General features: G+C 32.4%; 19 protein-coding genes, 1 non-coding gene and 1 pseudogene across 28 annotated transcripts in view; 16 read left to right on the top strand and 5 right to left on the bottom strand.

Annotated features, from left to right (window-relative positions):
- LOC137835813 (protein NLP8-like) overlaps nucleotides 1-5,889 on the top strand; it is a 10,444-nt gene extending 4,555 nt beyond the window's left edge. For all 7 annotated transcript variants that reach the window (XM_068644521.1, XM_068644518.1, XM_068644515.1 and 4 more), the window contains 4 exons: nucleotides 2,187-2,231; nucleotides 2,411-3,154; nucleotides 3,640-3,763; nucleotides 4,313-5,889. In XM_068644521.1, the coding sequence (XP_068500622.1) occupies nucleotides 2,187-2,231; nucleotides 2,411-3,154; nucleotides 3,640-3,763; nucleotides 4,313-5,376 (1,977 nt within the window). In that variant the 3' untranslated portion in view covers nucleotides 5,377-5,889. The remainder of the gene's footprint in view (nucleotides 1-2,186; nucleotides 2,232-2,410; nucleotides 3,155-3,639; nucleotides 3,764-4,312) is intronic.
- Nucleotides 5,890-6,000: 111 nt separating this feature from the next.
- On the top strand, nucleotides 6,001-7,218 carry LOC137835814 (probable purine permease 11; annotated as a pseudogene).
- A 1,806-nt stretch (nucleotides 7,219-9,024) lies between these two features.
- LOC137835815 (peroxisomal membrane protein 13-like) lies at nucleotides 9,025-12,110 on the top strand. The gene is made up of 5 exons (XM_068644522.1): nucleotides 9,025-9,305; nucleotides 9,678-9,911; nucleotides 10,031-10,353; nucleotides 10,870-10,962; nucleotides 11,563-12,110. The coding sequence occupies exons 1-5, from the start codon at nucleotides 9,281-9,283 to the stop codon at nucleotides 11,782-11,784; spliced, it is 897 nt and encodes a 298-aa protein (XP_068500623.1). The 5' UTR covers nucleotides 9,025-9,280; the 3' UTR covers nucleotides 11,785-12,110.
- A 2,363-nt stretch (nucleotides 12,111-14,473) lies between these two features.
- On the top strand, nucleotides 14,474-20,036 carry LOC137835816 (uncharacterized). The gene is made up of 10 exons (XM_068644523.1): nucleotides 14,474-14,811; nucleotides 15,210-15,360; nucleotides 15,471-15,654; nucleotides 16,201-16,271; nucleotides 16,638-16,775; nucleotides 16,859-16,950; nucleotides 17,861-18,132; nucleotides 18,507-18,592; nucleotides 18,783-18,884; nucleotides 19,616-20,036. The coding sequence occupies exons 1-10, from the start codon at nucleotides 14,702-14,704 to the stop codon at nucleotides 19,775-19,777; spliced, it is 1,368 nt and encodes a 455-aa protein (XP_068500624.1). The 5' UTR covers nucleotides 14,474-14,701; the 3' UTR covers nucleotides 19,778-20,036.
- Nucleotides 20,037-20,274: 238 nt separating this feature from the next.
- On the bottom strand, nucleotides 20,275-21,495 carry LOC137835817 (pentatricopeptide repeat-containing protein At1g62350-like). The gene is made up of 3 exons (XM_068644524.1): nucleotides 21,041-21,495; nucleotides 20,569-20,964; nucleotides 20,275-20,472 (listed from the first exon to the last, which is right to left on the bottom strand). The coding sequence occupies exons 1-3, from the start codon at nucleotides 21,332-21,334 to the stop codon at nucleotides 20,443-20,445; spliced, it is 720 nt and encodes a 239-aa protein (XP_068500625.1). The 5' UTR covers nucleotides 21,335-21,495; the 3' UTR covers nucleotides 20,275-20,442.
- Nucleotides 21,496-25,766: 4,271 nt separating this feature from the next.
- LOC137835819 (uncharacterized) lies at nucleotides 25,767-26,374 on the top strand. Its single transcript, XM_068644526.1, has one exon. It carries the CDS (start codon nucleotides 25,850-25,852, stop codon nucleotides 26,342-26,344), a length of 495 nt encoding a protein of 164 aa, XP_068500627.1. The 5' UTR covers nucleotides 25,767-25,849; the 3' UTR covers nucleotides 26,345-26,374.
- A 391-nt stretch (nucleotides 26,375-26,765) lies between these two features.
- On the bottom strand, nucleotides 26,766-28,364 carry LOC137835818 (endochitinase PR4). Its single transcript, XM_068644525.1, has 2 exons — nucleotides 27,910-28,364; nucleotides 26,766-27,339 (listed from the first exon to the last, which is right to left on the bottom strand). Exons 1-2 carry the CDS (start codon nucleotides 28,313-28,315, stop codon nucleotides 26,930-26,932), a joined length of 816 nt encoding a protein of 271 aa, XP_068500626.1. The 5' UTR covers nucleotides 28,316-28,364; the 3' UTR covers nucleotides 26,766-26,929.
- A 4,022-nt stretch (nucleotides 28,365-32,386) lies between these two features.
- On the top strand, nucleotides 32,387-34,456 carry LOC137835820 (pentatricopeptide repeat-containing protein At5g04780, mitochondrial-like). Of its 2 annotated transcripts, XM_068644528.1 has the most exons (2): nucleotides 32,388-32,637; nucleotides 33,210-34,456. In XM_068644528.1, the coding sequence occupies exon 2, from the start codon at nucleotides 33,285-33,287 to the stop codon at nucleotides 34,383-34,385; it is 1,101 nt and encodes a 366-aa protein (XP_068500629.1). In that variant the 5' UTR covers nucleotides 32,388-32,637; nucleotides 33,210-33,284; the 3' UTR covers nucleotides 34,386-34,456. The 2 variants fall into 2 exon arrangements, with proteins under 2 accessions (XP_068500628.1, XP_068500629.1); XM_068644527.1 differs by having other exon boundaries at nucleotides 32,387-34,456.
- A 2,663-nt stretch (nucleotides 34,457-37,119) lies between these two features.
- On the top strand, nucleotides 37,120-44,641 carry LOC137835821 (polyadenylate-binding protein-interacting protein 3-like). The gene is made up of 15 exons (XM_068644529.1): nucleotides 37,120-37,453; nucleotides 38,741-38,904; nucleotides 38,987-39,148; nucleotides 39,706-39,842; nucleotides 40,022-40,212; nucleotides 40,947-41,124; nucleotides 41,242-41,472; nucleotides 42,209-42,336; nucleotides 42,469-42,532; nucleotides 42,647-42,680; nucleotides 42,849-43,165; nucleotides 43,275-43,415; nucleotides 43,765-43,860; nucleotides 43,954-44,010; nucleotides 44,319-44,641. Exons 2-15 carry the CDS (start codon nucleotides 38,769-38,771, stop codon nucleotides 44,346-44,348), a joined length of 1,902 nt encoding a protein of 633 aa, XP_068500630.1. The 5' UTR covers nucleotides 37,120-37,453; nucleotides 38,741-38,768; the 3' UTR covers nucleotides 44,349-44,641.
- Nucleotides 44,642-48,083: 3,442 nt separating this feature from the next.
- On the top strand, nucleotides 48,084-50,985 carry LOC137835822 (nuclear transcription factor Y subunit A-8-like). 2 transcript variants are annotated; one of them, XM_068644530.1, is made up of 6 exons: nucleotides 48,084-48,313; nucleotides 49,036-49,304; nucleotides 49,645-49,757; nucleotides 49,831-49,905; nucleotides 50,241-50,435; nucleotides 50,507-50,985. In XM_068644530.1, exons 2-6 carry the CDS (start codon nucleotides 49,070-49,072, stop codon nucleotides 50,771-50,773), a joined length of 885 nt encoding a protein of 294 aa, XP_068500631.1. In that variant the 5' UTR covers nucleotides 48,084-48,313; nucleotides 49,036-49,069; the 3' UTR covers nucleotides 50,774-50,985. The 2 variants fall into 2 exon arrangements, with proteins under 2 accessions (XP_068500631.1, XP_068500632.1); XM_068644531.1 differs by having other exon boundaries at nucleotides 50,283-50,435.
- A 1,696-nt stretch (nucleotides 50,986-52,681) lies between these two features.
- LOC137835823 (PHD finger protein ALFIN-LIKE 4-like) lies at nucleotides 52,682-57,441 on the top strand. Its single transcript, XM_068644532.1, has 5 exons — nucleotides 52,682-53,024; nucleotides 53,504-53,536; nucleotides 54,362-54,590; nucleotides 55,230-55,368; nucleotides 56,877-57,441. The coding sequence occupies exons 1-5, from the start codon at nucleotides 52,940-52,942 to the stop codon at nucleotides 57,165-57,167; spliced, it is 777 nt and encodes a 258-aa protein (XP_068500633.1). The 5' UTR covers nucleotides 52,682-52,939; the 3' UTR covers nucleotides 57,168-57,441.
- Nucleotides 57,442-61,735: 4,294 nt separating this feature from the next.
- LOC137835825 (threonine synthase, chloroplastic-like) lies at nucleotides 61,736-64,077 on the top strand. The gene has a single exon (XM_068644534.1). It carries the CDS (start codon nucleotides 61,772-61,774, stop codon nucleotides 63,317-63,319), a length of 1,548 nt encoding a protein of 515 aa, XP_068500635.1. The 5' UTR covers nucleotides 61,736-61,771; the 3' UTR covers nucleotides 63,320-64,077.
- Nucleotides 64,078-65,192: 1,115 nt separating this feature from the next.
- On the bottom strand, nucleotides 65,193-67,133 carry LOC137835824 (uncharacterized). Its single transcript, XM_068644533.1, has 2 exons — nucleotides 65,866-67,133; nucleotides 65,193-65,707 (listed from the first exon to the last, which is right to left on the bottom strand). The coding sequence occupies exon 1, from the start codon at nucleotides 67,118-67,120 to the stop codon at nucleotides 65,867-65,869; it is 1,254 nt and encodes a 417-aa protein (XP_068500634.1). The 5' UTR covers nucleotides 67,121-67,133; the 3' UTR covers nucleotides 65,193-65,707; nucleotide 65,866.
- Nucleotides 67,134-69,543: 2,410 nt separating this feature from the next.
- On the top strand, nucleotides 69,544-72,237 carry LOC137834419 (U-box domain-containing protein 52-like). Its single transcript, XM_068642475.1, has 8 exons — nucleotides 69,544-69,697; nucleotides 69,797-69,894; nucleotides 69,992-70,113; nucleotides 70,210-70,392; nucleotides 70,485-70,752; nucleotides 70,851-70,910; nucleotides 70,989-71,399; nucleotides 71,524-72,237. Exons 1-8 carry the CDS (start codon nucleotides 69,544-69,546, stop codon nucleotides 72,235-72,237), a joined length of 2,010 nt encoding a protein of 669 aa, XP_068498576.1.
- A 1,194-nt stretch (nucleotides 72,238-73,431) lies between these two features.
- LOC137835826 (mitochondrial import inner membrane translocase subunit TIM23-2-like) lies at nucleotides 73,432-74,484 on the top strand. The gene has a single exon (XM_068644535.1). The coding sequence runs from the start codon at nucleotides 73,629-73,631 to the stop codon at nucleotides 74,193-74,195; it is 567 nt and encodes a 188-aa protein (XP_068500636.1). The 5' UTR covers nucleotides 73,432-73,628; the 3' UTR covers nucleotides 74,196-74,484.
- A 4,508-nt stretch (nucleotides 74,485-78,992) lies between these two features.
- Nucleotides 78,993-83,135, top strand: LOC137835827 (seed linoleate 9S-lipoxygenase-2). Its single transcript, XM_068644536.1, has 9 exons — nucleotides 78,993-79,479; nucleotides 79,674-79,963; nucleotides 80,057-80,297; nucleotides 80,389-80,706; nucleotides 80,958-81,043; nucleotides 81,154-81,255; nucleotides 81,338-81,642; nucleotides 81,760-82,023; nucleotides 82,143-83,135. Exons 1-9 carry the CDS (start codon nucleotides 79,230-79,232, stop codon nucleotides 82,894-82,896), a joined length of 2,610 nt encoding a protein of 869 aa, XP_068500637.1. The 5' UTR covers nucleotides 78,993-79,229; the 3' UTR covers nucleotides 82,897-83,135.
- Nucleotides 83,136-84,845: 1,710 nt separating this feature from the next.
- LOC137835836 (linoleate 9S-lipoxygenase-like) lies at nucleotides 84,846-93,136 on the bottom strand. Its single transcript, XM_068644548.1, has 9 exons — nucleotides 92,741-93,136; nucleotides 91,185-91,468; nucleotides 90,760-90,997; nucleotides 90,347-90,667; nucleotides 90,135-90,220; nucleotides 89,944-90,051; nucleotides 86,224-86,528; nucleotides 85,860-86,123; nucleotides 84,846-85,773 (listed from the first exon to the last, which is right to left on the bottom strand). Exons 1-9 carry the CDS (start codon nucleotides 92,946-92,948, stop codon nucleotides 85,017-85,019), a joined length of 2,571 nt encoding a protein of 856 aa, XP_068500649.1. The 5' UTR covers nucleotides 92,949-93,136; the 3' UTR covers nucleotides 84,846-85,016.
- An 11,817-nt stretch (nucleotides 93,137-104,953) lies between these two features.
- Nucleotides 104,954-108,783, top strand: LOC137835835 (linoleate 9S-lipoxygenase). Its single transcript, XM_068644547.1, has 9 exons — nucleotides 104,954-105,315; nucleotides 105,463-105,746; nucleotides 105,830-106,067; nucleotides 106,166-106,486; nucleotides 106,609-106,694; nucleotides 106,817-106,924; nucleotides 107,064-107,368; nucleotides 107,459-107,722; nucleotides 107,826-108,783. Exons 1-9 carry the CDS (start codon nucleotides 105,108-105,110, stop codon nucleotides 108,580-108,582), a joined length of 2,571 nt encoding a protein of 856 aa, XP_068500648.1. The 5' UTR covers nucleotides 104,954-105,107; the 3' UTR covers nucleotides 108,583-108,783.
- Nucleotides 108,784-109,979: 1,196 nt separating this feature from the next.
- Nucleotides 109,980-110,051, top strand: TRNAP-UGG (transfer RNA proline (anticodon UGG)). Its single transcript has one exon. It is a non-coding gene; the product is annotated as a tRNA-Pro (tRNA).
- Nucleotides 110,052-110,147: 96 nt separating this feature from the next.
- On the bottom strand, nucleotides 110,148-113,940 carry LOC137835837 (seed linoleate 9S-lipoxygenase-3). The gene is made up of 9 exons (XM_068644550.1): nucleotides 113,497-113,940; nucleotides 113,084-113,370; nucleotides 112,774-113,014; nucleotides 112,361-112,681; nucleotides 112,173-112,258; nucleotides 111,916-112,023; nucleotides 111,482-111,786; nucleotides 111,131-111,394; nucleotides 110,148-111,051 (listed from the first exon to the last, which is right to left on the bottom strand). Exons 1-9 carry the CDS (start codon nucleotides 113,711-113,713, stop codon nucleotides 110,298-110,300), a joined length of 2,583 nt encoding a protein of 860 aa, XP_068500651.1. The 5' UTR covers nucleotides 113,714-113,940; the 3' UTR covers nucleotides 110,148-110,297.
- A 5,120-nt stretch (nucleotides 113,941-119,060) lies between these two features.
- LOC137835838 (eukaryotic initiation factor 4A-10-like) lies at nucleotides 119,061-122,324 on the top strand. Its single transcript, XM_068644551.1, has 5 exons — nucleotides 119,061-119,274; nucleotides 119,816-119,885; nucleotides 119,987-120,093; nucleotides 120,949-121,379; nucleotides 121,532-122,324. Exons 2-5 carry the CDS (start codon nucleotides 119,818-119,820, stop codon nucleotides 122,165-122,167), a joined length of 1,242 nt encoding a protein of 413 aa, XP_068500652.1. The 5' UTR covers nucleotides 119,061-119,274; nucleotides 119,816-119,817; the 3' UTR covers nucleotides 122,168-122,324.
- Nucleotides 122,325-125,995: the final 3,671 nt, after the last annotated feature.

Genomic DNA, 125,995 nt, shown 5'->3' on the forward strand with positions numbered 1-125,995 from the left:
ATCATCTTAGTAAATGCAACCAGAGTCCGCCCTTGGTTAAATTCAACAAGTTTCGAATTCATGACATTAAGGTCACCCTCATCCTTCTCCAATAGCCGATGTATTTTTTTTTCCTGTCAACATCCCTATTAAGGTTCATAAGACAACCTTTTACATGTTTAATCAAGTTAGTGGTTCAATATTTTTTAGTGTTAGCCTTATATGGCTTGCCACAATACTTGCAAAATGCATTATCATCTACCCTATATTGTAATGAACCAAAACCCTTGAAGGGGTCTTATAGCAGGTTTTCTTGACCCTAGTTGTGTAGGAACCTTTGGCATTGATGTGACTGAGCTTCAAATGGAGGTTAAGTAAGATCTTCGGAGGGTGTAGTTGGTGGTTCCCACAACATAGGACTTGAGTCATACATACTTCTAGTGGTAGACCCAACACAACTTTTCCTTTCCATTTGTGTGGAAAAACTGTGCATTATAGAAAAATTACAAATCATTGATCACATGTCACAAAACCAAAATTATATAAATTAGACAATACAATACAAGATTATAATGTTGCATTGGGAGAAAAGAAGTTCAATTTTTAAAAAGACCATATTTGAAAATTTAGAGAAGGTCCTATAAATATAGGAAGATTATTGGGAAAACAAAGAAGCATCTGAATTTAAATATGAATACATAGGATGTAATTTAAATATGAATACATAGGATGTATCTATAGGAATAAAAGGCATTAACAAAGAATGCATACATACATTCAATAGTAAAATGTTACACTAACAATTTCGAAATGGGGAAATACTTAATGACAATCTACAAAATAGTAAATATTGATGGGGTGAGTAGCAAAGTGAGAGAAGTATCCAGGAACTTTGTTGTCCTTCTCAATTTTGCTAACTTCGATGAAGAAGTTTTTGAGAACCAAATCGTCATTGACGATGACCACGTGGTTTATGTTTGAGGGAGACGAGATTGACTGAGAGAGATGAGGGGCATTATGGTGGTGCTAGATCAGAGGCCATGATGCACCACCACGAGTTTTAGTGTGGGAGAACAAAGGTGTGGGCACTGATGGTGATTAGAGGGTTAGGGTTGATGCGATTGACTATCTATCTTTGTCAAGATGGAATGTTTTTTAAAGGGTAAATAGTCAGGTTCAGTAAATATTGACATATTTCATTTTTATTATGATAAGAAAAAAAAAAACAGTCTTAATACAAAAAAAATAATTTCGTTAATTTTGTTTGAATCCATTAATGGTTGAGGTAATTGAGCAAGTGGTTGGTCTTTAGTAATTCCCTCATGTGTTTCTTAAAAGGATAATTAACCTTAATATTCAATTAACCTTGAAGAGAGCCTTTTACCCTTTGTTTTTTGCTTTGTAAACTAAAAATCCTTAATGGATCCCTTCAAGGTTAATTGCATATTAATTTATTTATTTTCTTAAAAAACACACGTTACAATTACTAAAGACTAAACACGTGCTCAATTACCTCAATCATTAACCGAGTTCAATCAAAACTAACAAAAAAAGTTTTTGTACTAAGATTTTTTTTTTTTCTTATTATACTAAACGAAATATGCCAATACTTGTTGTAGTAAATCAACTATTTACTGTTTTTTAAATGATGATATGCAATATAGATGTTTGTATGAAAATAAAACATTCTCGGGTTAGGTTAGGTCTCTAATCATACATTCATAACATGTCACCAAACCGGTAGATGATTGAGTTAGTTTGGATTAGGTTGAGTTTGACCCATTCACAAACAAAATCCAACTCAATTTGTTTGTTTCCTATTGGGTTGGATTGAATCATCGGGTTACCCAATCCGTTGAACACCCTTAGTTCCTTGGTTTTATGAAGGGATGGAGGATTTAGGCAAAAGATGTATTCAATAGACCGCATTACTCAAGTGTTTGAGTCATTTCAAAATGTATCTTATATTCACTTGACTGGGAAGCATCTTCAACTTTTGCCAAGATCTTTTGAAGACCATCATGCATCTCGGTCAATTCAGTTATGGATGCACTCTTCAATCACTTAGAAAAGTAACCCTTTTTTTCTATGCATGAACTCTTCAATTTTTTACAAAATGTAACCTTTCTTTTTATATTTTATGAATTTGAACATTATGCTATAGTTGCAGGTAGTAATAATAATGTATTTATCATGATTTTGTGCAGCTTGTAAATTTAAGGACTGTCAAGCCTCTTCGATGTCTTCCCCAGGTATGTGTGTGAATTTATTTATTTTGCCTATTGATATTCCCCCACCTGGCCACCTTAATTGACCAGCATGGAAAAACAAGCTGAGCGAAAATTCTTCAAATATTAATTTGAGGGACTGGGGGATTGAGATGTGGTTTCATCTGTATTTTTCACTTGCAATATTATTTCTTCTTCTGCAGTGTCTTTCAAACAACAAAAAGGCTACTTTGACTGAGATAGTTGATGTGTTACGATCTGTCTGTCATGCCCATAGATTACCACTGGCACTGACATGGCTTCCCTGTTGTTACACTGAGGGATCAAGAGGTGAAGCTACAAGGATAATTAAAGGGGGTCATTCAACTAATAGTGGAAAAAGCATACTCTGCATTGAAGAATCTGCTTGCTATATAACTGATAGAGCACTGGAAGGATTTGTTCGTGCATGCACAGAACATCCTCTTGAGGAAGGGAAAGGCATAGCTGGGAAGGCTCTTCGATCAAATCATCCTTTCTTTTGTCCTGATGTGAAGACATACGATGTTAGTGAATATCCACTTGTCCACCATGCACGCAAGTATAATTTGAATGCTGCAGTTGCAATTAGGCTAAGGAGTACTTATACTAATAATGATGATTACATATTGGAATTCTTTCTGCCTGTTAATATGAAAGGGGGTTCAGAGCAGCAACTTTTATTAGACAACCTCTCAGGTACCATGCAGAGAATTTGTAGTAGTTTGAGAACAGTTTCAGATATCGAATTATCAAGAATAGAAAGTTCACAAGAAGGGTTTGGAAAGAAAAATGCCCCCTGTTTTTCTCCTTTGTCAAGTCGAAACTCTGAAGTACCATTAGAAAATGGTGACTGTCATTCTGTCCCAATGATGTCATTGAAGGCAACTAACGCAAGAGACAACGAAATTGAGCCTTCTACTCACCAGGTACACATGCTATTATTTGGCCGTAATAAATGAATTTTATTATCTTGCAAATTTTGTAATAGCATGTTCTTGTTAATGTCTAATTATGCGAATAATTTTCCTCCTGAAATGAATGGCTACCTAATGTATATAATAAACATTTTTAAAGCTCTTAATATTCTTATATTTCTGGTAATTGTTAACCAAGAAGATTGCATATGTCAACCAAAATTGGCTGTTAATAATTTATTATTATAGTGATATAATGGCAGAATTAAATGTGAAATTGCTGCTCCATTTGAGGACACATGTGCTGCAAGTGATTATGAATTGTGGAGTAGATAACAGGAACAGAAATACCGAATGCTCTTTACACTTCATTTTTTTATGTGATTAAGTTCTCTGCTAATTGAGAAAAAAAATTGATATAGTTTATGCATCAACTTTAGAAGTTATGGGTGGTGTAACAGTTTCCAATATTTCCTAAGTCATTTTTTGTCGTGTAGGGAAGAAATGGAACAAAAAGACAGGTCCAGAAAAATAGAAGTACTTCAGAGAAGAGTGTTAGCTTGAGTGTTCTCCAACAGTACTTTTCGGGTAGTCTGAAGGATGCTGCAAAAAACATCGGTGGTTAGATTCCAACACTATTTATACTGGTTTCCTTATATTCGTTGACCTGGCTTATTTATTTTGGATTAAGATGACTGTTATTAATTTTTTTTATCAGATTTACACTTTTTGGGTTATGTTGGTCAATCTCAACCATCATTTGAGCTGTATACCTTGTTAAAGATATTATGAATTTCATTTTTCTTCTCCAGTTACTATTTCGTATGGAAAACAATGAGTGCATATCACCATGCATTTTACGATGGAGTTGTTTAAATGGTGCTGATTGCAAATAGCACCTTTTAATTTGAAGCATTCAATTGTCAGTATTGTATTGAAAGATACAATAGGGGTGTTTAAAGAGTGGTACTTGCAGTATCCTAGCTTCAAAGCAAAGTGCAATTCAATAGCATCCTCGTTAGATGATTTTACTTGATATGCGATACAACTGTTCTATCTTAAATAAAGAATTCCATATGTTGTCCAAAAGAGATGTTCAGTATTTATGAAAAGGAAATTCTTGCTAATTGAAACAATTTTGCTATTGACAAATATTTCTCCTTTGACCAGTTTGCCCAACAACTCTGAAAAGGATATGCAGGCAACATGGAATTTCAAGGTGGCCATCCCGCAAGATTAATAAAGTGAATCGATCACTGAAGAAGATACAGACTGTGCTCGACTCTGTCCAAGGAGTGGAAGGAGGGTTGAAGTTTGATCCCTCTATGGGGGCATTCGTGGCAGGAGGGTCAACCATCCAGGAAACTGATGCACATAAAAGTCTTCTGTTTCCTGAGAAAAGTATTGTAAAAGACGCCACACCTATTACACAAAAATCAGTCTCAGTACCACCTGCACCTTGTAGTGAAGTTGAGAATTTTGCATTTAAGTTGGACGAAAAGTTGAAGAAAACCAATGCGTTTTCCGTTGGTTGTAGTGAAGATTCAAAATCAATGGCAATTGATGATGGGTCATGCAAAATGGAAAGACTTTGCATCAAGGTGCAGGATTGTCCTGAACAAGCTTGTTTGGGTTCTGTTTTTCCAAAAGAACAGGATAAATGGATTCTGAACAAGAGTGGTTTGGGAGTAGAAAATTTTAAAAGCAGTATTCGTGGCCAGAGTTCAAATTCCTTGTTTGGCAATCAGATGCACATTGGTGTAGATGGAGATGCTGGGGTTATTGAACCTAACCACCCTAGTTCCTCAAGCTTGACAGACTCATCTAATGGCTCTGGTTCAATGATGCATAGCATTTCGTCAGGTTCTCAGAGCTTCAAGAACCAGAATCAGTCCAATGTTAAGTCAACCATCGTTGACAGTGGGTCAAAACTAATTGTCAAAGCTATCTATAGAGAAGACACCATTCGTTTCAAGTTTGATCGATCTGCTGGTTGTTTCAGCTTATATGAAGAAGTTGCAGCAAGATTCAAACTACAAACTGGATCATTCCAGCTAAAATATCTAGATGATGAAGAGGAATGGGTGATGTTGGTGAATGATGCCGATTTGCAAGAGTGTCTAGAAATATTGGATGATATTGGTACATGCAACGTCAGGTTTCTTGTTCGTGATTTACCTCTCATTTTAAGCAGTTCTGGCAGTAGCAATTGCTACTTGGGAGGCAGCTCATAGATGTGGCAGATGACTTCGATGAGAAAATTCAAGTCTCGCTTTGACAAGATGATGTTAGCTTTTCCATTAAGGTTCTGCATCTTGAGGAGTTTGAATCTTAGCCGCAAGCCACCTATGCCAAGTACAAAGCGTCATTTATCCAAACTTAGTGCATTGCCAAATTATCATTTCTAAACAGCTTTTTGGAAGATAGGAAGATGCGGCTCATTGGAAGTATTGCGTGTTAAATACATGGTTATGTACATATCGAACAAATAGCAGCAGAATAGAAATTTGTAGTGGTAGTAACAGAAATCAGCACTGAGGTAAACAGTTCTGCAAAGCTGTGATCGCACCCTGTAATTGTATAGATAATATAGATAAATTGATTGATTTCTCATGACATAATATAGGTAAAATATGATTATGTGGATAAAAGAGGACAATCCAAGTCACGTGGCTACAACAATAACTAATTCAGTACTGCCCCAAGGCGATTATAAGAATTATTACTTTAGATTTGGGTGATTGGTTCTTTTTTGACTTCTAATGACAGACGAATAACATGAACCTCTAGTTGGAAGCGATAATTCTGCTCTGCTTTGGCTTTGGAAAATTTGATTTTTCTCTATCAGTGGGTATACTATATAAATTCATTCTTCCATGTGAATGAACATTGGCATACCCGTATTCAAATACTAACTTATGTGCAGAGTGATGTACCTATTTATTGAGTTTAAATGGGACTTTTCTTCTTCACGATTTACTTTTTCATTGGATGTTCTAGCGGTTCTTTTTGAAGTACTCAGAAGAAGACCAAACTTTAATGTTGCTTCAAATTACAGATAATGAAGAACCGTTTCCTGCACCTGAAAAATGTCTTCCAGGGACTGCAATGGTGGTTTCTTGTGGCACTCAGCATAGCCTTTCTTAACTAGGCCAATCTGGTGCTGTAATCCCTGGAAGATTTACAATGATCAGGGTGAAAATAGCAAATGGATAGCTACCCCAGTTCAAACTGTTGCCTTCCCCATCTCGTTCTAGGCTTCAACTTCGTTACACCTTCCGTCGAAATTATTGTTTTGATATGTTTTGTTCTGGGATTCTCAATTGCTGCTGCAGTATGATGTGCTCCACTGAACTCTTATACGTCTCAGCTTCTACCTACTCGCTGATTTGTGCATCACAGTTAGCTTTTAATGTAGTTTTCTCATGTTTTATCATTGCTCAAAAGTTCACAGATTTTATCATAAACTCTACAATGGTTCTGACTTTGTCTGCTTTTCCCCTTGCTGCTAACGAAGACTCGAATGAACCATCTGATCTTTCCAAGGGAAAAAGTACATTATTGATTTCTATGTACCCTTGGAGATTCTGCAGAAGATTCTGAAGAAGTAAACATTTTCTGTTGTTTTGGAGATGCAAATCTTCACATCACTCGTTGCCACTGGTGCTTCTATCATATCATAGGCATATTTTCAAGTAGTGACGTACTTTGCATGGAGAAATGAAGCACCAATGGTGATTTTGGCTTGATCTTCCTAGTGTCTTCCATCTTCTCCAATATACTGTTTACTTAGCTGAAACTCCTATGGCTGTTGTTGTTATAGATTTATGATAAGATGGAGTCAAGATAATTTCTTGGATTTTGGCTCTATGGGGTTTTGTCTCTTATATCCATCAGAATTATCTTGATGATTCAAAGGCAAGACATGCACAAGCTTTGGTTAAGTCTCAGAGTGATGCTGCTGCTTGTTCAGAATATTCCATTTCATACCTATGCTGAAGTACCATTTTTCTTTCTGATAAACAATTTTTTTATACTTCCAAAATCAATATTTATTAAAATTAATACCTTTAAAAGTTTTCGGTGTTTTTTATATCAATATTAATAAATATGTAAAATTTGTAATACAATAACTTTATTATTCTTGAATTAAATACGATGACATAAAACCATTCTAATGAAATGTATATCCACATATGACATTTAATTTTTTTTTTCTAAAATTTGTAAAATAAATATTATTTTTATGTCATAAAATGAGCATTAAAGACTAAAAATAGTATTTTTGAAATTTTAGAAGGATAAAAATCAAAGAAAAATATTTTACGAAAACTAAAATTAAATTATACACATTTTATAAGAACTAAAAACAATTATTTAAATTTTATGTAAATAAATAACAAAACAAATTTATAGGTAATAGAATCAAAACTCACTAATTTTATATATAAACTCAAAACATGTTTAATATCATTTTCATAAGATAACATTAAGAAATTCAATTTTGAGCATGGATATAATTTGCATTCTATAATAAGTTATTAGAAATACGATTTAGGTGACTGTTACCTCTAGTGTAATTCAACTCCATGGGTGTGAAGAGGAATCAATCCAAAGTTTCTCTACTTTATCATTCAGTCTTGTAACTCTCTTATAATTACTCTTGGATATATATATATATAAAGTTAGTTAAATTACAAATTCATTAACCTTTTTCTACAGAATGTAAATTTCATATCCTTCTTAATTAGGCCATGTTTACAAAATTTCATATACTTTTTAAATTATTTGGAATCTTATTATATTACTTAATTTTCAAACATGAAAATATTTATTATTGGAAAATATGTTTATAAAACAATAAATTATAATGAAATTAAAATTATAAATTAGTTAAAGTTATATTTTATATATAAAGATATATAAAAAAAACTCCCTTACACATATTTTATATTTATACTTTTATCTTTAATTTTATTTTAAAATAAAAAAAAAACTATTCAAATACCGTAGACAAATTTTAAGAACAACCCACATTACAAATTACATAAGGATATTTTAATAACATAATACATTATAAGTTACTAATTATATTTTCGGCGATTGGAGATTGGTCAGAATCTGGGTGAACTTTAAATAGTCTCCTTTTAAGCTTTAGTGAATAAGCTCCTAAGGAATAAGAGAGTTCCACTTGCAGAAAACACTTCGAAGTGAGTAAGAACATAAATTTCTATGTATATAGTGAATATAATGTTTTGAGTTGAAAGTATTCTCTATGAGTAGTCATGTATTTATAAGTCTTCATGTTCTTGAACCTTTGACTCTGGTTTCTCTAGGTATTAAAGAGGCATATCAAAGTATCTTTCCATCAAAGTTGAACATCATGTGTATATAAATTGGAGTATTTTTGTGATATAATAGGGATATGACGCCAAACATTTATGGATATACTCAGGGATATTACGCAGAACATTTATGTGATATAATTAAGGATATTATGCAGATGTATGTAAATATTATAAGAGATACGCGTAAGTAAATTTGAGTATTTAAAGAGGTCAAAATATTGTACATTAAAACACATTAATTATGCTTTGACGAGATTGCTTACTTATGATATTATTTTAATAAAAGCAACGAGTTCGATTTAGGCCCACTCCACGATATTTTGTGTTAGTTCGATCGGTCTTATCGGAATATCAAATGGATCGGTCTCCTCAATTCAATTTTTAGCAGTTCCAGTACAATTATTATAATGAATTTTATTTTTAAAAAAATAGAGATAGAATGTGTCTTTTTTTTTCATTTTCATTGATATGTAGAGATAATATATTAAATTTTGTGAAATAATGAAAGATTTATTTGTGAATTTAGGAAAAAAAGAAGATTGGAATGGGATTGGGATTTGGATGAGATGGAGAAATGCTTTACATAGGTGAAGGAGTTGGGTCCCACTTTAGAATATAGAATAGAAAAATAGAAGATGAAATTAAGAAGGTTCTGCCAAACAAAACGCGCCTCCTTCTTCGCAGTCTAATTGTAAGGCCAACGCCACCCGAATCGATTGGGTTGGGTGCCAAGAGCTAAACCTCAGCATAGAAAAACTGCTTCTTTATATGCCGTCTCTCTGCAATTCCCATGGCTCATAAACCACAACCCTCAGGTTCGTCTTCTTCACCCAATTCTCTATCAAACACTCTTTTTTATATTCTTCATGTCTCTGTTTTCCCCAAACCCTAAAATCCTTCGCATTCCACGTAATTAACAATCCCTCGATCTGTTGTCCGATTCATTCTCATCAATTGATGCCTGTATAATCTGAATATTCTGAAAACGAGTTTGCTTTCTGTTGGCCTCATACTGGAATCGAATCATGCTTCGATTATATTCTAATTTATTTTAGTTTTTAATTTCGTTTGAAACCCTAATTTCACCTTTGCTCACCATTCTCAAAAGGGTTCCTTTTTATTGATATATGCGAAGTATGGCTCTAAAAATTTCTGATATTTTGGCTGTGTGCAAATTTTTGTGGCAGGAAATAGTCCTCCACCAAAGCCCTGGGAACAAGCGGGTTCCTCGTCTGGGCCAGTGCCATTTAAACCCCCGTCAGCTGGCAACACGAGTGAGGTAGTTGAGGCTTCTGGGACTGCGAAACCTGGGGAAATTGTTTCTGGTTCTGACAGGACTGCAGCTGTTAACAGGAATTCTCTTGGGAGGCCCGTGCCCACAAGGCCGTGGGAGCAGAATTATGGAAATAACACATATGGAGGTGATTGCTTCTTCCTTGTTGAAAAATATGTCGTGCTGTGAACTTTTCTCTATGCTTGGGAATTCATTGTTTGCCTATTTTAATGAGCCTTTTTATTTTTGTTATTGTAATATATGCAGAATATGGTTCTACAATGAATTATAATTCTGGATATGGATCTGGAATGTATGGATCTTCTTATGGTGGACTAGGAGGAGGAATGTATGGATCTTCTTATGGTGGAATGGGAGGAGGAATGTATGGTAACAGTATGTACAGGGGAGGGTATGGTGGCATGTATGGATCGTCCGGGATGTATGGAGGGGGAATGTATAACAGTGGCCTTGGGGGCCCAATGGGTGGTTATGGCATGGGTGGTGGTCCTTATGGAGATCAAGATCCCAACAATCCATTTGGTGGCCCTCCATCCCCACCTGGATTTTGGATTTCTGTCCTACGTGTGGTGAGTGATATGATGCTTTGGTTAATTTAGTTTTTCTTCCTTAGGAGTGTTTGATGAAAATGAACAATGGTCATTGTTTCTCCCGATTTGGTTTGCTAGATTAGATTGTTTGTTAAGTCATATTTAATTCTTTACTATTAGCAATTCATGTTTGTGATTCACTTTTTGGTGTTGCATGTTATTGTGCAAAAAGAACCGAACTCTTTTGTTTCAATCTTGGCATTATTAGTTAGGAGTGCCTATGAGCCATGTGAGACAATACACTATGATAATAAGGATAATCTCAGTGTTTGCTTATTTTTAACCACTTTCTGAGAAACTTCTGAAAAAGAAGTGATTCCAAACATTCTGCTAATCTTTTGTAGCTGGGCATCATTGGTCTATAGTGAAGCTTCTAGTATTTAAAGTGCATGGTTATTATAAGCAGCATAGGAATATTATATTTAGGTATCTATATTAATATGCATATGATTTTTTGTTATATGTTATTTAAACCTTTTTTGCATATAATGACAGATGCAAGGTGTGGTTAATTTTTTTGGTCGAATATCAATACTTATAGACCAGAACACGCAGGCTTTCCATCTGTTCATGACTGCACTTCTCCAGGTATTGTATTTGTCGTTCTCTTTCCATTTTATGTAATTTTGTCTTTTTGCTAATTGTATGCCCACCCAGCTTCTATGACTGTTGGAGGAATGATAATCCAGTGAAAAAGGAAGGTCATGTTTTTAATTGCTGTGAAATTTCATATTTGGGAAGGATCACTTGTATAATGTTTGATTGGGTTTTTTTACATAATGTTGTCGGTGAAATTGTTCTCCTTTGGATATTAATGAAATATAATTTCTTGCTGCCAAATTATGAGAAAGGGTATACAAATGATGCAGTCTCTTTCATACAAAAATTTAGGTGTACTTGGTCATCCACGGTGAATGATAGCCTATTCCGGAAAAACCAATGTCAAGTCCCTACCAGCTTTTCTAAAGACTCACAATTTTCAGAAGCACACCGATTAATGGCTGTGTTATTTCCTCGGAAAGCACTCACCTTATGTGATATTTATTTTAGTATCTTTGCATTTGTTGAACTCATTTCTCTGCAGCACAGTGCTAAATCTGGGAACTCATTCTATAATATACAACACTTTCATTTTATTCTGTTATAAGTGTAGTTTAATTAAAGAAGATTACTTGATCTCTATTGCAGCTGTTTGATCGCTCTGGTTTATTGTATGGAGAGCTAGCTAGATTTGTGTTGCGCTTGCTTGGGATTAGAAGTAAGTCCAAGAAGGTTCAGCCACCAGGTCCAAATGGACAGCTTCTGCCTGGACCATACAATTCTTCTGGAGATGTAAATTACATTGAGGCACCAAAGGCTGCTCCAAGTGGTTCATGGGACAATGTTTGGGGAAATGACTACCCTCAATGATAAGTGAAGAAATTGTTCTGCTAAAAGAGTTCGTCCAAATACATTGAAAAGAAGAGGCAACAGACAGCATTCCACAAGGAAGATACTGAAGCTGCAAAGTGGTGTATATCCCAGATTTTAAATTCAGTTTTCTGTTCTCTTTGCTTGCGTTGGTCTTGATTTTACTGGAAGGAGATCTTAAATAAGATACCATCTCTGCATTATACCTTGTAAGTGTTTTCTTTGAATCTGCAGGATGCTTATACTTGTTCCTTATATGTATTATTTTGTATCCATAACGTAATATTTTATAACCTTCAATAAGATTTTCGTGGGCCATTTAATTACGTTCCTTTTCGTATATTCTTCAGCTTTGCTTTGCGTATGACTAATAAAGTCTAAGTTAAATTTTAGGTTTAATAATGTCTGATGCATAATTTTGATTCTTCATTAAGTTTTTTGTTGGATTTAATTATTTCTTCCTAATAGTTGCAGTCAAATTCTTTCATGAAAATTGGTTCGTTCTCACGCCATAATGCGAACTCGCAGTGATACCTAACGTTAGGCACTTTGGAAAGGCAAATGTTAACATCACAATATCTAATTTTTTTATTGTTATTTTTAAAAAAAATAAAAATTGAATGGGTTTTACTTCATATTAAAGGATTCCATTTATGATTTTAAAGTTATCAAGATATTTCTATTAATAAAAAGTGTTTTTAAAATGTATATTAGAAAATATGTCACAAACACTTTTAAAGAAGATAATGCATAATTTTTATTTTTTAATAAATTATTATTTAGTTAAATAAATGAAGGTTTATGTATATAAATATGATGTATTTCATGATTGGTGTTTCTTATTTTTATAACTATAATAAAATATTTACAATAAATTTGAATTTTTAAAACATTAATGTATTTTTAAAAAAATTGTATTAGAATTATGTTAAAATTGTTATAAATCTAACGAATATTTTTTTAATTTGATGAGTGTCGGTATCTAATATGCGTATCCGACACGGACACACCATTTAAGAGACATGTCCGATCACACAAATCATTGTGTATGAATTGATATGTCTTAACCTATATTATACTTGATTTTTTTCTGCATTTCCATGTTTTCTTTCTGTCTCCTTATTAGAAATGTTGAAAATCCCTCTCCATGCAGCTTTGTAAGGAAGACTACGGATTCAATTATCTAAAATTTTCGGAATTGGTGATTTCTTAGTATTTCAGGATAACATTACTGACCAACTACTGTTTTAAAAGTTGAATAAAAGGTTGAGTATTGTATTTCTGATCGTATAATTTCAGCTGTGTAACCAAAATGGGGCTTTGCTGAAAAAACAAATGGGTTGATAATTTATTTATTTTGGATAAACCAGTTTGGAAATGCAAAAAATTAATTTTGGATTGTCTGGAAATTGAAATGATATTTTTGTAGTAAGGTTTTTAGAGATAGTTTATGATTTATTTATCTATAACTTAAAAATATTATTTTGGATTCCACAGTAATAAAACTACTCAGATTACTATTTTAGATTGGTCAATTTAAAAGATTTATAATAAAACTTTTCAGATTACTATTTTAGATTTTTCAATCTAGAAGATTTCTTGTAAATGAATTATGTTTGGGAACATGACACTGCAGATAGAAAGAAATAAAATTTTATATTTGAAAAAATATATTATTCAGTGATTGGAAAATTATATATTAAAAATATTTGTATTAAATTTTGTAATGAAAATTATTACCCTGTAATTTTTTTATTTCGGACATGTTTAAATTTAAATAATTTAAAAAAGATATTTTAAATATCATTCATATTTAATAATATTTTAATCAAGTTTTCGCTAAATTAAACGAGGGTAGAGGAAGAAATCATTGTAGTCCTACCTCAAAAATGCATCTTACTTTGAACTTCATTTTGGCTAAAATATGGACCAAGGAAACGTTAATAAGAAAATAAAAAATCTTCTACTGGCTTTAAGTTATTTAAGTTATTTGAAAACTTACAAAAATTATGGATTCCACTTCATATAATGAATCTCATTATAATTTTATATTGTTCAATATATTTTGATTAATAATTTTAAAAAATATGTTAATTGTTCTCGAACGGGATTGAAATTAAGAGAACGATTGTTTTTATTTTCAGTCAACCGGTCGGCTCTTCTCTTTAATGATCTCTGTGCTTTCCTTCTACTTCACCATTCTTCAAGTTCAGATGGTACCTACAAAAGGCACTCTGACATTCAAGTTAGAATTTGATGTTTGACACTCAGTGTTACTAGTACTGGATGTTGACGTGTCTGATTATTAGAATCATCTGAGCCTATTTATATGATTATCATGTATCTTTCATTATTGAACTGGATTAGGATTTTTGGATTAGGATTTTGAATTTATGATTAAGAGTATATTACTTTTAATCATTGATTATTTTCATTAACCTTCTGTTTTGATGTGTCAGTCGATCTTAATGGGATGTTGTACCAGATGTCGTACTATATTAAGAAATATATTACTAACACTTCTTCATTAAGAGTTTATTAGTATCTATATAAGTAATTTTTTTAATTTCAAACATTTTAATTTAAAATTAAAAGTGTATTAAAAGAGCTTTTAGAATATATAATAATTAGTATTTTTATGATTCAATCTGAAATTTAAATAAGAGAATTGCCCCATTGGAGTTGTGGATCTTGCGCACTCACGTGTGTGATTGATTAAGGAGAAGAAAAACGAACAAAAAAGCATAATTATTGATTAGTACAAAAAGAAAAGAAAAAGAGAATTTTGATTCATGAACCATGATGTTGCTTGCACACACAGATTCAGTAGTCACTCACTAGCTCTCAAACAATAACAAAGTGTCACTAATAACTAACAAGCAAAACCGAACACGGATTCCATTCCGACAGATCAACCATGAAGAAAAACCACGACGACGACAACAACAACAACGCCCAACAGAGCAAAGACACTACCGTGGGAATCCTAGATTCCCGATTCAACCAGACCCTCAGAAATGTTCAAGGGTATCTATTCTCCTCTCTTCTCTCTACTTAGTTACTTGCTTTTCATTTTTCCTCATAATTCTATCAAAATCTCACGATCTCGAGAATTTCGCTGCCGGATTTGCTGATCTTCACTTCCTAATATTTTCATCTGTTTGATTTAGAAAACCCATTAGAAATTTTGAATCTTTTTCGCATTAGGATCACGAATTTTCGATGGGTGAAATTCTTAGGAATGGTTTATGTGCGTCTGGTGTAACCACCCCATTTTGATGTGATTGTGATCCGTTCAATCCAATGGGTAGCTTCTTTTCATAGTGTATGGATTGTTTTTGTGAAATGCTGGGGTAAAGGCAATGGAAGCATATGCCATATACAATTGATGGGAATTTATAATTTTACATTCTTCCTTTGCGAAGGTTACTCAAGGGTCGTAACATTCCTGGTAAAATATTATTGAGCCAGAGGGTTGGTTCTCCAGATTACTCAAGCTTATCCTCACCAACTTATGTAAGGAACTCCTCATACAGTGATACTGGCACAAGTGACCACACATCCGAGAGAGTAGAGGTGATTTTAATACATTCACTTTTCATTGTTGTATGTTATACTCACATACATATCTCTGAGATTCATGATGGGTTGCATTTCATCAAGTGAAACCTCTATTCTTAACACAGAAGGAAGCTCAGAGTACAAGTAAATCATTTGGTACTCCCAATGAGAATAAGTTAAAAGTATCGGCATCCAATGTAGAGAGCCTGTCTGAAGAAGTGCAGAAATCTTCATTGGGTGCTAGAGCTACAGATTCTGCTAGGGTTGTGAAGTTCACTAAGGTGCTTTCTGGGACGTTGGTTGTATTAGGTATTATAAGCTCTCCATTTCCATTTTTTTTATATCACTAATGACTGATTCCTCATTGCTCTTTTATACTCTGGTGGAAGTGTCATATTTAGCTGAGCCGTGTTCCCATATTAATACCCTCATGACACAGTTGCCTTTGCTTGTATAATTTTTATAGTTGTAAGGTTCAAAATAATTTGCAAGACAATCTGAGTAGTTCATACCTTTTATAAACATATGTCATGCTTCTCATTTTTTTTAGAAAACATTTTTTTTGAGAAAGAGGATAAATACAAACCAACAAGAATATAAAGCCTTGAGAGATGAAATTCCAAGGGCTAGCATGAGAAGCTTTAAAAGCAAAATTGGCATCCCATTCATTTGAGTGCAAACCATACTTGCTTTTAATAACTTTATTCCACAGAGTAAAAGCCTCAATGGGAAACTGCCCTCAGCTTCTTAACTGAGAAAGCAGTATCACGAATTAGCAATGTCCAATTAGTTTTCTATTTTTCAGCAATGAACCAATGATTCAGGCCTTATATTTCTTCCTCATCTGTCCTGTAGAGAAATTGCGTGAATTATCTTGGAGTGGTGTTCCAGATTACATGCGTCCTACAGTGTGGAGACTTCTCTTGGTAAGCTATGTGATCTTAAGCCATTTATCTTACTCAAGCTTGTACTTTCATGACAGTTATCAGTCATACTTTGGAGTTTAGGTTATACTTTGTAAGGAATGTGTATTATTGTTTTATTTTGGCGATGTTTTATTTTGGCGATATCTGATTCTTTTTTTATAGAAATAAAATATCATTGAGGGTGGGCTTGCAGAAATGTTCTTTCATAAGGATCTTGGTGCTGCATATATAAACTATAAACAAGACCACACACAAAAAAATGAGTATTTACCCTATAATTTTTTAAAAAGTAAATAGGCTAACCACATGTTTTATATGGATACTCCTTTTCTTATTAAAAATTTAATGATGAACTTTGGAGTTCAGGGATATGCACCAACTAATTCAGATAGAAGGGAAGGGGTTTTGAGAAGAAAGCGCCTTGAGTATCTTGACTCTGTTGCTCAGTATTATGATATTCCTGATACAGAACGCTCAGATGATGAGATCAATATGCTTCGCCAGGTATTCTCGATTGTAACATATTCCTAACTGATTAGTGGCAAAATTAAGGTTCTTCATTTTTACTATCATTTTATGATTGTTAGATTGCTGTTGATTGTCCAAGAACTGTACCTGAAGTGTCATTCTTTCAGCAAGAGCAAGTTCAAAAATCATTGGAGCGTATTCTTTACACATGGTTAGATACTAATGATATCTTGTTTTTTTGTGTCTGAATTTTGAACTAGTGTTCTATGTTCTGAATTTTTTGAGGTGAAATAAGGCTCTTAGCTTACTCTATATTTACGTAGCATTTGACTTGGTTTTATTTGAGCTTAAAAGCTACTTCAAACTTAAAGTTAAAAATAAGAGCTTTAAATTAAAAATGTTTGGTAATTTATAGTTCTATAACATTTTGAAGTTTTAAATTTCTTGTATTGCATGTTATTGGATCTTGGGATTCGAAATAAAGTAGGAAAATGAGAAGTAGAAGTCAAAAGCTCCCAAAACTAGTTTGTTTATAAGAGAATCCCAAAATAAGTTGGGCCAAACACTACCTTAGAATGGGGATTTCTGCTTCTATTTTTTCAGATTCTGTACTCAATCTTTTTTTTTGACATAGTAAACAGATGATATTATTCCGTAGGTTATCATATGCCATGAATCATTTATTATTACGTCTCATAGTTAAGCAACCTCCAAAAACTTGTGGTGGTGATCTACATGATGAATTACCTTCATTCACTTTTAGACTGATCATATATTTATTTCCATTTATCTTATGATGCATATTTATTGCACTTTCAGAAGATGCTGAGAATAGCTGCTATGATATTGTATGCTTCTGTTTCTTCTTAATAGTAATTTGGAGCAATAACTTGAGAAAAGAAAATAGGAAAAAAATGATAGAACCACCGTAAACCTTTGTAATCTAGCTTTCCCATTTTAAGTACATCACTCAGTTGTCAATTGGATTGGTAGCAATCTTTACCCTGACAAATACTCTGGAATTTCTTCTGGTTTATCCTTGTTGAACTGATTTTTTTTTTCTCACTAAGTATGCTATTGTTAGAAGTTTTTTGCTTATTTGGTTTCCTGGTTTTCTGCAGGGCAATCCGGCATCCTGCAAGTGGATATGTTCAGGGGATAAATGATCTTGTTACGCCATTTTTAGTTGTTTTCCTATCAGAATACTTAAAGGGGGCCATAGATAATTGGTCAATGTCTGATTTATCTTCGGATCAAATCTCTAATGTAGAAGCCGATTGCTATTGGTGTCTGTCAAAGTTGCTTGATGGCATGCAAGATCATTATACATTTGCTCAACCAGGAATTCAAAGGCTTGTTTTTAAGTTGAAGGAATTGGTCAGGAGGATTGACGGTAACCTTTTCTCAGGACTGCTGTTTTTTCTTCAAGTATATCTTTAATTACATGAACTTAAAGACTCCACTTTTGAATATGGATGTTGGACATGTGTTAAACCTCAGTTTAGGAAAATATAACATTTGACTAATTATCCTGTCACACTATATCAATGCTCTCTCGTATTTCACTTTGCAGCTATACTGAGAGAAAATAAGAATAAAATTGAAAAATAAAGTAAAATGAATGAATTAGAAGACTTGGTTTTTTTCAACTGACTAATGAAATGAAACAATTTCTTTTAAAAGGTGACTGATATTTTGAAATGTGGGAGTATATTATGATTCGCATATCTCAAATTGAATCTGATGCTGAATTTTGAGTTCCACCAGATCCTGTTTCAAGCCATATGGAGGAGCAAGGACTGGAATTTCTTCAATTTGCTTTCCGCTGGTTCAACTGTCTTCTAATTCGAGAGGTTTGCTTTCAACTTTTATTTTTCTCATAGAGTGCAATAGTTTTTTCCCAAGAAGAACTTCATGCATATATCATACATTGGCAGCATATCAAGCCTTGAAAACTTGTAAATTTAGTCAGTAGAGGAATTGGGTAGTACAAAAAAATTGTCATAATTTTATGCTTATGCTAACTCTGATTTATGCAATTAGGTACCCTTCCATTTGGTCACACGTCTTTGGGACACGTATCTAGCTGAAGGAGATGCCTTACCAGACTTCCTTGTGTATATATTTGCCAGTTTTCTTCTAACGGTGAGCCAGCTTGCTTTGGCCTTTTCACCAATACAAGTTATTTGAATTACATTTCATCATGTAGCCAAGATTTCGAGGGGTGGTATTTGTTGGTCCATTTGTCAACATCTTTCCCCTTGGTACATTGCAGTAGGTAATGGTAATTATGATTTTCATTTTTTTGCCAGAAAGTAACACTTTCTGTCATATTGTGCATTTTAAAAAACATCAAAAAACACAGTTGTGATCTATTATGTTATCTTACTGTATAATCTAGCATAACTTTGTGATGGATGATTAATGATTATGGTGGCCATAAGTAAACTAAAGATTAATGAGAAGCTCTATGTTAGATTTTTGTTTCTTCATTTAGGTAGGTCGTATCAGTGTTAATATCCTATTGTCCATTCGTTGTTTATTAGGTTCCATTTAGGATGCCAAGTTACATAAACTTTCAGTAAGTTGATGTGCAGCATCTTACCCTTTCTTGTAAGTTCTCGGGTCTAGTAGGAGACGTTCTACGTGCTAGTTAAATAAATCTATTCTCTGGTTTCTGTTTTCACTTCAAAGCACATAATCTAGTTATGCTTTTCCCTAAGTATGGTTTATTAGGTTGTTTATGTATTTTTCTATTTGTCACCATTTATAGTATAGTCGTTTTAGAATAAATATATATTATCTGTTTTATCAGTGATGTTGATTATGTGTAGTAGAGAAGGAACATCTTCTAATCTCTGTGACTGTTTTATCAGTGGTCAGAGCAGCTCCAGAAGCTTGATTTCCAAGAGTTGGTAATGTTCCTTCAACACCTTCCAACTAAAAACTGGACGCACCAGGAGCTCGAGATGGTACTTTCTCGTGCGTTTATGTGGCACAGCATGTTCAACAACTGTCCCAGCCATTTAGCTAACTGAGCAAGCAAGCAGTTGTGATTTTTCTGTATTTAGTCACTCAGTTTTCTGGTTCTTTCCTCACTTCCCATCCGAGCTTTTTTCCCCTTTAGTGTGAGATGAACTAATTTTTTTGACCAATTTTTACCTGTATTTTGCCTTGTAATATCTTGTAAAGGAGAGACAAAAATAATCAGGAGAGAGAGAGAGGCTTTTTATTGTACTAATTTTTTTATATATGCACATTCTAGTAATGTCAGCAGGCTATAATAGTTCCTTGCCATTTCTTGGTACAATTCATACCATATAGTTTTCAAATTCAATTATACTAAGGAATTGAACCCCATTGAAAAGGGAATCCACACAGTAATCAGATTTCTAATGATAAAAGGGAAAGTGTTAAATACAAATTTGTTTCAACAGGATTGTTAGTATTTTCGTCCCCACACCATGTACAAAAACGTTTTTCTCAAAAAACAAAATCCAATTTTCAAATCAATATCAAAAGCACCACCTATAACTTGGGAAAGGATCATTAGATTTATGAGGTAAAAGTCTACTACAAATGTTTCTCCATTCCAAGAGCATATAATACTCATTATAGCATAAGATTTCTATTCAAGATTAATAGTACTATTCGCTGCAAACAAGTGCCACCAACACCACCCTGAAGCAGAAGCTGCAAAATTTCATACAAGATCCACACGTCTCTTTCTGGGCTGAACACAAAAGAACACAAACATAATGATATTATTATTTATAGAAAAGAAAAAAATATGTGTTCCCACGAATGAAGTACGTATGCATAATCTTACTTTATCTTGTTGAAGTTGTTGAAGAAATTTATCAGGGAACTCCACATAGTGAAGACAGTCTTGTTTGAGAGACTCCAGCAGTTGTTGATGTTGCTGTTGTCCGTTTCTTTCTAAATTTGTGATCAACACAGTGAAAGTGAATTTATCAGGTGAACAACCCCATTCCTTCATGGACCCGTATATCTCCATAGCCTTCTCCGTCATCCCAGCTTGCAAATACGCCCCAATCATCTCACCGCACATCCTCGTGTCCGGTTTCAATCCCTTCTCCAAAACCTGAGAGAAGAGCTCCTCCGCCATGTCGATTTTCTCGTTTCTTCCGAGCAACAGAATCATGTCGGCGTAGATTTGCAGCAGCGTATCATGCCCCACCTCCTCGCGAATGAAGTGGAAAACCTACTTTACAAATTGAATTAAAAAAATATTAAAAGAATTGGTGATTGTTGAAAATGAAAGAGACAGTGTGAGTTGCCTTGAGGGATAAACTGAGTTGGTTTTGTCTGAGCAATTCGTCGAACAGGTTTAAGGCGTCAGGTTTCAAAAGGCGTGAGAGTTTGGCGTTGAGAACGTGTTCGGGGGATTTGGCGAGTTTAAGGGCGTGAATGACTTGAATGCTTTCTTTGGAGAGTATCCTTTTGCGCCGCCGCGCTTTGTAGCCTGAACGGAGGCCGCATACCGTCACTCCTCTGTTGCAGTTCAAATTCGAGATTGAAAACCGCCGCTCAAAACCCCAAAGCGCCACCCTCTCACAGACTCTCAAAATCATTTTCAACCAAATGCTAAACCTTCACAAAATAGTCAAAATATAATTTATATTTGGTTTAGATGAATATGTTCTTTTATTCGATATTTTTGAATTGCTTATTTAGTTGTTGCTATTCACAATAGAATTTTCAATGAGATATAATGAATTATAAAGATATATTTATACATAAAAAAGACATTTTATTGAAGAAGTATGTTATTATATAAAAAGTAAGACGCAACAATGTTTTTTTTAGTTCGCCAACATGAAATGCTGAGATTAATAAAAAATGAATGGTTCAATTACTGTTTACTAACATTATAGAAAATGATAAATATTTTTTAGTTTTAACTCTATGGTATAGAAGAAACATAAAAGAATCGTATAAAAGTTTTTAAATTTAAAACGAATAAGTATACTAGGTTTATGAATATATTATAATTATAAAAAGTCCCTCAAATTTTAGGGTGTATGGAGATTGTCATTATTTCAACATCTAAAGGTACAATGACGGATTGAAAAGCTCAATTAAAAAAAATTGGCGATAAAGTTTTATGTTAAATATAGTAATCTTTTGGATAGCAGGTAGCAGGTCGCAGGATAGCAGGTAGCAGATCGCAAGTAACAGATAACAGGTAACAGGTAGCAAGTAGTTGGTAGCAAGAAACAGGTAACATGTAGCAGGTAGCAGATAGCAGGTAACAGATAGCAGGTAACAGGTAGCAGGTAGCAGGTAACAGGTAGTAAGTAGCAGGTAGCAGATAACAAGTAACATATAGAAGGTATCAGGTAGCATGTAACAGGTAGCAGATCGCAGGTAGCACGTACCAGGTAGCAGGTAACAGATAACAAGTAACAGGTCGCATGGTAGCAGGTAGCATGTAACAGGTAGCAGATAACACGTAACATGTAGCAGGTAGCAGGTAACAGGTAACAGGTAGTAGGTAACAGATAGCAGGTAACAGGTAGTATGTAACAGGTAGCAGGTAACAGGTAGCATGTAACAAGTAGCAGGTAGTTGGTCGCACGTAGCAGGTCGCATGGTAGTAGGTAGCAGGTCGTAGGTAACAAGTAACATGTAACAAGTAGCAGGTAACAGGTAGCAGGTAGCAGGTAGCAGGTAACAGGTAATAGATAACAGGTAGCAGGTCGCAGGGTAGCAAGTAGTAGGTAGTAGGTAGCAGGTAGCAAGTAGCAGGTAACAGGTAACAGGTAAAAGGTAAAAGGTAACAGGTAGCAGGTAACAAGTAGCAGGTAGCAGGTAAGAGGTCGCAGGTAGCAAGTAACAGGTAGTAGGTAGCAGGTCGCAGGTAGCATGTAGCAGATAACAGGTAACAAGTAACAGGTAGCATGTAATAGGTAGCAGGTCGCAAGCAAGTAACATGTAGCAGGTAGGTAGTAGGTAATAGGTAGCAAGTAGCAGGGAATAGGTAGTAGGTAGCAAATAACATATCACAGGGTAACATGTAACAAGTAACAGGTAGCAGGTAACAGGTTGCAGGTAGCAGGTAACATGTAAGAGGTAACATGTAACAGGTAACATGTAACAGGTAGCAAGTTGCAGGTAAAAGGTAGCAGATAACAAGTAGTAAGTAGCAGGTAACATGTAAGAGGTAGCAAGTAGCAAGTAACAGATAACAGGTAACAGGTAACAGGTAGCAGGTAGTATGTATCAGGTAGCAGGTAACAAGTAACATGTAGCAGGTAGCAGGTAACAAATAACAGGTAGCAGGTAGCAGGTAACAGGTAGCAGGTAGCTGGTCGCAGGGTAGTAGGTAGCAGGTAGCAGGTAACAGGTAACAAGTAGCAGGTAACAGGTAACAGGTAGCAGGTAACAGGTAGCAGGTAGCAGATGACAGGTAATAGGTAGCAGGTAGCAGGTAACAGATAACAGGTAACACAGGTAACAGTTCGCAAGGTAGCAGGTAGCAAGTAACAGATAGCATGTAACAGGTAGCAAGTAAAAGGTAACAGGTAACAGATAACAGGTAGCAGGTCGTAGGGTAACAGGTAGCAAGTAACAAGTAGCAGGTAAAAGGTAGCAGGTAGCAGGTAACAGATAGCAGGTAGCAGGTCGCATGGTAGCAAGTAGCAGGTAACAGGTCGGAGGGTAGCAGGTAACAGGTAACAGGTAACAGGTAACAAATAGCAGGTAAAAGGTAACAGGTAACAGGTAACAGGTAACAGATAAATAGGTAGTAGGTAGCAGGTAACATGTAACAGGTAACATGTAATAGGTAACAGGTAGCAGGTAGCAGGTAGCAAGTAACTGGTAGCAGGTAACAGGTAGCATGTAACAGGTAGCAGGTAGCAGGGTAGTAGGTAGCAGGTAGCAGGTTGCAGATAACAGGTAACAGGTAACACGTAACAAGTAGCAGGTAGCAGGTAGCAGGTAGCAGGTAGCAGGTAACAGGTAGCAGGTAGCAGGTAGCAGGTAGCAGGTAACAGGTAGCAGGTAACAGGTAGCAGGTAACAGGTAGCAGGTAACATGTAATAAGTAGCAGGTAGCAGGTAACAAATAACAGGTAGCAATTAACAGGTCGCAGGGTAGTAGGTAGCAAGTAACAAATAGCAGGTAACAGGTAGCAGGTAGCAGGTAACAGATAAAAAGGTAGCAGGTAGCAGGTCGCAGGGTAGCAGGTAGCAAGTAACAGATAACAGGTAACAGGTAGTATGTAACATGTAATAAGTAGCAGGTAGCAAGTAATAGATAACAGGTAGCAAGTAGCAGGTCGCAGGGTAGTAGGTAGCAAGTAACAAATAGCAGGTAACAGGTGGCAGGTAGCAGGTAACAGATAAAGAGGTAGCAGGTCGCAGGGTAGCAGGTAGCAAGTAACAGATAGCAGGTAACTGGTAGCAGGTCGCAAGGTAGCAAGTAGCAGGTAATAGGTAGCAGGTAGTAGGTAGCAGGTAGCAGGTAGTAGGTAGTAGGTAGCAGGTAGCAGGTAACAGGTAACAGGTAGCAGGTAATAGGTAGCAGGTAACATGTAGCAGGTAGCAAGTAGCAGGTAGCAAGTAACAGATAGCAGGTAACATGTAACAAGTAACAGGTAACAAGTAGCAGGTAACAGGTAGCATGTAATAGGTAGCATATCGCAGGTAGCACGTACCAGGTAGCAGGTAACAAGTAACAGGTAAGAGGTAGCAGGTAACAGGTAGTTGGTAACATGTAACATGTAGCAGGTAACATGTAACAGGTAACATGTAACAGGTATCATGTAGCAGGTAGCAGGTAAGAGGTAGCAGGTAGTAGGTAATCGGTAGCAGGTAAGAGGTAGCAGGTAGCAGGTAGCAGGTCGCAGGGAGGCAGGTAGAAGGTCGTAGGGTAGTATGTAGCAGGTAGCAGGTAACAGGTCGCAGGGTAGCTGGTAGCAGGTAACATGTAGTAGGTAGCAGGTAACAGATAGTAGGTAGCAGATAGCAGGTAACATGAGGTAGTCATATATATATATATATATATATATATATATATATATATATATATATATATATATATTGAATGTAAGAAGGGATTTAACTAAAATTGTAAAAAAAAGGAGAATTCACTAATATTGAATTACTAAATGAATAATTTATCCATAAATCATTTGCCCGGATGTTAATATTTATATAAAATAATTGCAAATTGAATTTTTCTTTCTATTCGGCTAGGTTTCCAATACTTTATGGGCATAGGTTAAGGAATGAAAAAAAAAATAATTCAATTAAATTATGATTTTTTTAATCTCAACTTTATTTTATGAAAGGTGACTAATAGAAGTTAAAAATGGAAGGAATCCTTATTTTCTTCCAAAATTTGGGATTAACTAATTTAAGGAATGTCAAATATAAAAATAAACACCTCGGACGAATTATATTAATTTGTTTCAATACAAAACATAAACAAAGACAAGGATAATACTTGAACAAAGCTTTTTTTAAAAATAGAACAGATAAAGAAAATAAAAAAATAGAAAAAATTAAATATATTATCTTATTTATTCTATCAAAATGAAAAATCTATTTAGTTGAAAAAACCAAATGCTGTCCCTGGACAAAATAGTCAATATAATTTCCCCAATTTTATTATATATTTTTCAATAATAATTTTTTTTCTTGAACTCATAATTATTCATAAAAAAATATTACATTAACATCATTTAAATTTGTACTCGTCGAATTCGTACGGTCTAGCATCTGACCGACACAACTAAATTTATTATGTTTAAATATAAAATTAACAAGATTAATCAATATAAGTATTAGATACACTCCGAATCATAATCTAAAATCTTATTAATCTTAATCCAATAAATAAAATCGTTGAAAAGTCTTTTATAAATAGTCTCCGAATTTAAAAACACAAGAAGAACAAGAAAATAGTGATAACCGATCGAAATACAGACAATAATTATCTTATTTCGAACCCGAGTGGAGATCAAAATTAGTTTGCCCTATCATTGACTTTTCTTTAGTACTTATGAGTAAGAGGTTCGTTCAAATTTTTGTGTGTGAAATAAAAAAGGTAGCTTGAAGAAAATTGTAGAGAGGAGAGAGATGGGGTCATCGTTATCGGCGTCAAAGAGAGTGGAGAATAGTTTGTCAAACTCGGCCGATTTTGACTCGGTATGCGACTCGGCCTTCTCCCACTGCCTCGCTCTCACACAGCACGCTTTCCAAGGAGTGCTTCCCTACCAACTCAAAACCGCCTCCGACTACATCCACGCCAACGCCACACACCCGCTCCTCCGAAAGTGGCTTCCGGCACCACCCGATCGCACTCAAATCGACGCCGCACTCCGCCTACTCCCTCCGAATCCCGACGATGACTCCCTCCCGCTCCCCCTTTTCAAAAAATGGGCCCATCACCTCTACACCGACGCCGTCGTCTCCGCCGCCTCCAAAGCGCTCATGGTGCGCCTTCCCGTCGGCGTGGCCGGGATCGTCGGCATCGGCGCCGTCACTCGCCCCCCTCCTCAATTGGTTGGCACCTTCGTCGGAGCCTACTCTCTCGCCGTTGCTCTCTCCATTTTTCTTGGCTTATCCACTTAACAATAATAATAATAAATAATTGCAGTTCAATTTGTCTCTTCTTTTATCATTTTCCTTTCCTTTTTATTACGCCCTTTCATGTTTTCTAAGTAGTTTTATTATCTGCAATATTGGTTTTTTCATTCAAAAGGCAAATGACTAAAAGTGCAGAAAATTCATGATTAATAAAATTAAAATTGTACGTTTAAACTGAGAATTAACTGGATTAATTACTGGTTAAATTAATAGTTAAGTATTAAATAATATAATAATAAAGAGTTGATGATAATTATATAAATAGTCAAATATTTAAATAATTAAGTCATCCAATATTAATGGATACATTCGAACTTAAAATTGAATGAAAAATAATAAAAAAAAGGAGAATACATAGAATATTTTAAAAAGAAAAATTAAAAAATAAAGAACCAAAACAATAAACTAAAAGAAAAATGAGTGTATTTTTATTTTATTTTATTTTAAGCAAGAGGAGCAATTACAACAATGAGATAAAGTGAGGCAAGAAGCCTTCAAAAATAAAAATAAATGATACAAAACGATATCATTTGTTATTGACAGTATAATGATATATATATAAATAAGAATTTAGCAAGTGAGATTATCACCGGTGGCAACACCCAATTGTCTGCAGTATTCTGTGTAGTAATTAACGCGAGCCTGAACAGTGGTGGGGTTGGCACCATCACACTCGAGTGCACCATTGATGGCTCTGATGGTTGCACTGAAGCCCTGGTTTATGACAGGCCGCACGTGCTGCATCCAGTACCACAATGCTGTCTTGAAAGACACCACAACATCGTTCGACACTGTCTCTGGAGCGCCCAATCCGTCGAAATTGTTCGCACTTCCTGCTGGTCCATAGTTGAAGTTCCAAGACAATTGGATCGGACCACGACCGTGGTACCCTTTGCTCGAAGAACATGGATACTGTGCTATCGATTCCTCGTCGCAGTAATCCTTGCTTGCACCATCTATCTCTTCGATGTAGCAAAAATCTGCACCCCATCATCTCACAGTTAGAAACATCTTAAAATAACCTCAATCTATGTCACCATCTTCATTCAAGTTTCTCAATTATAAAATCTAACTTTAACATTTATAATATATTATAAATGATACGATAATTATTCACGGATATCTAATAAACTTAACAAATATTTTAGAATATTCGATGATTCTAATATCATATTATAGGTTTAAAAATAGGTTTAAAAATGACTTTAATACCATATTAAAAAGTAGATTTTATGATGAAAGATTTTCACTCACTTATATATTAAGAAATATTCTAATGAGTAGATTCTGATAAGTCTAGTAAATTTTTGTTAAGATAAATTTGAAATAACTCTGATACCATATTAAGAACTCTTGTTAGATAAGACTCAAAATAATTCTGATACTATATTAAGAACTAGATTTTAAGCTTAACTCAATCTCATAAAATGAAGTGAGATTTGCACTCTCCTATATACTATGAAAACTCTACTTTGATCGATAACTTTGAATATCAAATTTTTCAATTAACAAGAAAAAGAGGGATTTGTATATGAAATTCGAATTCTTACGTCCAGTTTCATGTGTGAAATGGGCAAAAGCAGCTGCAATCTCGCGTTTGGAGTCATCCTCGGAACCAACTCTACCGAAGTCAGTGTAGGAATTGAGAGCACTGAGGAAAGCGTCTCTTGTGTAAAAGTTCTTGCCAGCACAACCAGAATCAGCTTGATCAATTATGCCGTTGAAAAAATCTGCTGTGACAATGTCTGCAACATTAACGTTGTTGCTTGGTGGGGGACTTGCTGTGGTACAAGGACCCTGCTGGCACCCTGTGCCACAGTAATCTTCACCAGTACCACAGTACCCGTATTGGCTGCAGCATAACCCTTCAGCACAGCCACAGTTCTGAGCACTCACATTTTTTGGACCCATAACAAGGGCCACTGCTACAAGAACTAACACCAATTTGTTTCCCATTTTGAAGGTGATGTTCTGAGATAGTATGAATTTGATTGAGGATCCACAATTGAGTTAGGGGTGTATTTATACTAGTGTCTGTGGTTGAAAGTTAAGTTTGAATGTTTCAATACAAAATTTGAATGCATTCTAGAATCTTATCATGTCGATTGCTGTGGGTCAACTTTGATTTGTCAATTGTAATAAAGGATTGTAATAAAGGGTACATAACCATATGCGTAGTGATAGTTGTGTTCATATTGTGTGATGAATGATTTTATATTTTTAAATTTTAACATTTATTTTGGTTTTAATCAATAAGTTACGAATATCAGACACTTTTCTTAAATGATGTGTTGTATCAAACACCGACACTCATATGACATTTGTAGGACACATATCTTTGAAGTGTTCAATTCAAAAGTATTTATTTTATTACAGTTCTAACACAATTTTAAAAAAAAAATACATTAATTTTTTAAAATTTCAAATTTTATTATATAAATTGTTATTATAATTATAAAAATAATAAACAAATTCTTGTGAACCAGTCATAAAAAATATCTTTCTGCTCCAAAAAAATAACCTGAAACATATTTGTGCATATAAATCTTTATTATCAATTTGTATAATATATAGTGTCGTGTCCCGTATGGTATCAGTGTCTAAGTGAAAAGATGAAAGTAGGAGCATTCAATATTATTAGAAAAGTCTAAATTCTAAAAGAATCCAACGTAGAAGATGAAATTGACGCAACTTAAATATAATTATTTTTTATTTTAAAAAATATAAATTCATCCAAATTATTTTCAACCATGATTACAGGAAAACGTGTGAAGTCATCTGGAGTGGTCAAAGTTGTATTATTTATTTATTTATTTATTACTCAAATTTCAGAATATTATGAAGACTTTGTGGTGCGTTTGCTTTGGTTTGATAGGATGGGGAAATACGGCAACGGAGAAAGTTGGAACTTTATATTTCTTTTGTTTTATTTGTTAAAGTAAAAGGATAAGGACGAAATTTAATTAAAGATTGATCTTTCTAAGAAGGTGTGAATGTATTTTATTTATTATTCTTATAATATGAATTTATATTTTTTTTCCTTCAATCCATTAAAAAAAATTAAAGATAAAACCATAACAAAATATTAACTTCTAAAACTACCTCGTATTTTTTGAATTTGAGATAGAAAGAACTATATTTTTTACCTTCACAAAATATATGTAACTTCAAATATATTTAATCTATATAATGGGTACTTCGGATTTAAATTTGAAAATGATAAATTATTTTAGCAACAACTTATATTGTTTATTTAAGGAACTAACTATTGTCGATTTTGAAACTTTCAAAGTGATCCAAAATATAATCAAATAAGGACTTCAATAACTACTCTGGATTTTGGGTTACAAAGTCTTTTAACTTTGAGGTCATATGATGATCTCAAAACTATTAGATAAAGGTCAATTTTTCATGCATTCGATCCACTTTTAAATTTTTAAAATTGTATTTTGTAATTGAAAATCAAGAATATCAAAAAATATATTCTGAAAAAACAAACTTGGATTAGATTGGAAAATAAAATTTTGATATAAAATTGAAAAATCAACATCCTATGAAAAAACAATTCCGAAATACAAAACATTATTCTGAAAAACAATCTCTAAAAATATATTTTGGAAAAAAGGATTCTAAAATTCATAAAATATTACAGAAATGCAAATCTATAAATGTCTTCCAGAAAAGTACTTTTATCATTCACTTAAACATCATGTGCATGTCACCACATTCTCATAAATGAATTGTATGCATAAATACTAAATAAATTGAGAGAAATTGGATTTGGGCTTTACAAAATCCAGCCCAATACAAAAGATGAAAGAGCAAACAAAGTGATAAAAATCATGGACATTCAATTATTGAGTTGGATTTGTCCATTTAAGGTTAAGGGGTCAATTGGGTAATATGCAAGATTGAGTTTGACACAAGTCATGTAATATGGTGCTCTGTTCAAGCTACTTTGCTTATGATTTTATGATTCGATCTGAATATAAAGATAACTTGTTCCTCTTTAGTGATTTCTATGCCAAATTAAGCTCAATTTTCTTACCTTTGCTAGTGTCATTAGTGTCTGTGTTGGGCAAAATGGTGCCCTTCAACATTCTTCAAATCTTCATACTCATATCATCAAGGAGGATATGATACTAACAATTTTTTTAATGAGCTCATTGATCGATTCTTATGCAAATTGGTGACAAATGAATGATGTTGTATTCTTATTTATTGAATCTAGTGAAAAGTATATTGCATAATTAGAAGTTTTAATGTAATAAAATATGTTTTTACATAGGATAGGATTGGAAGGGAGTGATTTTGTCATCGGATATCGGTTCTACGTGGATTTCCTCTTTGATCTTCAGTATTTGATTTTGATCGGAATGCGATTATATGTAAAAGATACTTTGATATCTAAGTTAAAATTTAGTATAGTTGAGTGTGATAAATATTAATAAATGTGTACCTTGACGTAATGTTGGTCACCTATTTATTTGAATGAGGTGGACTATTATATAAATACAAAATATTTTAATTTTTTATGTACATCATAAACTTATTTTTGACAATGAAATTTAAATAAGTTAAATAAGTTCTATGTGGATTTCGTCATTGATCTTAAGTATTCGTTTTTTTATCGGAATGAGATTATATGTAAAAGACACTTTGATATTTAAGTTAAAATTTAGTATAGTTGAGTGTGATAAATATTAATAAATGTGTACCTTAACGTAATGTTGGTCACCTATTTATTTGAATGAGGTGGACTCTTATATAAATACAAAATATTTTAATTTTTTGTGTACATGATAAACTTATTTTTTACAATGAAATTTAAATAAGTTAAATAAATATAGAATTAACATTTAATATGTGGAAACTATATGTTTCATAAAAATAAAATATAAAAGTAAAATATTAAGTTATTAATACATTAGAGTAGTTAACCGTGATCTTGTGTTAACCTACAAAATACCATTGTTGTTCTTTCATTTCAATAACTTTAGACACAACCTTAAGTGAAACTAAAAATAATATTATGTGGCTTAACCTACTTCGTTCATGCCTAACTCGTGCAAGTTGTGAATTATATAAGATGGACCTAAGTGGATAGTGGGTTAACAAAGTTAGTTCACTCTGCATTTTCTCTTATCAAACTACAAGCCAACTTGCATAACTCGTCTCACATTAACATCCCTATGTATAAATTAAGTAATTTTATTTTATCCTTCTTAGACGAGATTAAATGTTATTCTTAGTATAAGATAAACAAATACTGTAATTCATAATAAAGACATTTTATGGATTAGGTTTTGTGGATTTTTATTTATCAAGTTGAAAAGGTTTTCACACGTTATAAATTCTCGATGTCATTATTTTATTTTGCTTTATTATCTGTTGCATGCTGCTTACTGTTTTTGAAAGTACCCATTTTATATCTACACCAAAGAGAAAAAATTAGTTCCCAAATAATTAACCATCTATCTATTATTTTACAAAATAATAGATATTCTAATCAATGGTTATTGAAAATAATTATATAATCAAATATTTCTTGAGTCTTTTCAAAATATGTTAAAAAAAGGTATACTTAATTTTTATTACAGTTTTATATATTTAAAATTTAATTTAAGAAATATACGTTTAAAGTTTATTTCAGAAAATACAATAATTAAGTTTTAAAATGCATTAATGCGGTTTTATATATATACAAATTAAGAACACTTTTTTCTCTAAATATAAGAATATATAATCATTGTAAATACACAATTGTTAATATTTTTTACATTAGTTTATTGAATAATATAAATGAGATTCTTACCACTGATGTATTTATTAGACTATTAATATTATAAATCATTATTATTTGTTGAAAAATAATTTACTAAATTATTTATGATGTTAAATATAACTGTAATTTAGAAACTGTTATTCAGATAAATACATGTAACAAAACCATATAATATAAGAAAAAGGCGCAGTATATTAAAAAAAAAAAAACTGCATCTCAATTAAATAAAAATAATTCAATTTAGAGTCCATCTTTATTCTGCAGTCCAATAAAAAAAATAGAATCCTAATAACCTAAATCACGCAACCCTAATTTCACACCACCAACGGTAACACCGGGACCACCGCCGGCCTGCAACCCGCCACCACCGCGCGACATGTTCCGCTCGTTCGTCACCACCGCCGCATTCGTTCAGAGAGGACGCACCACCTCCGCACCAGAGAAGACGCAACGAAAGTGACTGAAACCAAAACGCAACGCGAAACCCTAAAGTGTGAGTTTATTCCATTTAATTTTCCCCATTCAGAACGATACCTAAAACGAAAATCCACTTGAATCGCCAACTCGGAGCAGACTCGCGAGTTTGAACGAGTTCACTCCGAGTCTGCCGAATTTACTCAAAAACCGAGTCTACTACCGAGTTAACTCGGTAAGGGTATGTGGACACGTAAACTCGGACGAGTCAACGAGTTGATTCGCGAGTTTGATAATCATGGTTCAAGCTATTTTGCTTATGGTTTCACCCACAAATTCTTTGGCAAACCATGTCAAAAACATTACTTTAGAAACCATTCTGAAATTTCTAGCATCTATGGAGCACTAGAGTCAGTAAGCACAGTGAGTGGATCGATGAGGAGACCAATAAAATATGTTCTTTGCAGTGCACTTAGTTCTTGTGCAAAAACCCTGAATTGGTGTTTGGGTATACAAATTCATTCTTTCATGATTCGATCTGGATATGAAGATAACTTGTTCCTCAGCAGTGCACTTGTTGATTTCTATGCCAAATGTTATTCTATTCTGGATGCAAAGAAGGTATTTAGTGACATCAAAACTCATGATCAGGTTTCATGGACTTCACTTATTACGGGATTATCGATCAATGGACAAGGATTAGAGGCCTTCTCGTTGTTCAAAGAGATGCTATGCACCCAAATTAAGCCGAATTGTCTTACCTTTGCCAGTGTCATCAGTGCCTGCGTTGGGCAAAATGGTTCCCAACATTGCTCAACTCTTCATACTCATACCATCAAGCAGGGATGTGATACTAACAATTTTGTAGTCAGCTCATTGATTGATTGTTATGCTAATCAGGGACAAATTGATGATGCTGTACACTTATTTGTTGAAACCAGTGAGAAGGATATTGTTGTGTACAATTCTATGATATCTGGATATTCTAAAAACATGTACAGTGAAGATGCATTGAAGCTATTTGTAGAAATGAGGGGGCGAAATTTGGGTCTTACTAATCATACTTTATGTACTGTTTTAAATGCTTGCAGCAGCCTTGCATTGCTCCTTCAAGGAAGGCAAGTGCACTCTCTTGTTATCAAAATGGGTTCGGAAAGGAATGTGTTTGTGGGCAGTGCTTTGATTGATATGTATTCGAAAGGTGGCGACATTGACGAGGCTCAACTTGTGTTGGATCAGACTTCTGAGAAGAATAATGTGCTGTGGACATCCATGATCATGGGTTATGCTCAATGTGGGAGAGGTTCAGAGGCTTTGGAACTTTTTGATTGTCTATTGACCAAGCAAGAGTTAATTCCTGATCATATCTGCCTCACTGCTGTCTTAACAGCCTGTAATCATGCAGGATTACTTGACAAAGGGGTGGAATACTTCAACAAAATGACATCAAATTATGGCTTGTCTCCTGATATTGATCAATATGCTTGCTTGATTGATCTCTATGCCAGAAATGGAAATTTGAGTAAGGCAAGGGATTTAATACAAGAAATGCCCTATGATCCTAATTATGTAATATGGAGCTCTTTCTTGAGTTCTTGTAAGATATATGGAAATGTAGAACTTGGGAGAGAAGCTGCTGATGAACTTGTTAAGATGGAACCATGTAATGCAGCACCATATTTAACATTAGCACATGTCTATGCAAGAAAAGGTTTGTGGAATGAAGTAGCTGAAGTCAGAAGACTTATGCAACAAAGAAGAATCAGAAAACCTGCAGGATGGAGTTGGGTAGATGATGTTACTCATCAACAATCAAATGAAAACTAAATAGTTAGAAAATATTTACACAGAAACCATGGAAACTTCATTATGAATATAAATACTCAATTTTATTTTAATGTGAACTTTTTTATGCTGTTCATGCTAAAATTTCCCATTATATTCCAAAATCTTAAATACGAATTGACTTGAAGTCTCCATTATTTAAAAATTAAAAAACCACTTTACTCATTGCGTAAGTTGAAATTTATCGGTGAAGAAAATATCACTACAAGAAAATTATGAAATAGAAACCAATATTTAGAGACCAAAATAATTAGTTACAATAGTAACTAAATTAGAGACAATTTTAGAAACTGAAAAAAAATTGGTTTTTAAATTAGTTTCTATTATTGATAAATAGTTTATAAATTAGTATCTTATTAACAATCAAACATTTTGCTACCAAATTTAAAAACCAAATAATTGGTAGTTAATACTTGGTTGCTAATTAGATACTAACTTAAAAACTATTTAACAATAATATAAACTAATTTAGAAAAAAAATTAATTTTTATTTCATGATTTTCTTGTATTGTATTATCTAAATTTGGAATCCACTAATTTGATAATTAGTTATTTTTCTAAATTATAATCTAGCATCACCTGTGTGTTAATTTTTTTTTTCTTTCAATTATTGATTATATTTTCCATTGTTTTTCTCTCTTTTCTCCTCAACTCAATTCCTTGTAAGAAAGTAAGAATTAGTCTACACTCATCTTATTTTTAATTGATTAAACTAATAATTTTGAATTATCGATAAATAAATAATTTTTTATAGATCTTTAAAAGATTCAAAATTAAAGTGATGTGTAGTTTTTTTCTATATAAAACCCGACTTATATTACTTATTTTCTTAGAAATAATTTTTATTAATTCAATAAACGTTTCGTGAAATATTTTAATTTGAAGTGTTTGTAAGTGTTTTATTAATTTTAGATATAGTTTTAAAAAGTATAAAGTCAAGACACATTTAATACGATGAACTGAATTAACTAATTTCTTAATTCTGAGATTTATAAAAAGAAAACTGTATTGTACTTAATTTTTACAAACGTTTTTTTTTTAATTATTAAAGAGGTAGACTTTTTTATTTAATTGAGTAGTAAATGATTAGGAAAATGAAATTAAAAATGCTATAAGTTACATATATAAACGAAAAACTTGTGAAATTTAATTTACAATCAGAAATTTCTTATATTGGAGGTAATATTATTAAGATTTTAAGATATGAACATTAATCAAATTAATCATAATTACATGTGATTACCACTTGTGTTAATAAGCGTTTCTTAATCCAATATACTATTTAAATGTTAACTAAACTTAACCATTGTTGTATTTATTTTTGTTTTTATAACTAATTTAAAATATTAATTATGGGATGACAAAATGAGCATCGTACAACTAATTTTAAGTTCAACATATAAAATAATTTAAAAAAGCTCAATCATTAACAATATTTAAATTCGACATTTCACTTTCAGACATTAAGTTTTTGGGAAATAATATTTTCAAATATTTAAATAATATAAAATTTTATCGATGCTCAAAATATGTGAATGTTGTAATAATTGAGTGTAAATGAGTATTTTAAATTCACTTAAACACATGAATCATCATCATTAAAATGTTTTTGTTGTACTATTATTTTTAGAGTGAACTTATATTTACTTATGAAGCTAAGATTTGTATATATATATATATATTGCAAATATTAAATTATTTTAAAAATTAATTATACATGTAAATAATTAATTTCGTAATTGGTTATAATCATAATAAATTTTTATTTGAGAAAGTTTGCTGGAAAATGATTCTACGAAAACGAATTTGTTCGAGAGAAAAAAAATCAGTTTTTACGTAAAACAAAGACTTTAATTATCTTTTTAGTTGTTAAAAAATAAAAAAATAAACTTTATTTATCAAATTTTAAAAGGTTTAATTTTGTTTTAACTTTTTTTAAAAAAAAGTTTAATTTGATCTTTAACTTTTTTTTGAAAAATTCAACCTGGTTTCAACGGTAACAATACATATAACACTTACAGAATGTGTCTCTTTTAAGGAAAACAATTTAATAAAAAGTACAACTTTAAATCATTAAAAAAAAGAGAATCATATTAAACCTAAAAGAAAACATTTTATAAGAAAATTTATCAAAATAAATATTAAAATAATATGTATATTACTAATAGACTAAAAGTAAGGGAATTAAAAAGTTTCATTTATCTATTATCCCTTCCTAAGTAAAAAAAAAAACAAATTGAATCAAATTCATCCATCCATTTTATTTTATAAATAATTAACTATCTATCTACTATTTATTAGACTATTAATATTATAATCATTATTATTTGTTGAAAAATAATTTACTAAATCATGTACGGCCGTTAAATATAAATATAATTTAAAATATTTAATCTGTGAGTTTATGACATTATTAATGATTAAAATAATATTTTTTTAAGAAAAAACTAATAATATTTAACTGTTTTTATTAGGTTCCATAAATTAAATACTTGTGCTTTCGATGAATTGAATACCTATTTATGAAAAAAATATTATTAAAAGATTTGGTGAATCTTTATCAAATAAATCATAATGATATAAGATTTTTTTTACAAATCAAAGTATTTCATTAATCGTATGTATTAGATTAGATACGATAATATCTTTTTCAAAGACAAAAAAAAAAACAGATTATGAAAACTGTTATACAGAGAAATACATGTATGCGTACCATATAATACAGGGAAAAGGGCGCACGATACTCCAACCACAGCAGATTATTTCTTGATTGTCTTTTGGGTGTTTCCGTTTCGTTGCGCTCTTGCTTCGCACCTCCCTTCAAAATCTCAAAAACCACTCTCTCTCTCGATCACACCGAGAGAACCTAACGAAACCGAACTCCTCCGCCGTCTCTCTCTCCGTCGCATCCTCCGGCCACCGCGCCCTCCCACCGAAGCAGCCCCTCAATCGTCTCAATCAATCACTAACCGACACAACCGTCCCTCTTTACATCCTCTTTTCAACCTCTGCCGGAATCCGTCAGTTAGGTTCTGATCAACCTCTCACAGGTGCGTTACTTCGTTTTCAATTCCTTCCTTGCCTGCCTCCTCCTTCGTTTCTCTTCTCAATACCTGTCTGCTTGCTATTTATTTCTATGCATGCTTTGATCCTCTTAAAAACAGCTCATAAATTAGGGTTTTCACCTTAGGAGAAGCCGCAGTTTCCCGAGGAGAACCACAATGGAAGATTTATTTCGGATAGGAGAACTGTAAATAGGACTAGCGATAGTTTACGCCGCACGAATCTTGAGTTTTAACTTCAACTTCCAATCGTTGTACTCTAGGATAAGTTTCCGTATGGCCTAGTATAAAATCCAGGCACTTAGGTTTCTGATTTTTCTCTTTCTTCTAGGGTTTGGAATACTGTATATTTCGGTAAATGTTGTATTTCTGAAAGAAATAGAGCTTAAAATAAGTTCGCAATGTAGGGAGCGGATGGCAAATAACTCGTATGCGTCGGGGGCTACGAACAGAGTTAGGGTCGTTCCCAATCTGCAAGTCCTCGTAGAATCTTTGCTATGTGTGTTTCTGATTTATAGAGGGTCCTTGGTATAAATGAGTGAGAGTAGGCAAATATTAGTACTTTGGCTGTGATTGGAACGGGGAAGAGGGGCGGGGAAGAATAAGAGGTAACTGGGTAAAATTCCCCCCAAACCACGAGTTTCTCATTGACCCTGGCTTGTTTGCTGTTATCCGAGTAATTTCTTTAATTTTTAAATGCCTCTTGGAAATAGCAGTAACAGTCAATTTGTGTGGGAGGGCATTTTTTCCCCGTCAACCTGGAACCTGAATTTTTGATGTTTTTCTTTTAACTTTTTGACGCTACAAATTTGTTCCGAGTAATTTCTATTTTTTTTAAAGTGTAGTTTAAGCCCCATTGAATATTATTTTGTGATGACAATTACTGTCACTTATATGCAAATGTATACTTTCCACCTGATTCTCTACTTTTCCAGTGAGTCAGATATTTTGCGGTTTATTTTTTAACATGTGTCAGCCTCACTAAATACCATTTAGAATTTTCAATTTAGTTACAGGTAATTTTTTTAAAACTGTATAGTTATATAAGTTTTTGTAGATGTGCAAATTATTCAGTGGTTTTGCATTTTTCAGCTCACCAAATTTTCTATTCTTTGATATCTTGTATGTTCTTTTAGCAGCAGTTCCTCTTCTAATGTTCTTTTAGGAAATCAGCGATTTCATAAACTGTGCCTTGAAATCTCATGTTAAAAACTTTGTTTTTCTTTTATCTCATGAATACATATATTTATTTTTTTCTTTTGTTATCATTCTCAGATTAGAGGGGCAGGGGCTGTAAGTGAGGATGAATTTGCAACAAGCTGGGCAGCCCAAATCCTCCAATGGATATGGCCGCCGAAAATCTGAAAGAGAAGGGGCAATTAAATCTGAGAATAAAATCTTGTCTGGCAAATTAAATGCCAGCAGATTAACAAATACAGGTAAAATTAAGGGCTGTGTAATTTATTATTATTTATTTGTTGCCGCATTCAGAATGTTGATATGTTTCCTTTGTTGTCAAAGGTGTGGTGATTGGCAGTAAAGGTGGCAATTGCGAGAGTCCTTCACATGATCGATTAGTATATCTAACAACATGTCTTATTGGGCACCAGGTGGAAGTCCAGGTGAAAAATGGATCCACATACTCTGGAGTCTTTCATGCAACAAACACGGACAAAGATTTTGGTATGTTCTGTTGTAGTTTTTTATTAGAAAAATGTGTCTTAGTCTCTTTACTTTCAGTTAAACTTGGTTTTAGTATTTATACTTTCAAATCGATGAAATCTGTCCTCAAACTTTTGAAAATAGATTTTTTTGTCCCTCCCAACTAATTTTGTTGGTGACAAAATCACATATTGGAGGTACAAAAGTCACATATTTTAAGTTGTTGGAGATTGATTTCATCGATTTAAAAGTATAATGACAAAAACAAATTTTTACTAAGTATAGGAATTAAAAACACATTTATCCCCATTTTTATTGATTTTGGTTGTATTGTGAAGACCATTATCTTGTATTATTTCACAGCCAACTGTAGCAAAATCGATGAACATGCTATTCAGGGAAATTATCCCTTTTTGGAATATTTTGTTATTTTTGTTAGGATTTGTCTTATTTTAATAAGACTTTGTTTTAGGAGTTATTGCCTAACTGGTATTTCACTAGGCTTGTTCTAGATCACTATCTGAATAAACTTCTGCTTCTGTTTTCATAATTAATTTTATAATATCATCATTTTATAGGAATTGTTTTGAAAATGGCTCGCTTAACAAAAGACGGTTCATCACGAGGACAGAAATCTGGTGCAGAATTTGTCAGCAAGCCCCCTATCAAGATTTTAGTTATACCTGCCAAAGATCTTGTTCAAGTTACAGCACAGGTTTCCTACTTTTAAACTATTTGCAATGTCTTTTGGAATGTGGTAGTTACTAAGCTAAAGTTTCTGTTGGAATGCTGTATACTTGGCAATGATTTTGGTGAATTTAGATTAGGAGAAGTAGCTTTTAACACATTTTTCACTTTTTGCTGATAATGTTATTTGCTTTTCAATCATGGCAGGATGTTGCTATTGCCAGGGATGGTTTACCAAATGAATCTCACCATGATATGCATCAGGAAATCATGGTTGATTCATTGATATCTCAATCTCGTCATGTTGAGCTAGGGAGAGAATTAAAACCCTGGGTACCTGATGAAGATGATCCACAATGCCCAGAACTGGAAAACATATTTGATGGCCATTGGAACAGGTTGCTTGCTTTTTATAGAATAATTTGTGAACTGAATAAATATCAGTTTTTCTTAACACTTCGACTCCCATTCAGACTGTTAGTTGCCTTTATTAGTACACCATATTTTTAGTATACAATAAGAAATTTCTTTAGAAGTGTCCAGCTGTAAGTAGTAGATTTTAGAATGATATCTTTCTCCATTTTTCATTGACACCATTTCTCCTTTTATTATCAACACTTCCTATTGGGTATGTCGAAAGAATAAAAACTGGAGACCAAGAAATAAAACCTCTTCATAGGTACTAACATGTATTTCTGGGTAACTTCTGTAACCATAATTCTGTTTAGGATCCATTCACTTGCTATCTATAAATATCTGAACTCTTTGTTATGGATCTGATTTTAATAAAGATTGTGTGAGGGTTTGTAGGCATTCTATTTGTTTTCTTGGGTTGCTTCAAGTATATTTTTGAGCTTTTAGACAATAATCATTTGTGGAAGCTAATAAATGCTTCCAAAGGAATTATTATAAGATAATTGGCCACAATTGATGTAGCAAAAGGAAATATGATTTTTTTACGGTATATCCTTAATGATTAAAGAGAGGCTGGAGTGAGTATATGAAATTAACTAAAATACTATGGTTATTTTATACACATGTATTTTCTTCTTTATTTGACTAAATTCAAAATTTTCACAGAATGCCTATTTTTGTTTACATTGGTATTTTTTTTTTTTTTGTATTTTTCAAGGGGATGGGATCAGTTTGAAACAAATGAGGCATTGTTTGGTGTCAAGAGCACGTTCGACGAGGAACTCTATACAACAAAGCTTGAAAAAGGGCCTCAGACAAGAGAATTGGAAAAGCAAGCTTTAAGAATAGCAAGAGAAATTGAGGGTGAGGAAACCCAAGATCTTCATCTCGCGGAGGTTAGCATGGTTTTAATACTTATTGTTCTCGTTTTTTCATTTCTGCTTGTGAATTTCTGCTGTTTTTTTGTTTAATAGACTATTGAATTCTGCAACCTATATAAATTTTCTCAACAGGAAAGAGGCTTTCACTTGCATGGAGACTTCGATATTGATGAAGAAACTAGATTTTCTTCAGTTTATAGGGGTAAACGTGCTGATGACAGTGGATTTGATGAGGATGTACTGTTTGATTCCCACAATTCTGATACTTTTGGTGGTGTATTTGGTTCGGTTGTTAAGAGGTCTAGTGAGATTAGTGGTGGAAAAGGCAATGAAGGAGCTCGAACATTGGCAAATTCCTCTGTGGTATCACCTCAATTTATTGTTTAATTATTCAAACTGTACTGTTAAGTAATTTTTAATTGTTTGTCACATTTGGAGGGCACTAGCTTGACCTTCTTTTTCTGATTAAGTACTACTGTTAAGTTTTCATATAGATTAGAGCTATGACCAATGTCATCCCTATAAGACCTGGGTTGTTGTCACCATAGAAGCCAGTTTTGTAAGGCTAAATCAGGTCTTTGCAAGTGTGTAAATTATTAAAACTACCATATTTTATGTATCTGTTCCTTATTTAAAGTAAATAGTTTCTTTTAGATTTTCTTACATTCCAAAAATATTTGGTTATGCAATTCTGTAGAAGTAATTGCTTATTTTTGTAGAAGCTCTTTCAAAATGTTTGCAAAAATAAATTGATTATTTCTTGAAAATGAGCTTAACCAAACATGTGTTGAAGACAATGGTTTGTATCTCCTACTTGATTAGAAAATATCAGTGAGAATTCTGGTATATGACTATTATTTTAAATGACACATTCGTCACTAAGTTCTGTTTGAACATGTCCTAACAATCCCAAGTCTTGTTATGCTTTTGAAATTGGTACAATTTGAACCTCCAATTGATGCAGTTGAGTCTTGTTGGGGAGAACTGTTGATATGAAGTATTCCTTTTTTCATGTTTTTGTCCTTGTCTTACCCTCCTCTTATGATATAATTATTTTACTATCTAAACTCACCTTAGTACTTGTTAATTGTGTCTGCAGGATCACACACAATCATCTCAGTCAAGTACCTGTGTTGATTTAAGCCGTTCTGGTTCTTATGATCACGCTAAGCAGTTAGCATCTGAACTCCCTGCCGTACGCTATTCATCAGTGGAAGGGGAAAGCAGGTGTTTGTTTGCTTTTTCTCTTCTGTATATACTTATTATTCTCTTTGTACTGCTTTGTATACATAATTTTTGTACCCGAATGAAGAACATTAAATTCATCTTTGTCATGATTTTTAATATGCAAATCTGTAGGATTCTGGAGAACTCAATTAGTAATCAACATGGAGACAATGATACCAAGGAAGCAACTCTGATTGTGAGTTGAAGTTTGTGCATTATCTCTTAAACTTGTGTCAACGAAAATATCTCATGAGACTGATATTAGTTCTAACACTCCAAATCTCTTTTTTATTTTCTTCAATTGATGCAGCAAGCTGAAGATGTTCAACTGTCAAAATCTGAGGGTCTGTGAAATCTTTTTCTTAGCTTTCTTAAATTGAGCGGATTTAAAATGTTGAGCCTGAACACTCTTTAAAGTGCTTCTGAATGGAAGCTATGACCTACATTTCACTTTGGTGTCTGCTTCTTTCATGATATTTATATTCCTCTAATCTTGGCAAATTTTGGTGCAGATTCACAGGGACCACTCTACTTGAAGAAGGATGGCTCTGATAAAGGTGTTTTATCTCCTAATGCTAGCTCCTATGCCCCTTCAATTCATACTACATCAACAACTCACGAAATTTTACGGGGATCACGGGGAGATTTAATTGAGGGTTCAGCATCTGGCAAGGTTAATGGGGAAACAAAATCTGTAAATTCACGTGGGACCCCATATGGGTTAGATTCAGTTGGAGGCACTGCAGCATCTTCTGGTCCTGGCTTATCTCCAAGTTCATCAGTTGGTTCACTGTCTTCTGAAAAGTCAACTCTGAATCCTAATGCAAAGGTGTGAAAGTTCAAGCTTGACTTTTTGACAAAGGATTTTTTTTTCACTATCTGGTTCAAGTCTTTTATATTACCGACATATGTCTGAGTTTCACCTTTTATGTTGTAAGGAATTCAAGCTTAACCCTAATGCAAAGAGTTTTGTTCCATCACCTGCTCGGCCTCCCACTCCAGTGTCCGATGGTTCCTTCTATTTTCCAACTACTGTAACTACTGTACCAAGTATGCCAGGCATGCCCATGGGTATTGGAGTAAGTCATTTGGTGCATTTATTGAATATATGGAAGTGCATATAGTTAGGGAGTGAATTTTTGGTGCATAAAGTTTATTTCATATCATCAGTATAAAAGCGTTAGGATTTTATGACAAATTAACCTGGTTGTTCCACATCCATTTTGCACGTTGGTGCAGGTTATCCTATCCTATGGTGTTTTAAATTTCTGCTCGTTACTTAATCTATATAAGAATAAAGGTTTCATTTTGCTGATTGCGTAAAATAGTTTACAAAAGAAGCCATGCAGAGTTGTTGGGTTTGGCTTAATAATCTCCTCCAGCCTTGGTTCTGTTAATAAACTTGATTGTTTTGTACATGTCTTGCAGATTGGACCTACTTTTGCTGGTCCACAACCTATGATGTATAATCCTCAGGTAGCACCAATGCCGTCTCAAGCATATTTTCATCCGAATGCACCACAGGTATAAGATCGCATACAGTATCTCTCTGTTGACTGTTTCGTAAATATTGATGCTTCAGGGTAATTGCTTATCTTCGTCATCATCTGATTTCAGTATGGACAGCTCCTTGGTCATCCTAGGCAAGCTTTATACATGCCGAATTACCTGCCCGTAAGAACTCTCGTGCTTAGTTTTTTTTTTAAATTGGTATTGCTCATGTCTTGAACACTGGGCAGATAAATATAAAACCATGAATTTCAATGACTTAATACATGGTTAATGCTCCACCTTGATGTGTCAAGCATGTTGGATATTCTTCCTTGACAAGTACATTGGTGGAACATGACGTGTCTTCACTTACGCATATCAAACTGAATTTGAACAATTTTACCTGTCGTCTTATATAAAACAGTTTCGAGGAACTTTATCTGGTTATTAGTGTTCTGAGAACTCTATCTTCTCAAATCAATATTTTACAGGAAATGCCATACAAGGGACGGGACTATTGACGTCTTGGCTATTCGCATTCTTGTTGGCAAGTCAAATCCTTGCTTGAAAAGAATAAACGAAGCGGTTGTCCTGATAAGTTTTAAACGAGGATATCTGCAGCTGTTGCGAAAATCATGTTATTTGCCAAGTTTGCTAATTCTGGGATATAATTTTATGACCTTGTTTTAACCCATGCATATACCTTTTGGGGTTTCTCTGGCTTTGGTTGTGTAATAGATTATCTCAGATTCATCTTTCCCATCCTTTTTTATTTTTCCATTTTTCAGTACAATTCATAGTTTACTTTTTTTAACTTCAACTGCCGCCATTTATCTCTTACTCGCACATATCTGCTACCATTTACTTGCTCTGTAAACTCTGATTGGTTAGAAACTATTTAGGATTTTTTGAATTATTCAGTAATTCAAAATTGTTTTTATTAACATATGGGCATTTGTGGATGGTAGTTGAACCTTAGTTTCGCAGAAAAATAGAAACTTAAATCGGTATATTGATATATTCCAATAGCAAAGAAACGCAATGACATGTTTCCAAATCCACTCTGTACAATATTCAAGAACATAATGGAATATTCAACTAACTCTTGATCACAAAATATAGCGTGGCTAAATTATTTATGACTTTCATGTCTAAGAAACTTTATTCATTATGAATTATTAGCATACCGAAGCTTATGTATTGATAAGAATAAAATGAGAATAGTTTGAGATACTTGAGATGAGAATTTTATGATTAATTCTCCAGATGATGTGTAAAATGCATACATAAATGAAGAGAAAATAAATACTAGTAATATTTAATTAAGACTCTTATTTGTCATATTTATATTCTAATTTATGATTTATATAATAATTTTAGCGTGTATTTTATATGGGAAACAAATTAGAAACAAATTAACACTTAACCAACCGTTGACATGTTTGTTTTAGGATATACTATTACACGTCTAAGATTTATTCTTTTTTTAATATGTTTTTTAACCTTAAAAAAGAATATCTTAGTTTATATTTTATATAGGCTAAAAGTTAATTTTATATAGTTTAGTATTTGTTTTGTTAATGGAAGAAAATGAATATTTTAAATTTACTATAAATAAATATTTCAAAATATATAAACTATATTTTGAAACTATAATAACCAAATAATTTTTTAAATTAAGTTTAATTATCTGTTGGAGAATAAGATTACAATTTAAATTATTTAATGCAAGTTAAAAATATAATTTATTTCAAAATTACTTATTTATTATAAACTTGAATTATATAAAAAAAAATCCTTTGTATAATACCCAACTTAATATACTAACTTATTTAAAAATAAATTCACAATTATAAGACTTTTAAACATTATTTTTTAGAATGTAATAGTATGTAGTGAAAAATAGGATCAAGCATATATATTGTTTACATTTAATTTCTCAAAAATAAATTAACTTATTTTATTTTCACTTATGGAGATGTATCCTATCAGTCTCTACTTCCTTACACGATAATAAAAAAAAATGTGAAAAAAATACATTTAACATATTTTATAAATAATAAATTTAAATGAAAATATTAAAAAAATAGCAAAAAAGGGAACACTGACTACTATGTTGAATGAGTGTATCTTAGTTCAATTATTATCAACTTGTTCAAATTCATAGTCAAAACAATTATTGTTTCCTGCATCATTATGACAAGAAAGAAGAGGTAATAAAACCCTCTTTGTGATTAAGCATTCATTATCATCATTATGGGTTTTTTTTTTTTTTTGGAAAACTATGATTTGTTAATACCATTCTACAAAATTAATGATGGTAAAGTAAACATTATAAAATTTAATTAAAAAGGGAAACAACAATTTTTTACATTAAAATATAAATATAGTAAGTAATTTCATTTAAATAAAAAAACTACAATTTTAAGGTGTTTAAAAATCATTATAACTACAATAGTAAGTAAAAACATACGTCCCTTCACTTATCACTCTCTTCTTATGAAAACGAATGATAATAAAATTATTATTATAATAATTATTAAGATAAAAATATAATTAAATTATAAGAAAATTTCATAAAAAGTAGTTATAAAAATAAATGATTTTTAAATGTGTTATATGCAAATTTTCTTATTATGGATGTGTTTTTTTAATTATTTTAGTTTAAAAAAAGAGTTACTTAGTAAACTAGTAAGTATACACAAAAAAAGTAGTTAAAAGAGATAATGTCTTTATTACTACTAGTAAAAACAAAGCATAATGTGTACTCATATTTTCGTTATTTTTATGAATAATTCGTTAAAAATTAAATAAAAAATAATACAATTTAAAAAATATATACATATATAATTTTGTAAAAATAGTAACTAAACAAATATGTTATTTAGATATTTTGAAAATTAAATATTTAATTATTTATTTTATTAAATCTATAACATTAAATAAAGAGAATTCCTTTTTTATGTATACAAATTCTTGTCATTAAAAATAAAAGATATTAAATTCTAAACAAGTTTCATAAAAAGTGACTATAAAAAAAAATATAAATAATTTTTTAATTTTATTGTAGGTGATTTTTATTTATTTTGTATGTAGTTCTTTTTTGTTATTGGTAGTCATTTTAGTTTTAAATATATTAATTAAAGGATAAAATAATGAGAATTTTTATACAAGAAGAATCCATTTTATTATTGTTATAGACTACTAGAAATACATGGACCTGTGTGTCTACTTTTTTGTTATGATAACAGAAAAAAAATAATTCTTATCATAAATCTTACAATAAAAAATATTATCAAATTTTAAAAGAAGACATGCTTATAAAAAGTAATTATAAAATAAATAATTTTTATAATTTTATCATAGATAGTTAATTGAGTTTCAAAAAATACCTACAAATCCTAAATAATAAAATAGTAAAATGAAATATATTTATAATAGTAAGATTGGTAATAAATTGTATATACTAAAAATTGCGACTAGAAAATGGTTATAAATAATCTCTTTATTAATAGTTGTAGATTATAAATTATTATTAGAGTTAATTTTTCAATAATTTGAACACACTTGTTTACACTATTAATCCATCAAATCAAAATGTTAGAGTAATTAATTAATACAAAAACTGTTTTCAAGTACATTTATATTATTATTACCATTATTATGAATTTAATTTAAATGAATTACAAACTTATTAAACTAACTACATTAGAAAATGCCAAATATACTATTTTTAATTAATTAATTAATAATATAAGAATTTTTTTTCTCTACCTCTCTACGCCATATCATTTGTTAATATTATTAATACAGAAACAATAATTCTATTTTTTGGTGAGTTAATAAAAGAAAATAGTTGTCTTCTGCAGATTTAATATAAATGAATCTGTATATAATTATTACTTTGCCAGAATTAAATAAGAAGAACAGATAAAAGAAATACATCAATGGGGTTTATGCAGCACAGAACTGAGGCTGAAAATTTGGAGGCATTGAAGGTGTAATAAGAAAAGCATATGATAGCAGAAGGAAGCATGATGATGAGAGTGTGTGATGCTGATGCTCCATTACAAAGTTCTTATTTTATTTTTCCAAAACCAGCCAAGAAGGAATATCAGTAGGGACAAGAAAACTACAAAAGTTGAATGCATCACCATAAATTATTTTTAATTCAAAGATATTTTGAAACTTTGATTCTGATTTTTGAAAAATGGTTTTTTCTCTCTTTAACATGGTAAGTTGGGGAGGTAGCAGATGAGTGTAGTTGGTTTGTGTTAATGCAACAGAGTCACTGTTTTGAAGACTCAGTAGAAGTCACTTTAAGGGTCAAGACTTAGCACTAAAGCCAAGAGACCAAAAAGACTAAAACAATGATGCACTCATTCAAGTGTGATGTGTGACTCAGAGACTCTTCTTTGATTACAAACTTTCAACCCACAAGACATGCACACCTTCTGATTCCTCTCCAATTCATCCAACTTCCAAGGTGTCTCTCTTCTTCCTTCTTTGTTCCTTTTCCTTTTGTCTTTGCTTTCTTTCTTCTTTCATTTGTAATTCTTCCTTAGATAGATAGTGAGTTTTCTTATTTTGCAGAAGACTGCACTATTTCCAGGATTAAACTTTAAAGAGGAACAATTTACATGTATTCTATTTGGTTAATTTAATTGGCTTTTGTTCATGCTTTCCTGAGGTGATAAGTTTGTAAGCTGTGACTGTTTCCTGAAAGCCATGTTTGTGAAATTGATTAATTTTCCTATTATTGGTTTATCCTCTTTTTTCACAATTGAAGTCCAAATTCCATGCACCTGTATAGGAAATCTAAGGAAAAGGGAAACAAATAAATTAGAAAAAGAAAGGAAGAGGAAGAAGAGAATTTGAGGAACTTGATGTCTGTTGAAGCATTTCCATGTTTGATATTTAGCTTGACTGTTGACTGTTGTTGATTGAATTGAAGAGCACAAAGAGTTCTTCAACACGGATCATTACCTCTATATCTTGCAAAGCTGCATGTAGTTTTCTGCAAAATCATCCTTCTTATAAGGAGCTGTAAAATTGTCATGTTCCATTAGAGTTTGATATTGTTACTTTATTTCGAACTCTCAAGAGGAGTATATATTGGCTGCTACAAAAATGTGTGATGAAGATCTGAAGTTATAGCAAGATCCAGGTTTCTCAATTCTATTTACCTTTTTGTTTTCTTTTTTGAAGTCAATTGGATTATTGTTCAAGAGATCGAAAAACAATGAATTGCTTGTGTGAGAAAGACTGTGGTCTATTTTCTTCTCATTCAACATCACCCAATGTTCTTGGATGCCCATCATGGGGGCCTTCAGAATCCAGAAGTTTGAGCTTAAAAGTGGATGCTCAGCCACAACAATGCCACAGGACCAAAACATTGAGCTTTCAATTCCAAGAACTGGATTCATCTTCGACTCATTCGGGTCAATCTTCTACCAAACTTGGTTCATCACAATCCGGTAGTTGGATTTAAACCCTGTCTTTTTTGTATAATTCTGAATGCTTGTACTTATCAACTAGTGTATTGTCTTGTCATTTCTTTCTGCTTTGCAAGATACTGTAACAGTACACTGTTTTGCAATAGATATGAAATGGAGCACTATAGTTATATGACTGTGATGTGATTCTATGTTGCACTATCTCCTCACTCAGCATTGGCTATTGGATAATAGAAGATTTTCTTCCAAAATTGGAAACTGTATTACATGGCTTAATCAGCATCAGAAAATTCTTGTCAACTTCCCTGCATGTTACTTGATATACCATATTGATAAGTATTTGCTCTGCTTTGGATAATAGGTCAAATGTCTGTTGAGCATAGCTCTACAGATTCAACACATGGCATCAGATCATTTATGGGGAATCAGGATTTCACCTTCCCTCCTCCACTACTGGATCACAGCCAAACACTTGTAAGTAGATATATCCTCAAGTTCTTGTGGATGGAAGATACATGCATATGTTTTCCTAAAACTTGTGTTTCAGGCTCATATTGCAGGTCACTATGCTGATCCAGGCTATAGCAGCCTAATGGCTTCTTCATATGGTTCACAGTTTAAGGTAATTAGTACTTCATTAGAGATTATTATTCATGTCTTTCTTTTCATTACTGTTTATTTGTCACCTTATCTACTTTTTGGTATATTGAGATTGACCTTAAAGAAGTAAAAACCAATCTTCAGTTTTGATCACTTTATGATTTGGTCAATGTATTTTACTTATCTATTCCTTCATAGTTCCTAGTGAGTTTGATAGGATGTTATTTTCTTCCAACTTGCATAAAATTCAGTTTTACTTATATTTCTCTTCATCCTCTTTTAAGAGCCATGTTTCTTACAGCTTTAGTTCTCTAAATTATTTAATCACCATGCACAACAAAACCATGACACTTGTAGCATGAAGACCAAAAAAACACTGATGAGATTCCTAATGTCCAGCCAGTGGAAACTGCTCCTATTCGAATTCCTCTGCAATTGGACATTACAGAAGAACCCATATACGTGAATTCAAAGCAGTACCATGCTATTCTGAGGAGAAGACAGAATCGAGCAAAACTTGAAGTACAAAACAAACCCATCAAGGATCGGAAAGTAATAAACGTGACTAAGTTTTCTCTCTACCATTTCTCTTAAACCAAACTAAGAACACTGTGATCATGCAGCCTTATCTTCACGAGTCCCGCCACCTGCATGCACTGAAGAGAGCAAGAGGTGCTGGTGGACGCTTTCTCAACACCAAAAAGCTTCAACAATCAACTCGTACACGTGGAAATACTGCAGAATCTAGCATGCATCAAATGAAAAACTACAGAGATGGTGATGACAATGCCACATATGCTTCCAACAGTGATGCAAGAAACATGCAGAATCATACATCTGATAAGGGTGGTGGCACCACTCAGCAGCACCCTCTATTTGTCTACATGTGAATGACTAAACTCTGGCTTCTGCTTGTGTTGTGCTCCATTGGGAAGTCATCCTTGGCTCATATTCATTACACTGTTGCTATTTATTGCTGTTTGTTTGGATTTCCATGGACATTGACATGGACGTGTTGTGTACGCTAAAGTTGTTTTAAACTGATTTGTCAATAACATTGCTTTTCTATGTTAATGCCATTCTGCAACATGTCTTGTTGAAATCGGTTTACGTGGCTTCTAATGTTTGGTTTCTAATACCAATTCTGTAACTGTAGTTCCGATATTTTCTATAGGCCAATCATTTTCCTTCACACAGATATTTTGGTGGATAATGTTGTTTATTGAAATAATAGTCACAACTGCAACAACCGTATGAAAGGTGCAACAGTAAACACAAAACAACTTCTGCATGCTAAGAAGATATTAATAATAGCCATTTTTTACTATTAGGTGCAATTTTACACTATTAGTTATGAGTAAAATTTTAAAAAGTTATAAAATGGGTTAAAGTGACACTTCAATAGAAATCTGATTAAACTGATATGAATTTAGTTTAAATATATTTGTATACGGACAGTAATACGACATACAGTAATACGACATGAACATACAGACACATTTATGATATATTTTTAATTTTTAAATATAGTACAATGATATAAGATCTATATATTATATAATTATAAATTATAAATTAACAATAAAGATTTATTTGTATAAATATTATTTTAAATTTTTTTTAGAGTAGAAAAATATTTTTCATAATTGGTTCAAAAGAATTTTTTCTTTATTTTAATAATCATAATAAAAATTAATACAATAAATTTGAGTTTTTAAAAAATGAATGTATTTTTCATTTTTAAAATTGTGTTAAAACTGTGCTAGAATTATCATAAATCTAAAAAATATATTATATAATTATGAATTTTAAATTGACAATAAAGATTTATTTGCACAAATATTATTTTAATTTTTTTTTAGAACAGAAAAATATTTTTCATAACTGGTTCAAAAGAATTTTTTTCTTATTTTAATAATCATAATAAAAATTAATACAATAAATTTGAGTTTTTAAAAAATGAATGTATTTCTCATTTTTAAAATTATGTTAAAACTGTGCTAAAATTATCATAAATCCAAAAAATATTTTTTGAATTAGATACATGTTGCACGAGTGTTAGTATTGGTGTTCGTATCCAACACAGACACATCATTTAAGAGGAATGTCTGATCCTTGTAACTTACAATTTCAATTTAAATCATATTATTTTGTGCAACACGTTGACACGAGATACTCAATTCAATAATTTTTTAAAATTTATATATTTTGATAATTAGTGTGTGAAATTGAACCGTCTAATAAAAAAACTAATAATAACATACCAACTATTAATTTGATGTCATTTGGCACTATTTATTATATTAATTAGGACAACCAAAAAAATAGAAGCAAATCATCATTTTTGTCCTGGTTACCAGCTTCTTAAAAAACTGAGATGCGTTAATGGACAGATGAAAATATTATAATTTGAGTGATAATATTAATATATGTCGATGGAATAAAATATGAAAATGTCAATAAATACTAAATTTAAAAACTTGGATAGAACCGCAGAAAGGGACAGAAATTTATTTAATATTCTTATTTTTAGAGAAAAAAAGAATCAATATATATTTTCCTAGATAATCTTTTAAAATTTAAAATATTTTTATTCTAACCAATACGTGTATTTTATATATTTATTTAATTTTTTGTTAGAATTTGAAAACATTAGTCCTAAAAAAACGATATATTTATTAATAGATAAGACGAGACAGAAAAAGAAGAGACGGTTGCAAGTTGCGTGACTCGGTGGGTCCCACACGATAAAATCATTGTACGGAATAAAATAAAAAGAAAAAATGAAAATAAAAATTGTGTGGAAGCAGTGAGGTTGTAGCGTAGTTGCAGTGGAAGCGAGCGCAGAGAATCGAAGGAAGATGATTCATTGTTCATCATGCAAATGAAATAAATTTCACTCCACTATACTCAAACGCAGCACATACCATAATCCTGCGACTGCGTTTCGTTTCGTTTCGTTTATTCTCTCTTCTCTCTCTGAATTTCGTGAAACGAAGTTGCGTTTGTGCAGTGCGGTGAGACCCTAAACGACCTCGTTTTCACGTTCTCGGAGAATGGAAGCGCGAAGTCGCTCCGTCGAAGACATATTCGAGGATTTCAAGGGCCGAAGAGCAGGCATCATCAAAGCCCTCACCGCCGGTAACGTTTCAATTTCCAATTCCGGTTACATGCACCGTTAAATTCATTTATCCACCACTGTTATTCGCAAATACCTGTTCCTTTTCTTTTCACGATGTGTTAACAAATTATGAAACCGGAAAAAAATAATAACCACAAATCACGAATCATGGCAAGGGATCGTTCACTGATCTACTGTAGCGGTTTCTTTCTTTTTGTCGTTTTCTGTTGAGAATGACATGTTAACCTGCGACCAGTTACTGTTCCGTTACGACATTCGGTTGGTTGTGGTTTTAGAGGGAAACAGAACGTCACGCCTGTTTGTTGTGTTGAATGAATCGAATCCTTTTCTATGCCTTCACGGAATTTCAGCCTGATGAGTCTCACGTGACGGATTTTGATCTTGTTTTTTTTTAGATTTCAATGCATGAAGGTTTTGGATTTTTTTATTTTTTTTGTCGTACTCGTTTAATGTTTTCGGCCTGTTTGTGCTGTTGCAGATGTTGAAGATTTCTACAGCCAATGTGATCCTGGTTAGTTACGCTGATTTTAGGTTTGAATTGTTTTTTTTTAGCGGTTTGCAGTTACTGGCTCTTGGGTTTTTCTGGTGCTCTTACTTTTCTAGTACATGTACTGAAATTAGGCTGATATTCGAGCATGATTATTTTATCTAGTGTTTGATTTTCACCGTACCCATCTTGAGGCTCTTGCTAAAGGGATGTCAATTCAATATGGGTGGCTTTTTATCTTTGTTGTGGTAACTTGGTCATGGATTTATTTCATTTGACGATGACAATTTACTGTTCTCTATCATTTGACTGTTAGCTTTGAACGCCCACTTTTTTTTTTTGGTTGAATGGACTTCTTTTTAATCATCGGTCAATGTAGCTGCAAATTATATTGCGGTACTTATTTCCTTCTATGATTAAAATATATTGCCGTAGGCTTTGGATATATGATAGACACTTGTGGAATGACAGTAGGCCACTAGGGTTGGTATGATGCTAGCTTTCCCCATAAGGTTTGTGATCAGTTACGACGACCTTACGAAGTTACATAGTTGGGGGGGAATGCACTGTTTTTCCATCCCTAGCATCATTCACCCCGAGAGATATTATTGTATCATTACCCTAGCCGCAGAGATAGGATGACATGAAATGCTTGATACTTCTTAAAAACCTCTTGGCAGTAAATTTTTTTCGGGAGTAAAGATATTATGGAGTTATTCTAGCTGCAAATAAAAGTATTCTGTAAAGGTAGAATTACCGGTCATTTTATCCATATTGAATTTCTTTCCTTTGTAGCTAGTTTATCTGTGTATGAGCATTATCTATATATCCTTTGTTTTATTCTTTCAGAGAAGGAGAATTTGTGCTTATATGGATTACCCAGTGAGCAGTGGGAAGTAAATTTACCTGTTGAAGAAGTTCCTCCAGAGCTTCCTGAGCCTGTCCTAGGCATTAACTTTGCTAGGGATGGCATGCAGGAAAAAGACTGGCTATCGTTAGTTGCTGTTCATAGTGATACATGGTTGCTTGCCCTTGCCTTTTATTTTGGAGCCAGATTTGGATTTGATAAAACTGACAGGTATGTCTTACTCGGAGCATAACTCATATATCTCATGTCAACTTGTAAAGGATTTGGTTCGAGATGAGGTTGAAAATAAGGGAACTAAGGAAGCAATTTAGTTCAAACTTTTCTGATTTATCACCTTGGTTCAGTCACGTTCCTGTGGGATTTTTTAACTTTTGTTTTTCCTTTCACCACCCTCCTTGCTGAGTACAAGTTTGGCTGCATCACTGTTTTAATCTCAGTTGATTTATAATTTTGTTGCTGACTAATCATTGTAGAAGCAGTTGCCCACCATGGAGAATAGCGAAGATGTTGAAGAATATAATAACACATTTTACCTTTTTCTTTCTGAGAAAAAAATGTTGAAGAGGAATAATAGGAGAGAGAGAGAGAGAAAGGAGTAACTGCGTCGTGTCGTGACTACTGTTTACTGGCTTGTCTTAAGATGGTGCAAGGAGAAAAAGTAGTAGTAGGGGCTTTTAATACTAGTTTCATGTGAATTGAATCTCCCTAGTTGACTTCCTATCTGACACTACATGAATGTTTTCTCTGTCATCATCATTTAGTAGGCTGTGTATTTTTTCTTGATAGTTGGTAATTTGATTATGTTTTCTCATGCATCAATCTACTCATGATTTGACATTTGTAATGCAGGAAACGACTATTCAGTATGATCAATGAACTACCGACAATATTTGAAGTTGTTGCTGGTGGTGGAGCAAAGAAGCCACTTAAAGAGAAGTCATCAGTTTCAAACAACAGTGGAAACAAATCTAAGTCTATCACTAAAGTGGTAAACAATTTTTTCTCCTCAAACCTTGACATGAAATGTAAATACAGTTTGTTCATAAATACCTAACTCTCCAAGCTGTGATGAAAAAAAATCAGGATGTTTTTCAGGTGTAGGCTGTTTATAGAATTTTAGCAACCTCTCTGAATTTAAGTTCCCTTGGTAAAGGATTAAAGAATGTATTACATGTGCATTAAATATTATAACCAGTATAACATCTTGGGAAGTATTTTCAGAAGTTTTAGGACTTTCGTATCATGGTATCTCCAACATATAACCCTTAACCTAAAGTATGGGAAGCTATGGATTATCGGATAGTTTTTCCTCTTTGCAGTTTTTAATTCTTTTATACCCTTTGTTCTGACTTTGAGATGTTGTTCAGGTCAATTATTGCATATCAAAACAAACCCCCAAATTGAGAGCTAAAGGGTAGGAGTGACCTCAAACCCTCCTTTTTGTTCCTATAGACGGCTAAATGTAGTTGTTTGGAACCTTCCTTTTTGTCCCCACAAGTAGGGTCAATGTTTCGACCTTAAGTATTTTAAGATAACATTGATAAAGTTTATCACTGTATTCAAGATATTGTGAATTTTGAAGCCCCATGCTTCTGTGAAAGTTGTCCTTAAACGATGTTCAAAGAGTTGAGAGTGTAAAGTGTTTATAAACTACCCTTGATATTAAGATATTGATTCTTAAACGATGTGAAACTTTTGTATACACCATTTTCTTTCAAATAGAAAAAAATAGAGAATTGGTTTGGGATGGTGCATGTGCTAAGATGAAAATTGATATTAAGACTTAGAACTAGAAACGTTAGGATAAAGGCTAGAAATAAGGGTTGTAGCTACAGCTTACCTTTCAATTCCTTGCCTTAGCCATTTCAAGGTGCAAACATTTAGTATTAACTGTGATGATTTAAACTGGCTGGCACTGAATTGGAAAAGAGAAGAAGAAGAAGAAGAAAAGAGCAAGTAGTTTAATTGATTGATTTAAGCTAAAAGGGAAACGACTATTTAGATCAAGAAGTAAAAGAGTTCATTCTTCCTCATTCTAGACCCTGTCACCCAAAACAGTATAACTTGTTTTATAACTTACCCTTCAATCATTATCTGTTCTGAAAGACTGAGGTGTTACACTTACAATTTGTTAAGAAAAGAACTTTATCCTTAGCCTTTGCTTTTTTTTGTATTAGTTTTGACCTCACATTCAAATGAAAGATGGTGTACGATAAATACTACTGAGGGATCCTAATATGTAATATAAAGTTTTTCCGTTGTTATTTTTTTAATTCAGTGTATAAGAACATTAGAATGTGGACATTCATTGATAGCGGCATCTCATCATCAATGACCGACAATGGAGCAGTCACTAGGTTCTGTATATATGTTCTTGCAAATATGTGTGGGAGGAGCTTAAGAGTATCTGACTTGTATGGGTAGTGTCATCTTGTTTGTGGTTCTCTTTTACTCATATTATTTGTGTTCTTATCTAATTGTTGGCTGGTGGAGCAGAGGGTTTCTGAAACCCAGGGAAGACTGTCAAAGACATTGTTACAACAACCAAAGGATGAGGAAGAAGTAGTAGAAGAGCAAGAGCAAGAGCAGGAGCAAGATGATGAAGATGAACATGGAGAGACCTTGTGTGGGGCATGTGGTGAGAATTATGGTACTGATGAGTTCTGGATTTGCTGTGACATATGCGAGAAGTGGTTCCATGGGAAATGCGTGAAGATCACCCCTGCCAGGGCAGAGCACATCAAGCAATACAAGTGTCCATCCTGCAGTAACAAGAGAGCTCGCTAATCAACTTTCCTTCATGGACAAACTTTGTTCCACCCTTTACTAATCTGGTTAATATGTTTTTCTTTCTAGATGTAGTTCATGCTTAGTTTTTCTGTTTGACACATGTAGATTTTCTCTTTTTTGTTGCTTGTCTGGGGAAACCTGTGTCTTTTACCAAGCCTTGAATCCACGTTGGCATAAGCTTTATATCAATGTCTCTGGCCACCCTAAATATTAAGGAAATTCAACTGCTACCACATTTTCGCCAAATGAATGAATGCCATTTTAACATCTTAATTTTCAGTCCCTTTCGAGTGTTTTGAGACCAAACCAGACTGAATTATATTCAAGATTCAATATATTTTAATCAATATGTATATATTATATTATTTTTTCGTTAAAAAGTGTCACACATTGTATCTTTATAAGAAATTATATTTTAAAATTTATTTATGTGATTTTACAAAAAATTCGATTAGTAAGTGTAACATTAAATGCATTTATATGTATAGAGAGACACATACAAAACTAAATTTAGATGAACAATAATTAATTTTTAAATAACCAGTGTTGGAATGGATGGGAATGGGATTTATATATAATCCGTTGACATTTGCTAAAGGCTAAAACAACTCATTCTTAATTATTGATACTCTCACTGCCACCAATTTGGTAGTGCCAATGCCCCACAGTTTAATTGAATACATAACGTCTGTTTCAAGGTAAAAAAATTAATTATGAGATTTTTTTTTGTAAGTAAACATTTAAAAATAGTAAATAGAACAACTAGAAAACTAAAACTTAGTGAAAAAAATGTCCAAATTATATTTTCCATCTAATATAATTAAGGTTGAATATTAATTAAAATAAAGTCAACTAATTAATTTGAAATAACAATTATATTATATTTTCAAATAATTTATTTATACTTCAAAATTTATTAAAAATTCTTCTTTTGCTTGGTGCTAATTACTTTGTTTACACAAGTTTAAATTTCTACAAAACCAATTAGGTTAAATATTTTTGAAGATTCATAAAAAATGCATAAAGAACATATGTGTGTTAAGTTTCTTGTATAATTTTGTAAAAAGATAAGAGGGATTATAACTGAACTTCTTTATGAGTTTTTAAATATAATTTACAATTTCAATGAATTCTTGAATATTAACTTTATTGACTTATTTTGTCTTTATTAGACAAGTTGTTAATAATACTTAAATGAGTCGATGATGTAATTAGCTTATTAATTTCCAATGAATATTCTCACCTATTAATTCTATACACTACACTTCAAAGGATTCTCTCCACATTAATTTCAATCTTTTTCCCCATCCATCTTTAGAAGTAATATTATTTTAGTAAGATGGTGCAAATCTATTTTGAATTTACGCAAATGACCTAATTAAAAAAAAAATTAAAGTCGTGATTGAAGATACACAACTTCAATGAAGAAGTGTTAATTTATATATATATTAATATAAGAGTACTTGTTTTGTTTGATCATTAACATTTAATTTAATCAATATTAGAGTAAAATCGTGAGTAAAGTGCCCTAAAACCCTAAACCCTAATAACGCAAAACGCGATTCTGATGCTATAACCCTAATAATTGAAAACGCGATTCTGATGCTATAAATTTGAGACGCGATTCTTCCTCGAGTACCCCAAGTTAATTTTCACAAATCAAAATCTGTTTTTTCTCTCTATATATATTCACCTCAAATTCTCCTTTTCCTATGTAAAAATAGGAAAAAGGAGAAAATTGAAAGAAAGGGAAAACAATTGAAAGCGATTGAAAGTGGAATTTGTCCCGTTGAATAGGAATTGAGAAAATTTACAGTTTCTGCATCCATGGTGGAAAGAGAAAACAAGAGAGAGAGACGAGAAGGTTCCATAAAGGGAAAGGGGGACCGGAATGGTAGGTGGTGTACAATAGGGGGACCAAAATCATTTGCCTTTTTAAAATTAATGTAGTTTTTGTTTTTTTAATACAATATATTATTAATATTAAACCTAAATAATAAAATCAAATAATATTTATATAAAAAAAACACAAATTTAAAATCCTTACCAAATGTGAAAATGATGGAATCAAGAAATGATAAAAAAAATGTCAAGTTTTGGAACTCAAATATTACCCCTCTAAAAAGATGTATAATACTAAATAAGAAGCAATTAATTAAAAGATAATTATCATAAAAAATACCATAAAAAGGGTAAAAAAAATTTATGATAGATAGAAGTGTGGGTGAAGTGGCACGTGTCAGTTATTGTGACATGGAAACCCTTCCATCATTGGAATCTCTGGTGCTGTTCGTATTAAGTAAAAATTAAAAAATAATATATATATATATATATATATATATATGATCCATAATTTGTACCAGTCCTACTTTTCAATCATCTATATTAATTAAAGAAAAAGAAAACTACAAAGACTGTAATAAAAAAACATTTATGAACTTGGTTTATAGTAGGTAAATATAAAAATGATTGATTGAAGTTTTTTAATATAGTTTATTTTTGCGATTTATGCCATTAATGGTTATAAGATCTGTATTAAAATAACATATTTTTACTTATAAACAATTTTTATAAGTACTTTTTTTATTAAATACGTTCTTAGTGAATAGTAATTATCCACAAATTATAAATAACGAGTAGATACATATAATAAATTAACTTAGAAAAAGTATAACTGATAGGATTTCTGAAAAGAAATATAGATAATTAATTAATTAGACAAATCAACTAATCGACAAAAATAAATAAAAAATAGCAAATATAATATTTTTAAAAGAACATTTAAATGGAAGATAAAGAAATTTGCATAATGATGAGATTATTTGTACAAAATATGCAACTAATCAAATATATGAACTTATAAGAGCTTTTGAAATCAAATATATGTACTTATAAGAACAAAATCCCAAGTTTTCTTTAGGGGTCCCTACCTCAAAAACCATTTCCCTGTACACTGAAACCAGTGAAATTTATCACCTAAGTGAATTAATGTAAGTTAATTTTCCTTTAGCTAGTTTGTAATCATTGCTTTGAATGGATTAGAGTGCATTCTGTGTCTCACAACATTTTTTTTAAAATTTTTCTCAGTTCATACTCATAAATGCTTCCAACGATGTATGAAAAGCGGTTTGGATTGTAGTGGTAAACGAGTTGTGGAAGCATAAAAACAATGTAATTTTTAATAGAAGTGTGACTGATGTTTCAAAAGTTTTAAAAGTTTTTGCCTTGATTCAATTAAAGGCTTGGTCGTGGGTCACTGCCAAGTCTTATACTACGCTTTTCTAATTTTCTGATTGGTGTCTTGACCCTCTGGTCTGTATGAAGATGATTTGTTGATTTTTTTTTCAGAAATTTGTTCTTTTAGGTGGAATCTCAGGGTCTGATTAGGTGAGTTGGCTAGAGTTTTTTTTATACGAGTTGAATCACCCCAAAATAGTTCACATTTATTGATTTTTTATTGTCCATAAAAAATAATTAATTTCATTTTTTAAAACAATTTCACTAAACTAAATTGAACTATCAGAATTACCATCAACCAAAATGTTATCTCTAAACATATTTTTTAATATGATAAGTTATAGTTTAATTTAATTAAATGGTTATATTTAATAATTATTCAATAAATAAAATAAACTAATTTTGTTCAGTTTTAATTTAAAATCATTTGATTTTTGTATGTCATTTAGTTCATTTAAATAGGCAAACATCAATTAAAGAGAAAGTTCCAATGTAAGAATACAAAATACATTGATGATATATTCGCAACTTAAAAAAAAACATTATTTTTTTATTAATACAATAATAATGAATAGAAAATAAATATAAAAATTAAAAGATCTTATTATTATTATTATTATATTAATAAAATGAGAAATTAACCAAATTTATATATATAAGAATCAAAATATCATCTTCAACCAAATTCACATCGAACCACACAAAGAATCTTTAAAATTTAATATTATTTACATATTCAATATAATACAAGTCTGAGTCATCATTAAGATAAACAATCTTTAATATTACTATTAGGTTCTTCAATATATCGGATAGATTATATAATAATGAGTCATCACAATAAAAAAAAATAAAAAAATCACAAACCTTAAAAAAATTATAAAATCTTTTTCAATCTTTAGAGTTTGCGTGATGCTTTTTAGGTTAGAGAGGATCAAAAAAGGAAGGATTCAATATTTTTTAGACAATTTCAAAGTATTCTTATAGTAAAAATTAAATATCACCAATGAATATTAAATAAAATTATTTTCTTTTGTCATTTTTAAATTTTAAAATATTCACAAAATCTTAATTCCTAAACCCTAGAGTCTAAAAGTGAGTAAATGGTTTTTCTTAATGCTATCTTTAAAAAAAAATCAACTTTGAGTCACAAGAAGTCTATTATAATCTATTTAATAAAGATTATGTTAATATATTTAAAAAAAGTTAGATTAAAATTTTTAGGATATTATAATAATAAGATAAAAAAAAAGGTTTTTTTCACATAATTTTTGGAGAAAATGGTATTATTTTGTGTATAGATCTGGGAAGGAGTAATATAAAAGGAGGAAGCATGATCGAAAGCACAACAGAAGGATCAATCAATGGCTTCCACAACTCTCTTTCAGTCTCTTCCTTTCTCTCTCCAAACCTCTAAACGGGACTCTCCCAGGCCCACGGCCCACTTCGTTATCCGGGCCCAGTCCCCCATCACTCAGAACAACTCCACCGCCGCCAAGCAGCGCCGCCCTGCAGACGAGAACATCCGCGACGAGGCCCGCCGCGTGAATGCGCCCCACGACCACCACCTCTTCTCCGCCAAGTACGTGCCCTTCAACGCCGACCCCTCCTCGACGGAGTCCTACTCCCTCGATGAGATCGTGTACCGCTCCCAGTCCGGCGGCCTCCTCGACGTCCAGCACGACATGGCCGCCCTCAAGCGCTTCGACGGCGAGTACTGGCGCTCGCTCTTCGACTCCCGCGTCGGCAGGACCACCTGGCCCTACGGCTCCGGCGTCTGGAGCAAGAAGGAGTGGGTGCTCCCCGAGATCCACGACGATGACATCATCTCCGCCTTCGAGGGAAACTCCAACCTCTTCTGGGCCGAGCGTTTCGGCAAACAGTTTCTCGGCATGAACGAGTTGTGGGTCAAACACTGCGGAATAAGCCACACCGGCAGCTTCAAGGATCTCGGCATGACCGTGCTCGTTAGCCAAGTCAATCGCCTGAGGAAAATGAACCGCCCCGTCGTTGGTGTCGGCTGCGCTTCCACCGGCGACACCTCTGCAGCGCTCTCCGCGTATTGCGCTTCGGCCGGGATTCCTTCCATTGTCTTTTTGCCTGCTAATAGAATCTCTCTTGCCCAGCTTGTTCAACCCATTGCCAATGGCGCCTTTGTGTTGAGTATCGACACTGATTTTGATGGGTGCATGCAGTTGATTCGAGAAGTCACTGCTGAGTTGCCCATCTATCTGGCTAATTCTCTCAACAGTTTGAGGCTTGAGGGGCAGAAAACTGCTGCTATTGAGATTCTGCAGCAGTTTGATTGGCAGGTTCCTGATTGGGTCATTGTGCCTGGTGGGAATCTTGGCAACATTTATGCCTTTTACAAAGGGTTTAAGATGTGCCAAGAGCTTGGACTTGTGGACAAGATCCCAAGGCTTGTTTGTGCTCAGGCTGCAAATGCAGATCCTTTGTATCAGTACTTCAAGTCTGGGTGGAAGGAGTTTAAGCCTGTGAGGCCCAGCACTACCTTTGCCTCTGCCATTCAGATTGGTGACCCTGTTTCCATTGATAGGGCTGTTCATGCCATTAAGAGTTGCGATGGGATTGTGGAGGAGGCGACTGAGGAGGAGCTGATGGATGCTATGGCGCAGGCGGATTCCACTGGGATGTTCATTTGCCCCCACACTGGTGTTGCTTTGACGGCATTGTTTAAGCTCAGGAACAGTGGGGTTATTAAGGCCACTGATAGGACTGTGGTGGTTAGCACTGCTCATGGCTTGAAGTTCACTCAATCCAAGATTGATTACCATTCTAAGGAGATCAAGGACATGGCTTGCCGCCATGCTAACCCACCCATGCAAGTGAAGGCTGATTTTGGGTCTGTTATGGATGTTTTGAAGACGTATTTGCAGAGTAAGGCGCATTAGGTAGGCTCTGCAAGTTTTGAGTTACTCATTAGTATTTGTTTACTTTTAGGCACTACTGAATCGTCTTTTCTATGAGCTAGGTCTGAGTGTTGTAATAATTTGCTTGATGCATTATGGCATCCATATTGGGGCAACCTTAGGATTTTTGTTGTAGATTTTTCTTTGTTGAGTCATTGCTGCTCCCGTAGAAAAATGAATTGATACGAGGAGGAATGCATTTTGTTGGCTTCTTACGGACCAACCCCTCAAAGAAAACAACCAACAAATATATTTAGAACAGTTTTCTTTCATGATATGTTATTGGCAGTAAGCTATGTTGGGTATTTTTGGCTTCTTATGGACCAACCCCTCAAAGAAAACAATCCCAACAAATATAATTAGAACAGTTTTCTTTCATGATGTGTTATTGGCATTAAGCTGTGTTGGGTTTAGGAAGTAACTCTTCAATTTGTGAGAAGAAGTGATTAAATCAAGAAGAAAAGGACAGGAAGGAGCTGCCTTGTTGGACTAAAATCATACATGTTGTATTGAATTACATGAAGGCAGCACTACTACTGCAGCTGTATGCACGGATTAATTGAAGCCACACCCATTGAAATTGTAGTCAATTTAGATGCTTCATCTTGCACTTTCTTCAAAAGATGAATTTTCCGTAGCCATTTAAGTATAATATTTTATAGTATGAAATTTGAGTTTTAAAGGCCTTCAACTGTATCTGCCATATGAGAAAAGTTGAATGAAATGTACTGTGTTGGATATCTTCTCTTCGCTCTACTTTTCATTCTGCCAATGTAGTTTACTGCTATTGTCCCACTGATATCAAAACAGAAAAATTGCCTTTGTAAATATGCATTTGAGTTGGAGTCATTGTTTGCAGAAAAGACAAGAAAGGCAATGACGAATTGGAGTTGCATTTTAACCCGTTAACATGATTTAGTTTTCCGAATTCACAAAGAAAGAGCAGAGATTATGTTGCAAGTTGCAACCAACCAGATTTCAATACAGCAAAAAAAGTATTGTTTTCTTCACATCTTTGTAGATTTCTTTTACAATATTATTCTCAGCAACAACAAAATTCAGCTGTGTTCCCAGTCATATCTTACAACATAATCAAAATCATTACAGCTAAATAATTAATACAAAAAACCAGTGGGGGTTCTATAACATTTTCAACAGGAAACTGAACAGAAATTTTGGTAAAAGATTGAGTAAAACACTTCGCTTGTATTACTGCTCTTACTGGGAGACATGTACTGCACGTATGGTGTGAGGGAGTATAGATCATCATCCTATTTAATAATTGCACATTACATACTCAGTTATATTATAATTAAATTTCATAATAAATTACCAACATATTTTTTTTTTCAAAATTAACTGTTAAATTGAAACTTCTTTTATATAGATCATATTTAAAAAAAATATTAATGCAAAATTATTTAATACTTGATTTGTGTAGATCAAAATTAACATAGTATATGTATTTTAAAATATATTAAAATATTAATTATTTAAAAAATGTTGATAAAATTTAATATAAATAGCCACAGTGATGTGAAATTACATTTTGAATAAAGTTTTTTTAGACTCCAATAATAAAAAAAATCATTCTACAATTGTTTTTAAATAAAATATTATATTATAATAAAAAGACAATTCTTTTAGTATCAAGTATATGAAATTTTAAAATAAAATATTATATTATAATAAAACAACAACTTTTTTAAGTCTCAAAAGTGAATGAAAATAATGTCAAATTATGATTCAAATATGATTCTTTTACATTTCAGCAAAAGAGAGAAAAAGAACAATTCACAATTGATTCAGGAGTTGTGAACATATAAGTAATCTTATTATACACCAACCAGTATAATTCCCTTTTTAAAATGGAAAATTTATTACTTGTTTTTTTCTGGCCATATTACAGATCAAACTCATTACAACTAAATAACAAATACAAAAAAAAGAGCATCTGGTGTTTCTCTATCTTTTCAACAAGAAAACTGTATAAAACTTTTCGTGTAAGATTGAGTAAAACACTTCCTTGTATTACACTGAACTTACCGGAAACTACTCTGTGTTTTGAAAAAACTGCACAAACCTTTCCTTAAACAAGAATGTTTTGCTGGGCTGTTCGTATGCTCTCTTCCTAATTGTCTGTGCTTACTTTCTTTAGGTTCAAAGGAAGAACTTCATAGGTTTTCAAACTAGAATCCAGCCAAATAGGGATGGTGAATAATCAAGAACATACAAGGAATGATTCACCATTTTAGTCTATTATTTTCACTCCTCAGAGGCATTGCTTTTTCCAAGGAACCATTGTTTTATTAACTCTGTGTTAACCCTCTTGCTAACCAAACCAATCACAGCAAGGTGATGTGTTGCTCACTGCAAGCAGTATCAAAGGAAGTGTTAAGCATATGCCATAAAGTCCAAACTTGGACTCAAATGCATACGTGAGAACCAAAAAAGTTCACTTCAGAACAAGTCTCAGAAAGAAAGCAAAAATATAAACGAATCAAAGAATAAAGACATCAATTTTGCACCTTAAACAGCTTTGGGTTTTGGAGAAGGGCGTAGATTGGATGTACCAATCCCCTGCTTCTCCTCCATCCTCAAACCAGCTCTGAACCTTTCAATAAAAGTATCAGCTTTGGTGTCAACATCAGGGCTAGGATCATAGAACAATAACATTGCAGATTCTTCACCATCTTCACTTCTTCCTGACTCCACAACTTCATCTTCCAAATCTGGCGACCCACCACTCGAGCTACTAATGCTATTTATTCTAACAAAGTCACCCTGCACCCGGAACTTCCACGCCGGCATCTTGAACGGCGGCGGTGGCGGCGGAGGTATAGTAATCAAAGGTGACTCGTTACCAGTAACAGCCACATTTTCCTTCGAGAAAGTCTCTATCTTTTTTGATTCAAGGGAACTAGCCACACTCCCACGAACTGGTTCGGTTTTGGATAATGAAAAATGCGGCGATGAAGCAGACTCAACTTTCTTCCTCTTTCTTTTCTTAGAAGGAAACAGAGTATGAAAAACAGAGGAAGCTCGAGGTTGTGAATGAGGTTCAGAATTTCGAATATGCTTAAGATTTTCAAAGCTTTGTTTCTTCTTCTTTCCCTTCAAAGATGTCAACGACTCTTTAGTTGCACTTCTTTCCTTATTCTTATTCTTATTCTCCTCCCTCGGAACTGGTGGTGGAGACGCCGGTGACGGCGGTGACGGCGGAACCTCTTTATCTACCACTTCTATCTTCTTCACGCTCTGTTCTTCAAAGTCAAATCTAGAATAACCGTTAACGTGTGTGTCATCATAAAACCGCCATCTTTCATCGGAGGCTAGCCACGGCGACTCTTGGCGGAGATCCGGATAGGAGTTGAAACTCCTGAGCCTGTTATACGATTTGTACGGCGTGCGATCTGGTTCCTCGTACCACGGTGGCGTTGTTGCAGGGCTTGGTTTCTCGTACTGGTGTGGCGTGTCGGAGAAGCTTTCGTTGGTGCTGTCCCTGCTGAGGAAGGCGCAGAGAATGGCGAAGAGGATAAGCACGAAGTTGAGGGAGTCCCAGCTCTTCTTCACCGAATTCGGTTTGAAGAGATGGTAGGGGAAAGAGTGCAACGCGGAGAAGATGGTGGGAATTATGACCAACATGAATGCAAGTGCAATCACCAGCACGCATATCAGAACTGCACCGGAGCTGAGGAACAGCGAGTAAGATCGGCGGAGGCGGCGGTGGCCGCCGTTCTCCGTCCAGAAGGTTGGTGGCGCGTCTTCTTCTTCTGCTTCCATTTGTTTTTCGCTTAATGTTGTGAACAATCTTTGCTTATATAGACGTAAATAGGTGATTAATATTATTCTATTAATTATTTAATTTTTTTACCATATTTTATTATATGAATTTAATGAAATATTATATACATGCAATTTGTTATGTCATGCATGAGTAAGAAACTATTTGCAATTCAATAAAAAGAGTTTGATAGAAAAACATACACTTTATATCTTAATAAATTAATATTTTATTTATTTTTATTTAAAAATATTAAATATATGTTATTTATTGTTTACAGTGTGAACAAAAGTTTTCTAAAAATGGTGTAAACGATTTTCCATGTGCATTTCGAAATGGTCAAATTTAAAGGAAAAAAATATTAGTATTTTTATTTTATGCTTGAAGACTATTACAACGAGCCAATAATTGGACTAACTCAATTTATGCCATATTCAAGTAATCACGTTGCTTCTGCATCAAGTTTATAATAATACCATTGCAAATTATAGCTGCATATATTTTCTTTAAACTTTGTTTTTCCCACAACTTCCTAGATTTTGCTATTAATTTTGTACCTCTTGTTGTTGCCTCTGAACATGGCTTCCATAAAGACATTAAAATAAGTAGAATTAGTTACTATTGCACACCATAAAACTAACGATTTAAATAACTTATAAATGATAATTGATTATTGAATTTGTTTACAAATTGATTATGAAAAATAAGATTTAAAATGAGATAATTATTGGAGATGTTAGCTCGAAATAAAGATATTTCATAGTATATAGGTTTGTACAAACATCATTTATAAGTTGATTTTATAAGACTTAAAAGTTCACTTCTTAATATGATATCAAAGTTGTTTAAAGTTTATTACAATGAAAGTATGTTAAGTTTATTAAATGATCATTCATTCGACTATTCATAATATATAATCTCACACGAGTGGTGAGAGTGTTTGTTGAGTTAATTTTAAAGAACATTTTTTAATAATAATTATTAATTTTAGAACCTAAGTTTTTTTTTTATGACGGTTTCCAGATAAAAAGTAATTAATATTTTATAGCATTTGTTTATAAGATTAATTTGATAGTTTACTTGCAAAAACATTACATAGCCGAGTTTTCTCGTGAGATCACCAAAATATTTTAAAAATTTGGAGTCACGTAATTGCATTAAAGATAAAATTGAGAATGACAAGTAACGAAAAACATGAATAGGATCAATAAAATATATGATATTGACATTTTTTTAAATTAAATAAAATTGGTGTGATTCTCAGTTTAAAAATTATTTACCTAAAAACAGAAGTGCAAAGATTAATATAAAACTTTAAAAAAAAGCAGAAATATATAGCCAATATTATCAAGGCTTTATATATCTCTATTCAGTAAAATTTACTGAATAAAATGAATAAATATTAAAAAAAACTAGGTTACTTATATATATTTTATTTAAAATGTATTATTTGATTCCTTGTATAATGTTGAAGAAAGCGTGTTACAGCTTGTGTTTTTGTTGTTTATTACGTTAATAGGAACCATTGTCTAACAAGATTGAAGCATGTTCGATTATTTCGCCTTTGTTACGTTTTGTGCAAAACATGTTTTCTGTATTTAGACATTTGACTTTATCTTTTAGTTTATCACCCTATGCACAAGGAACATTCTTTGAATTTTCCTTTACATTTAAAAATTGAATTTAACTACAATATGTAATTTAAAAAAAATTATAGTTATTTAATTATTCTTGGAGCATGGAATGATATATAATTAGAATTTAAGACTGCTAAAAAAGTTAAAATAATTTCATATATAGTGTCGATCAATTTACGCGTTTCATTAATGGTACACTGTTATTTAATTTTAATTTATTATATATGATTAGATCCTTTATTTATATTCAATGAGAAATTATTGTTTGGTATATATATATATATATATATATATATATTATGGTAAACTATATCTCTATTTCTCATTCTACTATAAAACATGTAATAATAGTTAATGAATGTTTATCAAATTTACTAGTAATTTAAAATGTCTATAATTTTATTTATTATTGTAATTTATATATTTTTTTTTTTAATGTGAAGATATATCAACATTGTATCAGATAAGGAACTAGATATATTGACAATCATGTATCAGATTATAAGTGAAAAAATAAATATATATTTTTTTAAATGATTTTTTTTAAAATTTTTATTAATCCAATCAGAGTTATAAAGAGATGAATTTCAATCTGTAATTGTTAGTAATATTTTACTGTAAATAAGCTAAAATTGGGTTTACATTTAAGATACAACGGGATTTAAGTGTATTTATGATGAAAATAGAAAAAAAAATGTTCAAACTCGTAGACATGAATCAATGAGATAACAACCACATTGGTTATTGTAGTGTTAGATTTTGTGAAATCAACGTTGTTCTTGATTATGGATTCAAGTGCAGGAGAAGAAGAATCCACCTTCATCGCCGTTGATAGTGATCGGAACAGCCAACACGCAGTCAAATGGGCTGTGGAACATCTCTTGAAGAATAATTCTCCTTGCACACTCGTTCATGTCATAACTAAGAACTTATATCACAGTACATTGCTCAAACTCATGCTTTAAACCTGCAGCAATATATTTGAGCAATGTGTTATGTTTCTAATGAACACATTTACTTTTGATTTGGTTTGTGTAGATGATTTAGAGGTTTTCCCCAAGCAGGGTTGCCCACCAACAGAAGAAGAATTGAACCAGTTTTTTCTTTCCTTTCGAGGAATTTGTGCTCGAAAAGGGGTGCTGAAAACTATTTTAGTTTCATTACTAAGGTTGAGTTAATATGAATGTAGATATGTTTACATGAGTTTATGATTATGATCATTGAATGTTTCAGGTCGTAGTTAAAGAGTTAGTTCTGCATGACATTGATGTAGCAAATGCACTTACTAATTACATAATTCACAACTCTATCAGCAATGTTGTTGTTGGTGCTTCTCGCTCCAATGCTCTTATAAGGTCATTCTCTTTCTCTCTCACAAACAATATAGAAGTTTCTGCAGAAATCAGAAATGAATGTACACAAAAATATTTAGTGGTAATTATGTTGTGCAGGAAATTTAAAGATGTAGATGTGCCAACTAGCTTGGTAAGGTCTGTGCCACAATCTTGCATGGTGCACATCATATCAAAAAGAAAAGTGCAGAATATTAGACCTCATTCACAAAATATTAGTATTGTTCCATCAAAATCTCTAAAAAGCATTAGGGAAGGTTTTCGATCCAAAGACTTAAACAGGTGTGTGAGCACAGAACATTTATAATTTGATGGTAATAGAAGAAAATGTTGATGAATGAGATTATACATTTTTTATACTGCTATATATGCAGAAAATCACTCCAATCTAGATTTTGGCAAGGCTCAAACAATGAGGGGTTATCTCAGGTGACACTACACAAGACCAATGCAGATACTACTTTCCCAAAACCATTAGATCAAACTTGCTCTTTACAAAATTCAGCCAATAAAACTTTTCTTAAAGGTGACTCTTCAAGGTTGTTTGATCTTCAAATGAGTGAGACATCACATGAAACTCAAGATGTAGTCACTAATCCAAACAATTGCACTTGTAGGAGAAAATCTTCTAAAAAGTCTCTGGTAGGTGATGTTTCATTATATAATTTTGTATTACCCTTGAGATTTTTTGCATGGTTTTCAAATCATAAATGGATAATTAAAGCTTGGTTATTTTGTAGAAAGGCAAGGACATAACAATAAGTAAATTAGAACTCGAAATGCAGAGAAAAAAGAAGAAGGTAATGTTAAAAATTTCACCTCACTCTTTGGTTTTTAATATAATATTCCTCCAAAAAAGATTAATATTTATCATTTAGGAAATGAAGCATGAAAACATTAGACAAGAAGAGGGAGACATGAAAAAAGCTAGGCTTGTTGAAGTGCCTACATTGACATTGCCAAAGGTGGGAAGACAAAAAACTAAGGCAACAATGGAGTCAAGTGAAATATTAAAACCAGAAGCAATGAAAAGTGAAAAAGGAAAACAAACTGAAATAAAAGTCATGCATGAAGAAGAAGATAAGAATGAAATCGCACACAACAAAGTGCTATTTAAAAGATACAATATTAAAGAAATTGAAGTAGCAACTAATTACTTTGACAATGCCCTCAAAATTGGTGAAGGTGCATATGGACCTGTTTTCAAAGGGATGCTTGATCACATTGATGTTGCTGTTAAGGCCCTGAGACCTGACATAACCCAAGGGGAGAAGCAGTTTCAACAAGAGGTACTCATACTTTTACTTTTCCAAAAACATGTTACAATTTTAACCAAAAATTCACTGAAGTCCTCTTTATTTGACAACATAGGTTATAACTAGTTATATTTTTCTCAAAATTGGTACATGACAGGTTAATGTTTTGAGCACAATAGAACATTCAAACATGGTTAAACTTTTAGGTGCATGTCCAGAGTATGGATGCCTTGTGTATGAGTACATGGAAAATGGAAGTTTAGAAGATCGTCTCTTCCAAAAAGATAACACACCAACAATCCAATGGAAAGTTAGATTCAAAATAGCATCTGAAATTGCCACAGGCCTCCTTTTCCTTCATCAGACAAAGCCTGAGCCAATTGTGCATCGTGACCTCAAACCAGCAAATATTTTGTTGGACTGTAACTATGCTAGCAAGATCACTGATGTGGGTTTGGCAAGACTAGTTCCCCCTAGAGTAGCTAACAAAAGCACTCAATACCATAAGACAACTGCAGCTGGTACACTTTGCTACATTGATCCAGAGTATCAACAAACAGGACTATTGGGTGTTAAATCAGACATATATTCACTAGGTGTGATGTTATTGCAAATTATAACAGGAAAGCCTCCTATGGGTGTGGCTCACTTAGTTCAAGAGGCCATAGACAAAGGTAGATTTTCAGAGGTTCTTGATCCAAATGTCACTGATTGGCCTGTTGAGGAAACTTTATCATTTGCTAAGTTGGCTTTAAAGTGTTGTGAGATGAGAAAACGAGATAGACCAGAACTTGATTCTGTCATTTTGCCAGAGTTAAATCGGCTTCGAAATTTAGGTGAAGTAGTCACTAGCATTGTACCTTACAAATAGGTTAATGACTAACTTAGTACATTTAATTGCACCAAATTATGCTTTTATGAAAATACAAGTTGATGAGAAAAAACTCATTGCAAAAGTTCAATATCATACATAAATCCATATTTTTTTTCAAGATGTACAAAAACTTAAGTAATTCTAGATGTACATTTTTTTTTCTTATTAAAAGATATTTATACAAGAGTTAAAAAAAAAATATTTTCTAATTCTTAGTTGTTTCTATTTATAAAGGTGAATAATATTTATTTTGTTTTTGTTCGTTATGATTATAGTATTTATTGATTGATTATTTCTTTCTCCAACTATTCATTCTGATTTCAAAAGAATTAAAAAGATATTCATTCTCATATCTTTTGTCTTCCTTCCTCTCTTTTGTTCATATCTGTTCTATTTTATAATACTTCTTCTCCAAGTTTGTGTTTTCTTTATGACATTTTTCAAAAAATGAGCTAGACAAAATCATGGGTAAAGGTTTCATGTCATGTAAATTTATGTATAGTATGAATAACAATCCTAATATGAGAATGAAAAGAAAACATCAACAATTTCTCCAATTTCTCTAAATTTGTATATATCAATTAACCACATTTATTTAGTATATTTGATATATTTGTATGTGTACAAATTTTTATTTGTATATTTAGCAAAATAAAAGACTATTTTATTAACTTGGTTAAAGGTTGATAAATAAGTTAACCGAATTATCAATAAACTAACTAATAGATGAGTTGGTAATGGTAAATTAATATAATATAAAAAATTATTAAGATAAATATTTTGATTTTATAACTAATATGAGAAATACATTTTAGATAGTTTGAATAAAGAATTAATCGAATTAATCTTAAAACATATATTTTTATATATTCTTCTAGAATTATTCGAATAGATCTATAGAAAAAAATAATATGAATTTCTTTAGAAATGTAGTAAATAGATGTCTAAATTTACAATAGAAAACCCTAATTAAAAGTTTATTTTTCCAATGGTTCTAAGTATTGTCGAGGTAGAAAATTTACAGTAATTTTGTAACTTAAATAGTGTATTCATATTTTTGTTCTGATTTGATAAACTCCACCCACCCTTCACTTTTCTTTTAATTCAAATTTGTTTTTTATAATTTATTTTCGTGCAAGAAAAGAAAAAAAAAAGCACAAAAAGTTAGAAAAAAAAAGACTTGGAGTAACAAGCAAGAAGTTTCTCATTTCCGGTTCGAGCCGAAAATAAAAATCTAACCAGACCGGACCGGGTCTCTAACGCGCCGCCATTCCCCAAATCATAACTCTCGAAACAGCGTCGTTCGTTCATCTGCAACTCTCTGATTGTTCCTTTCTCTCTGAAACCCAAACCCTAACCCTAACCTCCACCGTCTGGAAGCCTCTCCAATGGCGTACCAGACCCCCGATCGAGATTCAGGATCCGATCCAAAGACTCCAACGCGTCTCTATAACCCCTACAAGGACCTTGAAGTCCCCATTCGCAACCTCTACCAGCTACCAACCTCCCCCGAGTATCTCTTCGTCGAGGAGGCTCGCCGCAAGCGTCGATCCTGGGGCGAGAACCTCACCTTCTACACCGGATGTGGCTACCTCGCCGGCGCCGTCGGCGGTGCCGGTTTCGGCCTCGTCGAAGGGGTAAAGTCCTTCGAGACCGGTGACACCGCCAAGCTCCGCATCAACCGCGTCCTCAACTCCTCCGGTCATGCCGGGCGCTCCTGGGGCAACCGCCTCGGCGTCATTGGCCTGCTCTACGCCGGCATCGAGAGCGGGATCGTGGCGGCGAGGGACACCGACGACGTCTGGAACAGCGTCGCGGCGGGACTCGGCACTGGCGCGCTGTATCGCGCCGCGAGAGGGGTGCGGTCGGCGGCGGTGGCGGGAGCCGTTGGCGGCGTCGTGGTTGGAGTTGCTGTCACGGCGAAGCAGGCGTTGAAACGCTACGTGCCTATATGAGAACGACGCATTTTGTGAGCACTTAATTTTTCTTCCTTTATTGGGGTTACTATCAATTTTGAGCGATTGTTGGGGTATAAGCATTGTTATACCAGCATGTGGCAGTGTTTGCCGTTGCAAACAATTGGTTTTACTGTTATGCATATTTTTTTCAGCTTGATAATGGCTAACCTTTCTAATGTAATTTGTCGAATCACCATGCATGAATAATTAGGACGGCTTTAATGCTGGATATATAGTATCAGAAATATCGTTCTTCTGTAGTGGATGCAATTGGAAGATTGTGTAATGGGCTTTGCAAAAAGATTTTGTGGTACATGATTTGATAGAAGTACTGGTTAGTTAATATTTGTGCTGAAAGAATCCCGCGTCATATGTGTGTTCTTATGATTAATGAATTCAGGGGATATGCATTTTTTACTCTAATAAGATCTGTGATATTAGAGCAATGAATTGGGTGCCAATTTTTAGCATAAAGTATGTATCATCTGGTGATTTCAGGTAGAATATCAGTGGAGATGTTCTGTTTAATAAGTTTGGTATGCTTGTTTTTATGCCCTCCTATCTCTTTATATCTTGAGATACTAGCAAGTGTGTTTTGTTCAATCTTATTTATATGATTATGTAATAGCTAATAGTGTATTGTCGATAACTATCATGCCATTTATTCAGCTAATAATTTTATTTAGTTGAAAGGAGACATTTGTGCTCTATACGAGTTAACAAAACATATGCTGATCTACTATGGTTTGACTGCATATTATCTGATGGAGCTATTTCATTGATAAACCACTATTAGTGTCTGCAAGGAACTTTTTTCCCGTTAAAAGAATGTTTGCAAAAGTAATTAGTGTTTTGACGGAATTCAGTTGACAGTAGATGCGATGTGGATTCTGTTCTTGTCATGTTAGAACTTCTAATTTGGTAATGTAGCCTTACACTTTTGATGCAATAAGCTCATAAACAAGCTAGAACACTATTAGCCACCTCAATCTCTTACCTCTTAATTGATGCTATTAATTCTTTTGCTCAAACCATAGCAATAAAAATATTCATTGAGCTTTTCTGTGTACAAATTTCCCATCATGGCTTCATGCTTGTCTTGCTAGGTGTTGTTTAGGGCTAGAATTGACTAAAGAAAAGTTTCTGAGCTATATTTATGTTGTTTGGTTTTCTATACAAGGGGATTGGTTTTCTATAGAAGGGGTATATATTGCCAATTAGCACCGAGGGATTTCCCCCCTTCTTTTTTTTCCTTCTGTGGTGTTTTTGTGCAACTCTAGTTTCTTATGTATCCTTCTGAAAGATTGTGATATTTGGTTTCTCCAACATAATAGAAGTCTTAACTTAGAAATTTACTAGTGTCAGCCTAGTCGGGGTGGGGTTAGGTAGTTTTCATGGTGTTCTAACTTTCTAGGTTTGAAGTTTAAACCCAATGTTGCTGTTTTTTCTCAAACATACACAAAAAAAAAACTTTTTACATGACCCTAGAGATCTTGAGCTCCCAAAAATACAGTTGTTATTCTTTTGCATATGAACGCATTTTTTACCGAAATTATATTTCTACTTTTGTTTAGTAACTTGTTTCCTTTTGGGATTGGACTTTTTCTACTCAGTGAATGAACAGAAAGCGTGGAGGAGGGTGTTTATACAGTCATTCTTCTTTTCGTTAATAAATTAAGCACAACATTGGTTGATTATTCTGAACTTCATTTTTGATACTGAAGTTATTTTTATGCTTTGACACTCCATTTCCTTTATAAGTAGAGCTCAATTAGTTGATTATTATTACAGTATAATTGGTGGGACTAATTCTACTTATTGAGAAAAAGGCTTTGATGGTTTCTCCGTTCAGTAGAAAGGCTCATAACATGATGAATGGTATTCGTAAGCTTTGGTTTTGTTCATGTGGTCCTTAGATGCATTCAATTTGTCCCCCAGAAAATGGGACAAATTTCATTTCGAATGAGATTGTTTGGTATTATTGTCCGTAGAACTAAACTGAAGTTAACATTTTGGGTTGTCTGAATGGAAGAAAACAACATGAAGAATGAGGACAAGAGAGAAGAAACTATGGCCGTATAAATGCCAACTATGCTTTTTTTTGGGACAAGGACCCATCACAGTGAAAATTTGCACTTGATCTTCTTGTTTTCACCTGAAAACAGTGTGTAAAAAAACTCTTGGCGTTCTGCTTTAGCTGCTAAGCAAGATTTTTTTTTCTTAATGAGTTTGATTTCAAGAAACCCATTTTTTAAATAAATTTACTAATTAAAGAAAAATTTATTGTATAAAAAAATAATTCCTTCAAAATAGAAATCACTTTTTTAATTAAAATTAAACATATCTTCTAGTAAAATTTATTTGACAATAATTGAATATAAAAATGTGAGTTTGATAAAGTTTATGTACCTGTGTGACCGGATGACTCGGGGAGTGATCAACACCCTGACAAGTTAAGTTAACTACCTAACTTTGGTGAGAAAGTCACATGATGACACGTGACCGATCGCGACGGTTATAGGTTGATTAAGTCAGCAAAATTAATTCATAATTAAAAGTTGTTTAGTGCAACCTTAAACATGAACCATTGCAACGAGTCATAGGTTGACTAAGTCAGCAGGATAAATTCATAATTAAAAGTTGTTTAGTGTAATCTTAAACATGAACCAACTTCTTAATTTGGTCCACCAATGAAGGGAAACTAAGGTAATATAAGTAGCGTGCATTCCAAAGAGAAAGATACGTCATTATCTACCGTACTCTGACACCCGAGTGTTGTCCTTGATTGACTTGAGTGTTGGAGTGCCTTCTGCAGATACTATCCCACTTACGAAATCATATGATCGAGATGATCGAGAAGAGGAAAGTGAAGCAAGAAGCTTGGAGAGCTAGGAGCCAGAAAAAATCGTTCTCTATGCTCTAAACCCATTCGAGAACAGTTTATTATCATTAAAATAGAATTGGAGTTAAGTTTCTTAAAGTAAGTTTTTTAAAAGAATTGGAGTTAAGTTTCTTAAAGTAAGTTTTTTAAAAGTAACAACGAAAATACTGTGAAAATCATAAAAATGATTTAAGAACTCTAATAAGGAATTCCTACAAAAGATTTTTAACCATTCGGCTCCAATTATTCCTGCCAGCTGCTCTTATAAATGGAAAACACCTTTGTACTCACCAATAAAAAAAGCACTTAATAATCAATATACTAATACTTTAATTATATTTTTCAAATTTAATTTAAAATATTAATATATGCTATTACATTATTAAAATTGATTCAAAGTGAGTGTTTTTAAAGAATGTTAAAAAGTATAATTTCTTTTCAAGGAAAAATAGAGGGACAAAAGAACCCTCCATCTCACCGTCAGGCTTTTTGTTTATGAAGAACACTAAACATTTATTAAAGAGCAACAGAAAAATGATGCAGAGTATTTCTTGGGCTTTTCTTCTTTTAAGTAATGGCCCAATTTTAGTTTTACTACTGCTCATTCTTTTTTATGAACCTATTTCTTTTAAACAACTTTTTACTAATCTAGATTGGTTTCATGCCATTGCAAATCGAGTATGATGCCATGTTGCAAATATACATGCTCTCTTACTCCTCTTCCTGCTTATGCAACAAAGTTTGTTGCAAATGGGTTTTTAAAACCAAGTTTTGTAGTAAAACCAACAACAATTCTTGTTCTCACCCAAGTTATTTTTTCATAATGACCATTGATACATCTCTTTGGCAACCTGGAACAAACAGTTTATATACACCAACCACTAGATTTGAATCTTCTGACTTCACAGTTTATTTACATCAACCACCAGATTTGAATCTTCTGACTTGACACTTGAATGCAAGTTAAAGAAAGTGATCTACAAAATTATATATCTTTTTAATATATATCAAAATTTACTTTAAGACTCTTAAAATTTATTATGCAATGAATCACCAATAAATATAATGTCATATCCTATATGAGATAATTTTACATTCATATGAGATAATTTTACATTTATGTATTTTAGTATGAGAGATAAGATGTTGAAAATCTCACATTAAACTAATTTATAATATAAAAGTAAAGACAATTTTATCTCATAAGTTTTTTTTAAAAAAGATTAATTAGACTTAATACAACTCATTTCTATATAAAATTAAATAAAAATTTATACCTTCAAAATTGTTCCGTATAATAATTCATATTTCTAATAACTTTTGTGTGTTTTTATTCACATATTTTTTTTTAAAGACGCAATCAAAATTAACATGTAAATAGGGTTAACTTGAAAGTAAAAGATAACTATTAAAAACCTGAATAAAATATTACAAGTTAGGTATAAAAGATATTAAAAAGCTTAGAAATAAAAAATTTAACATAAATGAAAGATGAAAAATTACTTAACTTAGTTTAATCATGCATCTAAAATTATGCTTAAGAATTTAAAGCCAATATCAAAATCAATTTACAGACACAAGAATCAAGAAGCTTTGTAGAAGATAAACAACTCAATAAACACATTAATAGGTCATCAATTCAAAACTAAAGATTAAACTGATAAAAACAAAAAATAAAGTTATATATTGCTATTAATTCATTTGGGATGTGTCACCTTTGAAAGCTGTTCAAATTTGACACTTGCCCTTCACTTCAAACGAACCACATGCACACTCATACTCTGTGTTCATGCATGGTTTTTTGTCCTTTCTGCATGGATTCTGTGTGACACCTTGCATTTTCAGGACTCGTGCATGCTCATCCTTATCTGGGACATGCATCTCTAAATTATCACGCACATATCCTTAGAATCAAACAATTGTTAAACTTCAACAAACAGCATCATTAATGTTAAGAGATGTTGTAAAGATTAAAACATTTTACATTTTAAAATGTAATTCTTGATAGTTAATGCACACAGCTAGCTATAAATAACAAAGCTAGGTTTTGGTTTGGTCACAACAGACACAGGCTTTCTTCTTTTTCTTGTTTTTGTTTTGTTTCCTAGTTCTGGGAAATAAAAACAGTGGTGTTGGTAGGTTTTGAAAAGATGTTTCAAGTTCCAGGGGTGTCGGGAATCCTTAACCCAGGAGGGCATGGCCATAACAAGATCAAAGGGACAGTGGTGCTGATGCGCAAGAATGTGTTGGACTTCAACTCCGTCTCTGATCTCACCAAAGGAAACGTTGGTGGAGTCATTGGAACTGGTCTCGGCGTTGTTGGTTCAACAGTTGACACCCTCACTGCTTTCTTAGGCAGAAGTGTCTCTCTCCAGCTCATCAGTGCCACTCAATCTGATGGTTAAACAGTTTCTTCTTCCTTTCAATTTTTTCCATCTTCATCTATATCAAAAGTTAAGCTAATTTGTTAACTAATAAGCATCACTTTCAAGTAACTTCTGATGAAAATCAACCAGTGTTCTACTGTATATGATTTTGTTATTGTTTCATATATATGATCTGTGACTTGATATTGTGAGTGCTATGTGTTGCAGAAAATGGAAAAGGAAAAGTTGGAAAGGACACGTTCATTGAAGGGATCATTACCTCGTTACCAACTTTGGGAGCGGGAGAGTCTGCATTCTATGTTCGTTTTGAATGGGACGGAAGCATGGGAATCCCTGCTGCATTTCACATCAAGAATTACATGCAAGTTGAGTTTTACCTCAAGAGTTTGACTCTTGAAGACGTTCCAAACCAAGGAACCATTCGCTTTGTCTGCAACTCATGGATTTACAACGCTAACATTTACAAAAAGAGCGTGCGCACATTCTTTGCCAACCATGTATGTAGTTTATTAGACCCTCTCTAATGGGAATTTCTTTGCTTAATTTCACACTAATTAAGAGTTATATAAAACTCGTTTGATGTGATGTAGAGTTATGTTCCAAGTGAGACACCAGCAGCACTTGTGCATTATAGAGAAGAGGAGTTGAAGAATTTAAGAGGAGATGGTACTGGAGAACGCGTAGAACATGATAGGATCTATGATTATGATGTATACAATGATTTGGGTAATCCAGATCTCAATGAAGATTTCGCTCGTCCTATTCTTGGAGGCTCTGCCACTCATCCCTACCCTCGTAGGGGAAGAACTGGTCGATATCCAACAAGGAAAGGTTAGTCTTCTGTGTTTGAATTCGTATGGTTAACGTTGAAACACTGATTTTTGACATATTGTTGTTTTGTAATGAATTTTGAACTGAACAGATTCGAAATGTGAGAAGCCAGGAGAAATTTATGTTCCAAGAGATGAAAACTTTGGTCACTTGAAATCTTCGGATTTCCTTGCAAATGGAATAAAATCTATATCTCAGTTTGTCTTACCAGCCTTCGAATCTGTGTTCGACCTTAACCTGACCCCGACAGAGTTTGATAGCTTCCAAGATGTTCGTGACCTCTGTGAAGGTGGAATTAAGCTTCCTACAAACGTAATCAGCACAATTAGCCCCTTACCAGTCGTCAAAGAACTCTTTCGTACCGATGGTGAACAAGTTCTCAAGTTTCCAACACCTCACGTCATTCAAGGTGCCATAAATATATAAATCATGAACTCCACACACACACACATATATACTTGAAATCTTGAATGCTACTTTGAACATATGCAATTGATGAAGAACTCGTTATGCATGTTGATATGTAAACGCTCACTGTAATGACACATGAAGAAAAACTAAAAACAGAGAGAAGAGAAAAAAAGCAAAGAAAGCAAGATAATATAGAATTCTTAGATTATGGTTCCATTTTAACAAAGATTTTACTTGTTTATTGGGCAGTGAGTAAGTCAGCATGGATGACCGATGAAGAATTTGGAAGAGAGATGATTGCAGGAGTAAATCCTAATGTGATTCGTGGTCTTCAAGTGAGTTTAAACACTTGTTTCTAAAACAGATTACAAAACCAAATTTGATGTTCACCAGTGATATATTAAATCCTAAGGAACAGTTTTTTTTCTTCTGTAATGAATGGTAGGAGTTTCCTCCTAAAAGCAATCTGGATCCTGCAACCTATGGTGATCAAAACAGTAAGATAACAGCAGATGTGCTTGATCTAGATGGAAGCACAGTGGATGAGGTAAACATATTGTACTAATTTTTTTCCACTTCATAAAGTAAAAAATACTTTTGTTCTGATATGAATTTCATTTGTGGAACAGGCTCTTGCTAATAAGAGGTTATTTGTCTTAGATTACCATGATATCTTCATGCCATATATAAGGAGGATAAATCAGACTTATGCCAAAACTTATGCCACAAGGACTATCCTTTTCTTGAAAGAAGATGGAACTTTGAAGCCAGTGGCCATCGAATTAAGCTTGCCACATCCTGGTGGGGACCACTCAGGTGCTATCAGTCAAGTCATCTTACCTGCAAAAGAAGGCGTTGAAAGTACAATTTGGCTACTAGCCAAAGCCTATGTAGTTGTAAATGACTCTTGCTATCATCAACTCATGAGCCATTGGTACAAAAAATTTCAATGCATTCAACAATTCAATCTCTGATCTCTCTCTGTATATATATATATATATATGAAACATATTATACTAATTAATGTATGAAATGTGTATTCTGTTGATAGGTTAAATACTCATGCAGTGATGGAGCCATACGTCATAGCAACACACCGGCAGCTTAGTGCCCTTCACCCAATTTATAAGCTTCTAACTCCTCATTATCGTGACACCATGAACATCAATGCACTTGCCAGGCAGACTCTAATTAATGCTGATGGCATAATAGAGAAATCCTTTTTGCCCTCAAAGTATTCTGTGGAGATGTCCTCAGCGGTTTATAAGAATTGGGTTTTCACTGATCAAGCACTACCTGCAGATCTTATCAAGAGGTAAGTAAATCTCTTCAAACATATAACATTAAGATCGAATAATGTTTGAAATATAGGTTTATATTTTGTTGCAAAGCATTATGATGCATGTAAGTATATATATATTTTGCTTGATTCAGAGGAGTGGCAGTTGAGGATCCATCAGCCCCACATGGACTTCGTCTCTTGATAGAAGACTACCCTTATGCTGTTGATGGACTAGAGATATGGGCTCTGATTAAGTCATGGGTCCAAGAATATGTGTCATTATACTATGCAAAAGAAGATGATGTCAAATCTGATCCTGAACTCCAACATTGGTGGAAAGAAGTTGTGGAGAAAGGACATGGTGATTTGAAAGACAAGCCATGGTGGCCTAAGTTGCAGACACCTGAGGAGCTTGTTGAAGTCTGCACCATTATCATATGGACTGGTTCAGCCCTCCATGCAGCCGTGAATTTTGGTCAATACCCTTATGCAGGTTTTGTTCTGAATCGCCCAACTTCTTCTAGACGGTTGCTTCCTGAGCAAGGCACACCAGAATATGAAGAAATGGTGAAGAGCCATCAAAAGGCCTATTTAAGAACAATTACATCAAAGTTTCAGACTCTGATTGACCTTTCAGTGATAGAGATGTTGTCAAGGCATGCCTCTGATGAGATCTACCTTGGCCAAAGGGACAACCCATATTGGACCTCTGATTCCAAAGCCTTGGAAGCCTTTCAAAAGTTTGGAAACAAGCTGAAGGAAATTGAGGAAAAACTTGGAAGGAAGAACACTGATGAGAAACTTAGAAATCGAGTTGGACCAGTTCAATTGCCTTACACTTTGCTTCATCCTACCAGTGACGAAGGTTTGACTTTCAGGGGAATTCCTAATAGCATTTCCATCTGAATGAGCCTGTGCTTTCTCTTTAGTTACTGTGTTTTGCTTCTTTCCAATAAAAAAAGATGCAAGGCTAAAGAGATCCAATAAATCTTGCATCTTATCTAATGTTTTAGTTATGTTGTGTTTCTTGTGTGTTTAAATATGTTGTAATTCAGCCCTTCGATTTGGTTTTTGTTTGCAAATAATAGGAGTTAGTTTGTGTTTAGCTCCTGTCACCATTAGTAATATACCTGCAGATTGAGCAAGTTGATGTTATCAGTAATCTTTTTGTATTATACTGATATATTTAAAACTAAAAGCATATAAGAAATATAAATTATTACTGCTAAACACAGATGAAGATACCTATAAGAATGACTCTTAAAATCATTAAAATCATCACAGATGTCAGTATAACACAAAAGAATGACACATGCGAATATATCAGAAAAATTTAGAACATCTGTCGTAGGTGACACTTGGTTTTTGTACATAAGTGATGTTCTTAGTGTTAATACAGTTATACAGTTGTTCAGATGAATCTGTGATGAAGAAAGGTGAAGGCACCCACCCACAGTAATTAAAAGGAAACAATCATTCAACACCGTGAAAAGCTCTCTGTAAACAGAGAAAGAAAGCAACAATGGCATGAACTGAAGAACCATAAGGGAAAGTGAAAGAGAAGAAAGATCGAGAAGAGGAAGAAACACAAAATTGGTGTGTTTAGCAATTACAAGGGTGAACTTATATAAAATTAAATAAAGAAGTAAAACATGGGCCAGAATACATGATGGGTTAAAAAAAGAAGGACCCAATACAAGCCCAAAATAACTTTATCACCGGTAGTTTATTGTTTGCATTGTGATACTTTTTGTTTGTGAGTGGTAGATTTCAAAGAAATTATGACACCATTTGGTTTATGTGACATGACTTTATTATTAAATTTCAGTAATTTGATTTATTTTCAATTTATATTAAAAACATTTCAATTTGAATTGAAAACGTGTAATCTTCGGACTTTTATATACTTAGTCGTGTATTTCCTATAATTATTCAATTATTAAATCTATTTAAAATAAATTAAAATTTAGTATTAAAATTAACTAGATTATGTAATATTTAATTATACTCGTTAAAGTTTAAATTATTAAATTATTTGATAAAAAATATTTAAAGTATAAGGTTTCATTAAATAAATTATTAAATAAAAAATCAATTTAAAAATAAAAAAATAATTAATTATTATATAAACTAAATAATATATATTTAAAAATTATTGATATTTAAAGTAGTTTTTTTTTTACATATTTAAAAAAAATTGTGTTTTAATGTTTGATATTTTAGTATAAATATTTTTATATAAAAGTATTAATTGTGAAATAAAAAATTAGTGTTATACATTTGATAAATAAATAAGGATAGTAGGTAATATTTTAGAAATTATAAAAAAAAATATTGAAAATATACAATATTTTAGTATAAGTATTTTTATATAAAAATATTAATTGTGAAATAAAAAATCAGTATTGTGCAATTGGTAAATATATAAGAATAGTAGGTCATATTTAGAAATTATAAAACAAATACATTAAAAATATACAAATTAGTAGTGAAATGTGGAAAAATTGAAAAAAAGAGTTGAAGATATAAATTTAACCACAAAATTAAAAAAAAATAGGGAAAATTAATAATTATAATTATAATTATAATTAAGTTATAATATCAATATTTTTACAATGAAGTAATTTTTTGTCAGATGAAAACTAATAAGAAATAATTTATTGACGAGAGTATATGGCACAAGTGGTCTTCTCTTAAAATTAAAATTGTGTCACTGACATCTACAATTTTTTTTATATAACCACATCACAATTTTCATTATTATTTTAATATTTTTCATATAATATAATTATTAATTTATCCATTATTATATATATTCATTATTTTCCGTTTGCATGCCAATAGAATTGCTTTCATTTTATTTTGTATTATGCAAAACAAAAGACAAGTTTCATTGATTATTAATAAGAAGCAGAAATACATATAGTAACTTGGAATATGCAGTTAATGATACAACAGTGATGAAGGAATTAGATTCCTTCTATTTCACATTTATTCAAAAGCTTGGAAGTTCATTCATGAAGCACTTAGATGGAGATACTGTTCGGAATTCCTCTGAAAGTCAACCCCTCTTCACTTGAAGGATACAGCAGAGTATAAGGCATTTTAGCTGGCCCAGTTCTGTTTCTCAATGTCTCATCATTGTTCTTCTTCACAAGCTTCTCTTCAATCTCTGCAAGCTTCTTTCCAAACCTCTTAAATGCCTCCAATGGCCCTGCATCAGAAGTCCAATGGTCACCACCATCTCTCTCTCCCAGGTATATCTCATCAGATGCATGCCTTGACAATATCTCTATCACTGTCAGGTCTATCAGGGTCTCTTTCTTCCCAGTAATAGTCCTCAAAAACTCCTTCTCAGGATTCTTAGCCAATGCAGCATACTCAGCAGACCCTTCCACAGGCATGAATCTTCTGCTAATTGTTGGCCTGTTCAGGATTAAACCACCATATGGATACTGTCCAAAGTTAACAGCTGCATGAAGAGCTGAAGCTATCCAAATCAAGGTAGTGGAGACTGCAACCAAATCTCCACGTGATTGCATCTTTGGCCACCATGGCTTGTCTTTCAAATCACCATGACCCACCTGAACTAGTTCTTTCCACCATGCTTGGAGTTCAGGGTCTTTCTGAAGTGCCTCGTCTGACTTGTAGTAGAACGCCACATACTCCTCCACCCAGGACTTGATGGCATCCCATATCTCTAGCCCATCAGAAGCATAAGGATAATCCTCAATCACAAGCTTAACACCGTGGGGAGCAGATGGATCTGCAACTGCAACTCCTCTGACCACCCAAATAACATTCATTAGTATGAAATCTGAGACCTTTTTTTATACTAATTTGTTAAAAAACTTTTAAAGATTAGTTACCTCTTGATGAGATCATTGGGTAAGGCTTGATCAACCAAAGACCAATCCTTGTAGATCACAGAGGACATTTCCATAGAGTACCTACTCCACAAGAATGTTTTCTCTATGATACCGTCTGCATTCACCAAGGACTTGCGGGCAAGCGAATTGATGTTCATGGTGTCACGATAGTGAGGAAACAGGAGTTTGTAAACAGGGTGAACCACACTCAGTTGCCTGTTTGTTGCTATCACGAAAGGCTCAACAACCGCATGAGTGTTTAGCCTGTGATATTCATGTTATTACGTCAATCATGTATTCACAAATACATCAACAACAAAAAATTAACTGCAATGGATCTCATTGTGAATTGACAATGTCATACCAATGGCTAACGATTTGATGGTAGCATGAGTCGTTCACAACAACATAAGCCTTTGCCAGTAACCAAATGTAAGCTTCAACTCCCTCGTATGCAGGCACATAGACTTCGCTGACAGGACCATGCTCGTCACCCTGACTATGTGGCTTGCTTAACTCAATGGCTAGTGGTGCCAATGTTCCATCATCTTTCAAGAAAAAGATGGTTCTTGTAGCATAAGTCTTTGTGGTAGATGAGTTTATTCTCCTCAAATATGGAATGAGATAGTCATGGTGATCCAAGATGAACAACTTCTTGTTCTCGATAGCCTGTTCAACCAAGTATAGTTCATTAACTAATTGCTACTCATTGGATTCACATCAAAGAAATGTGAAATTGGATACTCATATATATCATTACTGTTGATTTTGGCTTAATCTCAAGTCCCACATCGGTGGGTTCATTGTTTGGGAAGGAGGTTTGAGGGTTATAAATTAAACTCTTCTCCTTCACTGTTATATATCCCAATTTGTAATATCTTCTCTCATAGTAATAAAAGTGAGCTGTTTTTGCTGTGCTCGGAGATTAGGCTAAACAGGCCGAACTCCGTTAACAATTTTCGGGTGTGTTCTTTCCTTTTTATCTCTTTTATTATTCCGCTTTATTTATTCAATATTATTTGTCGGGTAGCTCTGTTAGGGTTTTGTTTTAGTGGGAAAATTACCCGTTTTTCCCAACAAGTGGTATCAGAGCCGAAGGTTCGCCTTGGGTTGTTTGAAATTATTTGTAATATTGAATATTATATTTTGAGTTTGTAATGGCAAATCAAGAAGAAGAAGCCAAGGATGTATCCAGAGTGTCGGGCTCCTCTTCATCATGGTCGAGGTTCCCGGTGTCCACCTTGAAATTGGCGATGGAAATATTTGATGGCACTGGACATTTTGGCATGTGGCAAGGAGAGGTCTTGGACTCTCTTTTTCAGCAGGGTCTTGATATTGCTATTGAAGGAGAGAAACCAAAAGAGGTAGAGGAGAAAGATTGGAGCATCATCAACCGGTTGGCATGCGGAACTATTCGATCCTGCCTGTCCAGAGAGCAGAAGTACGCTGTAAAAAACGAGACTTCTGCACACAAACTGTGGAAGGCATTGGAGGACAAGTTTCTGAAGAAGAGTGGTCAGAACAAGCTCCTGATGAAGAAAAGATTGTTCCGATTTGACTACCAACAAGGTACTACTATGAATGCACACATCACTATGTTTAATCAATTAGTAGCAGACCTGTTGAATTTAGATGTGAAGTTTGAGGATGAGGATTTGGCTTTGATGTTGTTATCATCTCTTCCTGATGAATTTGAAAATTTGGAGACTACGCTCCTTCACGGGAAGGAGAATGTGTCGTTAGATGCTGTTTGTTCTGCTTTATATAGTCATGAATTAAGAAAGCAAGATAAGATGAGAACCAAATCAACGACATCAGAAGAAGCATTGGTGGCAAGAGGTCGTCAGCAAAGCCAAACAAAGGAGAGAAGAGGGATGTCTAAGTCTAAAGGTCGAGTCGTTGCCAAAGATGAGTGTGCTTTCTGTCATGAGAAAGGACACTGGAAGAAAGACTGTCCAAAACTGCAGAAGAAAGGGAAGACTCCACAAGATGCAAATGTTGCAGAATGCAAAAGTGACGTGGAATCAGATATCTCTTTAATTGTCTCGCTTTCAGCATCATCGTATCCAGATGAGTGGATATTGGATTCAGGTTGTACTTATCATATGTGTCCCATTCGGGAATGGTTCTTTGATTTTCAAGAACTCGATGGCGGGGTTGTTTACATGGGTAATGATAATCCATGTAAGACAGCTGGGATAGGTTCAATCAAGCTGCGGAATCATGATGGATCCACCAGAATTTTGCGGGATGTACGGTACGTGCCAAAGTTGAAGAAGAATCTCATCTCATTGGGGGCTTTAGAATCTAAAGGCCTAGTTGTGACGATGCGAGATGGAATTCTTAAAGCAACTTCAGGAGCACTGGTGATGTTGAAAGGCGTGATGAAGAACAATTTGTATTACTATCAAGGTAGTACAGTGGTGGGGACAGTAGCGGCAGCAACTTCTAGCTCTAAGAAGGATGTTGAGGCAACGAAGTTGTGGCATATGAGGTTAGGACATGCTGGAGAGAAATCCTTGCAAATTCTTACCAAGCAAGGATTGTTGAAAGGTACGAAGGCTTGCAAACTTGAATTTTGTGAGCATTGTGTTCTGGGAAAGCAACGAAGAGTGAAGTTTGGCACTGCAATTCACAATACCAAGGGTATTCTGGATTATGTGCATTCAGATGTGTGGGGACCTGCCAAGACTCCGTCAATCGGAGGTAGGCATTATTTTGTCACTTTTGTGGATGATTTTTCCAGGAGAGTTTGGGTGTTTACTATGAAGAACAAAAATGATGTGCTTGAAATTTTCCTTAAGTGGAAAGCTGAAGTTGAAAACCAGACAGGAAGGAAGATTAAGGTTCTCCGAACAGACAATGGAGGAGAATACAAGAGTGATCCGTTCCTGAAGGTATGGTCTGGAAAACCTGCAACTGATTATGATTCTTTGCATGTTTTTGGTTCTATTGCATATTATCATGTGATTGAATCAAAGTTGGATCCACGGGCAAAGAAGGCTCTTTTCATGGGCTTTAGTCCTGGAGTGAAGGGATACCGTTTGTGGTGTCTAGAGGCAAAGAAGACGATTATCAGCAGGGATGTTACCTTTGATGAATCTGCCATGTTAAAGAAGGTAAATCCAGAAGGAGCTGATAGTACTCCACAACAGGTGGAGTGTGTTCAGAAGCAGGTGGAGTTTGAGCCGACAGTGGTGATCCCAACACGAAATACCACAAGTCACTCTCCTATGGCAGAAGAAGAGTCGGATGAGGAAGAGGTTCCTACCCAAGAATCTCAACAACAATCAGCGCCAATTGCAGTTAGAAGACAGAGACGAGACATTCAGAAGCCTACTCGTTTCATGGATATGGTTGCCTATGCACTTCCAGTTGTTGATGACATTCCATCCACTTACCCAAAAGCCATTCTGAGTTCAGAGAGTGGTAATTGGGCGGGTGCGATGGAAGAGGAGATGCAGTCTTTGAAGAAGAACAAGACGTGGAAGTTGGCACAATTACCAAAAGGTAAGAAGGCAATTGGGTGCAAATGGGTATTTGCAAAGAAAGAAGAATTTTCTAATAAAGAAGATGTTCGCTACAAGGCAAGGTGGTTATAAGGGCCAAGTTTGAATATTGTTTAGACTTGGTTAATATTTTGCACATTTGAAGTTGGCGCCCAGAGGCGCAAATTTGAAGCACTGTAAAGTTTGTTTTTTGTTATGTTGTGAGAAGATTTGTTTTAGGTGGGACTTGAAATTAAGCCAAGGTGGAGATTTGTTGATTTTGGCTTAATCCCAAGTCCCACATCGGTGGGTTCATTGTTTGGGAAGGAGGTTTGAGGGTTATAAATTAAACTCTTCTCCTTCACTGTTATATATCCCAATTTGTAATATCTTCTCTCATAGTAATAAAAGTGAGCTGTTTTTGCTGTGCTCGGAGATTAGGCTAAACAGGCCGAACTCCGTTAACAATTTTCGGGTGTGTTCTTTCCTCTTTATCTCTTTTATTATTCCGCTTTATTTATTCAATATTATTTGTCGGGTAGCTCTGTTAGGGTTTTGTTTTAGTGGGAAAATTACCCGTTTTTCCCAACAATTACCTGCTCTACAGTGAGCCCTCCTAATTTAGGCTCCAAATGTTCTTTCGTTATGATAGAGGTGTGATCACCATAGGCTTGAGTGTCCAGCGTGCTACGTGGTGGGAACTCCTGCATTAAATTTAGCACACAATGAGTAATCTTAAATCAACCTTTTGGTTACATATGCATATCAACTTTGAAATTAAGCTTACCTTGAGAATCTTAATGACATTAGGATTCACACCAGCAATGGTTTCTCTTGCAAATTCTTCATCAGTCATCCATGCAGACTTATCCACTGCACCAAATAACAACAATTCAAAAGTCCATCCATGTGACTGAACACTGAATAAAAAACAGAACTACATTGCTAACATATAAAGATGTATACAACTTTTGTTCTTGTTCAAAGTATGTAGCATACCTTGCATGACTTTAGGTGGTGGATACTTGAGGAACTGTTCACCATCAGATCGGAAAATTTCCTTGACAATTGGTATAGGAGCGTATTTGCTAAGAAAGCCTGTAGGCAATGTAACTCCACCGTCATAAAGCTTGTGCACTTCAGCGAAGTTATCAAACTCAAGGCTCAAAAGACTTCCATCGAATGCATCAGTCAACACTGGCAACACATCTTGCGATACAGATTTCAATGCGTAAGCGAGAAAATCTGATGACTTCAAGTGACCAAATGCTTCGTCTCTTGGAAGGTAAACAAAGTCGTCGGGCTTCTCACTGTTAGGATCTGTTTAGAGGAACACAGAACACATGTTAGGACCCTAAGAGGAACAACCTTAACCCATCAAGTTAGGACAAAAGAGAAACATGAAAAGTAACCTTTTTTGGTTTTTGCTCTTCCTGTTCTTCCTCTGCGAGGGTAAGGTAAGGTAGAACCTCCAAGAACGGGGCGAGCTAATGCTGCAGCTTTATCTGGGTTGCCCAAGTCATTGTAGACATCATAATCATAAATCCTCTCCCATTCCTCACGTTTTCCAGTTCCATCGCCTCTTACATTCTTCAATTCTGCTTCTCTGTACTTCAGAAGTGGAGCTGGTGTCTCGCTAGGAAGATATGTCTGCATTAAACCGAACTCAACTTATAAAATCGACTTATAAGATAAGTTTTGCATTTACTATATAGTCAATTGATATAGAATCTTCAACACGATACTATATACTACTGTAGTAGATATAGAATCTTCAACACGATAGAGGATAGACGATGTAATTGAACAAGAAAGGATGATATATGAAGTAGCTTACGTTGTTGGCAAAGAAAATGCGATCACTCTTGTACTTTTTAGAATTGTAGACCCAAGAGTTGCATATGAAGTGAATGGTTCCGTAGTTGGGAATGTCTTCGAGAGTGAAAGACTTAAGGTAGAACTCATTCTGCATGAAATTCTTGATGTAAAATGCTCCAGGAATTTCAAAATCAGCGTCCCAATCGAAGCTAACATCGTATGCTTCTTCACTCGCTCCCAAGGTTGGCAAAGATATTTGCCCTCTTAACTTTGTAGCACTTCCAACTTTTCCTTTCCCTAGTGCTGTATCAAATTTCACACACAAAAATTAGCATTTTTCAAATTTATTATTCTCATATTGTTGAAATGATTAAGAAAATAAATTATTTAATTAAGAAACAAGTCAGATCTATCACACTTTCATAATATATATATTAATGTTTATAAAATATATCTGTATTTTGTTTTATGTAGATGTGTACGTATATTTTACTACACATAGTATGTATCAGTATCCTTCGGCCAACAAAAGTCAACTGATCGTTTTCATGACATAATTAAAGAAGGTATTACTAAAATAAGTTTTGTTTCTATTGGGAAAGCATTTACCTAATGAAAGTTGAATTATTATACTATAAGCATATATTATATTAGTTTCATGACATAATACATGACTATTGTTACTATTAAAAAAGCATTTGCGTGATGAAAGATGTATTATTTTATTGATGCATGGTATGAGAAAGGTAAGTCTATGCATTCAAAATATTAAACAGCTTTACACGTAATATATAATAATAATAATAATAAACTAATTATTTTTTAGTATAATCATCTTATTAATAATGATAATTCACGATTTGTAATTAAATGAAAGTATAACTGATACGTGATCATTAAACATGTAGAAAAAAATTATACTAACATTTGAAGTTTTAGTATGAAACATTTTAATGAAGTCTTGGATTCTTTATAGTGAGTAACCATATTAAAATAAAATATTGAGTAACTTTATTAAATCACTTTATACTCAGAAATAGATTTTAAATTTAACTCGTTCTAACACTAAAAATCTAAATTGATATTCAACTATTAATTATCAAGATTTTAACTATTACGTTCTAAATTAGTGTCTATTAGTTTTTCTAGAGATTAATTAAAATCTAAAATATTAATAACTAAAATTTGAGTAGCTAATTTAGATATTAAAAATTATTTTATAATATTTTATTAATAATAAAAACTACATTAGATATCAATAATTTTTTAATCTCTAAATTAATTATTTTTTATCTTTAAATTTGATTATTATTTAATAATTTTTTTATATCGTTACAAGAGCGAATCATTAGATCAAGTTTGTATAACATAAAAAAAAATCTTTATCTATAATTGATATGGTTGGATATGAAGACAGGACCAATTGAATTGGACTGACTAGACACATATTTAGTAAGTGAACTTAATCATTGTGTCGTTTTTATAATATCTATTATAAGAGATATTATAATTGGTGTGCAGCTGGACATAATGAAAACCTAATAATGAGATGAAGACGAGTGAGTGAGTTATTACCATCAGTCTTGGTAGAACTGATCAGTTGGACAGAAATGGAGGCGGCAAAAGCAGTGACAGTGTCGATGGCAGAGCCGAAGATGTCGAAGACGGTGTCAACAACGTTGGCAGGGTTGGTGATGCTGTTGATGTCCAACACATTCTTTCGCATAAGCACCAAATTCCCCTTTATCTTCTGACCCTTGTTTCCGAAAATTCCTCCTAACATTTTTTCAACTTCTTTTCTTCAACGAAACACTCTTCTTCTTCGATGAATGAACAACACAACCAAACAACCTTCTTATTTATATACATCAACCTCAACTATAACACACTAAACCCAAACACATGTTTTTTTTGTTTTTTTTATTCCTTTACTCATTCAAATCACGATTAAGCCATGTGGCGGGCGTAACCACGATCATAAACCAGTTTAACATCATTAATTATTCCTTAGTTTTTGTCAAGTGGACTCTGTTACTCTTAATATTATACTAATTTCTCCATTACTTTATAATACTCTTCACTTTTATTCCTTCAATGCAAAAAAAAAAAATCCCAAAAAACTAACATCATTTGCAATGGGAATCATTTCCACCTCTTACAAGTTGGGGTTTGAGATTTTAATCAGTTTTTTTTTTAACTCAATCCAATCGAAAAATATTTTAACATCAAATCAGATAGGATCTTATATTTATTTTTTTTACTCAAAATCGATAATAATCAATAACTATTATTAATAATGATGTTAATTATTTTCAAGATTGGTTTTAATATAATAATTTGGTTGTATGAGCTAATCACGAGTTTTGTATATAATATCATACATGGTTTAGGTCGTAAACTAGATAAGGTGAATTAATAGTTTATGTTTGTGATTGTGTTTTGAGGCACGTGTTTTATTAGAACTATTTCAAGATATTTATTATCTTTAATATATTTTGGTCATACATCACATGTATTAAAATATTACGGGACTCTATTTTAATATTATTTTTTTATTGATTTATTGGAGGAGTCATTTTTAGGAAAAAAATAATAATTTTATTTTTATTTTTATAATTCCAAAATCTTAATTTTTACATATATATCATAGCCCATGTTATAATAGAGGAAGCTTATAAGATTTATCTCTTAATCTCATCATTCTTGTCATAAAAATAACACAAGGCTCACTTCATCATTAATAAGCCCGTATGAAAATATTTTAATATTTTCCAAAAAAAAAATTCTTCCTAACATAAAATTAGATTACGTATAAACTAGTTCTCTTATAATGTTTTTTTTTAAATTAACTTATTTACAATATAATTGTAATTAATAAAAAAAAATATTTATTTTAGAAATATTTTTGAATAAATTTTTTTAAACATATATACTTAATCGAACAATCAAACTTATACACTTAATTAAAATTTAAGCAATCAAATATCTTTATTTAATGGTGGTAAAATCTAACTTTGAAGTGATAAGTGTTGATGTACGCGTCTAGTTTTCAATCCGATCAAGAAAAATTAACAACTAATATTAAATAATTATAATCTTATTCTATCTATGATCGGCCATGGATAATCACGTCGAGTCCAAATCTTGAGGGAATCAGAACAATTTAGGAAGATGCCAAGAAGAAAAAATTTATTTTTCTAAATAAGTCATTTTATTAATTTTTCAACCACAAAAATTATAGTACAAGTTTTTCAGGTATTTTTATTTTTTAAATAACTATAATAATTCAGATATAATGAGTTACATGTATAGTTAAGTTTTAATTTAACTAGTCATGTATTTAAAGTATGTTGGTTAGTTTTAGATTTTATTAGAGAATAATAATTGTTTAAGTTGAGAGATATAAATACTATTTTAGGCGTTTTGTTTACCAATAACACATTGGTGCTTACTTTTAGGCTAGCAAACAGGAAATAGAAAGGGAGGTGAACTTAGTGATTGAAAGATATGTAAAGTGAGCAAATGATTTATTTTTTATTATAAAAGACAAGCTCCTTGCTTCCTCCATCCTCACTCTCAATCATCCTTGCTATATCACCATTATTATTAATAGTCTGTTGACTATGGTTGTGATTAATATGATTTATCATTATTATTATATTATGTAATTGTAAGGGGATAAGACACTATCGGTTATCAGTTGGATAATTAATTCTTCTTGTTCGGTCGTATTTTTCTTCTCACGTGTAGGCTTCGAATCTCGCGGTCTGGTGTGCACCTGCAAAAAGTTTTTTGATGCGTAAGTGAGTATTCTATATTTGGATGTTGTTATGTACTTATTTATACCGTTGTAATCAGCTTTATCATTAATAAGTTGTATAACTCAAACTAATCGTGTATTCCTTTTTACCTTGATGTATTCACATTAGTCATTCGAGCAACATCCGATATGGAGGGTTATAAGATCAAGAGACATCAGATATCAGAGGGTTATAGGATCGTCCGACTCTAACCAATACATATTATTATCTTGTTAAGAGTGTATAAAAAATTACATAATCTTAATGCTTACTTTTGTCTTATTTGATAATTCTCTTATCAGAGTTTGTATATGTTAATCAAGAAATGAATTCAAAGTTACTTTAGAATCAATTTGTTCTAATTTTTTCTTGTATAATTTGAGAAGATCTCATTTCTCATAGTTTTGAATATCACTTTTGATGTAGTATGAGGGTGTGCACTTACAAAAGTTACTCCAATTCACTCAAGTCAATTTTCTTAGGTAGTTGATATTGGATAAATGCTATTAAAATGTAACATTTATTTGTTCTAAGAAAACCTATTAAGAGATTTGCATTGGACCTCAACATAGATAGACCTAGATAAGTGAGAATGTTGTAATTAACATCGTATTAGTCTGAATATGATTATTGAGTTGATTTAGGATTAGTTTCACATTTAATTATTCTTGTTTGTTAGTTACAGAAATAATTATAAGAAAATTCAAATTTAACTACGAATTGTTATATACGGATATAATTCGGTAAATAAATTTAGCATTACATATGGATACTACCCATAAATCCTTATCCATAAATAAATTCAATATTACATATCGACTATTACTTACAAATACAAATTATTAGTAAATTATTACATATGTGTATATAGATAATTTTAACAGGATTTTGCTTACGAATTAATAATAATAATTTTATTACTGTTAATATTAATATTATTAATATTAATGTTACGAATTAATAATAATATTATTAGTAGTAATAATAATATTAATTTTATTATTAATAATAATTTTATTATCCATATTATCAATAATTCTATTCTTATTATTATCAATAATAACATTACTATTATTTTTAATATTAAAGTATTATTAATATTATTATTAAAAATAATAATGACAATGTTATTAAAAGTAATAATAATATTATTAATAAAATAATAATAAAATTAATAATAATAATGTATTTAGTCATCACATACGAATTACGAATTATTATAGTAGACAATACATCTAGTCGTTACATAATATATATTATGATAATGGATAATGCGTCTAGTCATTTTATACGAATTATTTTTGTAATTAATATTATTATAAATATTAATAATATCATTATTTTTTATTACGATTATTAGCAGAAGGATTTTTATTTTTTATTTTTTAATAATAATAATGTTATTATTACTTTATTACTAGTATTATTATTATTATTATTAATCTTATTATTATTAATATGAATAATCAAATTATTAATATTACTATTTATTAATAACAATAATATTATCAATAATAATAATGATAATAATAAAAATAAAATAAAAAAATAAAAGGTAATAATGGTGATGATATGACAACAATATTTTTCTGATCTAGTGGTTGTGGTTATAAGATTTGTTTTGATTTCTTTCGATAACTAATTATTAATAACATTAATAAAAAATAATAATTATAATAATAAAAATATTAATGATAGTAATAATGATCATGTATACTACAAGAAATTTATGGAATAGAAACTAATTTGTAGAAACCAAAATAAATTAGTTGCAATAGTAACTAAATTAGAGACAATTTTAGAAACTAAAAAGAAATTTGGTTTCTAAATTAGTTTCTATTATTGTTAAATAGTTTCTAAATTGGTATCTAATTAGCAACCAAGGTTTTTGCTACCAAATTTAAAAACTAAATAATTGGTAGTTAAAACCTTAGTTGCTAATTAGATACCAAATTAGAAACTATTTAACAATAATAGAAAATAATATAAACTAATTTAGAAACCAATTTTTTTTTTAGTTTTTAAAATTGTCTCTATTTTAGTTCTTATTGTAACTAATTATTTTGGTCTCTAAAAATTGGTTTCTATTTCATGATTTTTTTGTAGTGGTAGGTAATGCCTAGTTAGGGATAAATTAAGGACATTACATATAGATTTTTTTTAGAGGTGAAGCAGGTCGAGGCCGAATGAGATGTCATTGCCATGGAAAAAAGATTGTGAAGAACTTGGTGCATGTCTTCAAAGCAATACAAGAGAAAGATGACCGCCAACATGAAAGAGCTCAAGCAAAGTCTGACCAAAATGACTGATAACCACTTAGTCGCATATAGTTTTTCAAACAAAAATTGTTTCCCTAATGTAGAACATGACTAATCCAGGTCAAATCTCCAATGATACATCTCATATATTTTCAATGCTTCATATTATCTTCAAACAAATTAAGATTAGGGGAAGATTTGAATGGAGAAATTGCATCAAACATAAAAATTCACATTCAACTTCTTGAGTTTGGTCAACAAGTGCTAGGGTTTAAGGAACGCCTAATGATTTTCGAAGAGCTAGAAGGACCAAAAACCACAAAAGCAGTCATGGTCGAAGTAGAAGACAACGATACCAGCTCGCCCGAACGCAATGACCAAACCAAAATTAATAAGAAGAAGTTTCGCAAGAGAAAAAGACCAAACAAGAGGGAACACAAACAAAAGGAGAAGAACAATGTGAAGATTGATTGATAACACGCTAACACAGGCCCAAGATGAAGCAGAAGAAAAAGAAGAGACACAGGTAAACATTAACGATCCATTCGGAATCATGAGTTCTGATTCTTTCTCCTCTCTTGGCTTGTTCAAACTTACTTCCAAAGCCATTGCAGACATGGACTTCCACCTTATGACTCAGGTAACGCTGTTTCTGCATTTTTCTTTTTTGTTTGATTAATTGATCAACATTTTTCATAATAATAAAATTGTCATAACCTCTATAACTCAGCTAACAAGGTCATTTGGTCTGCATCGATCATTCGAGTGTCAACTAATTTTTATCTATCATTTGTCATGTCTCTTGTTGTTACCATTAAGATCTTTTTGACGTCCTTCTCAACTTAACTTGGACGTCAATTGTTCTTGTATGAACCAAGAAGTTCTCCTCTCTTTTCTAGTAGTTTGTATCCTCCGAGATATCCTCATCGTGATTGATGATCTCTTTTAGTGCAAGACAAAAATGTTTATTTAAAAAAAAATACTAAAACGTTCAAGTCATTCATCTTAAATAGTTAAAAAAGATAAATGCTATTAATTTTTACCTAGATATATGAAAGAACCTGAATTATAAATATTATAATTAATCTCATATTAATTTGATAATATGATATATTTATTAAATAAATTTAAAATTAATATTATGTTTAATTATTATTTTTGTCATTTTCTGAAATATCCTCCAGTAATATTTTCAAGATCGTTATGTAATGATTGTCTCTTATAAGAAAGGTAATGTCGATGGTATAGTACAGAATTTAAAAATTGTGAATCTGGAATTGAGTCTTTTACTAAGGGGGGCCCACATAGGCTACTTTCAACAGCTAAATACTATTCATGGGTTGGTATTTAATCAAATAGAACGTCGACACGTGTATATGGTAATCATCCCCACATAAACAAAAACACTTCTATTATTGCTTCATATTCCTCTTTAATTATTTATTAAAATATGCTTTTAATTTATACTCGAGAGAGTTTAAAATAGTTTCATTTTCTTAAAAAACAGAATCAGATATATCATCTATTATTTTTTATTATTTTATGAATGAAAAAAAAATATTGTAGTTAGAAGTAAAGAGGTAGTAATAAATAGGGAAATTACCTTTTGATACTCTAATTTCCATAAAATAATAAAACCTTATGTTTAATTAATAAAATAAAAAATATTTATAAAAAAGGAGGTCCCAGCACAATAATTTGTTTTGTCTGACTTTACTTTTCGTGGCTCACCGTCACTGTGTTCTGTACCTGCCACCATTATTAATATTATTATTCCGTCATTGCACCATCAATAATTTCTTAAAAACTATAAAAAAAAAATACAAAACTACCTTTAATTTCTTTTATCAAAGATATTTTTATTGATGATAAAAAAATTTAAAGATCAAACATAATCTTTTTAATATTTTTTCTTTATACGTATGATCTAGAATCCAATGATGACATTTTTTTTTATAATAACTACTCTATTTGTTTTTAGAAAGACAATAATTTGAACATTTTTTTATGAAATTATTCGTGTCTAGCACGTGGTGTTTGGATATGATTTTAAAAGATTTTAGAAACCATCTTGTCGATATTAAAAAATAGAGATAAGGGTTTTGGGTGTGGTCCACCATTTATCTCTTTCTTTTTTAAATTATTTTTTATTAGATTTTTCAGTGTAGTTTATTCAAAAGTTGATTTGGTAAAATACTTTTTTAAATTATCATTGTCCTCCATCATTGGTCAGCCATGTGTTGTTATTCGCAGAGTTGTTGCTTTCACTTTATTTTATAGTATATCTATAGAGGAGAAAATGAGATGTAGTTTCATCCAAATTTTATTTTAAAATCTTTTATATTTAAAATAATATTGTAGTTGTTATTGTCCATTCTAATATTAAAGTATTTGTATGCTACGCATATGGGATCTATAAAATTATTAATGGTTTTATTACGAAGTGAACTTTAAGCCTAACTCAACCATATAAAACCGGTTCATAAGATTGAGGTTTGCACCCACTTATATATAATGAAAGACTCTAATCTCTAGTCGATGTGGGATCTCCAACAGGTTTTGTTTTTTTTTACATGTTATTAAAACTTTCTTGTGATCCTCTTGGTTTTCAGGCTACTCCTTCGGCTCTCAGTCTCGCGTGAATGCCAAATGGGAGAGGTACCTGCAGAAGGCTCCGACGCTCTAAACAGTAAAAAAGGATATTCGACACTCGGGTGTGTACAGTAATAATGACGTACCTTTCATATTGGAATGTGCGCTATTTATATTATTTTAATCGGTTTAACTTATTGAGCTTGATTAGTGGAATGAATTACTCTTATGGTTGTATTACCTAATTCTTAGTGGTAGTTTAACTTTACTAACACTACAAGAAAATCATGACATAGAAACCAATTTGTAGAGACCAAAATAATTAGTTGCAATAGTAACTAAATTAGATACCATTTTAGAAACTAAAAAAAAAACTTGATTTCTATATTAGTTTATATTATTGTTAAATAATTTCTAAATTGGTATATAATTAGCAACCAAGGTTTTAGAGACCAAATTTAGAAACTAAATAATTTGTAGTTAAAAGCTTAGTTGCTAATTAAATATTATTTAACAATAATAAAAACTAATTTAGAAATTAATTTTTTTTTTAATGTCTAAAATGGTCTCTAATTTAGTTACTATTGCAACTAATTATTTTAGTTTCTACAAATTGGTTTATATTTCATGTTTTTCTTGTAGTGTGACATTGATTTGAGCGTTAATGATTTAAGTGTGTCGGTCATATTGACTGTCAGTGAAAATCTCGGTCACCTTGGTGAGGGAGACTAGTATGGGTCCATCCATGTACAAAGTATATTTGATATTTTTATATTATTACGTGGACATTGAGAAAAAAAAATGATGAAAAAAGAGTTTGATAATGGTGATGAGTGAAGAAGAAGCATGAGCATGAAGTGCATGCATGGAGAAAAAGTAGAAGGTACCTACTGAGAAATGATTAATAAAATATAATAATAAACCTAAAACGTGTAAGGGTGTTAATGGAGAAGCATTTCGATGCTCTGGAAGATAAGGTTAGGACCCATTCACGTGATCTTTTTTACTGTCGTTTTGCTCATCCAAAAACTCGTGATATTCGTGTCTATATTCTATTGCAACGTAACATATTATATTATTATTATATTCACCCTCGTGCTCCACACGTTCATTTTTTTATTATTAATTCCTCCTTATTATTTAATTATATAAACCCTTTTATTTTCTATAATTCTTGTGCCACGTAAACTACATTGATCATATATAAGAGACAAAAAAGATAATAATAATATAATACATATATTAACGTGATTTATTGTGGTTTGATGTAAGAAGAGAGGAATATTATATTCGCATCTCTAAAAACAATGCAATTTTTTTCATATTTAAACATAAAAGAAAGGATGTTGATTTTTTTTTTAATTTTGTTTAGTATAAAAATATAATATGTTAAATTTTAATATTAAGCCTTGAGATGGAAAGTATGGTTAAATTTTAAAAATATTATTGATAATTATTTATTGGAGGCACAATATAAGTTATCTAAAAAAAGCATGTGGGAATTTGCTTTTCTGATGCATTCACATATGTAAGTGTTGAATGGGTCCACATTAATTTACTTTTATTTTTTAAAATCATATTTTCTAAACGCGTTTTGTTTTTATTTATTTTATGTCAATTTATATCACATTTATTATATATGATCTTAAAAAAATAATTTACGTCTATATATATATAATTTTGAATGTTAATATATGTAATGATAAAATTATATATTGCGTTTTTTTTAACTTTTTTATGATTTTAATATGGATTTTTATTTTGTCTTTTGTTTTTTTTTTAAAATTTGTTGGCATAAAATAAAAACGAAGTTAAATAATTCATATTAATGGTATCATCTAGAAGAAAACAGGTCTGTGACACTGTTCTGAGAAGCGTGTCTTTTTCCTTCTTTTTGTTGAATAGGTGGATCCACGTAGATACAAAATCTCATGTAAAACATGTTTTTTTTACGTATCAGTATTTTACTGTATATAACATATAATTTTATTTTCACTTTTATGTAATTAGTTTTTAAACGAAAATATTTTCAAAATATATAATTTATTATGAATGTTAAAAATAATTCATTATATAAAATTATTTTAATGTTCATAAATTCTTCTAAAAATACTAAAATTCAATCCATAATTAAAGATATAAAAGATTCCTCGCTTAATCTTAAATCTAATAATGAACATAACCTTCAAAAATATAAGTTTTTACAATTTTAAAAAATTGAAATAACGTTTTAATTTTTCATTGTCTTAAAAAATAATAAAAAGTTAGATACTTTTAATTTGGTAAATAATCACATGGCATTTAAATAAAAACATCATTATATATGAATAAATTAGTCTAATTATTATATATAAATCAAAATTGTCACACTCGTCTTACTTGTATGAATTCAAGTTAAAAGACTCAAACCAACTATTATTATGCATAACATTGTGGTAATATATTTAACAATTTTAATCATACATATTTTAAATAAATTACATTTTTTTAACTTCAATTAATTTCAACTCAACTTTTAAAATGAAATTCATACAGACGCTGAATCTCCATTTAACAAATACATAACATTACTTCTTATTCATTAAATTCAATTTTCGTTATAATTTTTATTTCATCAAATATTTATCATTAAAAAGTAATTAATATCAAATGACTTAGTTAATATCCTGAAAATTATCCCACCAATAAATTTATTACATCATTAGTTTAATATATATTCTCAAACCAACTTTTTGTTCACATTATTCATTTATAGGAGTGAAAATACAATTTGATTCATCCTTTATAGATCTGTTTGACGTTTGTTTCGTCTTGTGTAAGGATGTCAAGAAAATATTTTTAAAAAATAAAATAGATTTTATTAGTTATAAAAAAAATTATTTTTATTATTAAAAAAATAAAATGTTATCTCTATTTCAATTCATTCAATTAAGATAGAATTATATATAAATGAATTCAAATTCTGATTGTTAAAAGGTTTTGATTTAATGAAGATAATTAATTTTTTAATCAAATATATTATTAAAACTTATTTTTTTATTAACAAATTTTAAATATAAGATTTTTTTTTAAAACTAAATTCACACTCACTCTTAATATATTAATTTTTTAGATGATTGAAATATTCTTTTTTAAAATACATTAAATTCAATTTTTAAAAATAAAATAAAATAAAAGTTACATTCATGGATAAGGTATGTTTTTTTTTTCAGAAAATAAAATAATTATTTTTTTATATATGTGGGCCAACAGACCAATTCATCTTACTCCAATTGAATCGTATGGACTACGGTCTACCGAACAAGACTAAATGAATCAATAAGTTAAATTAGTGAGCTCGTCTTGCACTTTTTAATAACAAATTGTGAGTCATCTGTGTAATCGATCCTGAATGACCTGAGATGATCCATTCCAAATGACCAACCTTAAATGATTCACTCCCTTCATTTATCAAATTTAAGAACCTATATTTTCAATTTATGTTTTCTACACTTTTAAAAAGTTTTATATTTTTTATTTATTCTTAAATAATGAAACGAAATCATTTGTCTTGAATATTGCAAACGATATATCTTTAGAAAAATAATATTTGACACTCCTTTAAAAATTTTACGTCAACTTTCGTTTAATAATATAATTATGTATATTAATACTTTATTATATTTTATAATTTTTAATAATGGTATTTTGAAAAGAGAGTTTTTTTCTCTAATGGATTGTCTCTTGACCCAGTATTATAGTTATTAAAAAATAGTATAAATATAGAAGATATTACTAAAATTTATATTAAAGTTATTAAAAACAGTATAAATAAAAGATCATTATAAAAATATTGATTTTTATTAATTTTATTATGTTATAATTATGTAATAGAAAGTTTTCATAATTTTTTTAATTAAAATAAAATTATAGCAAAACATAAGTTATAATTTTTTTTAAATTATAATTTTAATTATACAATAAAAACTCTTTCTATTTTTATGGGTAGATTTTTTAGAAAATAGAAACTAAAAAATTAGTTAATGAATAGAAATATAAAAGGGTAAAATAAAATAAAGGTGAACATCAAAACATAGTTAAAAAACGGAGATTATTAATTGTCATGATAATAGTGATATTTTTCATGTTTCTCAAATTATATTTATAAATTTCACCTAAATTTGAATACAGTAGTGCAAATTATAAGAAACTTGGCAGATTTTACATAGAAATGATCAATGCATTTCAGTATGGATAGAATATTCAATGCAACAACACTCTTTATTTTATTCACTAAATAAATAAATATTTTTAAATAAACCCTAATCACTTTCAATTACAATTATTTTAGTGTAGAACTTCATATTGAGCCGACGAATTAATTTATTTGTTAAGTAAAAAAAAATATTAATAAGGACACAATTTAACAGTTTTTTACTGTAATTATTTAAAAAATCTTAAAAAACTTAAAAAATATAAGAAAAATATATTTATTTAATGATTTTGTAAATACAATGCAATTAATTAATAACTATAGAAGTTTGAGTCTACCATAAATCTTCACAACTTCCAATAGATCAGGAAAGATATGCAGTAGATGTAAATCTGAAAGACTGAAAAAAATTAATTTTAAATATTTATATTGTAAGAAAATGAATTGAATGGATGAAATTAATGAAGATGCTATGTGAAGGCAAATGGGTGCTATGTTAGCACTGTATTCAATAAAAACATACACCTAATATACTAATAAATTAATATTTAATAATATTATTTATTTTTAATTTAAAATATTATTATAAAGAGTTGTGAAGTGTGTAAGAAAAATTGTTCAAAGGCAAATACAAGAAAACAAAGCATAAATTAAAGGAAAAAACAAGCTTGAAAACCTACATTTTCTCTTGCTTCCATTAAAAAACTCTATATATTAATAAAATAAAATCATTTAATTAAAATATAAATGAAATTATTAAATAAAATATTAATAAAAGTAGTTGTAAGATAGTACTATAAATTTTGATGGATAGAGTATCAGGTCCGTATATTCAATGACGTGTCAAAGGGTGGTGGCCAAAAAATAAATTAAAATATCACATTAAGAATATAAAAATTATTTAATAATGTGTTAAACTGTTAAAAAAATCACTTCAAACTACACTATTGGTGAAGTTGGTAGTTAGTAAAGAAAAAAAAAACCTATTATCCGTTAGATTTGACAGTTGCTGGTGTATATAAATAGGAGCATGGCCATTGGTGTTGCTCACTCACACACAGAAGAAGAACAACAACAGTGTTCGTTGAAAGTTAAGCAAGATGTTCGGAATCATAGGAGGAAACAAGGGTCACAAGATAAAGGGAAACTTGGTGATTATGCGAAAGAATGTGTTGGATATCAACAGCATCACAAGTGTGAAGGGTGTCATTGGAACAGGAATCAACATCATCGGTGGTGTAGTTGATACTGTCACTGCTCTTGCTTCCCACATCTCCATTCAGCTCATCAGTGCTACTAAGCCTGATGGTAAAATCACTTTTTTTCATCTCATTAATCACCCCATTTTTCTCGTGAACTGCTATGCATAAACAGTGATGGCAAAATGATGTTTTTTTATCACAAAGATTTGTTTTTTTTAAGTTGATTAAGTTTTGGGTGTGTTTGATGTGATAGGACATGGAAAAGGGAAGGTTGGAAAGGCTACGAATTTAAGAGGGCAGGTCTCATTGCCAACCTTGGGAGCTGGAGAAGATGCATATGATGTTCATTTTGAATGGGACGCTGATTTTGGAATTCCTGAGGCATTTTACATCAAGAACTTCATGCAAGTTGAGTTCTACCTTAAGTCCCTAACTCTCGAAGACATTCCAAATCATGGAACCATTCACTTCATATGCAACTCTTGGATTTACAATTCTAAAGTCTACAAGAGTGATCGCATTTTCTTTGCCAACAATGTAAGCTACTTCATATATGAACCTTGTTCATCTTTATGACATGGCATGGATGAAAAACACTAACTTATCATATAATAATGCAGACATATCTTCCTAGCGAGACACCAGCTCCACTTCTGAAGTACAGAGAAGAAGAACTGAAGAATGTAAGAGGCGATGGAAGTGGAGAACGGAAGGAATGGGACAGGGTTTATGATTATGATGTCTACAATGACTTGGGCAACCCAGATAAAGGTGCAGCATTAGCTCGCCCCGTTCTTGGAGGTTCTACCTTACCTTACCCTCGCAGAGGAAGAACGGGAAGACCAAAAACTAAAAAAGGTTACTTTTCATGTTTCTCTTTTGTCATAACTTGATTGGTTAAGGTTGTTCCTTACTCTCCTAGGATCCTAACATGTATTATGTGTTCCTCTTAACAGATCCTAACAGTGAGAAGCCCAGTGACTTTGTTTACCTTCCAAGAGATGAAGCATTTGGTCACTTGAAGTCATCCGATTTTCTTGCTTACGGATTGAAATCTGTATCCCAAGATGTGTTGCCAGTGTTGACTGATGCATTCGATGGAAATCTTTTGAGCCTTGAGTTTGATAACTTCGCTGAAGTGCACAAGCTTTATGAAGGTGGAGTTACATTGCCTACAAACTTTCTCAGCAAATACGCTCCTATACCAATTGTGAAGGAAATTTTCCGATCTGATGGTGAACAGTTCCTCAAGTATCCACCACCTAAAGTCATGCAAGGTATGCTACATACTTTGAACAAGAACAAAAGTTACATCTTTATATATTAGCAATGTACTCCTGTTTTTCATTCTGCATTCAATCACATGGGTGGACTTTTGAATTGTTATTATTTGGCGTAGTCAATAAGTCTGCATGGATGACCGATGAAGAATTTGCAAGAGAAACCATTGCTGGTGTTAATCCTAATGTCATTAAGAGTCTTGAGGTGAGCTTGATTTCAAAGTTGATTGGTAACAAAGTACATGCAGCCAAATAGTTTGAATGAATGCACTTTGCTTTTCAAATTAAGATTGCTGACCTCATCCGTCACATGCTGAATTGTCCCAGGAATTTCCACCACGAAGCAAGCTGGATACTCAATCCTTTGGTGATCATACTTCCATTATAACGAAAGAACATTTGGAGATTAACTTAGGTGGGCTCACTGTTGAGCAGGTAATCAAGTTTCACATTAAAATTATTTCACTGCAATCTTCCTCCTATTGTTTTGCAACTACTCTTTGTTTTTTTCGTTTTTACTCTAATGTGATTCCAATGAGAAGCAATCAATTAATAATTATACTTGGTTGAACAGGCTATCCAAAGCAAGAAGTTGTTCATTTTGGATCACCATGACTATCTCATTCCATATTTGAGGAGAATAAATGCATCTGCCACAAAGACTTATGCTACAAGAACCATATTTTTCTTGAAAAGTGATGGAACTTTGGCACCATTGGCCATTGAGTTAAGTAAGCCGCATCCTCAGGGCGACGAACATGGTCCTGTTAGCGAAGTCTATGTTCCTGCATACGAGGGAGTTGAAGCTTACATTTGGTTACTGGCAAAGGCTTATGTTGTTGTGAACGACTCGTGCTACCATCAACTTGTTAGCCATTGGTATGATATTGTTAATTAGCATTGAGATCCATGCGATTAAGTTTGTCAATCTATGTACTTATAAATGATTAACTTAAACGTGAATTGCAGGCTAAACACTCATGCAGTTGTTGAACCATTCGTGATAGCAACAAACAGGCAACTGAGTGTGCTTCACCCTGTTTACAAACTCCTGTTTCCTCACTATCGTGACACCATGAACATTAACTCGCTTGCCCGCAAGTCCTTGGTCAATGCAGACGGTATTATAGAGAAAACATTCTTGTGGGGTAGATACGCTTTGGAACTGTCCGCTGTGATTTATAAGGACTGGTCTCTCCACGATCAAGCATTGCCTAATGATCTTGTCAAGAGGTGAGTAATCTTGTAAAGTTTATTAACAGATTAGTAACATATGTATTGCTTAAAAAATAGACAATCTAAATTTAATCAACTCGTCAATGTTGTTTGAGTGCAGAGGTGTTGCAGTTGCAGATCCATCTGCTCCCCACGGTGTTAAGCTTTTGATTGAGGATTATCCTTATGCTTCTGATGGGCTAGAGATATGGGATGCCATCAAGTCCTGGGTGGTAGAGTATGTGGCATTCTACTACAAGTCAGACGAGGTACTTCAGCAAGACTCCGAACTCCAAGCTTGGTGGAAAGAACTTGTTCAGGTGGGTCATGGTGATTTGAAAGATAAGCCATGGTGGCCAAAGATGCAAAGTCGTGAAAATTTGGTTGAAGTCTCTACTACCCTCATATGGATAGCTTCAGCTCTTCATGCAGCTGTTAACTTTGGACAGTATCCATATGGTGGTTTAATCCTTAACAGGCCAACTATTAGCAGAAGATTCATGCCTGAGAAAGGGTCTGCTGAGTATGCTGCATTGGCTAAGAACCCTGAGAAGGAGTTTCTGAAAACTATTACTGGAAAGAAGGAGACCCTTATTGACCTTACAGTCATAGAGATATTGTCAAGGCATGCATCTGATGAGATATACCTGGGAGAGAGAGATGGTGGTGACCATTGGACTTCTGATGCAGGGCCATTGGAGGCCTTCAAGAGGTTTGGAAAGAAGCTTGCAGAGATTGAAAAGAAGCTTGTACAGAAGAACAATGATGAGACATTGAGAAACAGAACTGGGCCAGCTAAAATGCCTTATACTCTGCTCTATCCTTCAAGTGAGGAAGGCTTGACTTTCAGAGGAATTCCCAACAGTATCTCCATCTAAGGCTTTATGGTTGCTGCAGCACTGTGCCTGTTTTCAGTAAAAGCAAAATAGAAGGAATCTGATTCCTTCGTCCACTTATGTATGGTTAAGTTATGCATCTGAACTGGTTGAATCTTCTCGTGTGTTTCTTATTAATAAAGAAATGTGTTTGTACTTTGTATGATCTTGAGAATATAATAAAAAGCAGTTCCCATGTTTAAATATTGTTGGCATTGCAAAATGCATCTCATTACTTCTTAAAGAATGTTCATTTCTCAAGATACAAGTTTTCTTTCTGTTAAACATGGTTCATAGTGAAAAGTTTGAATGTGATAGACACAGTCTGTTAAAACAGCAATAGGATTAACACTCAAGTTGTGCTGTTCGATAGATTTCCATGATTAGCACTGAAGTGGTAGTAGTAAAGTACACGACAACATAAATTTTATCTAAGTTTGAAGTTTGTTTTTTCAATTTTCAATGGCATTTTAGACTTAAGGAACCTTTTAACTCTAAAGAAATATTGGATTTGGTGGACAAGTTCTACAAATAATCAGTTTTATCTGGTGAAGAAAATTTGTACAAATTGACTCAGTTATTTTAAGAGATTTGTATTGTGGATCTGATGTTGATGATGTGAGGTTGTTTTTCATCTCTATCCTTTTTCTACTTTATACAAAGTTTTTGTTCATTCTTCAAATGTTATTTATCAAATAGAAATTGCAAAAAAGGAATGAATCTGTTGCAGAAGAGGTTGTGGTTGGGAAGGCATAACAAGTCTTTTTTTTACTTTGATATGAAGAAAATGAAAAAGTTTGTTTAATTATTGTTAAAATATAAAAACTATGCAATTAAATTAATCACATATCATCCTATGATTACAATTTATTTCTTTCATTATCAATTTTTTCGATTGACGTAACCATCATTATTTGATGATAGTTTTATATTTTTTTATATTTAACGCAATTGAAATACTATATCCAAATAATAAAAATGAAATCTAATAAATCTGAAATTCATATTAAAACAAAATATTTGAAATTTTTTATATGAAATCAGAGCATTTCAAATTCCGTACATTTTAAAAAAAAAATTAAAAATCTCTGTCTAAGGATAATTTAAATAGTCATTTATTTATTTTCATCCATTTTTGTCCTTTCCTATTAAAATTGTATTTTTAATATTATGGGGTTTTAGTGTAATAATTATTGTAATAACTGTAGATAAAAAATATATACGACTATTTTTTTTAATTATATTATTTTTTTCTCGTATTATTAAAAATATGGACATATTAGTGATATCGTTTGTATTTTTTTCTTTTTATTAAACCCTAAACCCTAAACCAGTTAAATTGTTAAAATCCTAAACCCTAAATCAGTTAAATTGTTTACTTTAATTACTATCTCAACAGCGGGCATTTGGTCTAGTGGTATGATTCTCGCTTTGGGTGCGAGAGGTCCTGAGTTCGATTCTCGGAATGCCCCTTATAATATTTTTTGAATGTATTTTAACATTTTTCATGCAAAAATATATATTTGTGCAACACACTTTTACTTTACTTTTGTTCCAAATTACAAGACTAGTGCACAAAGCAGTAACTCTGCCTTTATTGTTTCAAAACAATTTACAGGCAGATTTGCTTTTTTATTAAGGCTGAAGAAGAAAGGCTTTAAAAAAAACACAGTAGGTTTCAGCATGCAAGTGGATGAAGGAATTCAGATTCCTTCTCTTCAGATAGAGATACTGTTGGGAATTCCTCTGAAAGTTAATCCTTCATCACTAGAAGGGAAGAGCAGAGTGTAAGGCATCATAACTGGTCCATAGCGGTTTCTCAGTTTCTCATCATTGTTTCTCTGTGAGAGTTTTTTCTCAATTTCTGAGAGCTTCTTTCCAAACCTTTTGAAAGCCTCCAATGCCCTTGTATCAGATGTCCAATTTGGATTGTCCCTCTCCCCCAGATACACCTCATCAGAAGCATGCCTTGACAAGATTTCTATAACAGAAAGATCAACAAGGGTCTGAAACTTTGGTGTAATAGTCTTCAACAAAGCCTTCTGAGGACTCTTCTTCAGCTCCTCATACTCAGCAGAACCCTCCTCAGGCATGAATCGTCTACTGAGAGTTGGACGGTTCAAGATCAAACCTCCATAAGGGTACTGTCCAAAATTAACAGCTGCATGCAGTGCTGAAGCAGTCCAGATCACAATACTGCAAGCCTCAACTAGCTCTTCACGTGTTTGCATCTTAGGCCACCATGGCTCGTTTTTCTTGTCACCATGACCCACCTCTACCAGTTCTTTCCACCAAGCTTGCAGCTCGGGATCTTCTTTCAGTGTGTCATCTGATTTGTAGTACAGGAAAACATATTCATGAACCCATGTCTTGATAGCATCCCATATCTCAAGTCCATCAACAGCATAAGGGTAGTCTTCTATGAAGAGGCGAAGGCCATGAGGGCACTCTGGATCCTCTGTTGCTATTCCTCTGAATCACAATTTACAACATGCCATCAATTATGTTTTCAACTTTTGTTAACAATTAAACCAGGATGAAAATGAATCACCTTTTTATAAGATCAGCAGGCAATGCTTGATCTGTAAAAACCCAATCTTTGTAAATTACAGCAGACATTTCCATAGAATACCTTCCCCATACAAAGGTTTTCTCTATGATTCCACCGTGGTTGACAAGATCTCCTCGAGCAAGGGCATTTATGTTCATGGTGTCACGGTAGTGAGGGTGCAGCAGTTTATAAATAGGATGAACAACACTGAGATGCCTGTTTGTTGCTATGACGAATGGCTCAACAACTGCATGTGTATTTAGCCTGTTATCCATGCAAAGATGTTAACAATCATTCTATAGATATGTAGATTGAATTGCTTTTATGTTATTTTGCTGAGAAAATTTATACCAATGGCTGACTAGTTGATGATAGGAGGAGTCATTCACTATTACATAGGACTTTGCTAGAAGCCAAACAGAACTTTCAACACCTTCATCTGCAGGCAGAAAAACTTGACTAACAACACCTGATTTATCACCCCCAGGATGTGGCAAACTCAGTTCTATGGCAAGTGGCTTTAAAGTTCGGTCTTTTTTCAGGAAAAGGATGGTTCTGGTAGCATAAGCCTTTGAGGATGTTGCATTTATTCGCCTTAAATATGGCATGATTGAGTCATGATGATCAAGTAGGAACAATCTCTTGCTTTGAATTGCCTTTCCAACCAAATATATTTTACTAGTTATTGTTCATAAAAGCAACAACTAGAATAAAACGAAACAAAAAATAACAGAGTTCATCAAATAAACTATCACCAAGAAACACAGTTTCATCATATTATGTACCTCATCAACAGTGAGCCCTTCTAAGTTAGGCTCTAGGTTTTCTTTGGTAATTTGACTGGTATGATCACCGTAGACTTGGCTATCTAGCTTGCTTTGTGGAGGGAAATCCTGCAATTGTAAATATAGAATCATTATAAGAAAATATATGATCGATTATGATCCTGCCAATATTATCAATGCCAAAGTAACACACAAAGAAAATCTAACCTTTTAGTTTGGTGTATTTTTTATAATAACAAAATCTTGATTAGGCTTACCTGAAGGAGACGAATCAAGTTTGGATTTACACCACAAATCATTTCTCTTGCAAATTCTTCATCAGTCATCCATGCAGACTTACTATCTGCTCAAGTAATAACAAATAACCATGTGAGATAAGAGTGATTCAGAGATCCATAGGCACTGATTTTGTTTCGGACCATTTTAGATACTTAATGTGAGATACCTTGAACTACTTTTGGAGGAGGAAACTTAAGGGTCTGTTCACCATCAGTCCTGAAGATTTCCTTGAGCACGGGTAGTGGACTTATCTTGCTAAGTACATCTGTTGGCAGCTTAATTCCACCAGAATAGAGTCCATGAACTTCTTCAAAGCTATCAAACTCATTGGGTGTGAAATTCAAATCAAAAGCAGATTGCAATGCTGGAAGAAAATTTTGTGATACGGATTTCAGTCCATAAGTCAGAAAGTCTGATGACTTCAAGTGTCCAAACGCTTCATCTCTTGGAAGATAAATATCACTGCTCCTACTCTCACTTTTTGGATCTGTTTCATCAAAATACCAGAATTTATTACTGAAAAAGGTTGCATGAATCTTTATTATGACAAGAAATTGAAAATAGAAACAGAAGCCAAACCTTTCCTTGTTGGTCTTCTACCAGTCCTTCCCCTACGAGGATAAGGCAAGGTGTCAGACCCTCCAAGAATAGGACGCGCATTATTTTCACCTTTATCTGGATCACCTAAATCATTGTAGACATCATAGTCATAGATCCTGTCCCACTCTTTACGTTCTCCTGTTCCATCTCCTCTCATGTTAACCAACTCTTCTTCTCTATACTTCACTAATGGAGCTGGTGTTTCACTCGGAAGATATATCTGCAATATAATGTTGTTAGCTTCATCTTTTCATCAAAGTTATCGAAGACTTAAGAACATGTACTTCACCTGGTTCACAAAGAAGATGCGATCGTTTTTGAAGTGTTTCGCATTGTATATCCACGAGTTGCAAAGAAAGTGGAGGCTTCCATGGTTTGGAATGTCTTCAAGAGTCAAACTCACAAGGTAGAACTCAGTCTGCATGAAATTCTTGATGTAAAACGCTCCAGGAATTCCCATCTCATCGTCCCATTCAAAATGAATTTTGAATGCTGATTGGCCTGCTCCCAAAGTTGGCAATGAAGTGATGATACCTTCCAAAAAGGTAGCCTTTCCAAGCTTCCCCTTTCCATTAGCTAACCAAAGAAAAGAAGACAAAATCAGTGAAGCCCTTTTACCATGCTTTTGTATATATCGGAACAATACATACACAGAAAAGAAAGTATACTGATATGAAGTGAAAAGAAGAAGAAGAAACGAACCATCTGGTTTGGTGGCACTGATGAGTTGGAGAGAAACTGAACGACCTAAGAAGGCAGTGAGATTATCGACTGTGGAACCAAGAATGTCGAGACCTTGACCAACAATTCCCCCAACACTGGTTACGCTATTCACGTCCAACACATTCTTTCGCATCAACACCACTGTCCCTTTTAACTTGTGGCCCCTATTGATGAGACCAGACACACCAGAAAACATCTTTGCAACCCACGAAAACTATGTATGACTCTTTCTTTTGGGAAGGACTAGGTAAACATCAAGGAATGCTGAAAGAAAAAACTGGTGAGGGTGGTATTTATAACCAGGAACACTGTGAAAACCTACCATGCGCAAACTCTCATAAGTGCATGCAATAAACATTAAATATTAAATATTGAACCCAGAGCCATGCATGAAAGATGAGGATGTTATATGATGACACCTACTCTTCTCATACTCATATACACTTTCCTTTAGAGCCACTTGCCCCAAACCCTTAACACGTGTCTACACCATTACAAGAGCAAATTCACTATTCTGTGGCACTGTTTATTACTATGTGTTTTTACGTATCAGAAATCACAATTTAAAGGATAAAACACTTTTTTTCTTATATTTAACGGGGCAAAACCTCAACCTATAAACCGGTTTTATGGGGTTGAGTTAGGCTTAAAGTTCACTTTGTAATATGGTATCAGAGTCAATTATATCCTAACGAATATTTATTGAGTTTATCAGGCCACCACCTATAATATATTATCGCACGCACGAGCTGCTCTCACTCTCGGTACGAGAAATGTGTTGGAGTTCCCAGAATGCAAACCTCAACCCTATGAACCAATTTTATGAGGTTGACTTAGACTTAAAGACCACTTTATAATATTAATATTAATGTTATCAGTATTTTTTTCTATTTAAAAGGCAGATTTCATGCATTAATCACATTTTTTTCTCGCATTACAAATATTAATAGTATAAAAAAAAGGTAACCCTTTAGTTCACAAATTTACTGGTATATATGAGCAATCTAATTTGAAACAAGCTTATCCTATAAGGAAAAAAACAATATGAAGTTCACATGCATACACATAGGACAAATGAAAATTGAACTGATAATTGATTATGGTCTTCTGCGACAAGTTTTCTGCAATTTCGATGGCGGTGGAGTCTTGGCACAGAGCTCAAACAAATGACAATTTGAATAACAAATTCCATAAGTGATGCCAGAAAAAAAATTATGTATCAAAGTTAATTGAACAAGTCTTAACAAATCATAACATTTTCTCATATCGTTTTTCGTATTTCAATAGCTTAAGATTTTTTTGCAGAAAAAATTTAGGTGAAAATTGAGTATGGTATGAGAGTTCATGAAGATCAAGTTTGAAAACTCACAACAAAAAATACTTACAAGTTGTTGCTTAATAAAACCCTGAAAAGAAGATAATTTTGAAAAGGGTTGTGATGTGAGGTGTCGAACTGAGTTCATGCAAGAAAGACAGCAAGGTGCAAACTTGTTTTTTTTTTTTATAAAATCATTAGCCATATACAATTTTTTATTCACTATTAATTCATTTAAAATTTATTGAAATGTAGTTTTTAAAATAATGTATAAATGTAGATTCGTGAAACAATGATTAATTCCATATTAATTAAGTTAAAATTTATTGAAATATAATTTTTAAAATATTGATTATTTTCATATTAATCATCAAACATAAATTTTAAGTAATTATATAATAGTTATATCCTCTACAAATTTGTTAAACTATTTTCTTTGAACTGAAGTAGAAATATTGTTTTTATTTTTGTTATTGGAAATAAAAAGAAGAACATTTCAATGTCTATATGAAATTAAAAATAATTAAAAGGAAATAGCAAAGTAAAGAAGATTGAAAAAAAAATGCATTGTAAAAAGTGGCTGATATTAAAAAATGAATTTTAAGCTTAATTAAAGTTTATAAAATTAGTTTTTTTATAACTGTTTATATATAATATTTTTATATTCACATCACTATTTTTATAATTCGGATGTTTTTCTTACTTTTTACATTACAAGTATAAATGAATTAGGATTTTCATTTTAGGCAGATTCTTCCTTTATCATATCATTTTGGACTGCACCCAATATACATATAGAAAAAAATCAAAATATCCTTAATGAAATGAAAATTAAGGTTTAGGTAAAATGTATACTCAACCCACCCAGCAGCCTTACACCCTTAATTTTTCAGTGGTCAATGTGAGGCAGCGCACAAAAGCTTGGAAACTTAAACATAGAGCAACCTAAGCACCTCCATTCTTGTTCTTGTCGTGACTGTTGCAGCAACGGAACTCGAAAACAGCAGAGGCACTGCGACGACATCAATTGACATTCCCAAAGATTATCGTTGTGACATTCTTCTCTTTTTACACTTTCAAGATAAAAGTGCGGAACTCACTAGTAACCTCAAAACTCACCTTCTGCGATTTGTCTCCTTCTCTGGTGGCTTCAATCCTTTTCCGGTGACTTCATCTCCTTCTCCGATGGCTTCATTTGTTGTTGTCGCAGTGTCTCAATGTTGCTTCGAGTTCCGACAGCCACAGTGACGGCAAGAATAAAAATGAAGGGTGCAGGGCTGTTAGGTGAGTTGGGTGTGGGTTGGGTGCACATATTATCTAAACCCTAATTTTCATTTTATTAAGGATATTTTAGTCTTTTTTGTGTATATTGGGTGCAGTCCAAAATGATATGGTGCAGGGCTTTCTAGAAACCAAATAACTAAGGCAGATTCTCCCTGCACCATATTATTTTGGACTGCACCCAATATACACAAAAAAGACTAAAATATCCTTAATGAAATGAAAATTAGAGTTTAGATAATATGTGCACCCAACCCATACCCAACTCACCCAACAACCTTACACCCTTCATTTTTATTCTTGCCGTCACTGTGGCTGCCGAAACTCGAAGCAACATTGAGACACTGCGACGACAGCAAATGAAGCCACCGGAGAAGGAGATGAAGTCACCGGAAAAGGATTGAAGCCATCGACGAAGCCACCAGAGAAGGAGACAAATCGCAGAAGGTGAGTTTTGAGGTTGCCAGTGAGTTCCGCACTTTTATCTTGAAAGTGTAAAAAGAGAAGAATGTCACAACGATAATCTTTGGGAATGTCAATTGATGTCGTCACGGTACCTCTGCTGTTTTCGAGTTCCGTTGCTGTAACAGTCACGACAAGAATAGAGGTTCTTGGGTTGCTCTGTGTTTAAGTTTCCAAGCTTTTGTGTGCTGCCTCATATTGACCACCGAAAAATTAAGGGTGCAAGGTTGTTGGGTGGGTTGGGTGTGGGTTGGGTGCACATTTTACCTAAATCTTAATTTTCATTTCATTAAGGATATTTTGGTCTTTTTCTGTGTGTATATTGGGTGCAGTCCAAAATGATATGGTGCAGGGAGAATCTGCCAATAACTAATTGGACCTAGACACATTACTTGACCAAAATTTTTGGGCTTTCATAATGCAATCACTTCCAGCACCAAAACAAATTAAAACCTGCGGTCGATGCTTATGTAAAATGATAAAAATGTCCTTAAATAAAATAATGAATTTCATTTTCAAATTATAAAAATATATTTTAGGTTTAATATAGTCTCACATCACTATTAAAATAATTCGATATCAATAGTAGTTTATATACTATTTTCTCTTTTAAATACGCTATTTATTACAAAATAGAACATAAATGAAAAAAAGGAACAAAGATGAATAAAAGAATAAACTGGAGAAGGAAATAATCAATATTAAATACTAGAATCATAACACACAAAGATAAAATAAAGGTTATTCCATTCTATAAAGAAAAATAACTGATAATTAGAAAAAAGATACCCAATTATTCTTTTTTATAGAGAGAAACAACTGATAATTAAAAAAAAACTCCCAATTCATATTAGGATCCCTCTAGTATCCATATCCTTTAATACCCTTTAAAAATAATATAACAATAAAACAAACTAATGTTTTTAAAAAAGTCAGTTAAAGTATTTTATGGCTGACAATAATTAACAGTAATAACGACTTATATTTTTTAACTATGTTAAATTCTCGATGTTAAAAGAAAGTATATTTTACGAAAAAATAAATAATACTGTAGATATTATGAATTAACTACTATAAAAATAAATAAGCATTGCTACTAATATAAGTCTTATAAACTTAATCATAAATAAAAAAACCCAAAATATGTTTGTATCATTTTACTTTTAACGTATATTTGAAATAGTTAATTTTACTCAGTTTTTCTGTTATGAACTAGTTTTTCTAAATTGTGAATTAGATGATGATAGGAACATCAATAGTACTTGTCTGCGATAATAATTATTTAAACATGGACTTTTTTTAAGTTTTTTTTTCTTTAATTCCATACACGTGAGTTTTATTTATTTCACAGTTTTAATTTAAGATTTAAAAAATTGTAATTTAACTCCAATAATCAATTTATAGATCAAAAAATTATATGTTGGGACTTTGTTTTGCCTCAATTAAACCTAGTATGTTAGTTTATTATATCATAAAAGAATTACTTAATAAATTGGAACATAAAAATAAACGCATATAAATTTACAAATTTGATATAAATTATATTATTTTCGAAAATCTATAAATTAAACTTATCAAAAACAAGGTAAAGAAAATCAAAGTTAAAATAAAATAAATAATTGTAAGTTGCGAAAAGTAAAAATTTATGAGTAAAAGTTTAACAATGAACATTATAAATAGGTGATATGTTTAACATAGTAGAGTGATTTTATCTAATAATTGAGTAAATAGATTATGACTTTATTATTGGAGTCCGAATCCTTTACAGGTACACACACCCACCAAGAGCACTCCTAAACCCATAAACTGAAAGTTGATCCTGACCCAATAAATAAGTGAAAGCCCATATCCTCTAATCGAGAACCAACCAAAGCCCAATCGAGTGAACATAGTAGCCGAAAGTCCAAAATAATCTTAAGAGTATGAGATACCAAGAAGAGGAGATGAAGATTAACTGTTTCGTAGACACGTGTTTCATAGACAGAGTGATAACATAAAGTATGATAGTTTTTATTTTAATTATTTTATTACTTCTTTTGACATACTTTAATTATTTATTATTATTATTATTAAAAAGTAACCAAATTAGGACTAACATCACTTCATTAATTGTTGATTCACTTATGATATACCACTCATTTCAATTTCTAATAATAGAACGATAGATTTACGTAAGAATAGAATTTTTCTGCTACGAAATTGGACATTTTTTTATTCATTCAATGCCAAATTTTAATAATGATAATCTATATATAAAAGATTATTTTAAATTCGAGCTATTGTTGGTTTTTATTCAAACAAACACAGAACCATGAAAAAGAATATTGAAAACTCTAATTAATTATTTACCACAATCTTATCTGAATTAGTAAAACTAATAAAAATCTTAATATACAAATATTGTACACAATCAATTATAAAAAACATATTTATTATTTATTTATGATTAAAATAATAATATTTATTTTGATACGATTGTTTTGGGTGATGTAACGAAAAAGTAGGTAGAATTGAATAGTAGAAGAAAAAGCAGAAGTAATGAGATAAAAAAACCTAAACTCAACACATTCCTTCTATTCTATTCTCCTTTCTCTTCCCTACAACTCCACGGCGCAGATCCGAGGAGTTTGGGAAACCCTAATTCCTCTTTCGCTTCCCATTCTTTGCTTCTCTCTTTCTCTCTATTCCACCAACTTCAGGTAACCCTAACTTCTCTCTCTGTCTTCACCAACGTTCATCATTTTAACAAATCCGCTTTTGTTTCATTTTCTATTGTTTTCATATCACTCTTTTTGCTGTGTTTTGAATTTGTGTTTCATCTCGTTACTTTCTTCGCCAAGCTTTTTCATTCGATTTTAGGTGTTATGTTTTTGTTATTTGTTTTGTGTTTAGTTCGAACTAAAATTTTGAATCATCATCGTTTTTTTTTTTACGATTGGTGCTTTTTTTATTTTCTGTTTTGGCGCAGATTAGATTAATTCACCGAATTTTGATCGGTTTAATATGTATTTTTATTCTATTATAGGTGGTTTTGAATTGTTGTTTAACCTTTTTTTCTTATTATCTGGCATCGTTCGAAAAGAAAAGGATTTTGCATAGCTAAGAGCGCCTTCGCCTTCTTTCACTTGCGTTCTCTCACGATGATTTATTGGGAATTAATTATTGTTGTCGGATTTGGATTTGTTAGGTCTTTTTATGTACACGTGTCTGTTTAATTTTACTGAAGTTTCTGTTCTGCAGTGATGGCAGGATTGGCTCCTGAGGGTTCTCAATTTGACGGTCGGCATTATGATTCCAAAATGAGTGAATTGTAAGTTCCTTGCACTTTTTGTTTTTCACTGCGTGTGACGCTTGACGTGTATTTATTCTTATGGTTTTCTGTAACCTTTTTGTTTTGGAAATTAATTGCAGGCTTTCTGCCGATGGACAAGAGTTTTTCACCTCATATGATGAAGTCTATGATAGTTTTGATGCAATGGGTTTACAAGAAAATCTTCTGAGAGGCATATATGCTTATGGTATGGCAAATGATTTTTTGTTTGTTTTCTCTTGTGCTTATTCAATACTAGAGAAATATTCGGAATACTATCTTTTAAACACTCTTGACAATGGTTGATGGGTTCCTTTTTTAAAGATTCGACTCATCTCCAAAGTTACTTTTCGAGGCAACTGAATTTACCTTTTACAGAATACACCGACAATAAAGTGTGTTTAAAAAGTAAAGTGTGTATGTCAGTGAGTGTGACAGTGTCAATTAGTCAGTATTTTTGAAGATTTGGATTAACTACTTTTATTAACTAATTTTAGACATTGTTCTCTGTAATGGTTACCCTGTTGGAGTTATACTGTTTCATTCATTGTCTCTGCAATTGACATATCTGGAACTTCTTACAATTGTAATTAAATTTTAGCAAAACAATTTAAATTATCATTTAATTTGGATTAATTAATTTACTGAAGTGGAGTCTTGGTGCAATTTTTAGGGTTGTCACCATTAACCTGGAGTCGTAGGATCTAAATGTTGAATTGACCTTTTCAAAACAAGGATGCTACTATTTGGCCCCTGCCTGGACCCCCTGATGTTGGGGAGTTTATAGCATCAAGTAATGTACCAATAAAGGGCATTGAATCTCTTTTTTTTTCACATCATATGCTTGGGATTATTGTTTTCTGAATTTACACCATTTCAAACTACTTTGTAGAAGATTACAAACGGATCTGCAGGGAACAACCATGTGATATCTATATTTATTATTGTTTTAAACCGAAATCTTCTTTGATGAGTGTGGCATGTTTAGAAGAACTAAACAAATGTTATATGAAGTTAACTTTAGCCCAAGTTGATGTGTAATCTCTTATTCTTCGTTTTACAGGTTTTGAGAAGCCTTCTGCAATTCAGCAAAGGGGGATTGTTCCTTTCTGCAAAGGTCTGGACGTGATTCAGCAGGCACAGTCTGGAACTGGAAAGACAGCTACATTCTGTTCAGGAATTTTGCAGCAACTAGATTATGGATTGGTTCAGTGCCAGGCTTTGGTTTTGGCACCAACAAGGGAGCTTGCTCAGCAGATTGAAAAGGTTATGCGAGCTCTCGGTGATTATCTTGGCGTCAAGGTTCATGCTTGTGTTGGTGGGACCAGTGTCCGTGAGGATCAGCGCATTCTCCAAGCTGGTGTACACACTGTTGTTGGCACTCCTGGGCGTGTGTTTGACATGCTGCGCAGACAGTCTCTTCGCCCTGATCACATAAAGATGTTTGTTTTGGATGAGGCTGATGAAATGCTTTCACGTGGTTTCAAGGATCAGGTTTGTTTGTTTTCCATTCGGTTGTTGAAAAAAATTGAATTTGGTGTTTTTTTGTTGACTTTCATCTAACATTCTTTCGTGCATATTACTGATAGATGAAGTCATCTTGAGTTAAATAACGAACAGTTTTCATTTTCGTGCATGAAACGCAGATCTATGACATCTTCCAGCTACTGCCAGGTCAAATTCAGGTTGGCGTTTTCTCTGCTACTATGCCACCTGAGGCCCTGGAGATTACCAGAAAGTTCATGAATAGGCCAGTGAGAATCCTGGTAAAGCGGGATGAATTGACCCTTGAGGGTATCAAGCAGTTTTATGTGAATGTTGACAAGGAAGAATGGAAACTGGAGACATTATGCGACCTTTATGAGACTTTGGCTATCACCCAGAGTGTCATCTTTGTGAACACAAGGCGCAAGGTTGACTGGCTCACAGACAAGATGCGAAGCAATGATCACACAGTCTCAGCCACTCATGGAGACATGGACCAAAACACTCGTGATATCATCATGCGTGAATTTCGCTCTGGCTCTTCTCGAGTTCTAATCACCACTGACCTCTTGGCTCGTGGTATAGATGTACAGCAAGTGTCTTTGGTTATAAACTATGATCTGCCAACCCAACCTGAAAATTATCTTCACCGCATAGGGCGAAGTGGCCGTTTTGGAAGAAAAGGTGTTGCCATAAACTTTGTGACATTCGATGATTCCAGAATGCTATCTGATATTCAGAAGTTCTACAACGTCACTGTAGAGGAGTTGCCCTCAAATGTTGCTGATTTGCTCTGATGGGTTAATTTTTATGCTTTGTTAAGTCATCAGAGCTATTACTTTTTTGACAATTATTATTTTGTGTTTTTTTCTCTTTTTCAATTTTTACCGGTAGAGTTCAAAGACCCTTTACTTTATTTATAATGGATTCTATAAAATTTGTTTATTTGCTTCATTAGTAGGTTGCCCAAAGACCCCTTTTTTGCTTATTTGTGTTAAAATATATATTTCATCGTAACCAAGGTGTGGAATAATGTTAGTTTTTCTGTGAAATTTAGTGTATTGAGAGTTATTATTTAATTTTATTTAAAGATGTCGTGGTTAAGAAATTACATTCATCGGTCCAATCATGACAGTTGTTTATGATTTTATCATTGAAGGCTCTAAATTGTTTTTTCTTTATTGAACTTATGTCCTTTTCTTTTTGACACTGAGGGTTATTATATGTTTCATTTTATTTATTTAAAAAAACAAGCAGCTAGTTGATTGAGTTGTTCCTTTCTTCGATTCAAATGAATGTGGTATAACAATAATAATAAAAAGAAAAAAAAGTTATACAATAATGTTGTTAAATAGTGTATTTATAATAATTATTTTGAATATCATTGTTTAGAGAGGATGAAAGATAGTTTTTTAACAGTTCATCAAATATGTATATGTATTACATGTGTAGCATTTTCTGTACTTTTTGAGATTTACGCGTTATAATATCGATGAGTGAGCAATTTCTTCTCTTCCATTCTTTGTTAGGACCCATATTTGCATAATTTAAGAAAGAAAAATATTATTTTGATACCGAACTTTTTGCATTGCACCTTTCAAATGATAGAAGTTATGAAATATAAAAAGATATTTTTATCATTTAAAAATGATAGAAGTTATGAAATATAAAAAGATATTTTTATCATTTAAAGAGGTGTAATTTGAAGTAAGAAATATCAAATTATCATTGCTCTTTAAAAAATTGTGGGATTTTCGTTATTCTTAAACCCTAAACTTCAAACTAACTAATAAGAGGAGAAAAAGTAGGAGGTATTGTTATTTTTTTTTTCACATTTTATGTAATTTTTAAGGAAAAAATTAATGATTTAAGAGAAAAGAAGATAATTTTATTATTTACTGTTCAATTGATGGAAGGGAGTCATTACAAAATCTTTAAATAATCTTAAATAAATATGGCAATGTAGTATTTAAACTATTTAAGTTTATGTTTCTTTATTATTTAATTTATATTATATTATATTTATATTTATATGTTGCATGGTGTATTGATATATAAAAGTTAAGTAAGTTATTTATTATATTTATTTTAATTTTTCTCTTGAAATCATTTTTAATACATAATAACAATGAAAATAATCATAAAATTAAAAAAAAATGCTATTTTAGTACAGACATATAAAAATAACAAATTTATTTCAACAGTATTATATAAGAACAAACAAATATCATTACTTAAGATTAAACTTTAAAATAGCAATGAAATAGTTGGTTTTGATTGATTGAAGAAAAAAGTGATACTGAAATAATTGCAGATTATTTTACACGCAAAGTTTTGCATGCATAATACTGTTATCACACCATGTTGTGTGCCCCATCCCACCAAGAAAAATTAGAGAGAAGAACACATTTGTAGAGTGTTAAAATCCATGGTTTTCAATAATAGTGCATAATGAAAGTGTTGTTGAGAGTGAAAGATACATGCTAACTCCTCATCAAGTACTTCTTTTAGTGGGACACTAGCAATTACACTGAACATCATTATTTTAATGGTGCTAACACACTTATCATCATAATTATTAATAATAATTAATTGATTTGATTTGAGATTGCACTTTCGGCCAAAACTTTAAAGCCAAGTTTGTAGAAAATTGTGAGAGCAACTTTCCAAATGCTTGCTGCAATGAAAGAGGACAAATATTGGAACTTGGGAGGTCCCTAATAATTACTTTTGGAAGCTATTCATGATTTCGTTTAGAGTCTTTTTTTTTTTTCACTTGCACTAGACTTGAATTTGGCAGTGAAAAGTTGATGTGAGTTGCAGAAATGGAGGGTTTTCTTTTACAATTTGGGTTGCAGAAACGAAGCAGTGACATGTGGGGAACCATGGGAGCAGTATTCAAGAGGGTGGTCCAGAATGGTCAAATGAAAATCAGAGCATTTTGCCTTTTCATCAACATAGATTCATCTTAGAGTCTCGTGAAAATTTTGACACCTATTTTATGAATTAATTTTATAAATCTGAGTTAAAGTTAAAATTTTCTATATTATTATAATTATTTAGAAGATTATTTAAGTCTAAAATTGATTTATTTGCACTCACTTATATACAATAAAATATTTTAATCTTTACTTAATATAGGATCTCCAACATACTCTACTCACGTCGAGCAGGACAGCTCGCTCGTGCGTGAAATAACATATTATGGGTGATCCGATAACGATCCGATAGCGGGTGATCTGATAAGGGCAACAAACATTCGCTAGGATAAACTTTAAATGACTCTCATATCATATTATGAAGTAGACTTTAAGTCTAACTCAACCTCATAAAACTGGTTCATGGGATGAGGTTTGCACCACTTATATATAATAAAATATTCTAATATTTAGTTAATATGAGATCTCCAACAAATCTATTTTAAAAAGAATTATTGAATTTATTATATCATTAAAATAAATACATTCTTCAAAATTACAAGAAACTCATTAGAAAATGATAAGAATTATTTGTGTAGATAAAAAACAAGTTTTGATTTTAACAATTTAAACTTGTCTTTCCCAGTTTTTTTTTTCATCCTCACCATTTTCATCGTCATCTTTCACCATTTTTTTTTTATCTTCATTCTCATTTTTGTTAATGTTATTTGTTTAAAAACATGAGGTTCTGAATCCATTCTTTATCAAATGTGAAAGAATTGTCATGATGAATACCCTTGATTTGATATTCCTCCAAACCATTCAACTTTTCTTATCTTTTGATTATCTTGTCTAAAATAAATTATTTTAGCATTGAATTGTTTATTTTTTTTTAGATATTTTAGCTGGATTTCAACATATTTTTCTTATTATTTTATTACTTCATATTAGTTGAAGTAAGCTAATTTTCATGACTTTTTTTGCAAGGTTTAAATAAAATTCTCTTGCTTTAAATCATTCTAGATTTTATTATCTTTCAAATCCTTTCTCAGTTGTTCATTTTTTTTTAATTTTTTTTTATATATTTCATCATGATCTTCAATTGTTGTAATTTTAAGCTTATGTTTCTAAGTGAAATAATTTCACTAAATCTCTTCTATCACAGATGAAACTGATGTACCTTGTTTGCAAAGGCTTACTCTTTTTTTTTCATTCAACACAAAAAATTGAATCAAACATCTTACACTTCATTCTTTTAAAAGTTAGAGAATAGTTATTCTCTATCATCTTTCTCAAACTTAATAAACTTTAAAAAGTATAAATAGAATATTTAAAATATATTTATATTTGTAGAAGTTTTTGTAAATTATCTAAAAATCATGTTAAATATATTTTATATTTAAAGGAGTCTTGGTAAATTATCTAAAAAGTATTATACATTCCGTAACCTAAGCTACAAATAAAACATTTATCGTAGAGATTTTTTTACAATTTAGAATGTTGGTAAATAAAAAAATAAAAAAGTAAACCTTATATATGATCTATAAATATATAACAAAAAACAGTAATCAGAAGATAATTGAATAAAAACCTTTTCAAATTGAAACATATAATCACAAAATAACTTTTAATTTTTTTCTATTCTTACATGATCTATTCATCTCTCAATCTTCGAAATTTATTATTTACTAAGTCTTTATTCAGGAT

The sequence above is a fragment of the Phaseolus vulgaris genome, chromosome 5, assembly GCF_000499845.2.
Source record: "Phaseolus vulgaris cultivar G19833 chromosome 5, P. vulgaris v2.0, whole genome shotgun sequence".
In the NCBI taxonomy this organism is placed as follows: domain Eukaryota; kingdom Viridiplantae; phylum Streptophyta; class Magnoliopsida; order Fabales; family Fabaceae; genus Phaseolus; species Phaseolus vulgaris.

Bases quoted from the DNA above. Each gene is read 5' to 3' on its own strand.
- LOC137834419 (XM_068642475.1), top strand. From the start codon at position 69,544: ATGGATTCAAGTGCAGGAGAAGAAGAATCCACCTTCATCGCCGTTGAT. The intron at 70,753-70,850 runs GTAGGTGATGTT...GTTATTTTGTAG, and splicing joins AATCTTCTAAAAAGTCTCTG to AAAGGCAAGGACATAACAAT. The intron at 71,400-71,523 runs GTACTCATACTT...GGTACATGACAG, and splicing joins AGAAGCAGTTTCAACAAGAG to GTTAATGTTTTGAGCACAAT.
- LOC137835818 (XM_068644525.1), bottom strand. From the start codon at position 28,315: ATGGGAAACAAATTGGTGTTAGTTCTTGTAGCAGTGGCCCTTGTTATG. The intron at 27,340-27,909 runs GTAAGAATTCGA...GATGGGGTGCAG, and splicing joins TTTCACACATGAAACTGGAC to ATTTTTGCTACATCGAAGAG.
- LOC137835825 (XM_068644534.1), top strand. From the start codon at position 61,772: ATGGCTTCCACAACTCTCTTTCAGTCTCTTCCTTTCTCTCTCCAAACC.
- LOC137835837 (XM_068644550.1), bottom strand. From the start codon at position 113,713: ATGTTTTCTGGTGTGTCTGGTCTCATCAATAGGGGCCACAAGTTAAAA. The intron at 113,371-113,496 runs GTTCGTTTCTTC...TTCTTTGGTTAG, and splicing joins CAGTGCCACCAAACCAGATG to CTAATGGAAAGGGGAAGCTT. The intron at 112,024-112,172 runs GTAAGCCTAATC...TTACAATTGCAG, and splicing joins ACTTGATTCGTCTCCTTCAG to GATTTCCCTCCACAAAGCAA.
- LOC137835817 (XM_068644524.1), bottom strand. From the start codon at position 21,334: ATGATTTTGAGAGTCTGTGAGAGGGTGGCGCTTTGGGGTTTTGAGCGG. The intron at 20,965-21,040 runs GCAACTCACACT...TTTGTAAAGTAG, and splicing joins AACTCAGTTTATCCCTCAAG to GTTTTCCACTTCATTCGCGA. The intron at 20,473-20,568 runs GTAAGATTATGC...TTTTGTGTTCAG, and splicing joins AACAACTTCAACAAGATAAA to CCCAGAAAGAGACGTGTGGA.
- LOC137835838 (XM_068644551.1), top strand. From the start codon at position 119,818: ATGGCAGGATTGGCTCCTGAGGGTTCTCAATTTGACGGTCGGCATTAT. The intron at 119,886-119,986 runs GTAAGTTCCTTG...AATTAATTGCAG, and splicing joins GATTCCAAAATGAGTGAATT to GCTTTCTGCCGATGGACAAG. The intron at 121,380-121,531 runs GTTTGTTTGTTT...CATGAAACGCAG, and splicing joins CACGTGGTTTCAAGGATCAG to ATCTATGACATCTTCCAGCT.
- LOC137835824 (XM_068644533.1), bottom strand. From the start codon at position 67,120: ATGGAAGCAGAAGAAGAAGACGCGCCACCAACCTTCTGGACGGAGAAC.
- LOC137835836 (XM_068644548.1), bottom strand. From the start codon at position 92,948: ATGTTAGGAGGAATTTTCGGAAACAAGGGTCAGAAGATAAAGGGGAAT. The intron at 90,998-91,184 runs GTAAGCTACTTC...GGTTTAATGCAG, and splicing joins GCATTTTCTTTGCCAACAAC to ACATATCTTCCTAGCGAGAC. The intron at 86,529-89,943 runs GTAATTGTTGGG...TTGGTTGAACAG, and splicing joins GAGGGCTCACTGTAGAGCAG to GCTATCGAGAACAAGAAGTT.
- LOC137835823 (XM_068644532.1), top strand. From the start codon at position 52,940: ATGGAAGCGCGAAGTCGCTCCGTCGAAGACATATTCGAGGATTTCAAG. The intron at 53,025-53,503 runs GTAACGTTTCAA...GTGCTGTTGCAG, and splicing joins CATCAAAGCCCTCACCGCCG to ATGTTGAAGATTTCTACAGC. The intron at 53,537-54,361 runs GTTAGTTACGCT...TTATTCTTTCAG, and splicing joins CTACAGCCAATGTGATCCTG to AGAAGGAGAATTTGTGCTTA.
- LOC137835819 (XM_068644526.1), top strand. From the start codon at position 25,850: ATGGGGTCATCGTTATCGGCGTCAAAGAGAGTGGAGAATAGTTTGTCA.
- LOC137835835 (XM_068644547.1), top strand. From the start codon at position 105,108: ATGTTCGGAATCATAGGAGGAAACAAGGGTCACAAGATAAAGGGAAAC. The intron at 105,316-105,462 runs GTAAAATCACTT...TTGATGTGATAG, and splicing joins CAGTGCTACTAAGCCTGATG to GACATGGAAAAGGGAAGGTT. The intron at 106,487-106,608 runs GTATGCTACATA...TATTTGGCGTAG, and splicing joins ACCACCTAAAGTCATGCAAG to TCAATAAGTCTGCATGGATG.
- LOC137835821 (XM_068644529.1), top strand. From the start codon at position 38,769: ATGAATTTGCAACAAGCTGGGCAGCCCAAATCCTCCAATGGATATGGC. The intron at 43,166-43,274 runs GTGTGAAAGTTC...TTATGTTGTAAG, and splicing joins CTCTGAATCCTAATGCAAAG to GAATTCAAGCTTAACCCTAA. The intron at 44,011-44,318 runs GTAAGAACTCTC...AATATTTTACAG, and splicing joins ACATGCCGAATTACCTGCCC to GAAATGCCATACAAGGGACG.
- LOC137835815 (XM_068644522.1), top strand. From the start codon at position 9,281: ATGGCTCATAAACCACAACCCTCAG. The intron at 9,912-10,030 runs GTGATTGCTTCT...TAATATATGCAG, and splicing joins TGGAAATAACACATATGGAG to AATATGGTTCTACAATGAAT. The intron at 10,963-11,562 runs GTATTGTATTTG...TCTCTATTGCAG, and splicing joins TCATGACTGCACTTCTCCAG to CTGTTTGATCGCTCTGGTTT.
- LOC137835816 (XM_068644523.1), top strand. From the start codon at position 14,702: ATGAAGAAAAACCACGACGACGACAACAACAACAACGCCCAACAGAGC. The intron at 16,272-16,637 runs GTAAGCTATGTG...TTTGGAGTTCAG, and splicing joins CAGTGTGGAGACTTCTCTTG to GGATATGCACCAACTAATTC. The intron at 16,776-16,858 runs GTATTCTCGATT...TATGATTGTTAG, and splicing joins AGATCAATATGCTTCGCCAG to ATTGCTGTTGATTGTCCAAG.
- LOC137835820 (XM_068644527.1), top strand. From the start codon at position 32,802: ATGTGGACACGTAAACTCGGACGAGTCAACGAGTTGATTCGCGAGTTT.
- LOC137835826 (XM_068644535.1), top strand. From the start codon at position 73,629: ATGGCGTACCAGACCCCCGATCGAGATTCAGGATCCGATCCAAAGACT.
- LOC137835827 (XM_068644536.1), top strand. From the start codon at position 79,230: ATGTTTCAAGTTCCAGGGGTGTCGGGAATCCTTAACCCAGGAGGGCAT. The intron at 79,964-80,056 runs GTATGTAGTTTA...GATGTGATGTAG, and splicing joins GCACATTCTTTGCCAACCAT to AGTTATGTTCCAAGTGAGAC. The intron at 80,707-80,957 runs GTGCCATAAATA...TTTATTGGGCAG, and splicing joins AACACCTCACGTCATTCAAG to TGAGTAAGTCAGCATGGATG.
- LOC137835822 (XM_068644530.1), top strand. From the start codon at position 49,070: ATGAATTGCTTGTGTGAGAAAGACTGTGGTCTATTTTCTTCTCATTCA. The intron at 49,758-49,830 runs GTAAGTAGATAT...CTTGTGTTTCAG, and splicing joins TGGATCACAGCCAAACACTT to GCTCATATTGCAGGTCACTA. The intron at 50,436-50,506 runs GTAATAAACGTG...GTGATCATGCAG, and splicing joins AACCCATCAAGGATCGGAAA to CCTTATCTTCACGAGTCCCG.